The sequence below is a fragment of the Aulonocara sp. 'chitande type north' Nkhata Bay genome, linkage group LG5 (assembly GCF_057382095.1).
Source record: "Aulonocara sp. 'chitande type north' Nkhata Bay isolate Kocher_YH1m ecotype deep benthic linkage group LG5, A_spYH_male_GT1.1, whole genome shotgun sequence".
Taxonomy (NCBI): domain Eukaryota; kingdom Metazoa; phylum Chordata; class Actinopteri; order Cichliformes; family Cichlidae; genus Aulonocara; species Aulonocara sp. 'chitande type north' Nkhata Bay.
The window spans coordinates 12903245-13038195 of NC_141348.1; the positions used below are offsets into that span (position 1 = coordinate 12903245).

General features: G+C 42.8%; 1 protein-coding gene across 2 annotated transcripts; it reads left to right on the forward strand.

The window, feature by feature from the left end:
- Positions 1 to 20909: 20909 nt before the first annotated feature.
- Positions 20910 to 121380, forward strand: pdzrn3b (PDZ domain containing RING finger 3b). Of its 2 annotated transcripts, XM_086291372.1 has the most exons (10): positions 20910 to 21788; positions 28519 to 28605; positions 30470 to 30577; positions 114598 to 114851; positions 116023 to 116107; positions 117614 to 117712; positions 117803 to 117865; positions 117967 to 118068; positions 118257 to 118373; positions 118734 to 121380. In XM_086291372.1, the coding sequence occupies exons 1-10, from the start codon at positions 21075 to 21077 to the stop codon at positions 120237 to 120239; spliced, it is 3135 nt and encodes a 1044-aa protein (XP_086147498.1). In that variant the 5' UTR covers positions 20910 to 21074; the 3' UTR covers positions 120240 to 121380. The 2 variants fall into 2 exon arrangements, with proteins under 2 accessions (XP_086147498.1, XP_086147499.1); XM_086291373.1 differs by lacking the exon at positions 28519 to 28605.
- The last annotated feature ends 13571 nt before the right edge of the window (positions 121381 to 134951 follow it).

The following is a 134951-nucleotide window of genomic DNA, read 5'->3' on the forward strand; positions in this document are numbered from 1 at the left end:
CAGAATCAACATTTGACCTGGAGGGCATCAGGGCACATCGTGGCTGTGCGTGAAATGACAAACTCTTGAGATACTGATCATTAAAGATTTTACATATGGAACATATTTAATTATAGATTAAAAATGCCCCCTGTGAAGTAAGTTCACAAGATCATAAATATGAATGTGTTTATATCAGTTTGATTGAAACAAAAAGAAGTCAGATGGAACTTCAATTTCAAGCACACACACAAAAGAGACTTTCCTGGGTGATCATTATCAAGCTCATTACATGCTCATAATTTTGATTTTGAAAACAAAAGCGCTGAAGAGTGCTCAAAAGGTGTCATATATATTAAAGCGTAATGAAAAATGTGTTATTGATTCAGTGCTGCACATATCGTTTAAAAAGCAGGTCTGGTTCTAATAAGCATCACAGAGATTCAAGCTGCCTTTCTCAAAGTTACTAATGATGTCCCGATGGAGTTGTGATTCTGTGAGTAGTGTTAGTTCTGCTTCAGCTGAGCTCAGCATTCAACTTGTCTCATCATATAACCCTGATTGATCAGGACAACACCCCACCCCCACCCTTAATACACAGACTTCACCTCTGCCTCTTTATTCTTACCTGTCAAACACCAGTTTTTAATAACGGTAAAAGTTCTACAGTTTCCTGGAGTCTGTTATTTGTTTGTACTGGATTTCTTAAAGGACGGTTTCGCTGAAATGACAAAATATCTAAAAATATATATTTATATCCTTTCTTACTCACCTGGAGATGTATCAGTCATGTAAACAGTTTGATGCTGTATGTGTAATGGGCTTGAGATCCTGAAATTTATACCTCCTTCTTTAATATAAAGCCTTACTGAAATAATGGCACTGTTGTCCCAGATAACCCATAGAATACACCGCCAACACTTTTCAAAGCAACTATACCAGCAATTTTTTTTTAAAGAAAGCAGTTTCACTGAAAAATTGCTCATGTTGAGTGCTATTGATTATTTTTCAAGTGCTTTGCAAACAAAATTGTTTGTCTCCGAGTTGGATATTTGAAAAACTGAGCACATAATAGGAGAGCTTTCTGCCAAAGGTAAATGATCTCGTTTATGTATGTATTGAAATACTCAAAATCTATGTCTGCATCATGGTGAGCTAAGCTATTAGTGTGGTTCAAACAACTGACCTCCCAAGAATGCCAGTAGCAGCAGCTGTTTCGGTAAGTAGAGTAAGTTTACACTTAGAGACAAACTTAACCCGTGAATCAAATCTCTAGAAAAAGGCAAAACCATGCATTTCAATGTTAATGTGCAATGTTAAATTCGATTTTGTAGCCGATCCAAGTGATTTGTAGAGTAACCCAGTGTAATGAAAATCAAGTCTGCATTCTTTTTTATCTGTGGTACATTATTATTGTGTGCTCATCAATGGAAAAAAAATTATACACTAAATTGCCTTCAATGAATATTGAATATTGAATTGAAGTGCCTTCAAATAATGCTGCAACTTTGACAGTAATGCAGCGATGATGCTCGCTGTGAAGTCCTGACAATTTCAAGCCCATTTCAACAGTCTTTTAATAGATTCTTAAATTATACAAAAATGAATGGCTTAAAACGGTAAATAAAAACAGAAGGTCAAATGTCAGTGTTTTGTAATATATGGGCTAAAACAGTCCAGCCCGTACTGCAGACACTCCTGTTAAATTACAGTAAAGTACTGGCAGGTTGTATTGTCAGCTTATGAAGAATTATACAATACCATGCTGTATAGAGTAAAAACCCCGTGCAATGCTGTGAGGTGTAGCTATTATAAAGTTACATTAGTGTTTTTTTTTCTCATGCTGCACCAAGAAGCCTACTCTAGTTATCAGATATCCTAAACAGGAATGCTGGCTGGATGTATTGTGTCTCAAACTTACTTCCATACATAACCTGCACCTTTGAATGTGGCCAGCCAGAATGTTTCTCCTACTGTTTGTATGTGAGAACATATTTGAATAACAACATTACTTAGCAATAAATTGGGAATTTAAATAATGAATATATGTCATTAAATATTTTGATATATTAAATATTTTAAATATGTCCATTTAATATTATACACGGTCATCTAAAAACTGTTCATTTATACTGAGTGTAGGCTGTCATTCAGCTGTCAGTATGCCAAGTGAGAGATGTCCAGATTTGTCTACTCTGGGAAGGCTGTAAAACTTAGAGAAAAGAGTCCATTTTGAATTAAAGAGACAGTGAAACTCCTTCTGTCTGGTGGCAGTGATACTGAGGCGACTTGTTGAGGATATACTGAACTATTATGTCAGTAAGTACTGTTGTTTTTGCCACTAGTAGTTGCTGTTAGCTGCTATTAGCGAGTGTTAGCTGCTATTAGCGAGTGTTAGCTGCTGTTAGCCAGTGCTAATGAAATTTTCTTTGAAGTGGATCTCTCATACCATGTGACAAAGTAATCCAACTATTTATAAGAGGGAAAGTGTGACTTGAGCCAAACATTAACTGGCACATAAGGAGAAAGGAGGGTCGCATGTCTAATCTGCTGACAATAATTACATTGATGTGGGGAATAAATTAGCATGTTTATGCACCTTTTCGTGTGTTAGAGCCCTGACACCAATACAGCTTCAGGTGAGAGGAAAGAGAATGACGTGTTGTCTCTTTCCTTTGTGTTTTCACTTTCTTGGTGTCCCTCTGACTTTGGGTACCATATATAGGATGGGTCTCTAGCCACATACATAAAACACCATTAGGTAAGAACGCAGATGTCCATCTTGGTCACTGTATTCAAGATAATTGGGCAATACTTTCGCAAATGAGCACCTGCTCCTGTGTATTTAATTCTTTATAAGAATGCATCAGTATGCTGGAAGACATAATTACACACTAATCAATCTACATTCTAAAGTACTAATTCTTTTTTCTATTAAATAACCTAAAAAATGACTAACTGTGCCTGTAACTCTAAGATGACCAACAGTCCTCAGGGAGCAAAATTAGCATTGTCTTCTTTCCCATTCATGTGTACAACTTGTGTTATTTTTGCACTATTATTATTATTTGTCATTTGGTTTGCACATCTATTCTACACTATTGTATTACATCAGCCAAAATAGATGCCCTGCATTTTTAGAGCCACAAAGCTGGACAGCCTCAAGGTTAATATTTTCAGATTTGTTTTCTGCAAAGTACAGAATTCAAGTCTGTCTCATTTGTATGTACCAAGTAGGTCAGACGCTGAAATGCTAAATAGGATACTTGTGTAAAAAAAAGAATTTACATATTTTTTCACACAATATTTTTAAACCAAAGAGACAGCATGTTATTTCGGGACCGGCCCACACACTGCTCCTTTGTGAGATTTATCTTGCAGAACAACAATCTAAAATAGCCAAATAAAAGAGTGGTTCTTCCCCCCCCCCTTGGACAGTATTTACAAGAAGGCTGTCTTCAGCTGTGGAGTGGAGGTGTGTTTGTTTTCACACTGCTCCAAAGAATATAAGCAGAGACACTATCTCCATTCCCATCTGATCTGGCCAGGTAAAGCTGCAGCAGAAGTGTTGGCAGGCAAAGACTCCTCTGGACCAAATGGAGTTGAGGTATTTGCCTCTAAGGCATCTGAAGTAGGACAGTGAGAGGTGTGTATGCAGCTCCTTCAATCAAGCCCTTTCTTTGCTAAATTAACACATTCCCCATCAGAGGAGAGTAATTTAAGGTAATCACTGATTAGAATTCATCATATTCAGTTATAAGTCTCCATATGTTATAGCTGTCTGGTAGTAGAAAATCTTTACAATCTTTTTTATTGTAGGTGGGATTTATTGGGCAAACAAAATCTTCTTGTGTGGTTCACATCTTGACTGAATAATTCAAAAAATTAATAAATAAATAAAACATTTTTATTGAGCTATGCTATCAGAAACACAAATCGGGAATCAATTTTGTAATTTGATCAGATTTCATTAACAGTTATTGGACATTAGCAAACAGCTTCACCACATGTGGATGCAATCATTGCTGTTTGATGAATTCAAATATGTGGCATCGGTTCATTTAACAGGAAGCTGCTGAAATTTTTGCTGAAATATTCTATGTCCATGCGAGATTATGCCAATCATACAATATGTGGATAGAGAAAATAGGTCCTTGGGGATTTTTTTAATCAACAGAAAATCCAAACAGTGTCTTTGATGAATGGATCAATAAAAACACCAGAATGACCTTAAATTACCTATTTAATGTGCATTTATGAAACTCTCATGAGAGTAACATCAGAGAAAACTGCATCAATCACTTGATTATGTGGGCATGTGTTAAAAGTAAAAGTCTAAAAATACTTAATTTCAGCAGGCGTTGAGTCAAACCCAGACCAGTTTTCCCCATAAGGGAAAGCAATAACTATGACCTCAGTCTGTTATTTTGGTAATGGCTAATTAGAGGGGGCTTGTTTCCGATTAGCTCCTAATGTTACTTACACAGACCATTGCCTTGTTTCCGTGTATATTGAGTTATCCCCCCTTGCTGCTGTGCTACAGGAATAACTGGTCTGACTGTTCCAATCAGGCTGTTTGTTTATGTCTTTGATCACATACGCAATCATGACACTGTCAGTCCATTATTCTTGCTTTTCAAACCCTTGTGTTTTAATGTATGTTTCTCATTTAATCTAATCACTTCTCTGAAGTGATCCTGAGAAGTTTCCGGGGGAATAAATTATTCTTGGCAAAGTGTGATTTGGCTTATCATCGAACAAGTCGTTCTTCTGCATCCGTTTCTACGTGTTATTTTCTTTACTGGGCGATTAGAAACTATAATAGAAGTAAATCTTTAGAATAAGTGGGACCTCCTCCCTAACGGATTTATCACTGTCTTCCAAAAGAACTTATGATCTAGCACCCAGTCTGTTTTTTATCAGTGCCTACCCAAACATGACTGTCACAGAAACCAGACCCGCCACCTTTATGACTGGGGTTTGGTTGTGTTTAGGCAACTGAAACTACTTAGGGAACAATTATCATGATTCAAAGGCAGCAGTACTGCTGCAATCATCAGCTTCCACTAAACATCTACACCAAGTAGAAAGTAATTATCAGTTGTTCTTTTGACCACTGGATATTATTCTCAGAAATCTGCTGCCTCAGACGATGCTCTTTGTGCTTTAATACAGTCAGTGTTGTGTGGAGATTCTTGGATAGCATCGGAGTGAATGTCTCCACCTCCCTGGCTGTTGGTTCCTACAGGGCACCGGGGCACCACCTTTTCTTTTTCAGTTAGTCAGATAGAATAATTCAGAATGAAAGTATAAAAGAATAATTTTCATAATTTTTTAATATAGGATAAGTACTTTCTGTCCAAGTACACACATTCATCTTTTGAATTTAGTCATAAATTTTGTATGTTAACATTTTTTGCCATAAGTGCTGATAGTTTTGGAAAGCTGCTGACCTCCTCTGTGTTGGTTGCTTCACATCCTGCTTTTATTGATGCTTTTTTTTTTTAACATTTCCACTTTCCACACCCACCATTTATTCATGTCTTGTTGTAGAGCAGTTCATTATTCGAATAAACTGTTCACCTCCTGTAGTACCAAATAGTTTTTGAATCACATTTCTTCACTAATATAGTTATACTGAACCCAGAACCACTGATTTTGGTACCAATTTGTTGTCTATGTCAGCGGTACCCAACCTTTTTTGCACCACGGACCGGTTTATGCCCAACAATATTTTCACTGATCAGCCTTTAAGGTGTCGCAGATAAAACAACAAAATAAAACCAGTAGTGGTACCAAAAAAAGATTTATTCATAACAGACGGGAAAAGACCCAGGGAAACTGAGTTAACGATAAAAACAATAAAACTAATAAGGATAAAAACCCTGAAAACCATAAATTTCACACCCGAGCCTCAACTCTGGCGACCCGGTACCAAACGACTCACAGACCGGTACCAGTCCATGAACCGGGGGCTGGGGACTGCTGGTCTATGTGACTAAGCAGTGGGAATTCATGATATGCCTTTGCCAGAGTTTTTAACAGTTACAATGAGTCCATAGACTGTAAATAAAAGATGGTTGCTTCCAGGTCTGTAAAGTGCAGTCAGTGCAGAAATGCCTTAAACATGCATTCTTTAGGCAGCAGAATTTGACTCTTCTGGTTGTAAATGTCTAATTTTAGCGTTCAGTGTACTTGCCACTCGGTTTCTCAGTCACATCCAGTCCTTGCTCAGTACCCACTTTCCCATGTGTCCTTAAACTTCACTGAAATATACCATCTGCAACATGCACTACTCATTCTAAAAGAGACAGCCTGGGGAAGTTGGGATCTACAGAGTCCAAGGAATCATAGTCTAATCCGGTTTAATCACCTATTGCCATGTTGATGGCAGGACTAGTTTGCCAACTTACAGATAACAGAGATGTTCAAAGTCTTTTCTAGATGTCTTAGCTATGAGCTGTCACCAGGGGGCGGTGTAAAAAGTATGTACAATCATTATTCTTGCCCATGGTTGTGCATTCATGATTACACTCTCTGGGGGACTATAAATCCTGCATTAGGCTGAAGTTGCATTTGCATTGCAAAGTATCTTTGGACTGAATTTATAATAAATTATTCCAACATCATGCATCATGCCCATTTTTTTATGAGAAACAACAGTTAAGATTCAATTAAAAAAAAAAGCCAACTTTGATGACTTTTGGCGTCTAAGTGAACAAAGAAGGAATGTTTTTTGTTTGGCAGGAGAATTCTCCATTAGAAACACCATCCGTTCTCTTCCCCTTATCCAATTCAGGGTCACGAAGACTGCATAGATCATTAATGTAAAAGACACATTGTTACTGTTGTGGAAAACTGCTTTATATTTCCACAAAACATACTGAGCAAGAGGTCCCAGCAGGATGAGTGTGTCCTTATTTCCCCTTTCAACTCAGTGAAAAGCTGATCGGTGCACTAAATTTAATGGGATCCCAATATTCATCTTCAGCTGACCCATTTGGAACACCATTGCACTATACACCTGGGATATAAGATAAATGTGAAGCAAACTCAAGCCAAAACAGGCCTTTAATGCACCGTCAGAAACAAATGTGAATAATTTCTTTTGCAACTGTGGTAGATTTAATATTTAAGATATAAATAACAGAAGCTTGCAGTCAATTGTTTATATGCAGTGTTTGTCTTGTCACATTCATATATACTGCCTTATTCAAATATAGCTAATCTAATGAGCTACTTGTAGATTTGCATAATAAAGGACTAGAAATGTTGACAGCGCTCAGCTACTATATTCAGAATTGTCTGTGTTTGCTTAAAATTGCATGCCTGAGCTAAAACTCAACTGCATCTGCATGTGTCCGATCCTGTCTACCAGCAGCTGCTTTACAGAGAGGATACACTGTCACTTCCATCGGCACTGGCCCACATATGATGTGACACAAATGGAGGCAGAATGGCCACTGAACTGAGAGCCTGCAGTGTTTGCAGTGAACAAGTGCCAGAGAAATGTGACTTCCTCTCATGCCGTCAGATCGTCTGTTTCGGTTGAGTTGAAATCTGGCTTCACTTTCTGCTGGAACTCAGCAAACTCTCGCTGGATCAGCAAAAGCAACCGATAAGGATTCCACTATCAGTTTTAACCCTTCCCACAGCTTTTAAATGCGATCTGCAGCAATGCAAGAAGTCCTTGTTAGTTGGGCTTCTTGTGTGCATAATTAAGTTTTTTTTTAACTTGTGGTGTTAAAATTTAAAAAATTAAAAAAGAACCTAGCAGTTCACTTGCAAAGTAAAAAAGCTCACATCCTGTTCATGCTCCACGAATGCGTGGTTTGTGGGAGTGTGCAAGTGTGAACTATGCCTGTTGGACGACCTGTCAACACTATAGTCACAGCTTGCTGGTTCATGGTCGCTGCTCTCATTATCAACAAGCTTTCAGCATAGCAGCTTTTATCTGCAGCTCCAGCCCTGCTGTCACCCTGCTTCAGGTGTTAGGCAAGAGCAAAGAACAGCTTCTCCAACACCACACATTGTTCACTCAACAGAGAAGTTCTGTGAAATCAAGCGACACTCGTGACACTCGCCGAAAAATATGAGCATGTCTTAAGTTTATTACAGTCTTTCTTTTTGCTTTTTTTTGTGGCCACTGCGGGGCTAAAGGTGTGGAGACTACGTTGCTGTATTATTATCACCTTTTATGGCAGCTGTGTTAGCAAACAGTTGATAATTTGCACATTCAACATTACCAGTAATTTGTGTCTTTGCGATATCCACACTACTTTAACTCTATTTTTGATTTCTGCCAACACCTGAGGGAAATATGTGTCTCCTTGGCTGCTAAAACCTCCCTTATATTCACCTGATGTGTCTGATGTTTGGTGTTGAAATTTGTTTAATTAGATGACTTTTCATGCAAAGATTGAGTAAATTCCAGTGCCCCCTAGAGGATATGAGGATCATTAAATACAAAAACACTGCATTACACAAAAAGGAAAGCTCACTGAGTATGCAAAGTGGAAAGCTGCCCTTCTTCTAAAAAACTAACTGCGCCTAGAAAATGTGATTTTTCTTGCATCAGCCAAATGTTTGCTTTGCTGAGAACGTTTGGCTGATGCTGTTACTGCAGGAAAGATCAGGCAGAGATTGTGAATGCTGAAAGCGAGAATTCTAGTGACAAATGAGCAAAATACTTGAAAACAAAGTTTTCACCAGATTCTTTGTAGTCCTGTGAAAAAATAAATACACCCCATGATTCAACAGCTTGTAAGACCAGCTTGAGCAGGACTTGTTTTCTGTATGATTTTATCAGTCTCTCACATCATTGTGGAGGAATTTTGGCCCACTCTTCTTACAACATTGCTCCAGTTCATTGAGGTTTGCAGGCATGCATTTCTGCACAGCTCTCATAAAGTCCTGCCACGTCATTTCAATCAGGCTGAGGTCTGGACTTTAACTAGCAACACCTTGATTCTTTTTCCTTTTTTCCCTCAGCAGTTCTCTGGATTTGCTGGTGTGCGTGGGATCACTGTCATGTTGCATGACTGAGTCTGGGCCAAACTTTAACTGTCAGACCTCACTTTTTAGTCTATGGTGTTGTAGTTTTTACATACACCTAACATAAAAAGAATCCCCAGTTCAATCCCAGAAGAAGATTAAAATCCCATTGGGGTTGCAATCATGTGGCAATACCTGCTCCTCTGCATGAAGTGCTACAAACAGCATTTCATGCAGAAGAGCGGATGGTCGATTTAGGCCATGTCCACACTAATAGGTTTTTGTTTGAAAACGCATCTTTTCTCTCTGTTTTGGCCTTCCGTCCACACTGAGATGGCTTTTTTGGTCAAGAAAAACTGAGCTTTTTTAAAAACGCTCTCCAAAGTGGATAAATTTAAAAACCAACCAATTCAATTAAGACGGCGGACAGCATTGTACAGCAGTTGTTTTGTTTGATCTCAATTTTAACAGTCCTATTAAAGATTAATATCAGTTTGTACAATGTCCAGATAGCTCAAGATAAAACTCGGCAATTTTCCTTGAAAGTTTGCTGCAACGTTTCAAAGAGCCGGCAAGTAAACAAACGGCAGACGGAAATGACGCCGGTCGAATCGTCTTACGTTTCATGCATGCGCGGTACAGCAAGGTAGCTTTTTCAGTGTGGATGAAAATGACCGAGATGAAAACGATGTTTTCGAATTTATTAGTGTAGGCATGGCCTCAGTGACTACAAGGCGTCTGCAAAACAAGCCCAAATCATCATCCCACCACCACCGTGTTTGACACCTGGTGTGAGGTGTTTGTGTTGATGTGCTGTGTTTACTTTTCACCAAATATGGTGTTGAGCATTATAGCCAAACAGCTCCATATTGGTCTTGTATATTTAAAGGATGTTTTAGCAGAAGTCTTGTGGCTTGTTTAGATGCAACTTTACAAAGCTAAGCTGTGCTGTCACGTTCTTTTTAGAGAGCAGAGGCTTTCACCCGGCATCCTTTCAAAGAAAGCCATTCTTGCTCAGTCTTTTTTAGTTGTACTCTCATGAACTTTAACATTTGACATGCTAACTGAGGCCACACTGAGAGTTATCGCTTTGGTTTTTTGCTGTTTCTCTGAGTGTGGGTTGAATTTGCTGGGACGCCCCCTCCTGGGAAGATTGCATCATTGCATTAACACACACCTGAATGCTCCAGAGCAGCCAAGTGCCCAAACATCTGCTTTTATAGAGGTGTGAACGCTTGCTGATGATTAATTAATCAAGAGTATTTGATTAGCAGCACCTGGCTGCTACTTACCCTCTTAATTGCTATGGAAGCAGTAATGGTGTACTCAGTTTTCCACAGGGCTTCATAAAAACCCAGTGAAAACTTTCTTTTTCCACGACTGTATAGCTCCTTGAATTTTGCAAATGTGTTTAAGGCAAAGTTGCCAGGGTATATTTGTACTGATCAAAGTAATGGATGGACCGAACAAGTAAAGGACAAAGCTTTGAATTGCTAGGCCCTCCGGAGTGCAAAATAAATGAAAGATATTAACTATTAAATGTGTCTATTATAGATGTAAAATCAGAACCTTTAAACTTTGTGTGGTTTATCTTTAAAGTTCCTTCGTTGAGCTTTTTTTTTTCTTTAATAAGCCACAGGGATAAGATACGCCAAGTATATTTTAAATGTTATTTATGGACTCACTGGGAACAGAGCTTCCAGAAAATCAGCAGTACTTCACAGGCTTCAGAAAGGAAGATTTGATTGGAGATTCTCAAGTGCCTTCCTCCCCTCTTCTCCCCTGCAGAGCGACTCATCTGTTCCTAATATTGCACACTTGTGCCTTGGAAACCTCTGTAACTAATGCATTATGCTAGTCCTTTTGAAAAAATGCAGAAGGCTTTTTACAAGATCTATAGCGAAACACGGTCTGCAGATAGTGTCAGGTAGAGAATTTGTGATTACACGTTCTCGGTCCTTGAGTGTATGCGCTCTGATGCTACATAAGGGATAGCTATTCAATTCACATTATTCATTGATGGCCACACATTTTACATGAGCTTAGAAAGTATGGCTCTTTCAAGAGTAAGTTATAAAGTCTTACCCTTGGGCAGACACCGTTTTTCTTAGTAACCTTACACTCTAAAAAATATTCATGGTGTTTGTAGGTAGAACTTAACAAAAAAAGCATTTTTCTACTTAAAAAAGTAAGTTGTCTACATGTACACGTTTCAGTGAGTTGACTAATCAATGTTATAAGTCAGTGCAACACAGAAATTAATAAACACCTCCTTAACTTAAATGTTTGAGTATATTGAACAAAATACTTTTGTCATCAATCAACAACACAAAATATTAAGTTTGTGTAACATGTAAAAGTGAGTTTGAACATCCTTCGTGTTTGAACTGCCCATAACTGGACCATAACGAAAAAATAATTACAACTTCCATAAAAAAAGACGGAACGGAAAAAACTGAGGTTGGCACCACTACCTGGTAAGTTTCTTGTTTTATAGTCTTTTATAAATATGTACTAGTTACAGGAATTTACTGCTTAAGTTTAGTCTGACAATGGCAGCTACATGATGTGAATTGACACTCTGTGTTATGCTAGTTGTTACTCTATAAAAGTATAAAAGAGCGTTTGTATTTTTTCCTGTTATTAATGAAATCTGTCAATTAAATCTGTCACTCTGGTGGTTACTTTGGTTAGCCATAGGTGTGTATGAGACCATGCATACAGCAGAGGGTAACCCCATAGCATATGTTCGTATCATCACAGGCGTAGCAGTTGTCTGCATTCTTATCACTTTGTGGGAGTAGAGGTGTGTTTCACCTAGACTGTGTTCGGTGAGTTAACTAAGCATTGAATTTCAAAATAGATTAATTACAAGTTATATTTGTACACTTTAAATTTGATGGTTTTAATCATAGTTTAGCATAGTAAAGTTGCTAAAGTTAAAGTTGTTAGCTAGCTTTCTTTTAGCTTGCAAACGTTCCTCGCAATTGTCAATTTTTCCACTTATACTTAAAATTTGTCACTTGTCAGGGTGCATTTGGTTAGCTGATAGACCTTGCAGACAGCACAGCATGTTCAATTTGAACCTGTATATGTTCAAATTAACCAGTCAGCAGCTGCCTGCATTTTTATCTACCATGGTGTCAGAGTAAATTTGTGTTTCGACGGTCTTGGGTGAGGTAACTGAAGGAAACTGTTTCCAGGGCCTACTCCGTGGATCGGCTTCCTCCGAGGCGTGGACGTCTATCAGCAGAGAATGTACCTTCACCTATCAGCAGAGAATGTCCCTTAGTCTGTAACACAGTCAAATATATTCTCAAGTAATATTCAAGCATGCCATTCAGCGTGTTAGTACGAGCAGCTCGGGAGCAGCTTGGGAGAACAAGAAAACAGAGACTGCTTTAGATTGTCTTCCCAAAGTGACTCAACTTTATTCACAAGTACAACAGTTTATATAGAGGGTAAAATTCATGAGACAGCAGATTATCAGTTTAAACCAGTACAGACCAAGATAAGGCAGCGTCTTCCTGCCCTTGGGTGAAGAAGCATCCTTTGTGTAGTTTATTAGTTCAGCTACAATTGTGATTATCTCAGCGACATATTTTCAAGGCACAAAACGAAGAGTTCTTTCATTAGTGAAATCTGAAACAAACCATTTGGCCTTCAACAGGCGTCTAAAAGATTAAGAAACTAATGTAGCTGAGGGAGTGATCTCTGTGGTATTTCAACCTTGTTGAATGACAGAGTTTTCCTGTATAATGTCACTATAAAACAATATCCAGTAAATGCTCCCATGGTACTAAAATACCTAACAGTAACTAATTACTGACAGAGTGTGAGTAAAAGTATTTCTATCAAATGTATTGATATTTTAAGCTCAAATGTGAAATATGCCTGAGGTTAAAGTTAGTTGACCTAGCAAGAAAAAAACAAAATTGTGTGTGTGCACACAAGACTTGCTTTCGTTACCTTCTGTAATTGTAAGCATAATGTGAAGTGTGGGATTGTAGCATGTCAACAGTGGTCTTCAAATAATTAAAAAGAAAATTCTCTCACACATTTGGATATGACACAATTTTTCCAATTTTAAATTACAGTCTGTAGATTTATTTATTTATTTAGTTTTTGGATTCATCTTTTCAGTGTTTCATTGTGGTGTTTTAGAGAAGGTTTTATACTTAAAATAACTTAACTCAAAAGCCTTGGTAAGCCTTTGTAGTCTTTTATAGTCCTTAGAGCTCAACAAAAACTGTTTGAAATAGTCTCCAAATCTAGGTTACATTTACTTTCACTCACCTTAACCTACTGCTAGCAAAGGGTGCATTGAAAGCAGGGCAGTATGTAACAGATTAAATTCAAGTTATAAAAATTTAATTGTTTATTTGTTAAAAACAAAAATTAAATCAATAATTAGCAAAACGCTAGTCCTATGAATGTAATGTGTTTGACTTTTGGCCTAGTAAACTTTTTTATTCTCCAGAGTTCGGTGGAAACAAGAAGAGAGGTCGCAATCCGTTGCCTGGTGGTGTATTTGAAAGAGAAAGAAGAGGATCTCTTCAGAGAACAGCTGGTAGGTAAATCTCACATTGTTTTGTGTTATATTTTTAAATAGCATATAAAATACCGACATGTTTCTTTTTAACCTACTTGCCAGGATGGTGAAGAACAGTTCTCAGAAGAAGTGGTAAAGATCGTAGTCACCAGACGTGCAGCAGTGTCTCTTCCAGCCGTTGCTAAAATTGTGATTGAAGGAACAGCTGTCCTGGAAGACCTTGATGTGCCCAGAGCATGTGCCTTAATGATGGGACTTATATACGCTCTCAATCTGAGCTACCCCAAACAAGTAAAGAACACTCTAGAGGTATTCCAGAAGGTGTTTCTGGAACTTGATGGGCTTAAAGCCAGCCCACGGGTAATTTCTCTTAAGTACAAACTTAGTGGTTCTCAAAGTCGGTCATCAGGCCCCACTGCTCTGCTTGTTTCTATTAATAACTAAACACTGTTGATTGGCTGGTGTGTTCAGTTAATCAGAAGTTGTAGACACCATTGTGGATGAAGAAAAACGAAGTGAATTGGTATGTTTTAGCTTCTGATTCAACACACCTTGTCCAAGTAATAAACATGCTACATTTTCTTTTGTTACTGAGGTTGTTTGCGGAGGAATTGTACTGAAATATATTATTGTTTTTGCCCACTCATTTATAATTAAAGGGCTGCTTTAATGTTTGATTTATGTTGTATGACACAGAAGTGTATTACTTCGAAAATGTTATGCAATAAACTGTTTCATCAGCTGGAATAATTTAAATGGCTATGTTTGCATGGATAATTGTGAGTAGGATATATGTAAAAAAGTAAGTTAGATTAACTCAACTAATGTAATTTGTCAACTCAATATTACCAGAAATTCTAAATTAATATTAGGTTGCTTAAACTTAATTATGCTTTTACAGGTCAAAGTAAATCATGTTGGTTTGTTGAACCAGTTGAGTTAGCCAAACCTAAAAATTACTTGCTGGATTTACTTAATAATATGCAAAATTTGTAACTTAAAAAGCTGAGTGGAAATTGTTACCTCAATTTTTTTAAGTTGAGCCAACAAAACATTTTTTAGAGTGTAGGTTAACAGACTTACAGGAGCAAATCAAAACTTGGTCAGAATTTTAAGGATGATTTTTTTTTTTTTGGCCCTTCTGTGGTAAAGGCCACAGAACCCTTTGTCTGAGTGCTTCTCTTTACGTGACATTAGTAGTACAAGTCTCAAGGCTGTATTTATTCAAAGTATTTATTTTTATTTTTTTAAATCTGACTTTAGGGGCACATTTGTCCTATAGTTCTCTATTTGCATGCTAAATGTAACATCTGTATATTATACGCCATTTTCCATGTAGATTTTTTTTTCCGTGAACCCAGTAAACCTTTAAAATACCGTTAACATTTGACTGAATATTTCTGGGTGCAGAGACAAACAGAGTAAAGATAGATTGTGTGAGAACTACCAGTAAAATGATGAATTGCTGCTCTTTATCAAGTCCCCTTTACTTTTGTTTCTCTTGGTTTTTTCCCCATCCTGGGAAAATCTGTTGTTTAGCAATGTTACCTTTCATGCAGTCAAATTAGTCTTTGGGAAACCAACTATAACAAAGCGCCAACCAACAGCACCTACACGGTGATAAAGAAACCTACATGTTCATTCATGCATAAACCGAGGTGTAGGGGGGCAGGTTTTCTCACAATGATTATAATAATAATAGCAGCATCTGCCATATTGGCAGCCAATACATCGTGTGATAAAGAAAATTATTATTTTTATTTGGTCCAAAAGATAAGTCGAGCCACAAAGGGCAAAGCCACAGAGTCTTTATACTTTATCTGCACGTCTTTGCCATGACATTTTAATTAGCTACTGTATGTGAAAGCAGATTTAGTTTGGCAGTTTGACTGAGGTCATATAAAATGGGGATTTTTTTTCCTCTCCTTGTGCAGTTTTGCTTTTGTGTAAATCTGGGTTCCACTGACCCACATCCTGTTTCTAACCTCCTTGAGAGAATTCAAAACAGGCAGCTGTGAGAAGCGAAGCAAAGCATTTATTGGCTTTTCTTCATTTACACATAACCATCTGTGATAAAGATCTTCTTAGCAACAGCAAATATTTTGCACATTGTTATCGCTACTGTAGAGCTGTTTAGCCTTTTTTCCCCATTTCACGATCGATTTAGCTTGGCCAAAAGTTGGCCATGTGGCATGACGTGTAAACAATCAATCGGGAGCGCCGTGTCCGCGTACTGCTCCGAGTTAACTTCAACCACCCTGCCGCTGACACCTGTGTTGTGCAATCATTCGCACATTTACATGTTTATGCCTGCGAGGATGTTGTGACGGTTGAGCTGCTGTTCTCTGTCATAACAGTTCGACGGGGCTAGAGTTGTTGTTTGGTTCATGCCATCTGTCAGAAGTGGAGGCAACTGTAGCCTTGTTGGTTCCCAGCCACAAGCCCAGCCTACTCATGGGGTCACCGTGAGACCTCTTCCAACAGCCTTTAAAGTTACTAATCCACTCAATGTGCAGGGGCCACAAAGCTCCAGCAAACCCTTGCAAAAAGCTCAATACGTTGCTGATGTTTGTAAGAAAAACAAACCATACTATTGATGTATAAATCATTTGGAGGTTACACTCAGTTTTGACAATATTACCGACTCCCAGGGGAGTTGGAGGCATATATGAAACCACAGCGAGATGGATAGTGTATTCCTTTTGTAGGAACATCATGTTTCAGTGCAACATGAAAAGGCATCCCGAAGTGCAATAACTCATCTTTGCAGTCTCCCACATGGCCCTCATGTCTTTGACATATCTAGGGGAGAGTGGTGATGATTACTAAATGGCCCGGCTCCAAAGCCCAAGCACACACAAAACACCCTCATCTCACATGCTAAAACCTACATGCCTCTGTTGCTTTACAACAAAGGCTTCGAGTACAGAGGATTAACAATGACACCAGGACAACTCTTCACGGCACTCAGAGTGTGCATTACTCTGTACACTTTTTTTTATTTATTTCCCCGCTCAGACTATTTGTGGCTTTTTGTGAACAAAACTGTGGTGACATTATTTTAAGTTACTAATTTGACATTTGGGGCTTATTGTTATCTTGACGGCAGTTGGCAATATTGCTGCTGCCTCATGTTTGTACACTAAATACAAATCTACAATGTACACATATATCATTGCTAACATAAACAATGAGAAATATTAATACACAACACACACAAAAAAACTGCCACGACCATTGTGAGTGCTGCCCAATGTCATCTTCAGAAGTAGCGTTATTCCCTTGGTTGCTGAGAGCTAATAGTTAATAGCAGCTAAATTTGGAGCTACAGCTAGCAATCATTTAGTTTAGCCTAAGGACTGTAAGAACAGCTAGCCTGCTAAGTAGTTAGCTAAAACATTACATATAAAATCTTTACACATTAAGTTATTGTTTAACATAAAAACAATAAGAACCTGAAAAGTAACCGCAGTCTAATGTATTGTGTGTGTCTACACACTGTATAAGTGTATTGTGTTGTTTCAGCTTCAAAGGTGAGTGAAAGCTTTCCTATTATGCTAGTTAATGTTCTTTTAACTCTACCATAAGTATTCTGATTACTTATTGTTGTATTTTTGTCTTGTTTGCTGTATAAACCCTTATCTTATTTCTGCTGATGTACATTTATTGATTTCTATCTTTGTTTGAACTTCCATGCTTTTTTTGGTTGTTGTTGTTTTTTTTTGTTTGTTTGTTTTGGCTAAATTAGAAAGGTTCCCTGCTTCCTGTCTTTTTGCTAAGCTAACCTGACTCTTAGCTGTAGCTTAGCCCAGAGTTGCATGAAAAAAGTTGCTGCCTGCTTATTTTCTTATTCTCATAAGAATGAGTATGTTTCAAAAACTATTTCTTTATATAGGAATTAGGGTCACAATAGAGGCAAGCAAGTGTAAGCTTGGGTTTTATCTCCCAGCACTATTTTAACCTGGAGGCCTGGTGGGAGCATTCAGGCCCAGTCTGTCCTGATGCTTCACTCACAGTTTAGCTTGGAGGAGTGGGATTAACTCTTATCTCCACAGGGATGAGGTCTGTCTTTTGGCGCAGCCTAACATGGACTCGTTTAAACCGCCCCTGTTGCCACTTCACATTCACAAGCATTCCTTAGCGGACAAGTCCTCCAGATAGCAGCTTCTTTAACATACTGTACCATGAAAATTCCAGAAGTTGAGCTTGCCCCGGCTCCGACAAAAGCCCATACAAACAACTGTTAATTTATTCTCACTCCATTTTGAGAGCAAACATTCCTGCCAGTGAGGCAGACCAAACAACCTCTCACAGTAAACATCCACGCACAGACGGGCAGGTTGTTTGTTCCCGGACTGAAATAATAAATCACAGCCTGTAGTTTGGTCCACAGGTTGAAAACCCCGAGCGTGGCCGGCAGGTTGCTGGTTAAATTCTGCAGAGTTCCGAGCACAAGATTTAATAGCAACCTCAAGCTCCGAACTGTGAAGTAATATATGGCTTTATACAGCTGATGTGTAACAGCATGGGAAAAAAATCCAATTATTCTGTGAAAACTTGCTAAAGAAACAGGTGCTAAAGTAAAACCCCAGCCCTCTATTTTTCATTTCTCATCCATTCATTTTTCCACATCTGTCTAAACATTTCTTAACTCAAAACGCATTAAGTGTATTAAAGATGATCTTTTTTCTATGAATCTATGAAATACTCAAGAGCCAACCTGATTCCAGACATCTTATCACAAAAATTGTACAATTATTTGGCGACTCTATTGTAGTGCATACCGTTGAGATTAGGCAGGCTTGGGAGAAAGAATCGGGCATGAGGGTGCCCGAATCTATGTGGAGTAAGCGTCTGTCCAAAATTCATTCCTGCTCTATAAACAGTAGACATCAATTAATTCAATTTAAAATCCTCCACCGGTTACACTATTCTAAGATCAGACTGCACAAGTTTTATCCTTCTATTTCCCCAATGTGTGACAGGTGTAGACGAGCAGAAGGTACGTTGTTTCATGCCTTTTGGTCTTGTCCTTCATTAAGAGGCTTTTGGTTTAAAATATTTGACTGGTACTCCAAGGCATATATGAAACCTTTACAGCCTGAACCTGAACTTGCAATTTTTGGATGTTCTCCGACGTCAGAGCTACTTCTTAGATTGCAGGGGCCACTGGAACTAGGCCTGATTGTTGCCAAGAGAATAATACTGAGGGAATGGAAGTCCCCCACCCCTCCTTCCTTTCAGTTGTGGGTAACAGACATGATGTTCATAATACATATGGAAAGGTTCAGTAAATACTCAAAAGACTCTTTTCTGACTGTCCGGAACCCCTTTTTGGAACACTTTGCAAAAGCCAGACTGGGCTAAACTAGATTTGTAAACTTTCATTAATTTCAGGTTTTTGTGTATGTGTATGTATGTATATATGTATATATATGTGTAGATGTGTGTGTGTGTATATATATATTTTTTTTTCTTTCTTTTTTTTTGGGGGGGGGGAGGTTGTTTTTGTTTTTGTTTCTGTGTTATATTTTGGAAATTTAAAATAAAATAATCAAAAAAAAAGATGATCTTTTTAAAAAAAAAATGAAGTCATGACCTGAAGAATACTGGCTAAGAAATATATAATATAATCACATGCTGTAGTATATGCAGTACAAGAATCTTCGAGGTGTTCTGCACAGGGAGTTTTTATTCCACTCCATCTAAGCCATCCCATAACATCAGTGTAGGATTACCCACGAGCTCAGACTCTCTCTATCACGCGTTGTCCATGAAGTCTTTGATAAGCCCGTGTTTTTAGTTCTGGATAACGCACATATGGAAAGGTTTTATTGAGCATGGCATTGCATAAAACTGGATTTCCGAAAGAGGAGGCAACCAGTAGGAATGGGTATCTAATCACGGCAGGGTCAGGTCCGACACAGACTGTCTGCTTTAGCAACAGAGGCTATTATTTTCCTTCTCTAGGGCAAAACCAGTGTGTCCACTGGAGTTTACGTTAAAATTCAAACGCATTCAGAGCTACATGCCCTCCTGCTGGTATTGGAAGTGGACTCAGATCAGAGTGTCAAAGTGGTAAAACAATATCACGCTTTCTTTAGGTAAGGCCTCTGGTGAGGGGTGTGTTCAAACACGAATCCCTCGGCGGCGCCTCAGATATTCATTGTCATACCTCGCATTGTGATCTGTGTTGATTTCCCCAACTTTTACCTGATCTCACCCCCTCTTAAAGTGTGTTGTAACTTGAAGTCTCTCTTGTGGTTGTACTGGGTAATGTCCTTCCAAAGATGCTTGTTTTCACAAGTGTTGTGCATGCCTGAACGCTCACCCTCTGTGTGGTGAGTAACATTCATAAACTAACATTTATGAAATGAAATGGCTGTTTATCCTCTAAATATACAGCCGTAGACTTTATAGGTTTATGGGATTTTATAAAGCATTGTATCATTGTTTTTATATAACATTTGAATGATATATTCTGTTTGTTTTTTCTTTTTTAAACAATTCAGACTTTGTATATAAGTAAAAAAAAACCTAAAAAAAAAAACCTAAAGGCATTGGTAGGTGAACTCATAACCGCACAGTTACTCATTATAGTTCTTTATAATTCTTTGTATTGTTTTAAATGATCATTTATTCTATTTACCTATTTTATATGGGATTTCTTTTGCTGTTTAGCGTCACGGATATCAAAGGAAGAATGTAATCGTATAGGAAAACATGTTTCTTTACTGTGCATATGACAATAAAACTTTGAAAACTTTAGTTTTAGACTAATAGTTTTAGTTCCCAAAACTATTAGTCAGACTCTATTTTTTGCAGAAATAAATAGAAATAAATAAGAAAAAAAATATTTTCACTGGTTACATGGATAAACAAATGACATCTCATCTTTATTTCATTCTTCTATTTGAAAAGAAATGCGCAAGCTACTTTTTATCCCAGTGGCTGAGTACTCTGTGCGCCGTTAGTAGAGTAGTTACGGCAGAAAACTTTCGGAATGTCGCCTTCACTGACTATCAGAAGTGTAGATTTTAAAAGCTGAAGTCACAACGAAGTGAAGATGCGTTCGAATTTGATGTTTTTCATGCACTGATCACCTGTAACTTGCTCCAAATGTAGAAATAAAGGCTGAATTGTGACGGAATAAAAGAAGTTTGCCGTTTCTCACACTTTGGTTCAGAAATTGTTGCTTTTACGTGTCATAAACGGCCCTAAAAATTGTCACCTTTTCCTGATTTCACCTTTTCCTTTGCAGTTACAAAAAACATATTTTTGCGTGCAAAGGAAACGAAATATATCTATTTTTCAGGGTGAAAAACTTCTAACTTCTAACTTTAGAGAGTTCGCGTACGAGGCGCTCCTGAAGGCACCAAAAAGTCTCGGTCAATTAGTAGAGTTTAGACAGTGAGGAGAGCTCGGAGCAAGTAGGTCTCGGCGAACGCTCCACCAATGACCAGCTAAGAGAAAAACGCCCCACTGCTCCTCCGACTTAGATCTGCGGGGGTGGGGAGTCCACAAGTTTGTCTCTGGATTTAGGGAAACCATGGGATTCGAGTTGGACCGCTTCAAGGGGACTGTGGACCCGGATTTCAAATGCAACTTGTGCAATAAAGTCCTGGAGGACCCGCTGACGACTCCGTGCGGTCACGTCTTTTGCTCTGGCTGCGTGCTGCCCTGGGTCGTCCAGCAGAGCAGCTGCCCGGTCAAATGTCAGCGGATCTCCACCAAAGAGCTGAACCACGTCCTGCCTCTAAAGAACCTCATCCTGAAGCTGGAGATTAAATGCGATAACCATACGAGGGGCTGCGATGCCGTGGTGAAGCTGCAGCATCTGGCCGAGCACGCCGAGATGTGCGACTACTCCCCGGCGAAGTGCAGGAACAGAGGATGCAGCGAGGTGCTCAACCTGCGGGACGTGGATGCTCACATGCGGGAGACGTGCGACTACAGACCGGTGGAGGTTTGCGAGAGCGGCTGCGGGCTGATGCTCACCCAAAAGGAGCAGAAATCAAATAGCCACTGCTGCCTGAGAGCCCTGAAGGCGCACAACAGCGCGCTGCAGTGCAGAATGATCATCCTGGATAGGGAGTTCAAGAAGCAGACCATAGAAGCAAACAAGAGGGAGAAGGCTCTCCTGGCACAACTTTCCGCCGTGCACAGCGAGCTGCAGATGACAGCGCTCAAGTATCAGAAGAAATTCACAGAATACAGCGAGAGGATCGACTCCCTCACCAAGACCGTGGCTTTCTCCTGCAAGGTAAGCAGGAAAAGTTTTTGCTCTGAGTGATTCCCAGTAGCTTCTCCCTGCTGTCATCCACAGTGTGACGCCTGGAAAATCTGTTCTGTGAGAATAAAATAATTCCACTGCAACTTAAAGTTGATCCTGACATGCACTGCGCATAAGGCAATTGCCTTAAGGCCAACTTTTATAGGCTGTAAAATATCTTCCTCAGCATGTTTTTGTCGGCACTATGGGAGTTCTTAAAATGTTACTTTAACTGGGCCTCCTTGTTGTTTGGGTGGCTGCCTTAACTTCAACCCAACTGGAAAAGGAAGTCAATGTTGTTGGCGATTCTGCTTTTTTCTTTTTTCCCCCTGGTGTTTCCAGGAGAACTTCGTGCCTTGGCTGCCTGCTTTGAGACATGGATGTCAGCTGTGCCTCTTGGCCAGCTGGCAGTAAATGTGGGGTGGGGGGAGGGCTAAATATTTACTGCAGTTCTGTACACAACAAGAACCAGGTTCCAGTTATAATGCCTCACCCCCTCACAGCATGCTTGTTTGAGGCTTTTTGTCATCGGATGTTCGCCCTTTCCCCCGAGACCATCATAACAAATTAGAATCAGGGCTGCAGCAGAGTTGCTGGCACCAAAGTTGAATGAGCTAGTAAGGGCTTATGAGGTCCCAAAAGGCCTTAAAAACAGTAAAGCTTGATCTGTGCAAGGCCCCTGCGAGGTGGGGGGGGCTGAGGAAGAGCTGATGTAAGGATGTTTTATGGTTCAAATTTATAAACCCAGTGGCCCATTATCAACATCATAAAGGATGCAGGAGTTCATAAATCTGGTAATGAATTGAATTAGTGTATGGTGCTTGCACTGCTGCTGGGATTAGCAAATGGGAGTGGTCAGGGTTTTGTTTTAGAGGAGAAATAATTATTAGTAGAAATATGGATGAATGGGATGTGCCTTTTAAAAAAAAAAAAAAAAAAAAAATTACACCCTTTTTATGTCCCAGAAGTTCTTTAATAAATCACCTATCAAAGATTTCACACTCTTTTCCTCCCCCTGCTTTTGCTGGGTGCTTTCATTTGTTCATTACGGGCTCAGCTCCCAGTAAAATGTGTTCTAGTAGACTGGTAAATTGCGCATCAAAAGCACCGATGCAGGCAAATCGGGAAATCGCTCATGCTGGTATAAAGAAGCTTCCTGGGCCTGTAGCGCAGCAAGTTATCATAGCTCATTTGACAGCGGCATCTCAGTCCTGCCATTGAGCTCTACATTAAGTGTGTTATTGCCATTGTGGCTGTTCTAACGTAAAAACAGAAGGAATAACATCTGCACTTGAGGCATGCTTTGAACATATGTATGAGATACAGGAATGGTTGAGAACTTTTCTGAGGATGAGATTTAATATCTGTGGGTGATATTGCAACTCGTTAGAAGAGGTTTCTTTATTTCTTTCTATCTCGAAAGGCCTTTCATTGGATCCAGTCAAGCAGTGAACAGGAATGAGGTTCTCTCACAAATGTGAATACGAACTGGGATTAGCTGTTAGAGGCAGTCTGTCCAAAATCTTTGCTCCCTTTTTTTTTCTTTCTCATGATTTCAGTAATCAAGAGCCTAATTACATCAGTGTGTTATTGGTAATTTCCGAAAAGGGATATTTTGACATGCCAAAGCAGCAAAAGCCCAGGTAATGACTTGTCTGATGGACCTACTCCTTTGAAGCCATGCTAGTGAGCCAGCATTCACAATACCACGGACCTGGAACGCGCTAAATGGAGTGCATCCAATGGGAGGTGCATTTCACAATTCAAAAGATCATTGGGGGAAAAAGGTTTTAATGCAGTTTTATGACATGCAGTACTATGCAGAAGTCTCAGGCTACCTGATATTTCTTTATATTTTAGGTTATATTAAAGAAGCCAGACTTTCTTGCAACCTTTGTGGCATTCTTCTTTTTTAAAGCAGTTTTTGGCACTGTCCAGGCTTTGTAAAGTTTTCTTTGGATATTTGTGGTATTTTCACTCGTTTTCAACTCTGCACTTGACCATTTTCAGAGATTTTGAAAGTAGACAAAGGGAGAAGTGGGAAGCCTGTTAAACTAACCAAGCAGCAGCTGAAAATCATGTCCTTAAAAAAATATTAAAAATATAACAAGTCCTGACACGGGACCTGAGAGATGCATCTGGCCCTGCAGTTAACCCATCTGCTGTTCATTGAACCCTCATCAGAAATGGTCTCAGTGGAGGGTGGCATTCTTAAGGAAGGGAAACGGGGACGAAAGACTGAAGTATGCTAAATTACACAACTGAAAAGCTGAAAATCATCTTCTGGGCTGTGGAATTCAGATTTGAAAATTTTGTTTCAAATTATTGAACCAAAAATAAAAGGTCAGGAAAGAGGTATAACAGTGAGTGCCGGTAGTTACCTGTAAAACACGCTGGGGGCTCCGTCATCGTTTGGGCTGCATCTCAGCTGGTGGTGTTGGAGATCTTGTCAAAATTGATGGAATTATGAACTCCAAAAAGTACAGTCAGATTTTGATCAACCATGCAATACCACCTGGAAAACATCTGATTGGCAACAACTTAATTTTTCAGTATGACAGTGTTCCCAAACACATACCTGGATAGAAAAACATACTGTGGAACACTGTCAGTCATGGATTGGCTACCCCAAAGCCCAGACATCAACATTACTGAAGCATCTTGACAGAGAACAGGACAAAAGGCAGCCAACATCCAAAGAAAAGCTCTGAATGTTGTTCAGGGAGCCTGGAGAACTAGTTCAGGGTGTGCTGAAGAATAAAGGTGGTCTTAGCAAATTCGAGTTTTCAAGCTCGTTAGAATTGCGCAAACTCTGTGCTTGCCTTATAAACTGTGTTTTCCTGTATGTTTGCACATGTTTCAATAAATCGCTGCCTCCTATTTCCCAATGTCCTAGCAAACAGAGTGTTGGCTCAAAACCTTTGCTCAGTACTGATCATCAGATCACTACCAAAGGATGAATGCAAGTCCATTGTTACAGCTGACTGGCAACTTACTTTAGTTTAGAGATTCCACCACTCCTCAACTTCAATGTCTTTTAATGCCAAAAACTGGGAGATGAGGAGTAACTGACTGGTATTTAAAAGAAAGATTATTTAATACTAAATGCAAGAAAGACAAATAAAACTGATGGAAAATCAATGAACAAAAAGCTCAGATCTTTACTGTGGTTCATTGCAGGGCTGTTAGAAGTGTTGTCACACTCTCCATAAAAGATTGGATCTGTGTTTTTGAACCAAGATCCCCTTTGGCTGCAGATGACAGCATTAAAGGTTCTTGATCTAATAACAAGTGTCTTTTAAAATCACAAGACATCAAACTGATCGATCCTGCATTGAATTTGATTGGAGTAATTGTGACCTCAAACTGATTAGGCTAATTGTGGACTGTGAGATAGCTTAACAGAACAAAGGAAGCTATTAGTTATTTCACAAGCGTGGCTATCAATTGAACATGACAGATCACATTAATAAAAGCCATCATGTATTCATTGAAAATGCCCATTTCGTCTAATAAAAATGCATTAGGCTGCTGGTTCCTTTGTGTATATACATTAGCATTGAGTGATAATCCTTGTCATTGATTTGAAATAGACTTCACTACCTCATTAATGGGGTAAACTGCCCTACATTTACAAGGTCACTGAGTTTCTGTCTCTTGACCACATGCCAGTAGTTTATAAATCAATATGTTCCCTTTTTGTTCTGTATTACAGTACCTACACTATAATTAGGTGAACTATATTAAGAGTTAGACAGGGGGAAGGCAGCTTGATGGAGGACAGACTCGGAAAGTGTGACGAGTGCTGAGGTGAAGGCTCACCGTGAGTGTGCCAAGTCACAAGTGAGCAGCAGACTAAAGTTTCACTGCCAGCGTGCCATTTCTTACCTCACCAACAAAGTTTTGTTGTTGTTTTTTTTCTCCCCACGGAGCTTTTGTTTACTTGCTGTAGCGCCCATGTCATTGTGTCTCCACGGTTTTGTTTTGAATTGGTGGTGTTTAGCACATCAGTTTTTCTTTTTAGTCTTTAATATAACTCAAGCACACCTGATGTTTTTAGTAAATTTGCAACCTCATCCTGAAGACGTTTACTTCATTTTTGGGGGGTTGGATCATTGTTAGAGTGTTTGCAGATGTGGTGAGAAGGGAAGAGAGGGGAAGGGGGGGGGGGAGAAAAGCTTCATAATTGTTCATTTTAATGGTTCTTGTGGATGAAATTTGAAGACTAGTTTGTTTTGAGGCCTGTGACACATTCAGCATAAGTGAAGAGGATGGAAAAGCCAATTGCTTTGTACCTTTTTTTCATTTGTCATATTAATTCCACTTTGTCTCAACAAGCATAATGCCCAACTGTCTTCTTGTTGACAGCGACGGCTGTAGTTCACTATAATTCGGAAGCATGTGCCACTAATGCTGTCGTGACAGAAGCGCACATTCCTGCAGGGCCAGACTTGCACATGCTGGTGTTTTTAGGCTATATGGCAGTCAGGATGCTGTACATGCCAGTAATATCTGCTTTATATTTAGTCTCAGTGTTTCGCAGAATACTGGAGCGGCAGCTGAAATTATGTTACCTCATAGCTCCCCTCTAAGTCCTCCTTAAAAAAACAGATTAAGGGCTGACTCTGCGAGTTTCCCAGAGGTTTTCATGTCATGTAGCTTCTGAGTCAAGAGGCCCGCTGGTGTATTCATTTACATAGGACAACGGTTCGTGAGAGAGCGGTTCTCTTCTTTGACCTGGTCATCATTTCAGGCTGGCTAAGCCCTGGAGAATGGTGAAATTTGAAGAAGCTAAAGTAACTTGTTACATTACAAGATTCCAGCCATTAGAAACTACATACCAGCTGTTATGTTGTAGCGAAAAATTTGTACCATCCTGTGCTCATTTATATTGTCCAGAAGGTGTGTAACCCACTGTAAATTTACCCGAGTTTGTCCACTTTAGCTCACTGCATAACAGGTTGATATAGGCAGCAGTTTGTCCACCACCTAACTAGAAAGAAACTCGCTTTTGCTAGTTTTGCAGTTCTGAACTGTAGCACCAGCATCTTAGTCCTCCTCAGCAGCGACGTTGTGGAGCTGTGCTTAGCTTGCAGGTACTTCTTCAACAAGAGGAATTGAGCTTTGTAGCAGCTGACAGACTCTTATTATCACCCTGGGTCAGGACAATGCGAATGCTCCAACTGTGTAACTGCAAATCTCTTTGTCATCTCACTAAATGACCTTCACATGCTGACCGGCTCAATGGCCAGATTCCACTCTGCACAACAAAAGGAGCAGGGAAATGTTGGAACACTTCAATAGCAACCAGTTCCTTCATTGGAATAAAATAACAGTATTTGAATTACAAAGCTGACCTTTTGACTTTAAAGTTACAACGAACAAGTAATCTATATACATGGATGCTGTAGTTCATATGTTACACCAACACTGGCTAGCACTGGATTGGCATTTTTTTTAAAAATGGTTGTGGGCCTGAGACTGAAGTTGTCTGTTTTTAGTTATGCACAACTGTTACTTGTAATCAAATCATTTATGATAAGTAATTCAGAGTTAACTTGAATAATGACTAGCTTAATTTGTAAACGGACTGGTACTTGTGAAGTGCTTCTACTCTAGCTGAGCACTCAAAGCATTTTCTAGTACAAGTCTTTATTCACTCATTCACACATATACATACACATAAGTGCTTTGCCTGAAGCCATGTCCACACTAATACGTTTTCATTTGAAAACGCATCTTTTTCTCTCCGGTTTGGCCTTCCGTCCACACTGAGACAGCGTTTTCGGTCAAGGAAAACGCAGCGTTTTCAAACGCTCTCCAAAGCAGATACATTTGAAAACGCCGTTTTGGCGTTGCAGTGACAGTGAACCCGGAGCCTTTTCGAAAACGATGACACGTTTTAGTCATGTGATGCAGTCATGTGACCAATTAAACAAAGATACCGGAGGGCTAGTGTGGATGTAGCCTAAGATTCATGCAGACACTCACACTTTGATGGCACATTGGGGGCAGCTTGAGGTTCAGGGTACTTTGACATGCAGATTGATGGACATGCATATTCCAGCAGCTGTGGCAGACTATGTAAAATTACAGAGCGAGGTTGGTGAGTCATTAACACCAGCACACAAATGGTGCGCTGGGAGCTTCATGGTGTAATGTGTTGACAGCCCGGTTCTTTTGGTCATGTGCTGAACTTTTTACACGTAAGATTTCCTTTAATAGTTACACAGCAGAAGCAGTACCATAATATACAAAGATGTCTAACCAAAAGATTCAAGGAACTGCTGAAAAGATCTGGCTACTAAGCTAACAGTGTTTGTTTGCTTTCTGCTATGTAGTGAGTATTTGGCCATTTTGAGCAGCAAGTGATATTTTCTTTTGAAGAAACCATGTTTGGCTGGATGTTAATGACAAACACGGCATGAAGAGAGTTTATTGACAATAGAGCAGTCAATAGTTTCTTATTTTGTTGTTGGGCTACCACAGAGAATTAGGAACATCTGTTTGCTTGCAGCAGTTGTAGCTGGTGAATACAACCTGAAAGTTAGACAGATGCTATCAAAATATGAGTACAATATAGCCCCTGTGTTTTGAAAGTTTCACTCTTTGAATTTAAAAGAATAAAAAGATTAATTAAGATTAATATTGAGTTGTTGTCTATGTTGAATAACTTCCTGCCATCTCTTTGCTCACGTGTGTCTCTCCTGTCTGTTTGTAGGAAGGCGAGACTAAAAGCGTGACCGTTGTCCTTCTTCGTGAGGGCGGCTCTCTGGGTTTTAACATCATAGGAGGAAGGCCATGCGTGGTAGGTTGAAAGCTGAGCAACTTGGAGGTTCCGTCTCCCCCACCCCCTCCCCGGTGATCAGCCAAGTGTCAAATGGCAAATAGTGGAAGTACCACAAGCCTCCTCTGTGCTGACTGCCGCAACTTAGACAGTCGTGCATGGTTTTTTTTTTTTTGGTTTTTTTTTTTGACTGTGGATAGATGGACCGCATCTATCAAGTTTTATTGTGTTTATATATTGGTCTGGTTTAGCGGATTTGGCATTACAGATTAAAAAAAACTATAATTACTTTTATGGGAGTTAAATCTGGGATTATGGCTTCCACCACAGTTGTTTTGTCTCTAATTGAGGGGATTTTGGTGGTGAGGTAAACACAGAGGAGAGGAAAGGGTCTTTTAAACCCAGACTGAACTTTTCTCAGCCGCTTTCTGCCTCGAGGCCCCTGAAGTTAAAGTCATTAATGATGCCACGCGCTCTGCCGAGTGAAGGGTTGGAAAATATCTCAACGCTGGCATCTCCCATACACGGAGCTTCTTTCTGCAGCCGAGGTCTTATTGAAACGCCGTATCTGTTTCACTTCCACTGTTGCAGACTTGGTTTTCCACAGCCACAGTGACGCACTTTTCAGCAGTGACATAGATTATCGCAGTAAAACTTTTTATAGCAGGAAGCTATAAAAAGATCGACATTTAAGCGTAGATTTGCTCGTGGAGTTGCTGTGACAGAGCCATGCATCAAACTTGTACGACAGCGGAGATAATACTTGGCTTTTGCTTTCCTAGTGAGCCTCAAATCATCAGGTGGTGTAAGAAGCTACTCATTAGAATTGGAAGTGGCTAATATCCTAGCAGCCTTTGACATGTGTGTTTCATGTGGCTGTTATACTGGTATGGCATGGTGAGCGCAATCAACTGCCAGGATTTGTGGTCTCCTAGATGAGCTTGTTTGTCTGCAGCTCATGTGATAGCGGTGAGGCAAAGTAGTAGTAGGCATGTTGTGGAACTTGCAGCAAAAGCACTGCAGTGTTAACACTGTACACGATGTCCCTGAAAGAGGAAGCAGACCAGAAATTATTAATTAGCATCTGTTCTGTAACTTCTGGGGTTTCTTTAAGTACCTAGTAAAATGTAGTTGTGTCACAGAGCCCAGCAGGAGTGTGGTACACATTTACATGTGGTTTTAAAGAGAGTACTAACATAGCTGTTAACCCAGACTTAGCTCTGACTCTGGGGTCACGGCCACAGAGTCGGATGTAGGCTACTTCATGCCCCTACAGCATGTCCGCGTGTCAACATTTAGGCCCTTCTGTAGACCAGGGTCAACCCTTTAAGGCCTGGGAAGCATGTGAAGTTAAAGCTTATCCCTAAGTCCACACTCAAGGGTAGGGTTAAAAGGGCATTTCACAGAAATTGCAAAAAGCCATATTTTTTCACTTAGTCTTGTTGCTGTTGAGCCTTCCAGATATTTTTGTTTTCTGTGTGCCCTGATTTGAGATATCTGCCTGGAAATTACTGCTGCCAGTAAAAGAAACTGCTGGCAGTAAAATTTTGTGGATTCACTGGAAATCTCCCTTAAATCTCAAGGCCAAACTAAATGTTGTTTGTGTCATTTATAGGGGTGGCAGCAATAGTTTGCTTGGGATTTTTTTTTTTTTCTTTGTTATTTGGGTGAACTAAACCTTCAACTTTGTAGGCTTGCAAAGCGTTGTACAGACGCTCATGTGGTTTTGCCCACAACAACCAAACCCAGTGTTTCCAGTGTTTTTTAAAAGTACTTTTATTGCGCGATTTATTGAGACTTCTATAGGCTTTCCTTTCCTTAACGAGCCCTGTGAGCGCTGTGCTTCCATTAATCCGCTGAACATGCCTGCAATTTATTCCCGCAGGACGACAACGACAGCACTTCGAATGAAGGAATCTTTGTGTCCAAGATCGTGGAGAAAGGTCCAGCAGACAAAGAGGGAGGCCTTCAGATCCACGACAGAATAATAGAGGTATGTGTGTCCTCCTCTGTAATGCTTCATGTAAATGGGGGGAGGGGGAGGGGGAGGGGGGGGGGGGGGGGAACTACTGATGTAATGACTGTCTGCACCATAAAGAGGGAGAAACACCAAAGAATCACTCCATCTTTGTGTATGTTTGAGCTCTGAGCTCAAGCTGAACGCAATGCGTGACGTATGGAACCTGAATTAGCATCTTGGCCTTTTGTTGGCGCTCCCGAAAGTCAATCCTGCAGACGGTGAACGTCTCTGATACGATTCTACCAGTCGACATTGGCGATGTCAAGTAGGGCATCATTGCAGATAGGCCGAGATAAACCTGAGGCGAGGCTGTCTGTCTTTACTGTTGCTGGCTGATAGCGAGGGAGAGGAAAAGATGTCTTTTACTTCTCTCGTCCCAGCAAATAAATCCCTTTCGACAGAGCAGCCATGAAGCGTCCCCCTTTCGTCTCTAAACAGAACTTGATGTGGAAAGGCCAGCTCACCCTGAGGTCAACTTGAGGGATCCATTGAAAAACTCAGCATCACAAAGGTTGCTTTTATAGAATGGTTGTCAACCAGAATCGCTCACAACGGCTGCTTTGAAATGAGTCGTTTATGTCAATTGCAAGTGTGTATTACCGCCGGCCGCAAGATGACAAATATGGCTTGTCGCTGGCTTTATTGTTAAACCTCAGTGAAATTGCCCCCGGAGCATTTTTGACCAGCTCATTGCTCACAGAGACGCTTGTGGAAAGTGTTTACACACACGAAAAAAAGAAGACTCCCAACATCTGGACTCCGCTGATCGCTCTATCCTGTCATTTATGCAGTCGAATGCTAACTACTTGCAAAAAAAATGCCACAAGTCCTCTGGAGAAAGCCTCACGCTGTTGTTCCAAATAATATGGTTGTAAATCTGGCGACGTCGTGACTGAGAGGTTATGATGTGCTTGTCTTTGGTTTAGACCTCCTGAGCTAACACAGTCAAGTGTCTTGGTGCTCTCTGCAATTTAAGACCTCGTAACGAGGGCCGGTTGAACCAAAAAAGCCACTCAGAGATCAGCGACTCGAGACCTAAAGGGACTTGCCGTGGGCTGCTAGCTGATGTGTGGGGAGATTAGCTCATATGTCACACGAACGTGTACAAGTGTGTGTCTTTGCGAGCATCTGCCCTGCTTGGCTTTATGAGTTTGCGTGCACATGTTTGCCTGGGCGCGTGTAAGCACAGGATGCATGCGTTAATGGGCCAGATGTCGCTGTATTTGGTTACTTGAGAAGGTGTATCTATGGGGTTTAATGCTGTGATAGCCAATCCGGAGCGGAGAGGACGGAATTTGCTATAGGATAATGCTTCCCTCGTGTTTTTCATATTGTTTTCGCGCTATTGTAGGTGAAGCCACAGAATCTCTCCAGTGCAGGAAAGGCCTAAGGAGGTAGCACAGGTTCCTATAAAGTAACCTTTTCTTGACGAGAAGTGAGGGATTGCCATACAATACCCAGCAAATAAATCATCAGATTTAATAGACCGTTAAAGGCCGATACTTCACATTTACGCCATTCATCGGAAGGGAAACCTGAGAGCGAGGCAGCTTATATTTCCAAGGCTGCTTTTTTTTTTTTTTTGGTTGACTGGTTGAAGCAAGAAAGTACAATGTCACGGATTCCTGGACCACAATAAGAAATGTGACATCAAAACACAATTTGCTGTTGCACAGCTTTTATTCTGGACCTGAGGTGACTGGGTCTGTGAACTTTGTTTGTTCGCTGTCAAGAATCAAAGACGATGAAGCCTAAGTGCCTGAAGGCAGTTTCACGGTGTTTGGTAGAAACCAAGCAGCCTGTAACTGTGTCCTGTTTAGCATCCTGTGATGTATGCTGGAATTGCAGGAACAGTCAAACCTGGTTTATCTCATGTTTTACCAGAGATTGTTTTTCATGCACATAAAATATGATATCCGTGACTGCTGTGTTATCCTTTTTTGTAGTAGTAGTGGAAATCATGCTTGCTTAAGACCTTTGTTTAATTTTATCTGTGCTGCTTTTCAGTATGGTTGCAGGATGTGTAAATATCAGGCAGGGTGTGAGGTTTCCTTTTCTGATTAGGCCCACAGCTAATCATCGGCGCTCAATTTTTACGAGTAATTTTCCAGTTTATCTTTTTAATCCTCCTGCCTGCCCGAACGTTCCCCGAGGCCAAGGTGATATCTTCAGATTGGTTTTTAAATCCATGTTCTTACTTCTGAAATTAGCTCGTTTTTCTTAGACAAGTAGATGGAAAAGTGAAAAGCAGACGACAAACTAACAATCTTTTTTTTGACTGAAGTGGTCCAAGGATAACTTTGCATCAAAGCACGTTTTGATGCATGACGATGGCAACGGAACAACAATAAGAATGAGTCTGTCTATCGTTCTGCTGTGTATTTGTAATTGAATAGAATCAAGTTGGCAGTGAGACGCAATCTGTTTGTGTTAACACGGTAACTAACTGTGATAAACTGGTAAAAGCTGCCTGTTGCCATCTGATGGAAACCTGTTGCTGTGCCCACATACAGAAATTGACATTAACTTTTTCATTCACAGTCCAAGCAGCCCCTCATAGATTTGAAATGGAATAAGAGAGAAGAGGATGGCTACATGTCTGCAAAACGATGACGCTCAACAACATTACTTTTACAGAGGAATGTAACAAGAATCTGACTCAGATTGATTGCAAACCGTCACCAATCTGTCTGAGAGCGATTGCACTTACTCTGAGTTGGGATGTGTTGTTTAGAGGCAGGTTGGCTCTCAGTCGGCGAGAGCAGCAAAAAGCAAATTAGCCCAGTCACCAGGCAACCGCTAATTTATTTCAAAAGGAGGCTGCCGTCCTATTTTTTACTCTAATTGGCTGAGCCTTAAGAATATAAGTCTCACATTTGCTTTCCTTTTAATTCTGCCATCGGTCTTTTTAACTGCTTGATGCTCTGCTGTGTTCATCAACAAACCAACACTCTCATGTGTTGTTTGCGAGTCTGATAAGCTACTTGCAAAACAAAGTACTGGAGTTTGAATATCAAAACTCTGGGCTATAAGAGGTTCTAAAAAGCCTCAGTCATTCTCAGTGGGTTGTAACTATAAACGATTTTTCATAATGCACCTTTGCACATTTCCTCTGCCCTAAGAGGGGAAAAAATATTGATTAATACAGCTTTAATAAGAAATAATTAATAAATGTGGAATCCTTTATTTTTAGCATCAGTGCCCTCATTTTCCATTATAGTGGAAATGGGAAAAAAAATAGCTTTTTGGGGGGTTTTTTTGGTTTTTTTTTATCCTAACTCATGAAATCTGATTTGCAAGCCTATAGATGGGATCGTTTTGACAGCCCTTCAAAATCCTGCCATGGGGGCTCAACTGCTCTGTAAAAGACCAATCACATTACGGAGCAGTGAAATGCTCGTGCACCTGTGGAGGCAGCGCTGTCATCAGCCCCGCTGTTTTTCTCTACCTGTAGTAGAAGTGTTAGTTCCAGTAAATCTATATGGATGTAACATGTACCTGATGATTCGTGGCTTGTCCTGCTATAACAGGCTCTTAGCGGGGGAGTGCGACAGCAGATGGCTGTCCTCTAACCGAGCTGCAGGCTGGTATGAATCAGCACACGAGTACCTTCTTGTTCAGACACTTCTTTTTTTTTTTTTTCTTTTTAAAAAAAAAACAACCTTGAGTTGTGTTTGCTTTGGCTCACCTCTCTGCAAGCTGCAGAATCTTAGCACTCTGGTCAGGATCTGCTGGGATTGTGCCAGGATTTGATAAATAAGTTCTGATTGAACCTCGCACTGGTACCCGACTTCCCTAATCATGTCTTCGGGCATGAGTTGACTTTTTAGATCTGATTAAGAACGTTTTTCTCGTGTAAATGTAATCCCAGCATTTTGTCTTCAGCCTCACTTCACACAGATAAAGAGCCTCTTGCTGCTGTGCGTTTTCCTACATAAATGAACTTCCACTCTCTTCAAGCCTCTTTGCTATTCAACGTGACTAAGCCAGTGTCACAATCCCAGGATGGCTGCCCCTGAGCTCTCAGGGTGAACGGGATGTTTTCTGTGTAGGCTCCAAAGTGTGAAGCTAGGAAGAGAACGGAGACGCCTGGGCTGCTGTTGTAAATGTCACCTTGTAAAACCTCAGCAAGGCTTTTTTTGTTTGTTTGTTTAGGTCAGAAGGTGAACAGAAACAGTTACTTTAAAATAAACAGACACTAGGATAGGGTTGTTCGATATAACGATATATATCGGATGCCGTGTAACTCCGTGTAATAAATACTCACAAAGAAAACGGCGGCCGTTACAACTTATGTCTAAAAATGTATAGTTTCATGCATCGGTTAAAACACTCGACTCCGGGTAAAGGACGCGCAGCTGGAAACACTTCCCGCAAGTAGAGCTGCACGAGATTCACAGAATTTACAGAAAATGTTACATTTTTGTGATTTATATCGTTATCGGGACGATAGAATTCTTATATCGGGATATGAGATTTTGGTCATATTGCACAGCCCTACACTAGGACATATCCGCCTCTACGTGTTACGCCTGTTGTGTTTTTGATCAGAGCAGTGGCTAGCCTGCAGGAATGTGTCCCAGCTAACACAATATTTATATGAATGTGTAACAATGTGTAAACTTGAGCACTAGTCCTAAAACACCCGTATCATATTTATTATGTTCAACACAAGCTTATGTTACTTCAGGTTGGAATAATCGATGAGCTTTGGCCTTGGAGCTGAAGTTAACTGCATCGTAGATGCTACAGCTTGAAGAATTAATTTCAGTTCAATATTTAGAATATAGAACTGTAGTGCTTATTAAGGCAGCACATCTGCAGCTTCTTACTTGGTACTAGCTGCAGGGCTCAAAGGTCTCCTACACTTTGCCAGAATTCTGGCACTGGGTTGTATAATATATGACTGTAGATCATTATTTCTATGGTAAATCTTGGTTATGTTTTTTTAACTTTCCCACAGCTATGCTATGGCTGTTTGTCTATGTATAAAAACAGGAAGTCTTTATTTTGTGAAAATTATAAAGTCCTGTTTAAAACAAATAAAAATAACATTAAAAAAGACCAGAAGAGAGAGTGGAGGTGGACGGATGGAGAAGTCATAAACTGGCGGCTAATTACTGTAGTCTTAGTAACAGATTAATAAAACATTAGAGTGTCACTCACTAGAAAATAAACACAATATGATCCAAAAGGCACCAGAATCTCAAAGCAAAGCTTCTACACATTCATATAAATATTGTGTTAGCTGGAGAGGAACAGCTAACACAATATTAGTCTGATGCTTAGGTCTAACGATCAAAACATCCACACCTCCAGCTCCCACACCTTTACACCAACATTACTGTCATCATATATGATGAACTTGTAATCTTGTTGCCGTTGTTAATGGTTGTTTCCAAAATGGGTCCAGTTCTGTGACAAATTGCAGTCAGTTTCTGTCTTCAAAGTGATTTTGGTGTGTCGGGACGGCGATAAGGATTGAGTCGGTCCGTTACAAGTTTGCAGCTGAATGAGCTCAAGTTAGCAATTACGTTGTTTGTGCAGCAAAAATTGATAATCTGTTTACTGTCTACATACATAAAATACAAACTCACTTAACTGCTTACATTCAGAGTCCATCCATATTTAAAAAATAAAAATAAATTCTTAATAAAGAAATAGTGACAACCACAATTTAACTGCTAAATTACAGACGCTCTTAGCAACCTGGGTTTTCGATAGCAACCCAAACAGTTTGCAACCTGTGGAGCGTAGTCCCCTATTGCAAGAAGACACGTCACAGATGAGTTGCGCTCGTTATTGCAGACTGTCTCTTTGCCAACGCGTTCCACTCAATCTGTCTGTGGTTATAAATTAGTCAGCGATTATTTGCAAACCTTCACCAGAGTGATTACAGTCAGTCAGGTCAGACCGTGACTGTTTGGACCAGCCCAGTCACCTTGCAATCGAACGTGGTTGCCCACATGGTGATGATGTCGCACGCTCAATCTCTGGGCAACCATAACTACTTGCAGTCTGTCACCGAATGTGAAAAAATTCAGTTCAGTTTACTTTCCTATTATCACTCAAGAGTAACCGAGCGATTAGGTTGAAGGTGGAGCAGGATCATTTATCTTATAGTCTCGAGACCAAGTAGGCCATGACCCAGTAGGGGTTTGTTAGATTAGAAGTCTCGTTGATAGCTTACTAATTAAACTAACAGGCTATGCGCCCTTTTTTTTCTGGTTGGCTTCAGTAAGGAGGTTGAGATAAAATTGTTCCATTAAAAACTCACCCAAGACGAAGAGATGCGACTTGATAGTTTGGAACGAGTCCAGAAATCTCACAGAAACACTCTGCAGCTATCAAAGTGTGCAAGTTTAAAAGTGAATGAATGAATCTTTGACACCAGTAGGTGCTTTGAGCAAATTTTTCAAAGCAGAGGACACTAAAGAGAACAATAAACTGAAATCTACAAAAAAAAAAATCAGCACTGGTCTTCATTTTGTGATGTTCTTTACAATTATAAAGACAATTTTAACATATTTGTAATATGTGTCAACTGGTTTATTTTAATTGAGTGAAAGCAAATTATATTTTTTTCCAAAACCTCAACTCTGATTTATTTATTTATTCAAGCATTCAGTCACATTCTGTTGTGCACACAGTGTCTGAAAGAAAAACGTCTTTGTTTTATACCCTGACCACCACCAGCACCACAAATATATCTCAGCCACAGAAACACTCCTTGCTTTAAGCCTTGACACTGTATGAGTTGTGTGCTTGCCCACAGTCGAGCATTAAACACCTAAAGCCTCCCCGCAGCTCCTTGAGTATCAAGTCACCAGGTCAGAGAGAGCATAAAACCCAGCCAGATAGCATTTAGCAGTGACTGACATGAAATGTGAAGTGAGCTCTGTTGGAGGTGAGTTCGAAGCACGGGTGTCAATGGCCCTTTATTCCTCCTTGGTGTGAGGACCAGCAAAAGCAAAATGCTGCCTTTTGTCATCGACCCTGTCATTCGTTTCCCTCCAGATACTGTTTGCTGGCAAAGCTTGGTTTCATTGGAGTTGATGTAGTAGGCGATTAAAATTGTGGGATTTGTTGGCTTGTTGCTCATGTCTGGATTTATTTTTTTTAAATACCATCTTATGACAGACCGGTATGATTGGCTTGTCCCTTATTGTCTCTAACCAGTTGAAACTGCACATGGCCTCTCTAACAGGACATGTGTTAAGAAGTTCCCCAGGCGTTATTTCTGACCCGGAGGCCTATGAGGAGCAGACATAGTTATTTCCCTTAAGGGGATCACATGTTGTTTGGCATTCTGAGGCAAGAAACGGGCCTTTGTCCGGCCCTTTATTGGATTTTGGGCCCCTGTGCGGGAACGACGTGTTTATTCCCCAGATAGGCGAGCTGAATGTGGCCCTGCTCTGTTGCTCCTGACTGGCCCTGGACAGGATGAATCCACCACAGGCTACGTGGGCCAATCCTAGCAGCGGGCCGCATTCCTGTGCCCCCGTGGTCCAGCTGAGGCAAGAGCAGGACATTAAATCAAATCTAACTTTAAAAGAGTCCATAATCAGCTTCTGGTAGTAGCCAGTGCCCTATGCAGAGCTGGCTTTAAGAAACAAGGACAAGCACATCTTTGTTTCCACTACTCCATATTGGGGGAGAGGGAAAAAAATTAGATTTTAAGATGTGGAGTCATGTCAGTGTAGCGTTAGTGTGAGGTGTGCTTAAACTTCACTGTAGCCAGAAAGCTGCTCCCTTTGTGTGCTTTTTTTTTTATATTTTATTTTTTTTATTAATTGTATTTTCCACTTACTTTAAACAGCTTCTGCCCTTAAAGGCGAGCGGGCGCGTGATGATTTTTTGTGGAGACATACAGTCTGGGGCACACTGTAAACGCGCTCACTCTGCTCCGACACAGTCCCGACTGGCGCCCTCGCTCACAGCTACAGTGGGCTTAATTTATGGTTCCTAAAAGGTTTAAGAACGGGTAGGGACAGATAGGTGCAATTTAGACCAATTTTCCTGTCAATCAATCACTGGCGTTGTGCAAATACATCAGCAACAATCAGCTCCGGTTGCTCTGTCAGCTGCTTCTCATGTCAGCCCCTGACCCCCGAGCACAGACTGCCCACCGACTCCTAATTAACTACCCTCAATTAAACCCTAATAGGCTGATTAACAGACCCTTAGTTGTGCTGTAATGGCCCGTCGTTTCCTCCCAGTGCCCCTCTGAAATGCATCCTGACTCTAGCATGTTAATCACCGCCCACTCCCTCTCACTGTTCCTGCCTCTCACGCTCGCATTCTACCATAGTAGAGACTATCAATGAAATTGCCTTGTTAAATAGCAACAAAAAGGCACACGAGTCACAGTAATTATACCATAACGACACACTTTTCTTTTTTTTTTTTTTGTGATTTGCCTTTTTCTTCCCTTTTGGAGCACGACAATTTAATCATTTCTATTGCATATCAAACAGCAGCGCTCCCCCTCCAAACTGGAAATAGTCAGTCAGTTCAAGAAAACATGTAACTCCTTCCCCGGGGAGACTGCAAGACCACAGTTTAGTACACACATTGCCACTTCAAACTTCAGTCCTCCCGTCATCCATTCAGCTGCACCAAAAATAGCGCCACGCGTCAGCGTAGCTTTCTCAATATTTGACATGATCACAGCAGGGATCTCACAAGAGAGCAGATCTGAAACAGTGGCACAGTCCTAAAACCATCAGCCTAATGAAAGCGATGACAGTCGTCAGCAGATTTATTCTTCATTGTGCAGACCACAGTTTAAAAACTTACTGTTAGTACTTTTAAGAAGTTGTAAATCTCTCTGCTTGGTTTCTGCTGCAAAGAAGCCAGAAGTCTTGAAGTCTTTGACAAAAAAAAAGACTGAAAGTACTTACTGTAACATGTAACATTAGGCCTCTATAGTGAACTCCAGTGAACTGTGATAGGAGCATTACGGCAAATAAATAATAAAATAAACGGGGACTGGCGAGGGAGGGAGTACTCCTTGCAGGGAAATCAATTAAGTGGAGAAACAGGCTGCTGAGCTCCGGCAGCAAACTTAAGAATACATGGTAAGGTGTTCCTATGCATGCAGCTTTTGTTTGTTCCATTTTGTAGAGTATAAATTGAGCCAAACGGTGCCTGCAGTTGTTTCTTGCCTGACACAAGTCTGTTTTTTACGACCGGTGCGTTGATACACAGGGACTTTCCTGTTTTATGACATGGATTCCATCCCTTGTTTGTTGGCGGCAGACACTCTGTATATTTGTTTCTATGGAAATTGCTACTGACAGTGATTTAAACATGGTTTGTGTGGCACCGTGTGATCCAGCGTCGGTCCTCCTGCAGATTATAGGCTATAGATTTTGCTCATCAATCAAAGTGCCAGAGTATGCTTGTCTTCCTCTCATATGGAAGGATTACAGTCGTCGTTCCAGCGAGATGATGAAGCGGACTTCATTTCTTTTCCCACAGCTCTGTAGGACTCTAATCTCAACTTGCTTGTTAATCATGCTCACTTCCCTCTGTGTGGTGACATCAGAGATGTTTTTCATGCGTCTCCAAGTCTGCCTGCCTTTAAGATCTCCCTACGTTCTGAAACACTTCATCTCTTCTTAACTCCTGAAATCATTAAACTTAATGGTTCCCCAGAACTTAAAAGGTCCACGACTGACCATCAGCAAGGACAACACAGGAGGAGTCCAGGGTCAGAGGTATTGATTTTAGCATTAAGCCTCCTGGCTTTCTGAGACTTTACATTCTTGGCGAGGTGAGAGGGACGTGCCTTAGGTGGCTGCCCATTCAACCGATAACGGCCAGCAGCGCATGATGAATGTAGCGTGGCGAGCTGTAGTCCACGCCTGCACTGTATCAAGTGCGTCAGTCGTGCTGTCAGTCTTGGTATTCCAGATCAAATGTGATTGGATTAAACCATTGCATTTGCCAATAATTAAAGTATGTATTCAGGAGCATGTCAGAGTAAGCTTGCAGTGTGTGATTTTATTTATTTATTTTTTAACAGTTCTCATATTGTGCCATATTCACGACTTCTATTCTCATGTTCCAAATTGCATCGAAAATTTGCTTACATTTTAATTAACCCACCAGATCGACTCAGTCACTCCAACATTAGTCACACTACATAACATTTCCTTGCATAATGACAACAACTTTGTCTGAAGCTGTTTTGAAGTGAGCCTAATCAGGCACTGCACACTGCTGCGGCACTAGGGGCCGTTGATAGCACTGCCAGCAGATGTTAGGTTCCTTTTTTTCTTTTTTTGAGGCTCCATTAGGATTTAACAGATGCAAAACACACAAGGTTGACATCACTGTGCATAATTGTCCCTCCTGTACAGACAGATGTTCTGTAATATCTGGGCTAATTGGGATATAACAACACATGCCAACTTAAAGAGAGACCTATTGTCTGTTTTTTTTTTTTTTTTTTTTTTTTCCCCCCCCCCTATACTTTGTCACATATGTACTGTTATGAAAGTGGAGGCTCATGTTGAACATTATTTGAGTTTCAAGTAATGAGCTAATAATCCCAGGGATTATTTGAAAGGATATATCCCTAATATGGCCATCTCAGGAACTCTGCTCTGGAGCCTAGAAGCCCCACCCACCTCCTGATTAAAACTTGATTACGAGGGGCAGCCAATTGCAAGATGGTTGGTTTAAAACGAGAGTGAAGGAAGCTAAAATGGCTTGCTTCACACAGAGGATGGACTGAATGGTTGCAATTTATTCTCATCCAAGAGTGTAAGCATGAAACTTTAGGTGGAATAATTTTTCTCTTTAACAGAATTAATAGCAAATACCTACCATAACATTTTTGCGCACAGCAGTCATGCAGTGCAACATTAGCATTACACCTACACCTGTTTAAACTTCAACATGTTTGGCACCTCCCCTCAGTGTGAGGTGTTCAGCAGTTTGTTGTGGTACAACATGCCTTCAGTTAGACTCACAACAGTAGTTGAGAAGTGGAAGCCTGGCGTCCCTTATCAAAATGTTTTCTTCACTCTACCAGCTAATCCTGACAACACGCCCCACTTTCACCACTCCCATTCTCCCCAGCTCCTCTTTAGAAGGTCTAGCGTGCCCATCCTTTCACCAGCCGACTAGGGGAACTGGTGGCTGCTGTGCTGCCTTTTCTTATGCAAATGTGTGCAAATAGAAAGCATTGTTCATCGGCGTGGCTCTCCATCTCAGTTACGCCGCTTTGCTCTGGCCTTTCTCTTGTTCCCCTGAGAGAGATGTTCCCTTTCAAGTGTTACCTCTCTGTCTCATTCAAGACTTCCTCTTTCCTTTTTTGACAAACAGCCCGGAGGAATGGTCGGAACCGGCTCATTGAGCAAGCTTTTCAGGGACGTGGAGAAATGGGGAGAGAGAGAGATGTTCTGCAGGCGCCTCCCTCACACATCCCTGCTTATGTCTTACTTCTTCCCTGCTCTCAAGAGGATGAGTTATTCTATAGCGGGAAGTACAGTGTGCTCTCTCTTGATACTCCCCTTTTCTCTGAGAAAGTACAGGTGCTCTCCCTCCAAGTGCACAATTCTCTGTGCTCTGATTCCACCTGTGTTTATGCTGTAATATATATCCCACATGTTCTGTATCACAGAGTAATATATTTCTAGTGATGGCTTAAAAAAAGCACATTTAACTTAGTCACAATGTTCAAAGCTCATCTGTGAAAAGGTGTTTAGTTATGTAGTTGGGGGAGGGAAAAAAAAAGGAATTTGGGTTGGCTTGAGTTGGCACTTCTGTTATTCTTCTTTATTAAAAGCATATGTTTAATAACTCGTCTCTTCTGTTAACCCTGATCCACTACGGATTCTGTGCTCTCCTGAAAACGGTGCACCGTGTATCTGGGGCTGAATAGATTGTATCCACAAATTCCTGTAGATTATGACATACGATAGCTCTGAGGCAGAGAAAATCACCGGCAAGCTCAGGAGAAGGCCCGGACCACCGACTGAGAGCTCAGAGCCCCGTGCCAAGGTCAACGCCAAGATATCAATAAAATACCTTTACTCCGTGTTAACAGAGCGCTTCTTTGATTAGAACCTCCGCGAGAATATGTTGCATTTGCCACATGCCAGAAGACGTGCAGTCGCAGCCATTTTGTCTGCTTGTTGGAGAGAGATCCAAGCAGTTTTTTTTTTCCCCCCTCTTCTTCCCTCCATATTCTCGCTGTGTGATTGATATATGCAGGTGGTAAAGCATATTCCCCTGGGTAAGAATTCCCAGCTAACTTGAAAGGGAATGTTTTCCCTCTTAAACCATCTTATGAAAACAGTAGTCTCACAGCAGAAAGTCAGAAAGACCAAGAAAGGAAAAAGAAGTGTAATTTAATGTGTAATGTCTCTAACGTCATGCCAATTCTGCTTGGACAATAGGCCTCTGTAAGTCCATTGTAGGCTCTTTTAACACTCATAACACCATAAGCCCAGCTGCCTTGGGCTTACTTTTAAATACTGGGATATTAAGCCTTTTGTCACTACAGTTTCCACATTTGCTCCATCTGTGAAGGTTTACCCTGAAAATAAATGGAAGGAGGCTGCATGTGCCAAGAGGGAAGATGGAAAACTATTGCAGGGTAAGGCAGACATTGTTTTTGTCTGCAGTGTTCTGAAGTATTTAGGTCTATGTGTACATCAGTGAGTCCAGAACATTGAGCAGGGATGAAATCATGTTTTACTTTAGATAGTATTTTCTTAAAGAGGCCACAGGATCTTTGGATATGCTTCAGAAGAAGACTGAATCGCTTATGTCTACTACTCAGAATGTTAGTTTTTCTCTAAGAAGTCTTTAGCATTTTAATCTATGCAAAGGTTAAGTGCAACTTGCCTAACAGCATTTCCACAAAACTAATGGAAAGAGCCACAGTACTCGTTGGTTAAGTTACTCACACAGTTAGAGAGACTACGCACATATGTAGTCATGACAGTGGATCCATACACAGTTTAGGAATTGTAGATTTTAAGAGCTCACCTTTCTCAAATGAAGAATATAAAATAACTGTTAGAGATTCATTTATCCTTTGTCATTGTCAGGGATCATTTGTTAAAAGCAATTGATGATGTTTGAAACTCGATACTGATACCCGTAGGAGAAAAAAATCGTTAAAAAAAAAGAGTCATTATTCATTTTTATAAAAGTCAACCAGTGACAAGATCTGGGACTTAAGTGCATGTAAAAACAAACATTGTTAGTTGCACTTAACTGTGTTATCGTGTTAAATTATTGACTTTGTTAATGACAGGTCGGACTGATAGCATTTGCAGCCTAGCTTCCACATTAACACTGTTAGCCATTAGCTATATCCAGTTCTTGCTACATTAATGAGAACTTAATAGAAGGGTAAATGCTAATAGTTAAATGGCTAATGCTAACGTATGCACCAGCAGTGTTATCATTTATGTTAATGCTTTAAATGTTTTAGTGTTGTTGAACGGGAGCTTTACTGAACTCTCAGAATTCCTTATAACATGTTGCTCAGTGTTGTCAGCTACTGTTAATGTGTTCAGCTACTAGTGAGGGGAGGGGCCGTGTGACTGCCTGTCTGCAGCACTGATGTGTGAAGTTATATGTCAGCTGGAGGGGATGAACACGGCACTGTTGGTATTGTACCGCTGCAAATCGTAGTGATCTAATCCAGGAGTGATTTTTAGTGCTGGTTAGCTTAATGGTATAGTGGTTTACACATTCACCCAGCAGGCAAAGATCCACAGTTCGATTCCTTTGGGATTGTGTCAGGAGCGGCATCCAGCATGGAAAAAAAAAATCAGCCAAATACAACTCCTGGAGCTACCTGCTGTGGTGACACGTTGTGAATAAGGCAGCAGCCAAAAGTAGACTTTAGTATATCGAGTAAAGTTTTTGGATAACCCTGCTGGAAACTGCCATTTATGAATAATGCTGCTGTAAACTCAGAAACGATGACGGAAGCGGTGAACAAACTTCAGGTTTTTAACATTTTGTCAACACTCAACTTGTCTTTACTGGTAAACTTCATTAGTGTAGCCTGTCAGAGACACTGTGAATATTGTGGTGGTGTGGTTTAGTATAGTTTATATGTTATGGGCATTTTGATTTATCAGTGTGAAATTATAAGAGCTCAGTGAATGATACTTGAAAGATGTCTCGGCATTTTGTGTGACCAGCGATGATACTGAAGTGTAGAAAATGACAAATATACATATCCTTTGTGTAAGGGGGAAAAAACATGGACTTTAACAATATGACCAACTCAGGACAAAGGAGAGACACATGCAGACACTCGGTCTGACCTGGCAAGATGGCTGTCCAGGGTTATGGAAAAATACCGCATGAGTGCATTTGTATACGGAATAGATATGTTCACATATTGTCAGATTAAGGGAGTGCATGTCTGCAAGGGAATTTTAATTCTCTCTAGCTTTGCTAAGCATAAGGACCCGCCATATCTCAGACACAGCTTAGATTTATACCAGATATACCTCTATATATACCTCTTTTGTTTTCATATCGTACAGCATCATCAAGCCTTATTCTGCCAGGGCATGCACTTTGGGCGATAACAGAAGAAAAAAAAAAAAAAAGGAAAATATGAGAGCTCAGGAATCCAGCCATCAGAAGCAGGACTGATGTAGATAAAGCAGAATTGGGCCACATTAAGGGGGAAACTGCCTCACTTTACTTGGCTTTGAAATCGTTGCATGGAAATAAGAAATCATTTTTTAATTAGTTTTATTTATTTATTTATTTTTTGGTTGTACGCCAAATGTGCTAGCTAACTTTTTTTCTGCTGTTGTCGTTAAAGAAGACCCTTGAAGGGAAAGGGAGGGCAAGCCTGTGAACGAACAAGGCTGGTTGTAGCACCGTGGCCTCTTTCCTCTCTAGCCATGCTATATCAGGCCAACAGCTGCTGTCTCTCAGCAAAGGCATGCTGGCTGCTGGAGCTTGGCTTCCATACACAGCGGATCTTACACAAGGCCCTTTATTTTTGGGCTTATGAGTTAGAAAAAGCACACACACACACACAGAGGCCCAGCTCGATCCCGGACTCGGTAGAAGAAATAAAAAAAGCATTTGTTCATGTTCAACATGACAGGTTATGCTGTGCTGCATAGCTGCTGTCGTAGCCTGGAGTTTGAGATTCAAACAAGGTATCTCAGGTAAAGGGTATGCGTTGTGCTCCTCAACTCAAATTCCTTGAATCGGAGCCAAAGAAATGTAAGCCCTCCTCCAGCTGTCCCTTGGCACATCTAGACAAGGCCTTTATCTGATTTTTGGAGAGTTGGTGCTGTTTGAGCACTCGGCCTGTTCAGAGACAACAGGCTTGCACAATACAGGGCGAATGCCGCAGGGACGGCCTCCCAAGACAAAACTCCCCGAGCATCTGTAGTTTCTCTGTCAGCATTTTGCTGTCCTCACTTTTGTTTTTTTGGCATGCAGCAACTTTTTTTTTTTTCCACGTTCCTACCAGATTTGATGGTTGGTGTAATATTTTTCAAACATTATTGCCTGGTGCTGTGAAAATAAGAACCGCATGTCTGTCTGCATTTTGCACATAAAGGTAAACTGTCTCAAATGAACACCCCCTCACCAAAAAAATCTCTATCTTGCGAGTCAGCTTCTTTGAGGTAAGGGACCACAACTGCAGCTCTTAACTCTGTCATTCGTCCCCAGGAAAGCATTTCAGCTCCTGTGAGAAACATTTCCACGTCCAGAATTCACACAATTCAGGCAACCACCCACCCCCCCACGTTCACATTTTCATTTAGGGCTTGGTTAGAAAGAGAAGTGGTTCCAGACTTTTAATGTCTGTCACAGCAGAAGTCAGCACAGTGTGATTATTTTAGTGCAAAGGTCCAAATAAACCCTATGTGGGTCACGACCTTACTGATCTGAACCAAATGTGCTGCACTTTGTGAACTTTGTTGAAAAATTGACTGTGCAGAGTAGCTGACTGTGAGCAACAATAGGCATTTTTGTTTTGTATGTTTTCCCCCCACAGTCGCTCTCCTTCCAAACTTTTCTCTGTCCAAAAACTGTCTCAACATTGAGAATGGTGCCGCACACAAACCTGGCTTTCTCCACACTGACATTTATGTGCCGTCGCTATTTGTCAGGGAGTTATCAGGCAGGTTTTTAGACAAATATACAAATCCTTACTTGAGCCAACATTTGAAGGCTCCTTCAAAATGCGTCCAGACAAATGCCTTTGTCATCGATCACTGGGCATTTACAAGTGTTGAGTAAGTGGATTTAGTTTTTTTGATGTTGCCCGCAGCTGCATGGAACTAGCGGACATCGGCATGTACGCTGCGATTCAAGTGGACAAATTTGGTTCGTTAAATTGGGGGGAGGGGGTTTCTTTGGAGAGTGAGTAATTCATCAACTGGTGAAAGTCAACACTTTTCAAACATGTTTAAAGCCTAGAGGAATTTACCAAACATGCTTCAGCTATCCCAGCAGTTTTCTACCACTCGACAAATTACTTGGCCCTTTCAAAAAGGAAAAAAAAACCTTGTCAATATTTATGTAAGAGTGTACATTTAAGGGAGACAGACGGATCTCTGATCAAACATCTTTCATCTGCGACCTTCCTCTGACGAGACTCACAGAAGCCTTTAACCAGGCTGAGGGTAATCAGGAGTGCTCTGGGTGTTTGCTAGGAAAGTGAACTTCATGCTAACTTTTTTTTTTTTTTTTTTTGCATGTACCCACCCCTTTCCACTACTATTACCATCATTGGCTTGCCTTAGGGAACCAAATGCATTGTAGACTATAACGATACAACATAGAGATATAACTGCTTAGATTCTGTAGACTGCAGCTGAATTCTGTTGTTTTACTCCTGAGCAATTCAAGTGCTCAATTCTTGCTATTGTGGCTACTGCCAACTCTGGCCACCATTTATTTGCAGTGAGTGTAGGCTGTCAGTCAGCTGTTTACCACAGCCAGGTCTCCACGTCTATTTATTAAGGAGGCTGTGGTCTGAAAAGAGTAAGTGAGTCAGTGATGCTCATTTCTGTCTGGTGACATTGATACTGAGGTGAGTTGTTGAGATATACTTACCAAACTTTTCTTTCGGTAAGTGCCCACTGTTTTTGAGGCTGTTAGCTGCTGTTAGTCCTTGTTAGCTGCTGTTAGTCTGTTAGTCCCTGTTAGCTGCCGTTAGCTTCTGTTAGCAGCTGTTAGCCTCTGCTAACATTGCTGGACTTTGACACCAAAGTATGATTTTTAGGACACTTAAGTCGAACAGTAGGTGACATAACAAACAGGTGCCCACTCCTAAGAATTTTTAATGAATCAATTCAAAGTTTATGATAAACTGATATCTATCAGTTTGTTTGAAGGGTTAATTAGACTCCACTCCAAGGGTGGGGCAACTCCAGGCCTCAAGGGCCGGTGTCCTGCAGATGTGTCCTTGAGCCAATACAGCTGATTCAAATGGCTAAATGACCTCCTCAACATGTCTTGAAGTTCTCCAGAGGCCTGGTAAAGAACTAATCATGTGATTCAGGTGTGTTGACCCACAGTGATATCTAAAACCTGCAGGACCCTCGAAGCCTGGAGTTGCCCGCCCCTGCTCTACTCAATATATGTTTATGAGTACAACAATATTGTTTTCTGTTAAATAACCTAAATAGTACTTACTGTACCTTTTGAACTTTTCTAGACATGAGCCAGCAGAAGTGCATGTGATCCAATGGCAATTGAATTGGGACATTTAACTGTTTTCAATTTGCCAGCTTCTCGGTACAAAATTCATGTGATGTCTGATTGCAGCCAAGGAACAATTGTTCAGAGATTTCACAGAACTGAGTGGGTGTCACGAGTCCTGCTCTCCTCCATGGTCTATTCCAGACAGCATCGTTGCTTAATGTGGGACTGATGTTCGTCAGTTTTACTTCACTACAAAGATATTCTTTATGTATGGTGAATTAGGTTTTCATCAAGGAAAGAGCTAAGCTTAAAGAGCCAACTCCAGCAGAAAAATGAACAATAGCAGCCCACATTTGCCAGTTCAACTTATTTTCACTTTGTAACACCTACAGACTACAAATGCACAACTGTGTCGGGACTTTAAACCAAACAGAGTATTTTCAGACCTGAGAACTGCCGCGTGTGAGAAAAGATAGCTGCAGACAATGTCCCGACATGATCCTCGCAAGATTTTCCAGTTCAGCTTGACCGTCCTCGACATTTCACTTCACCGTGACACATTGCAGTGACAGAAGTTAAATTCCTTTCAGTGTTTAGAACATAACAAGGGACAAAGACTGTTGGCAGGATTGAAACGTTCAAATCCATAGAGGACATTTGGCTCTGCTCACATTTCCAACTGTGTTTGTCCGTGTGGCCATCACATGCTTCTAAATAAATGATTCATCTAGATAGCTGTAGTTTGTCAAAGCTGTCTTTGAGCTATTTTTCTGTAACTATAACGCCATTAAAACGGGTAGGATGAAACAAATCCTTCACCATTTTGCGTTGAGAACGAGCATGCCAACCTGATGAAGTCGAGGGCTATAAAAACGGCCACCGCTGGTACAGGTATGGCACAGCCTAAATATAAGCTCTCACCGCAAGCCGTAGTTGCAGCTCATATTCTAGAAACCCATGTTTATAGACTAGGAAAGGGATTAACTTCACTATTAGAATCCCTGGAAATGTTTCCTCCAATATTTTTGCACCCATTTGTCTGGCAGTAAAAGCAGAAAATCACCGCCATTTGTGAACAGGCGCTGCGGTTATGACTCTCTCGGTCCTGTTTGAGCCTCACTCGGGCTTGTGTTTCACAGCCCATGAATGAAATTACATGATGCAGAAACTCTAGGGGGCCAGACTGGAGACTCCACTCACTCAGCGGTGACTGGGGCGGCGAAATAACTCTCCTGGTCTGCCTTTTCTAGCAGGATTCTCTGCCATCTTGCTGAAATGACAAGTGACTGCTTTTGAGAGCCTCGTGCTCTCTCTCTCTCTCTCCTCCAGCCTTTAGTGTCTCTTTAAATGTTTTCTCAGATGGTTCACTCCTCATCTTGAGCACACATTTATTCCCACCCCCCAACAACCTCTGATTAATCAAGTATGACTCGTCGAGGAAAATATGCAACTCGGTGGTTTTGATGCCTTAGTTTGTGTCAGAGTCCAAATATGGAATGTTTACGGCTAAATATTAAGTCTGGACTTCACGGTGGGGGTGTGTGAGTGTCATCACTTTGGAGTGTTAACCGTAAATGATGGCACTGTAATCTTACATTGGAGTTGCTTGGGCTAGTACCTCACAACGCTCCATGAATTTCACTTTTTTACATATTGTGGGAAAGAAAAGCCAACTCGAGATTCAAGTTCCAAAGGCAGAGTTCATTTGGGGAGACACCCGGCTTGTGTGCTGCATGTCATTTGCATTCCCTTAAGCAGGGGTTACCGTAAGCTTCAACCCGCATCACCTGGCTATAGTGTCACTTCGCTGTTGTCGTGTCTCCCGAGGAAACCGCTAGACGAGCTTTCACAGCTGACTGAGCTGTTTGTCCAGCTCCTACACAAGAGAGGAAAAGTCAACACGCAGAGGAAAAACTGCACTCCCCTCATCACAAGAACAAGAGTCATCCAGCTGGAACCGGAGGAGGAACGCTCGCCCGCAAACACATGATTCGCTTTAGTCAATTAGCCTGTTCGCTCAACAAAGCTTTTTATACCTCCGAGAAAATATCCAGCCTTTGTGCACTTCATTCCAGAGGTTAATCTGTAAATCGTAAACAAGCGTGTCTTGAAGGAGAAGAGCAATAACCTTGCAAAGGAATGAGGCATGTCAGGAGGAAGTGATCAAGGAGCTGAAGGGGTTTCAGCAAAGATCCAGCAGCACCTGAGAATAATTATAGTCATAAAATTAATATTCAAGCAAATGAGTAAGAACACAAACCTGTTTCTTCTTTCCTTTCCTTTGCCACATAACATTCACTGTGCTCCCTGCATATAATGCACTGGTGCAGAAGCCATTGTGGGAGAGTGTAGCCCGGCTTCATTTTTCATAGCTTCAGTTTGTAATATATGGTCACATGCAGACAATCAAGAAATTACTGTTTTGAAAAGAGGATATCTAGAAGGGTGTACTCAATGAATGTGTGTGTGCCTGTTTAAAACATGGCTGTTCAGAACAGTGTGATTGTGGCTTGCGGCTTTCTCAAGAACCACTCGTCCAAACAACATGAGCGAGTGAGTAACTGATGTTATTAGTCACAGGAAACCAAAAACGCAAGAATGATTAAAATTAGGTTTAAAACATAAATAAAATTAGGGATGATTTGGTTCTAAAAATTTGAATTTTTTCACCAGCCCTCATGATTTTTACACCCTACAAAGACTTTGAATTAGGTTTAAGTGAGTATAAGGTTCTGGCTCTTAGCTTTAATGGTAAAACTGTAGGGGTAAGAGGTTTGGGAACTCATATTTGTAACATGTATATGTATATATAATGCCTCCCTCCATTTACATATATAGTGGAGCAGGTAGTAGTTACTCTAGGGGAAACACTGGCAACAGAGAGCAACTTTTAGCCAAAATATAAGCATTGCTCATCCAAACAACCTCAAACTTGGCGCTGCATGGCGCTGTGATGTTGGGTCCCCAACATCACACTTGCCATGTCTAAAGCAGATCCAATAAGCAGTTGTCAAAACAGGCAAAGAACAGATGGACAGATGAACCGAGATTTCTGAAGTTATTAGTAAGATAAACTTTGTCACAATCTTTTTGAGAAGTACAGAATACAGAAGTTTGTGCTCTTTGTTCGGCTTTTTAGGATTTGTTGGTGTAAAACATGGACTGCTTGCTTGTAGATCCACTGGAGTCTTGTTTCTTTAGATAATCTTAAAGATCTGATTAAAAGGTTAAACAAAGAATATACATTGACTTGGGTTTTGGCAAATGAAAAATAGGGCTGATAGCGTTTTGATGACTGGAAAGAGCCAACTTGTTAACATGTTCATTTCTGTTCCCTTTTTCGTTTTTTTTAAAGGTGCAACATTTCTGCTGTGAAAGATTGCACAAAGTTGTACACTGATTAGCAAGTGTGACATCACTCTCCTGTCAAGCGTGGACAAAGATTGTGTTGAAGCACTGAAAGGAGCTTTGTACACTGTAAAACAAGAAGGCACAAAGGAGGGGATAGTGTATGTCTGGTCACCGTAGAGAAGGCTTGAGAAAACATTCCTGCACAGGTTCCCATCTGGAAAAAGACTGCAGAACCATATTGGCGAAAGAAAATATGAAGGAGACAAAGAAGGGAGTGGAATTAAAACTCTTCCAGTTCCAGCTGGTCAATTCAAAAGCTGCGTTTCTTCGGGGCTGTCTGCTGGGCACCCGGCTATGCTGTATTGCTCTAAGGGGCAGATCCCCTCCGGTTCCGCTTATCTAAGCACATCCAGCCTGGTCCAGTTTTTGACCCGCTGCTCACTTTCAGGCCTGATGTTTCCTCCTTTGAGCTGGATGTGTGGTCCATTGTGAGTGTGGTTAAAGAACTGGCAGCACAGAGACCACCAAAGTGATAGAAAAGCCTTATGGCTTGTGTCAGCAGGCCTGCACCTAAAACCAAATGTGACAATATTGAACATTGTCCTCTGTCTTCCTCTTCGCCTTAATATGCGGGTTTCCACTAGTGCTGGATAAACTGAAAGGTGCACTTAACAGTTTTTCTGTTTTTTCAGTCAGCATTTATTAGCAAAAAATATCTACCTCGATTATGCTTCGTATGTTCTGGTCAGATATCGTATATCATGTGTAAGTACAACCAAAAAACACCCAAAACAAATCTTGTTACTCTCTCCAGCTAATGGGGACCCGTCATGATTTCATGAATGTAATCCAGTGTATCTGATACCACGCTGTAGTTTGGGATTTTGAGAGCACCACTAAAAGTCACATGTGTAAACATTGAGTCTTCGGTTCTTGTCGTGACCTGCTGAAGACAGACTAATGACCACTGCAGCAATGAACTTTTCCAAACATCGCCCTGCAGAGGGGAATGTGAGAACACAAATCTCAGATGCAATGCGATCCGACATTAGCTTGTCTTTAACCTACCAGCCCCCTGAGACAAAGTCTGTTACTGGATATCTGATAGTACCAATCCGCAATTAGTGCAGCTAATATTCCAGTGCATTTACTGCTTGGGAGTGGCTATCAGGCAAGCTGCCTCCTGCACACTCTATACAGTCAGCTCCCTCGCCTCAACCACAAAGTGGACGATTGCTGTTTGCTACAGAGCTACAACAACTGTGGGAAATTATACTGCCCTGGATTTTCAAGGTTTGGAAATAGGAAAGTTCAGTTGTCCAAGCTTCTTGAAGGACACTCAAAGCTCTTCTTTGGATATTTGCTGCTATTTGTTCTGTTCTGTGTCAAGATAATCCCACGCTGCGTCAATAATGTTGCGGTCGGGGTTCTGTAAACGCCAATCCATGACTGATTGTGTTCCATTGTTCGTTTTTGTATCCAGATATGCTTTTACTGCATTGGCAGTGTCTTTGGGATTGTTGCCATGTGGAAAAATGAAAACATTGCCAATTAGACATGTTCCAGATGGTGTTTCATGTTTGATTAAAATCTGACAGTACTTTTCTGAGTTCAAAATTCCATCGGTTTTGGCAAGACATTACCACTGAAGTGCAGCCCCAAACCATGATAGAGCCTCCACCATGTTTTAAATGCTATTGTAGCTCTGTTATACTCCTTCGCCGGACATGTGCCATATATATTGAGGACAACTTGAAATAATTGGATTTACTTGGGCCTACAACTTATTTTTTTATACTCCTCCCAGAATGTCCCAGAATGGAAATAACATTGACAGGCATAAAGCAGTATTTGTGCACCAACAAACTGTGATGTCTTTGGCAAAGAAATGGGGAAATGAGTTTTTGCGACAGTGTGCTAGTAACAAAGATCCAACTTAAAACTGGTTCTTTGCTAAGTTGTCTGTTATATGTAGACACAATACTGGTTCATCTATTATGCTTTAATGATTCATTGGTCAGTGTTAGGTGGCTTAAATAATTTCACTGAAAATTGTCAGGTGCAATGGCTGGACTGAAAATGAGGAAAAAAGCAGCCAATGCCCACAGAAAAGAGGTCTTGACAAAGCCTGGAGAACTATTGCTCAAGACCCCTTAAAATATGAAGAAAGTCTGGCTCCTTAGCAAAGCAAAGGCAAAGCAAAATGTAAATAAATGAGGGCTGGCTTAAGACTTTTTCAGAGCACTTAATGTAAGGGTTATTGTTTATTATTTCCCGTATTTTATGGGAAGATTGCACCACACTGGCCAGGTCTACAAATCATGTCATCTGCATATTCATTTGTTTTCATATTGCACCCCTAGTGATCGAAGATTTAACTTGGTTCATTGAAGCCACACTAGAGAATATTAAAAAGTCATTAAAGTAAAGCCATCTTATTGTAAATCAAAGTTGAAACTGCAGGAAAGTAGTTCATCCTTGCTAATGGAAACATTGTAGATAATCTATGACATATCATGTTTAATTCCTACGCCTGAAGCCATCCATACCTGATTTCCATAATAATGTCCATGCTTGTACTTTTTGGTGGTTATTGGATCTTAATATGTCAGCAGTGTACTTGGCAAGGTTACTCTCATGCTCTGTTACAGATCCACAGCCATATTCATTTTCCTCCAGCACACATGCTGACTCATCCAGCCTCCACAGCTCTGGATGGGAGCAGCTGGGAGGCTCACATGTCCCAAACACATTATTAATGTGTACAAGCAGAGCAAAACTCACATTGCCAATGGAGATCTCAGTTATCACTGTGTCCATATCCTTGATGTATCAGCTGGATCTCTTTATAGTTTTGAGTAATGGCCCTGAGATTAATGGATGTTGTTGTGGGGGGGGGGATCAAGTTCTGTTGCCTATCTAAACATCAGATTTCATACTAGATATGCTGCAGTCTGTTCATATTTCATCAGTTTGATGTCAGCTGTTCTTGATAAGTTCATGTGATATCAGGATCTGGAATTTGCATTTTTGGAAAAGAAGCAGCTTGGCAGGGAGTTTAAGGCGCTTCATTTTTACAAGATTCTTTAAAGAGATCTGTTTTCAGAACTTCAGCCCAAGTTTTTCACTCCAGTTTATTTACTAGCAGCATCGCTTTGTTTTCAGCACCGCAACAACCCCTTTAAAATTATTTAACTTTCAGACTGAAGCTTTGCCAGTCCAGTAATCCCAACCTCAGACTCAGGCTTATCTCACGTATTTCTTGAAATTGTTCTCATAGGACGCTAAAGCAAAACGGGATAATCAAAGGAAATTTTGGGTTGTTAGTAGGTGCAGAATGTGTGTGTCACCCTCCATGCTCTGCATAATCGAGACATCAGTCTCAGATTCTCAGAGACCGCAGTGATGACACGGGCCCATATGCTCCCATATGTGCCTCTGTGTGCTTTTTGTCCACAGAACGAGTGTCATTCCTCACATTCCTGAGCGGAGTCTCTGTTCTCTCGGGATGACCTTCAACTTATCTCTCCATCAGAGCATGTCGAGGAGGGAGAGAGTAGTGGGGACAAAAGAGGGGGTGGAGTGGTGGTATCTCATACACACAAACTAGCCTAGCCTGTCGGTGAGCTCAGGAGACTCACAGGACTGGCTCAGTGTTGTTTCACTGGTCCGTTTGTGTGTCTGTTACTGCTGTGCTTTCAGTCATGTGTGTGTGTTCCTGTCTTTCCATATCTTTGAGAGCCAGTTTGAGCTTTAGTCCTGTTTTTTTGAGTTGGAGTTTTATGAAGTGAAGTCATTTTGGCCGGTTCCCACTCCCAACATTTTCCTATTTTAGAACTAATCCTTTGGTTCAGGACTTCATTTACATGCAGTTTTACCACAGAAATGGAAATGAACTCGATAAGTATTGTTTTCAAGCGTACATTTAACAGCTTTCAAGGTTAATGTCAACCCCCGACGAGCAAGCTCTTGCATCATGATGAAAACTTGAGGTTCCAGTTGGGTTGAGGTGGCTCCTGTGGACAACGATCCCATCTTTAATTTGGTTTCTCTGGTCGCCCCGGGCTTTCCCGCACTGGAAGCTCGCTGGAGAACTCTGTACTGGCTGCCAAGATCGTCTCCATAGTAACAGCTCCGTCCCCATCCATTAGAAGAGGGGTCCTGACAATTGCTTCATCTGTAATTGTAGATCAGAGCCGGTGGTTTAAGCAGCTCTGAGACTCTCAAACACGTCTGACTGAATAGGAAACAGCCGAGGCATCTCTGCTCCAACCCCTCAACTTCGGGCTTCCACTTCTCTACTCAAAATGTCAACTTCACTTTATTAAGCCATTTCAGCCGCACAGGATCCAAGAACAGCACTAAATCTGTCATTTGTCTGCAGAGCATGCCAAGAAAGCACTGAGCTTGCTTTGCTAGATTATTACCCTCCTTAAAGGTAATGGAGTCATTTCGAGGATGTTAATCGAGGTAGGGAGTCTACTGCTGGTGGCCCTGACTATAAGGTTTGATTGGCTAATCTGATCTGGTAGCTATCTCAACACATGCTAGCAAATATTATCTGCTTGTATTTTTTTTTTCTTGGCCTCACCAGATATCTCGAGAAAAACTCCAGCTGGATTATCCCGACTCAATCAGAATAAAACATTCTGGCAAAACCGTGGCTAACGTTTTAAGCTGCAAGCTCACTAGCTCTTTGACTGTGAGGATGGAAATTCCACTTTGTTTCCTGCTCAGTCAGACCAGCCTTTGGTCTGAGAGAGTCTTATTAATGGAATTCAATTGAATGTTTAGATGGCTATTGATTGACTCCCACAAGATGAATTCTAATAGCTTTATTGATGAGAGTGCCTTCTCATCCAGTGCTACTGGCAGGTCAGATTTGTCATTTACCCAGTGAAATGCCACAAGCTTTACAAAGTGAATCTGTATAGACATCCAGGATTCACAGACGATATGTCCTACCGACTTTGGTCACCCCCAGAATTTGATGAGTTGTAGTAACTTTTGTTCCCTGCAGGGGAAAGGGAGTAACCGAAAATAGCTTTATCAGCTCACCTATGCCTCCTCTGTCTAAATACAAGCTTATAGAACCACAGGCATGGCAATGTCATGAAATTAATACAAAAATAATGGCACATTGTGAAACTATTAGGATGATCAACATGAACCTGGATGAATCAATAAGTTTCATTATAAATGAATCAGCATTGAATATCTTGTTAAAATGCAATGTTCTGATTGGAAAGCTTGGGTTTCCTGTGGCATCTTGTTACTTTTGACACATAAAACTATCATAATTAGAATTATAAATTGATTCGATTTGTGGCCGTGGCAACCCTGTGATGGCAGTAAACATGACAAAGGATGCTGACCCAGCCTCCAAACATCGAAACCCGACTAGGCAGCTGTGGGATACGTGATAATAAGCAATAACCACAGAGGTGCAAGCCCTGCTACCCGCAGGACCCAAAGGCTTATCAATATCAAACCACAACTCGTTACCGGAGATGTGCTGACCTACACACTTACTAAGCAGTTGTTGTTTTTTTTAATTGTGTGACTCAGTTGTGTTTCCACACTGCAGACATTTTTTCCGAAGATGTTTTAACATTCACCAAATTGGAGCATAATCGCTACCACGCAATGAAAAGTTAGTTAAGCTGTGAAGCAGGGGTATCAGGTACTGCTTAGCCTTGTGTTCTTGTTGTTTTTCACACCACTACTCTGACTGGCAGATTGAATTACTTCACCCTCCCAGCAACAGCGTGCCTGGAAAAATAAGGTTCCCTCAGAACAATTTTGCTGTTATGAGTTCATATTTCATTTATGTAGGGGATAAGAGCAGTTCAGTGGGGAGCGGTGTAATAAAAGAGGAACGCTGTACACTCATTATGCTGTACACATCATTAGCTGTGTGGATGGAGTTTTTCAGTGAAATTCCGAATTTAAGTAGAGTTGCTGCTTACATTCAGCAATGCAAATGACAGGAGAGATCACAGCATTACTTATTCTGCACATTAATTTTACATGTGCAACTGTCTATTCCTGCTCGTGTGTGTGTGTGTTGTGTGTGTGGGCCTGAGTGAAGCCCTGTAGACTTTACACATCACCCCCTCTTATGGCCCCTGTAATGCCTGATAGCCAAACGCTACAGGGCTAATTGGAGACTGTGCGTTTGTGTGCTTGGCTAGAGCCAAGGTTGCAGGGTGTCATAACCTAGCTAATCAACATCAACTGCTTGCAAATTACCCACACATGCTGCCTGGTTAATGTAGGTTGTGGGCCTGAGCTTAGTGCCGGAGATGTAGACTGACTGACTGACTAATGTGTGTTCTGCAGGGTGGGACTGTATTTCGTTATCTGTCTTTTCTTTCTTTTTCTTTTCTTTTAAACTCTAGGGTTAAACTTAATTTCTGATTTGCTGTTCAGTTATGAGCCAACCGGAACTCTGACAATCCCTGGTGTCAAGACAAACATCCTGGAGAAGCAGCAGTCAGTTGGGCTCCAAAGTTGGTTGTTTTAAAGAACAGGGCTTTAGTTTTCTTTGTTTCTTTCTGTTTTTAAGTAAAACAAATTTGTAAAGTAAAACAAGTTTTTATTCATATCTTACATCTTCATCTTTAAAAAAGAAAAAAGGTATTTGTGTGTTTTTTATAATGCTTGATTGTTATAAAACTCATACTTCATTGTATGAGAGCTTATTTACAAAGCGCCAGTCTCCAAAAAAGACAGCCTCAAACACAGTTTCATAAACACCAGCTAACAGCAACTAACACAGACTTAAAAGCAGCAAAAGCAGCAGCTCTTACTGAGAGGAAAATTCAACATATCCTCAGCAGCTCACCTCAGCACCATAGCCTTCAGTCAGAAAGAGCCTCTTTGACTCCTTAAGCTGTACTGGACTCTTTCACAAAGTTTTACAGTCTATTTTCAGAGTAAATAAACATAGACGTTTCTCACCCGTTATTGACAGCTGAGGTCAACAGTGGACTGACAGCCTTCAACAGACAGGAAAAAAACCTCTGGTGCAGATCTGATGCAAAGAGTAGCAGAAACATGCCGGCCAGGCATGGCCGTTAGCGGTACAGTCTAAAACAAAAGGTTTTCAGTTCTCTCATGGGTGACTAAAACAAGTTTGTCCTGTAGGAACCACCATAGAAAAAATAACTCATTTGACTGCAATCTGAGATCCAGCGGTAAAAACTTTACACACTGTAACTTGAACTGATTTATGTATCGTCTTTGATTTCCTTTTTTTTTAATGTCACTTCTTTGACATGCCTTCTAAATCTTTGTGTTTCCTTGTAGATGAAAATTGCTAAACAAATAAACATGCCTCGCCTCAATAAACTAGAGTGAAAGATAATTATTGGCTGATAGATTTCTTTCCTCTGAAAATCAGTGCCTCCTTCATTCTGCCGCAGTGCGGATGAAAACACTTTTCTGCTGCTCTCAGTAGCATAGCAGAACTGCCATTTAACATTATGCACACATGAGTCCCAGTTCACATCACACATTTGTCGAAACCATGAACAAATAGTAGCTCAGAGCTCTCCGGGTAGCGCTGTGCCTAGTGAAATTTGCCCAGATGGCTACTTCACTATCACCAGAAGAATTTGACTTGGAGTCGAGTCTGCACTCATGTTCCAAACCAAGCTCAGCGTGGATTTCGGCACGCTTTGCACTGCTGCTAGCTACCAATCATGGCAGGGAGAGGTTTGTCGTATGAGGCACAATGCTGAGTGGTGGTGGACCTACTGAAAACCACACAGTCCCCAGGCTGCTGCTCCACCGCTCTCCTAATTAGCTCCTCGTAGCTTCAGTCATGATTTAGGTCCGGACCAAAAATCCCCCTGTTCCCCCTCTGGAGACCATAAATCTGCTTAAAACCGGCCCAGTCAGAGCACGGGCAGCTCGCCGAGATCCGTGCACTGTAGCTGTGTTCACGTCCACACAGATGAACCTTTCTAATTTCATTAGCAGACTGCATATAAAGCCTCAGTTTTCCCCCTCCGTTTGCCCATCCCGCTGGACTCAACATGCAGTGAATTATTGCATCTTCTCGGGAGCTGATTTAGAGGGCTTCTGCTTTACGTACTGTAGCAGGCAGCCATGTTAAACTTGGCAGTAAAGGCCTGCGCTGAGCTGCGCTGGGCTCAGGGAATGGCTGACTGAGTTAAAGCTTGCCTCAGCATCCAGCTGGAGCTGAGCTCATCCCCTTGGTCTGACTCAGGTCTGAGTAAAGAAGCAGATGATGTGTTTGTGTGTGCGTGCATGTGTGGGACTACACTAGGCAGAGGTGTATTTACAGACATTGTTAATAGCTCGCTGCCCCGTGTGGTCACATTGTTGAAGTTAGGCATCATCAGTCGGATTAGGGAGAGCGATTGTTAGCAATAACCTAAATCTCTTTCTAGTGTTTCTCCAGCCGTCCCTTCAAATTATGCTCGTTACACCAAACATAAAACCAGCACACTTTGCTGCTTTATACAAATCTGGACTCTCAGAGTGTCAGTGAAGGATTTTGAAACACGACTATAAGAAAAAAAAATGATGGGCTCCTACTTTAAAGTACAATTTTCCTCTGAAGTTAAAACCATCCTGTTTGAAACTTGGAACATTTTCACATCTGCCTAAGCCCGATATTCATTCCACCAACTCCTGGGTGAAATATCAAGCTCTGTGTTGTTGCTGAGGGTGGCGGGGTGGATGGTGGGTTTGTCTGGACTGTTGCATGCTGCAAGAGAGTCTAAATATGACTAAAAAGCCCCACACAGTTACAGAGTTTGGCGATAATTCTCTGAGGGCTTCTCACCTTTCACGTTACACACGGCCATTTGATCCACTGTTGATGTAAAAATATTGATTAGTGCAGCTTCGTGTTTGGTATGCCTGCTCTAGTTGGCAGTCATCCTGGCTGCGGGACTGAATGCACTTCTTTTATTTGTTTTTTTTATTAAGCTAATCTTCAAAAAAACAAAATACAAGATGATGTGTGAAAAACAAGCACTCAGGGCTCAAAACAGCAATTTAGAGAATGATAGCCTAACACCAGCACCTGTAGTCCCTGGACATTGAGTGGTATCTATCTAAACATTAGCCACTTTGGAAAGCTCTCTCATTTAAAGCGTCTGTGATCTTTGAAAGGCGGCTTAAAGCAGTTAAAGTGTCACATTATCACGAGGCATGGAAGCTTGTTCCGTTTTTGGTCGAGGCCTTTTGGTTGGGGGAACGACACAGAATTTGCCCCCACCCACCAACAGGTGCGGCTGCTATTCTCAGCGTGCTCTCGCTCCATCGTGACCAGCCTTGCATGTTACTGCAGAGCACCCTATCAGGCCCTGGGTGCGGTTTCGCCGCCGTCAAGACATCAGCTTTATCTCCCTCGGATCCTGAAGTTACATGTCTGCGGCTGGTTCGCACGCTCTGAGGCGAGCACCGATACTTCACATCGAACGAGTAGCTGTATATCAGCCTTTAATTTGGCACGAGAGAAACTGATCTGCGTTTAACGCCACGCTTGGACGGCACAGAGTGTCAAAGCAATCAGCATTGATGGAAACTAATAGCACTGATGAGCACGCAGCCGTGTAACTTCATCCTCCAGCCTGCACATGCCTTCGTGTGGATTTACGCTGATAACTACCTGCATAAACTAGTGCTGAGTGCATAAAAAACACATATCCAAGAGGCTGTGCAACGGCTCATAAACGGTCTTTATTAATAGGCAGGTCTTTCAGGTATTTGCAGTGTAATTGGGCTGGAGCAACCAGGAGGTATTCTGGGTAGTGTTGCCTCCTAAAACACTAGCTTGCTGTTCGCCCCGTAGAGCAGACATATAAACTTTCTTCTCTACCTCCCAGCTATATGTTTATCCTGGATTAGGTCATTTGTATCCTTACACCTCGGAGGCCCGCTTTTAGCGGCGTGGCTCAAAGTGAGAGAGGCCTCTGTCTAAGCGTTTGAAGTGTTTCTCTCTTCCACGCCGCCTTCCAGTTGGAGTCGCGGCGTGTGGTTGCTCTCTCCCATCACGGCTCAGGTTCTGCTTGCGTTGCTTGTTTATGTGTTCCTCATGAGCGGCGTGCTGCCCGCACATTCAAACATCTTCCGTGTGACACGGGGTTTTAATTATGAAAAGTCGTAGCTGTCATTTTTTTCTTCTTCCTCCTCTTCCAAACAGAGTGTGTGCCTCTCTGCCTCCATTCATTCCTGTGTGTGTGTGGGTGTGTGTGTGTGTGGGTGTGTGTGTGTGGGGTTTACTTTTAAAGGTCCACATTCATCCAGACAGGCTCAGTGGTGGCCAGGAGCTGGCCAAGTGCACAACAGAGTGCCTGTTGTGTGATAGGTCTGAAGCTGCGTCAGCTCCTTTGGGGAGAGACGTTAAAAAATGGCCTCTGTCAAGACTCCAATTTCTCTCTGCAAGAATTAGTCCACCCCAAAGCCCGGAGTGCGATGATACCAAGTCGATCACAGTGGGTCTGAGTGACGTTTGCACAGATTTGGCCCAACAGCCTCGAGCAAAGTAGCAATGTTTGTTTATTAAGTGCTTTGGTCAGCTATTAAAAACTTCCCATTGTAGCCAAAATCCCTCCCTACCTACTCTTCCTCCTTACAGACAAAAGAAGGTGCATAGCTCGTTACACTTGCGGTCATGCAGTGCTGGTCATTACTGCCATCGATTAGGTTGTGACAGCATTTAATTTTTTATTTCAAGTTTTTAAAGAAGCCAAAAAGCTGCTGCAGCTCTCACCCGTATGCGCCATCGATCACTGCTTCTCCCTTGCGTTGGCGAGACTGATTTCTCACAGCAGAGTTGTTTGTCGTCTCTACTTACTGTGTTGTCCAAAAAAAATGCAACATGAAAAAAATGAATAAATGTAATTATGTAATTATTACACAGGAAAAATGTTGTCGAAATGAGATGTTTTAATCAGGTGGATTTTACTTGGATTAAAGAACCGACGCGACAGTCTTACCATAATTGCCTTGAAGTAGAGGTACATAACCACTCTCTAATTCACTGGGAGAACAACACAGTGAAAACAGTGCACTGTAGTAGAGCTGGGCGATATATCGAGTTTTTAAAACATATCGATATATTTTTATACGAGATATAAGATGTGACAATATCCTTTATATCGATATAGTCTATGTTACGTTATAATTATAGTTGTGGAGCCGCAAGTTTGCCTCTCTTTCGTCCACTTTTGTCTCTACGCAACGTTACTCCGCCTCGCCTTCACTGAAGACAACTCCCCCTCCTCCCCCATCGCTTCACGTGCAGGCAGCGACAAGACGGACACGGCAAATCTCCGTTAACGAGTTACTGCGCATCGCCCCATGCGTGGGGCTGGACGGCGTCAACGTGCTAACGAGCTAACCGCGCTAACGAGCTAACAGCGCTAACCCTAAAATCCTTTCATTCTCTCAAAAGTTGATAGCGCGCCTTATGTATGAATTCTGGTTGTGCTTGATGGCCGCGAACCGATTTTATGTGGTACACGGCGCTCAGCAATCTGTCAAAATGTTTGAGTATGACTTTGGTAAGCTACGGAGCTGCACCGCTTGATAGGTTGTCGGCGCATTACGGCTACCGAGGAGCTTCGCGGAGTGATACGTACTGTGCATCAACGTAATATTACCGTATTGTGTGTGTATAAGGACCATAAATGGCACCTGTAAGAGACGTGGTTATGAAGCGGATTTCAAACTCCAGGCTGTCAGTCACACAGTAAAACTTGGGAACAGAGCAGCTGTGAAATCTGTCTTTGTTATTACGCTCAACGTCTTTTAGTTTATATTTTGACTGCACAATTGTGAGCTCTTTGTTTAGCACAAAAACAACCTTGTTTTCTTTTATTTATGGAGCATGATTATTTAATGAATGCTCATAATTTAATTTTGAGTAATTTTTCATGTACATCTGTGCTGTATGTTAATAAAAGTGCCTGTGTGACATCTGGGACACAGCTTTGACTAAGAACTCTCTTTTTGTTCTTACTTTATGGCTTAAAAAAAAATATCGAGATATATATCTTATATCGCCATCCAGCTAAAAAATATCGAGATATGAATTTTGGGTCATATCGCCCAGCCCTACACTGTAGCAAACACACTGGTTTAAATATCCACCGTTTTTGGCTGGAGTACAAGTTGAGAGAGTGCAGAATCGTCCATATAGGTACACTCGGCTCATCTCGTCCAGGAAGTAGCATAAGTTTTTTTTTTTTTTTTTTGTTTTTTGGCTGACCTAAATAAAGTAGGGCGAGATTTAATATCTTTTCTGTTCTGCATCTCCTTTTGCCTGAGGAAACATCACATCATTTTATCTAAACTGTCTGGCAACGTGCCGCTGTGTCAGTCTGCCGCAGCTCTATCTTAATTTGGTCAGATTGCTCTTAAGATGGCCGGGGAAGGGAAAGCGGCAGGGGGAGACGGATGGACAAAGGCAAGAGGAAAATAAACACGGGAGGAAAAGTAAGCAAGCCGTCTGTGCTACTTTTCCATTTCGAAGGCCAAGGGAAGATATGAGCCCTCTGCGAGAAAGTTACAAAACAAAACAAGTGAAAAGAGCTGCCTTTAGAGAGTTGGGGCAGGGGAGGGGGATTAAAAATAAAATTCCACCAAACTGCAAACTTATTCGAGTCAAGTGACATTTTCTTAATACAACTGAAGTCGTTTGGCTTCCTCTGCCTGGTTTCAAGCTCCCTAGGTGCCAGAGAATCCCTGAAATACGTGGCGAGGGAATTATTTGACCTTTTCGCAAAGATTTACAAAGTAAGAGGGAGTGAATGTCAAAATAATAACTCTGAGAAACACTGTCGCAGTTCATACCGCGTGCATATTTCCCACGAACTTATGTATTATTCAGAAAAAATGTCGCCTCGCCGTTTAATCAGATCGAGATCAAATGCACGCAAATGCAGTCGACACGTCGTACACCGTGCCTCCAAATTTTCCATCTTTTTGTTGCTGTTTTTATGAGTAGTAGCTTTTTTTTCTCCTCCTCCTCCATCACCCCCACCAGGTCCCTCTAGGTTTGAGTTGTATTACGTCTCCCAAATGCACAGCTCTCTGTGATGGCATAACTCTTCATGATGGCTGGATTTGGGTAAAGCTGCTGTCAGAACGGGATATCTTGCTAATGTGTTGAGCAGGCCCAGTCCTGGCACAATAGAGAGCGAGCAGGAGGGAGAAAGGGACAGGAAAAAGAAGGAGAACACAACAAAAAAGGAGACTTGAGACCCAGTGGGAAAGTCTTTACTGCGTTCAGCATTAGAGGAGGGTGGAAGATGAATCTGTCGGGTGATGTCTGTGATTTGATCTCAGTCGATCATTTTAGGACAGTATGGCTTTTTCATCTCCCTCCTTCTCCAACTCTTCTTTTTTCCCCCAGCTCCCCTCCTCTCTCACTTTCTCTCTCTGTGAGCAAGCAAGCTGGCCTGACAGCCATGCACAGCTGCACCTACAGCTGTGCGTCGGTCCACAGCAGACCCTGCTCTTTATCAGCCTGATTGGTCGCATCTGGCGTCATTACTTCCACCTTTGTGCTGTCCGGTGGGGAGCAGGGAAAGGGGAGTCAGGGTTAGACCCACACAGGGGCATGGCACTGGATGTAAGGCTTTAGCTAAAAGCAACATGGCTCTGATTGTGTTTGCTGGCTGGTCCCCCCTTGTTTGTTTTTGCCTTCCGTGCCCTCGAGGATTTTCCAGCAGACTGGGCCACAAGTTTCCTCACACTCACATGCATCTCTTCCTGAGGTCTCATACACACAGTGTGTTTGGGGGGGGAATTGCCAATTTGGTGAAAATAATGCAAAACGTCCTATTAGTCCACAGTAGATACCCGCAGCTGCAGTAGGTAGGACTGGTTAGTGGACATCAGAAGATATTTGGTGTGTGCCAAAATGTTTCTGTAGTATTGAAAACTGCCAAGTGTTAAAGGCTTCAATGAAACAAATGAAAGTTCTGGTCAGAATGTGCTTTAGCTTTTACCTTAATCTAGGCACAAACCCTCTTTAACGAAGAGATAACTTCTTACCCGAATATTACCATCGTTTAGACTTCAGTGAGTATCCACTGGATCTGTAGGATTGTTTCATGTTTTTTATATTTTTAACTGATCCTTTTGTGAGTTCTACTCAAATTCATAATATGCACAAACAGAACGATTGATGTTATGTTTGGACAAACATCCAATATGCTGTTAATGTTGATTAAAAATGACTGGAGCATGGTCATTGGCATTGATATTCACTTAATTCTGAGGTAGGTACAACAAAGAGCGGGGACTATACCTTCTTACACAAACACGTGGCATGAACATGTGTGATACTGGGACAATTTGTCATTCCAGTTCTTTATTTTCTTTATTGGTCTCATGTTGTTTAGACATTTAGTGTTTGAGAAGCTCGGCTTCCTTGTGAAACGAACAAAAGGCTTTTGTTATAGAAATCCATCCTTAATCCATTATCTCTTCCCAGTATGAAACTCTTTTTGTTACGTGTTGAATGTAACTGCTGTCAAATTGCAACTAGTATTGCAAAACCTTTTACAGCCTTAATGGTGCATTTTGTGTGTCTGTGTGTTTTGTTTTAATTTTTCTTTATAGTGAGAACGGTTCTTGTGCCGTGGCAGCTCTCTGTGAGCACATTTACATGAAACGTGGTGCAAGACTAACAAAAGCAAGAGACTACTTGTTTTGTTTATGTAGGAAATGACTTTCCTTTGACACTGGCTTCTCGTTCCCCCTCACACGAGTTTCTCCATTTCTAAGAAAACCTCATCATAGCTCACACCCTCTGAGACACAAAAAAGCTTTATTTTCCATCATCTCTCCCCCCCCCCACCTCCACTTACAGCTGAACTCGACCCTCGCAGTGAAGTGCCAGCAGCTTGCTGCTACCGCAGAGCGCATTGGAAGTCGATGTCACTGCGAAGCTGCCTAGAAGCAGTAGAAAAACCGAGCCAGTGACAAATAAGATCAAGACAGTTGTGCATGTGCAGAGTAGCGTGTTACATGGAGGCTAAGTAACAAAGGGTTTTTAAGCCTCTGAACGCTCCGTATCCAGAGCTAATTCCCTGCACATGTGCTCTGAGTAGTATCCCTCCAGCTCCCCAGCCGAGCTGTGATGCAGATGCAGATACAAATCACTGAACTGAGCTGACCCCCGTGTGGCATTAAGGATATGCATCAGGGGCTCGTGCCCACCGCTGCAAAAGGTGACGCGGAACAGCTAGATCCATCTACACGTCAGCCATCCTAGCTCGGATGACTGTCCTCTTTCCATTTCTGATGTTTAACCCCCCCCTTCACCCCAGAGGAACCAGTTTCCTGCCATGCCTCCAATGCTGAAATCAGATCCCAGCGTCGCTCCGGCCTTGTTTTTCTTGGCAAGAGCTGCAAACAGACACTCTCAGAACCGAGTCTCCCCAACAATTTCAACCCCACCGTCGTTCCCCGGCTCCCTCCCTCCACCTCTGTTCCTCATCTGCAACGTACAGGGAAGCGTGGCCTTATTTATTTATTCATGTATTTATTTTTATCTATCAGCTTTGCCTCCAAACCAGTTTTCACACCTGCGGAGCCTGAGTATTTTGCTGATAATCGCCGAATGCGCTCACGAAGTCTGAACGATTGGGAAAAGTTTGCGACGAGGAGGAGAGATGCTTGACTCGCTTGTTTCTCCAGCCATTTCGGGGCTGTAATTTGAGCCCGGCTCCGTTCAGCCAGCGCATATTTTAATGACATTTAAACGTCTCCAGATGTAATTTGAAGTGAGTCCAAACAAATGCCTCGTGATGCTTTAAAGATGATATTTTTCCTCCTTGTAGCAGACCAATGCATCATGTTTTAGAGATAATCTTTACAGTAAATTTGCTCCTTTTTTTTGTTTTCCTGACACCGAAAAACCCCAGAACTTCTCAATGGCTCGTCTTTGTGGAGCAGGGCAGCATTCCACTGAGTTCAGGAGTTTTTTCTCCCCCTCTCTCTTCCCCCTTCCTCCAGTTTTGGACTCTACTATCCCTTCAGGTCCTAGTGAGCACAAACCTGACAAAATGTGAGTGATGCAAAGTCAGTGTATTGTTTTCCAGCGTAGCTCTGCGGCTTGTGGGAACAGGGCTGTAAAGAGGCTTTGAATGACAGAAGCGTGCACTCTGGTCAGTCTGCTCATTGTTGTCTGGTGTTTACATGCCTTTGGCCCTCGCACCACTGCCATGGCCCGGGGCAGTTTAACTGCAAAACCCATGAGTTAGTGCTGTGTTGAAAAGGTGCTCTGTTTCAGGGCCCAGCGGTGTGGAGAGGCGCTGTCTATGTGTGCTTTTCATGGATGGATACACAAGGCTCACGTCCCCCCCCTCCAATTCCCTTCCACCCCTAACTTGTCTGCTTGTGTTTGTTTGGTTATGCATGCTCCAACAACAAACTGGGCTCATCGTGACATTAAACAGTCCCCGTATTTTAGGAAGAAGTCAAACAGGACTGGCTGTTGCGTTTGCAAGTCAGAAAAATTAAAAACAACCCTCCTCCCCCACCGTGCAAGGACACTCAATCCAGAATCAAAGATCGGTGACGGGAGCTTAGTTGTGTCAGGCAAGTCTCCAGCTTCCTTTTGTCTTTTTACCTACAGCAGAGCTCAGAATGAAACCCATATGCCAATCGAACAGGCAGTGTGACTTACCGAATCTCAAAAAAAAACAAAACAGACCTATCTATTCCTCATGCAATGTTTCCCACTCAGATGAGGGTGGGTGTGGTGAGGGAGACAGACAGAGGAGCGGAGGCCCCTGGTCGTCTGCTCCACGTCACCACTCCCCCCGTGCAGCCCGACGGAGTTATCGCACAATAATAGCTTTTTAAACACATAGACAGGCCTTGTAATGTAGCCGCCATGCTCTGACCTCAGTCCCAGCTCATCGTAGCGATCATGTGTACACCCCTCTACTCATTGCACAAGCATACAGCTGTGCACAGCTTTTCTTTTCTTTTTTTATCCTCCTTATTGCCTCGGCTCTCTAATTTGATTTTCAGCTGCTGCTATAGGTCATTGCTGTTTTTTCCCGGTGTAGAGATTTTAAAGGCCTGAGGTATGGAAAAGGAGTGGATGTTAGGTGAGGTGGGTAAGGATGAACCCCCCCTGACAATCCTCCCCCCCTGCACCCACCCACAACCCCTCCACCTGCCTCGGGTCTGCGCGTCTCTCAAGGCCAAATTAAAAGCCTTGGCAACTTGCATTCACGTTCAATTAAAAGCTCCCCCTCTGTGGCCGCGCAGAAACAGCTGCACAGACTCCGTGCTGTCTGTTCCCCTCAGTTGTTGTGGAGAAGGCCACGGCGGCTCTTCTTCCGTCACAATTTTACACCCCCCTGACACACACACACACACACACACACACACACACACACACACAGGCATTAGACACCAAGAGAAAACAGCCAAGATAGCATGGGGCAAAAATCACATCCAAATGTTTACATGAGAGGCGGTGTCCCTGTTTCATCATCCCCTTATCGCGCCAGCAAAATGAGGCACAATTACAGAAACGATAACACGGCCGGGACAAGGAGCAGGAAAGAGAAAGGAAGTGAGTAATAGCTTGTAAACAGATCCTCTCCTGCCGGCGCACTTTTGATGGGAAAAGATGGCGCACCTCAGAGAATGAGACTGTCCGCAATTATGCCTTATTTGCTGATTCGAATATCCGAATATCAGAAGCGCTGATAGGACATCTCACTACGATCACTGCCTCAAGTTGAGAGTGAGTCGCTCATTTCTCCAATAAAAACTTTGTTTTTATTGTTGTCAAAGTAAAAACAATAACAATAAAAAATGAGCCACTGTTTTCCACAAGGTGGAATTTTAGAGTGGAATACATACAGGAGGCTAAGGTTTTGGATTTAGAGGTGGGAACTATTGCGTTGTAACATCAATGCACCGACTTATGAATAGAACTCTTTAATTCCCGAGGTTTGTTTTTCATGCACCCAGTCAAGTTTAATGTTGGGTGGTCGTATCTTTCTCAGCAAGAGGTGAGGCGGCGGGGGGACGGCAGTGCGGTCGGCGATGGAACTTCCACAAGTTCCTCGTTGGCTGGCTGGCTGCGAGGGCCGAGGCGTCACGTCTGATCCAGCCTAAATTTAAACCTGTGGACAGACGAGTCTAGCCAGCAGCCAGCCTCATTCCAGCCACTGATCACGGAGAGACAAAGACAGAGAGAGAGAGACGACCTCAGGCCTTTTAAGTCCGTCTTCCCACACCTCTCACTCCCTGCCCTGGTCTCCTTCACCTCCTTCATCTGTTTTTTCTTCTGCTTTCTTTAAACTCCTGCTTTGATACGATACCTTACAATATCTCTAACCTCACCGACCCTCTACCAGTGGGTGAGACACTTGTATATATCAGAGTACTTAAAGCATCGCTGAGGTGAAATATAGTGGAACCGACAGGCTTCGCTTGCTATTCAGTCCCTTCTGGACTTTTCTTTTTGCTTTGAAAACTTGTCAGGTTTAATTAATTATTCACAAAATTCTCCAACGGTCACATCTGGCTTCTTTCAGCTACTGATGGATGTGACACCAGAGCGATTTAATTTGAAGCAAAGCTGTTTTTCTTTGTTGTGATGGGTACAGGGAAATGATGTGATGTTCCCAGTTTAAACTGCACTGGAAGTGGTGTGTTTTTATAGTGTTTAACTCAACAATTGGTTTGTCTGGACAGAAGTAAATAAAACGAGGAAGAGGCAGAAGTGTTTGACACTGTGCCTGGAGAGCAAATAGACTGGTACACGTTTGGAAAAACTACAAGGGCTGAAAAATGAAGCCAAGTTAGATTTGGTGAAAGCTGCAATTCCTCTGATGACCACTTGGGGCCGGCTCGAGAAGTGAGTCAATCCCCATAAGCTACCATGCTAAAACGGCCAACTTAAAAGTATAAATTAACACATTTAAGGACTGGTCAAATCAAACTTTGCTCTCTATAGCTAGATTAAGCATTTATAATCACTGTACAGTAAGTGAATATTTTCAGAACCCAAATATTTGTATATTGATGAGCATTAAAATTAGCGGAACAGCTTTACTAGCTGGCAGTTTTGCTGGGGTGTACACTTGCAACCCCTACTGTAATTGCATGCTAGGCTTCCACCTCTGCTAATTTGTGTCACAGAACTAGACCACTTGTTTAATGTTTTTGGCGCTTTGCAACAGTTTGATATGTCCTGTCCAGAAACCAGTGGATAATCTCACAGTTGCTGTTTCTGTCATTCTAAAACAATCTATGATGACATCTAAAGAAAATCCAACAATCAGGCTTTTTAGCTTTTATTCTGCTGGGTAAGTAGACACAAACTTCTTCAGGGTTATAATAATAGCGGTCTGTTGATCTGTTTCATGGTCCCTCATGTGCTTGTGCTGCTTCTCCTTATCGCTTCTCTGAACTCACCGGCTCTTCAAATCATGTAATAGATGGGAGAGTTGAGACAGTCTTGGTGGAGGACTGGAAAATGCTCAGAAAGGCAGATGTTCGCTGAAACAGTGCTTCTATTATGCTACATTTGTCTGCGTGGTTTTATTGCCACGTTGAGAATCAGTCTGCTGCTCATGTTATGATGGAAAAAGGGCTTTGAGTGTATATGCTCGTAGCCTCAAAGGCGAGACATTTGAGCACAGTTTCACATGGTTTGCACTTTAAAGGGCTGAGCTAAGTCGGTGAAGAAGCACCAGTCGGAAGATGAGCAGATCCCCGGAAGCTCCCCTACATGGGCTGCCTTTATAGGTTAAAAGTATCGGTATCGGCGAGTAAATAAATACTGCACAGCCCTACTTTCCACTCTGGCTCTGTCCACCTTCCTTCCCTCCTTCCTTCTTTTTATCCCTCTGTCTTTCCGTTTATCCTGTTTCTCTCTCGCTCTCTCATTCGCTCTCTCTTGCTTCATTCTTCTCCTCCCTGTAATCAGGGCCCTTTGAAGTGGGCCGAGGAGACGGATTAGAGTGGGACCTGCAGTGTCTTTGACCGGGGGTGAGCCGGGGACGAGTAATTAGACAGGGAATTAAGAGGAAGCCCAGCCCCTTGCTCTGTTTCTCTCATGAATTGTACGCCTGCTGCATTGGAAACCGCCTGCTGTGTTTTTGTGGAATTGTTTTTACCATTTTGCATTCGTAATGTTGAATTAAAGGAGAAAATGGTGGTGTCTTAGCAACATAATTGGTTTTTTTGGCAAAGGGAGTCAACGGAAGAAGCCGTAAACACAGAATTGACATTTTATCGCCCTATAAAATTTGATATTGACCACATGTTCAATCTTTGCTCTCCTTTCAAGTCATGCTCAGGTCTCTCAACAAGTCCTCAGAGACAGCTGCTTACTCTCGCAGCTACTACATCTGCAGTGGCTCGGTTAGTGTCGCAGAGCTTGTTTGCTGAAAAACAAAAAACTAATAATGTCATAATTTCGGCTTCATTACACATGTCATTTCCGGTGGCTGTGGCTCAGGAGGTAGAGCAGGTCGTCTGCTAATCGGAAGGCTGGTGGTTCGGATCCCCAGCTGTTCCAGTCTGCCTGCTCGAGTATCCTTGGGCAAGCAGACTGAACACTGTGTTCATCAGGGTGTGAATATATGTGTGAATGTGTGATACAAAGCTTTGAGTGTTCAAGTAGACTAGAAAACCGCACCACACAGAGCACAAGCCCCGCCTACCTTCTCTTTATGAGAATCAACCAGTTACCCAAAAAACTGGCTTAAAGAGACGTGCACCAGCTGGTTTAGTCCTCTTTTCCACCAGCACCTACCCAGCTCTACTCTACTCTACTCTATTTCAACTGTATACCACCTCAATATGGGTGTGGTCGTTATAGCAAGGTGGACCGAAAGCCATGTATGCAACACAACACAACAATAGAGGACATTAAAGCAACCTGCTACTCGGTCTATAGCTTTTTGTCAGACTTGAGGTTAAAAAAAAAAGTTTGTGTGCTGCTCTTTCCCTTGTTGTCGAGTCCCTAGCCCAGGGGTGGGCAATTCCAGGTCCCGAGGGCCGGTGTCCTGCAGGTTTTAATGTCACCTTGGGTCAACACACCTGAATCACATGATTAGTTCGTTACCAGGCCTCTGGAGAACTGCAGGAGCTAATTTAGCCATTTAAATCAGCTGTGTTGGTTCAAGGACACATCTAAAACCTGCAGGGACACTGGCCCTCAGGGCCTGGAATTGCCCACCCCTGCCCTAGCCAGTCAATGGCATGGAGTCTGACGTCACAGTTTTTGGTTTGACTCAGCTCGCTTGAAACATCGGCCGAGTCGGGACTATAAAAGTACCTGGTACCAGATATTACCCCCTAATAGGAAACCCTAAAAACTGAGTAGAGCCAAGCCCAGTCAATGGTAATGGAAAATAGACTTCAGACAGATAAACTCTGCTCAGAGAAAGACTTACAGTACATGGAGTTAGAAGTGAGCGTAGCAGGCAGTCTTTAATGACCTTTAATGTAACTAGAATGGAGGATGTAAGCGATAGGAGCAATATCTGTCCTTTCAAATAGTGCATTACTACCCGTAGAAAACTATTAGTAGTAATTCTCTGTGGATAACAAGAGCAGGAATAGAAGTGATTGAAGTCATAATGTTGGCAGTATCAGTGTAATTGTTGTGGTGCAGTGGTTTTATGACAGTAGTGGTGTCAAAAAGCATTATGGGTAGCAACAATAGTGTTTGACAGCAGTTTTTATTTGTGTTTATTATGCTTCTGTGGCCTGTGGTGACTGCGTGGACAGCTTTGTTGAAGATGAGAGTGGAGAGAGTTGGGGGGGGGGGGGTTGTGCCCATCACCCCAACCAGCTGAGACCAGGCACTGTATTATTAAACAGAGACCGTCTAGGAGAGCGCCCACGTGGCCAAATATGGACATCCAGTCATCCTCTGTCTCTGTGAGGGGAAAGAGGAATGAACCCAATCCAACTGGCCAACAAGTGACATGAACCCTCTGTGCTAAAGAAATCCACTAAACATGATCTGTCTCTGTCTCTTTTTTTTCTTTCTCTCTGCAGGTAAGAAAGATTTTTCAGTGCTACAGAAACCTTTGTGATCTGCCAAGTAAGTAAAAAAGAAAGCCAACAATTTTAGGTTCTCTATCCTTTCTCCCCTGCCTACTTCCTGACATCCCTTTCCTGGATGCATCTTTATTTGGTGTGTGTGTGTGTGTGTGTGTGTGTAGGTGTGTGTGTGTGTGTGTGTGTGTGTGAGTGAGAGAGATATCCCCAGGGTACCTATTGTTGTGACAGGCTCTTGACTTGAGCAGCGTTAGAAGATAATGCATAAATTGTGATCTGGGAGCTCTCATTCCTGTAGCCTGTGTCATGCTAATAATGCAGCGCGTCAGTCAAACCTGGCCGCTGATTGCAGGCGTGAGCCGATGCTATCTCTCTCCCTTCTACTACAGTGCAGGCGCCACAAAAGGAGCCACTTACTGTTGGCCGTTCAGCGCCAGGAGGGAGAGTATTGGCTGTGTGATAATAGCGACTTAACCTGTATTGACTCAGTCCTTTGCATAATCCCAGCACTACGAGAGTAAGTTCCGGTCGCAAGTGGCAATTTGAACAGATGAGCGACGTTTGGTCACTTCTTCAAAAAGCTAATGGTGAGCATTACTCTAGACGGGGGGTTTCAAACATAGGGCCCAGGGGCCATAATTGGACTGGCAAAGACTCCAATCCGGCTCCACTGGGCGGTCTTGTGAAATGTAAAGGAGGGCGTACATTTTTGGACTTTCAACTGTATTTTTATAACTTTCATTGCTTATTTGTTTACTGATAAAGACCTCCCCATGGCTATTGATACAGCTTCAAAGTAACTAAGTAACACTTTTTTTTTTTAATCTACTATCGAAATTTATGCCTTTTAAAATAGATCCACAGTGAAGAAATAGGACTCTTTTTGTTAATTGACAAAACGTCCTGTTTTATAATTACAGGAGTAAGCCAACAGACCTTTTTCTGTGATTTTACAAGTTTATTTGTTACAGTTTAAGCTGAAGGAGTCATGCTGACTTCTTTCATTTACTACATCAGCATTTCTTTATCGTGTAGAAAAACTGAGACATACTGTTGAGATTGCACCTCCTTTCCTTCTAATTAGATATCTCAGGGATTCAATGTGTAGTTAAACTTCTTTACACTGACAGAAAGGGGAGTTTCACTGGTCTGGCCCACTTAAGATCAAAGTGGGCCGTATGTGGCCCACGTTGCAAAATGAGTTTGACATCCCTCCTCTAGACGAAAGAGAATATCTGCAAGAATATCTAAAAGAAAAAAGAGAAGGATGGAGTGGAAAGGGAGTCTCGAGGGGAGGGCGTGGGAGTTTCGCGATACTGGACCGCGGAGAATCTTAGACTCAAACACGCCTCCCACGCAAACACATAAACACTCACAGGTACACACTTCTTCTTAAGCCCATGGCTCCTGCTTACATAACCCACCTGCCTTTCCTTGACCTCAGCCACATCCTGGGAGCAACAGGGAGTGGAGGAGGGGTGTAAGACGGAGGTGGGGGCTGTTAAAGATAAGAGTGTTTACTCTAACTTTGTAGGGAAGTTGTAGACACACTGATCACGTAGAATGAACAAAGTCAACAATAGATTTTTCTTTTTTTTTTTTTAATGCTTTTTTTGCTGCTGTGTTTTTATCGACGGCTCGAATCGCTGTTAAAGAAAATGGGAAGCAAAAAAACAAAACAGAGGATGATTGTAAAGACGTCCGTATATTACACAGATGTTATTCTCAGTTGAAGTTTTGTTCAGTGCAGTAGCGTGTCTTCAGAGGACAAGAGTGAAAAAGAATCCGTTAGGAAACTGGCATTAAAAAAAGTTTGCGGTGCACAGTAGTGACGTGCAGGTGTGTCGCTTAAACCTCAAGAGCAGAAGCGGAAATTACGGCTTGGCTATAACACGTCTTTAGGGTGCCAAGTACAGGAGCAGCAGCAGTGCACTTGTGCTGTAAAGAACCCTTCGAGATCCATCGCTTTAACCTCTGATTTTCACCACATTTCAAACCCGCTGACCTCTCCTCACGATCAAACCCTATCCTTGCATTGCCTCCAATAACTGACATCATCACTGTTTTGCCCATTAGCTTCGCGTTTCTTGAGAAGAAACAGCTGCGTCACCCAGAGACCGTGTTGAGGGTGTATTTCGGTTCCTCGGTTAAAAAGAACATTTGAACTCGGGTTCCTCGCGCAGGCAGCCAAGCCGAACGCCGGGGCTGGGGAACGGAGCGCGTTGTGCAGTTTCACATTCAACCTCATTTCCCTTCCAAACCTTCATCCACTTTGGCCAGACCACACATCCTTAAACGTCGATAGTTCTGCTGGGTTGCTCATATTCTCCCTGAACACACAACCACACAGTCACGACCTCAGATAGGGATCACATTCAGCCTCGCTTGGCTGCTAACTACCCTCAGTCGCATTTAGGGTTTACAACCGAGCTGAGCTTGAGGTACCCCTCAGTATTTATAAACACCGATCGCATTTGCTCAATGAAAAGATCTGAAATTAGTATATTTCTAAGAAGGTCAACAGAAACACGTCTGACAAGTACATTGAATTTGCACAGCGTGTTCTGAACTCGTGCTGTTTATGCGGTTTGCTGTTGGCTGGGCTGCCAGTGGAAATGCAGAGTGGATGGGGTTGAGCAGGAGGTTACAAAGGGCTGCCGCTGCAGCCGTAATGGATCATGTGGGCAGTCGGTAGAGAGCAACCGGGCTCTTCTACCACTGATATATCCGGGGCCTGTTTTGGGCCCTTCTGTGCAGAGAATGAAAGTGCCTGTCAAGGGCACGAACAGAGATCCTGCTGATGTCTTAGATTTCCTTATGATGCGAATGCTGTGTAAAGTCAGAAACAGATGGGAGTATTCACTTTCAGATAAAAGACACAACAATGTCTTCCTCGCTGGCGTTAGAGATCCATTCTGCTCACAGTGGGGCCGTACATGGGGAGCAAGTCACTGTTTGTTATTAGATGGTGATGCGAGAGGTGGAAGGGTAGTGGGTGATGTGATGCAGAGAGGTGCAAATAAGCTTTGTCTTACTGTTCCACACCCCCCATGTCCCCATCGCTGCCATGCTATCAGTGCCATCTGCTGCTCTGATTGCGCTTCATCTACATTACCACTGACTAAGTGGCTGGCAGCCCTTCCTCTCTCCTCTGGGTCATCTCTGTGAGCATGTGTTCTTCATCAGCTTCCCTCTTTTCACCTATTGTGTTCTTTTTCTTCCTTTTTATTATCCGTCTCTCTCTCTCAAAAAAAGGCCTCATTTGGGATGCAATCTGCAGATGGAGGCAGTGAAGAGGGTTTGAGATCAGCTGATGACTTTCCCCGGGGGTCATGAGTACATGACTTGTAGCTCTGGCACATGATGAGCTAGCAGCTCCAGCTTATCAGGGAGAATGATGGCAGAGCCTTGGCATCAGCGCTTCTTGGGGGGGGGTGAAATGACGGCATGTTGTAACTGGCTGGCAGCACGATGACATTTACTGGCTAAAATGCCACTTTACCCTTCAAAAACTTCCAGATCCAGCTTCAGGAGCCCGTGACGTGTCACTCGTTAAAGCCTGATGGAAATGAATTTGGGGGTCACTGACATTTATCAGGGATACGACCACTTCAGAAACGAGCCAGGTTGTTGGGAGATCCTGAGTTTAACAAGCGTGCCAACACAGAGCGCTGTGTAGCTTTCTCTCAGTTTAACCCCACTGGACTTCTGCACAGCTGAAGGGGGAACCCCGTTCACTGGATACAAATCCTCTGCTCGTACACTGCATAAACCCCCTCCAGAGTGGCTCGCACACCGTGGTGTATTCCTGCTTTAACCAGGATGGCGATTGGCTGGACGATCCTTTACCCTATTGAAGCCCTTGATGTTCGAGTTGATGCAAGCTTTGAGTCAGGTAGAAGTTGCTCTGAGAGAAAAATCTCTTGGTTTCTGTATTTCTTTCGCTGCCTGTCTTTATTAGAACCAGATGGAAAGATGAAAACTGAAAGAAAAAACAAAAAACCCTCCCTGTCTGGACTGCTGTTGGTAATTTTCTGATCAAAGCATTAAAGTGGGTTATTATGCTGGTGAATACTTCTATTAAACATGGCCAAACTTTCAAATGAGGTCAGAGTTTGTACATGCAATCCCTGTGAGCAAAATGCTGAGGCTTCAGACTGCAGCAGCAGCTCGTTCTTCATGTATATGTTTTGTTACTGCTCGCGCTATGTGATGACATTAAAAAGGGGTATCCTTCATGCTGCTGGCTGCGAGGACAGAAGCCTCACCCATATGCTGTTTAAACATCCAACAGAGGTCCTGGACTCACTCTATCACTGAAATTAGTTTGGAGACCAACCCACTCTTTAATCCAGCCTCGCCAGCCACTTACAAAAATTAACAGATGCACAAAAAGCCAAAACGACTTTAAACAACGGCAAGGCTGAAATAGAAGCTGTTTGTTTTCAAATAGCAGATGAAGTGAGGGTTCAGTTTAAGTCAAGTAAAGATTATTTTTGGCTGTAAATCATGCAAAGCTACCCTAGAAGAGTCACATGCTAAACATAAGGAGTTAGAACTGAGCACAACAGGACCGGTTCAAACACAGAAGGTTGTCAAATTGTCATCCTGAAGCTTCCACAGGCCCGGTTTGATCACAACTGTTCAACTGACCAAATCAAGCTGACTCCAGACTGCGTGCAGTGTAGGGTTCTCACAGAGATATAAATACAGTCAATTGTTTGTGTGCTGTGCAATATGTTTTCACATGTGATTTTATATATAAGTGCACTGTGCACTCTCAGGGCTGCTTGTTAGTGCAATGTCAGACACGTCCATCAGTAGCATCCCTCGCCGCTCAGTGGGCGCGCCCCAAGCCACAACTCTGGCGCACGTTTCACCCTCCTCTCCATGTTTACCTCCTCACCCCCATCTCCTTGTCTCTTTGCCTTAGGCGTTTTCTTTTCAATTACCTTCCGAGTTTCCCATCTTCACAGTCTTGCCTCTCGCTCTGTGTCCTGGCCCCTCGTCTTTGCCTTGCGAGGTAAACTTGATTATAAAGCATCCCCGGGTTCACAAAGCCTTCACAGGTGTCTTTTTCCTTTTTTAAAAAATGCTTATTTAATGCCTGTGAGCATGCAGCGGGAGCTCCTTTCCTGACCTTCTCTTCCCGTTTTGCTATAACTGACAAAAATGACGAATCCAGCTCAAGTTTGAATCTTTTCCTCTCACACACTCCGAGTGCTTTTATTTCCTTCAGCACTGCTGAGAAACCCCAGTGGTCTAAGCTGACCTTTTTGCAATCAGAAACCTCAACGAAGAGCAAAGAAGGTAAAGAACAAGACCTTCCATGCCATTATTGACCTTTTTCTTTTTGCTCCGATATGAGAAATCAGATGAGGTTAGCTGGCATAAAGGCGGGAATTCTGTATATGACTGAGTGACATAAGGGAAGAGAGAAATCAAGGTCAGATGTTTCCAATCCAGGTCTTCCTTATCAGTGTGTGTGTGTGTGTGTGTGTGTGTGTGTGTGTGTGTGTGTGTGTGTGTGTGTGTGTGTGTGTGTGTGTGTTAATCTTTTAAGAGTCTCTTCTTTGCGAAGTTAGAGAGTTGCTTTTCATTCCCGTAGTCCGATCAGACTTCAAAGGCAGCACGGGAAGTGGCAGTCATCCTTTCTTTCATTACCCGAAGCTTTGCACTAATCTGAAGCGGCACACCTGACACCCCTCCCCTCAAACCCACAATCTCCCCTGAATCACTGTTACCTACCCCCGACCCCGTCCCCACCACTGGAGCTAAGTGTTGCATAATCTGGGTATAAAGGAGCCTTAATCCTAAGAAAGTCGGGTCATGTACTCGTGCACCATTGCCCGAAGCCTGGATAAGTTCCCGAGCTCGTTAATTTGTTAATTGGAGCCGGGTCAGAGGGAAGGCCTGGCAGGGATCAGAGGATGAGTCAGAGTAGATGTTAGTTATAGGGGGAGTCAGTACCTCTGACCTGTGCGTGAGGGCATATGTGGCAGAGAGAGACGCACATTTACTCAGATTGTTTGAAAAAGGACAAAACATTTGCTAAAAATATACCAAAACCCGTGAATGTGACTTGTCAGTTATCCTGAGCCAAACACCATCTCGGGCTTTTCTAGACTAAACGTTTGGCACAATAGCGAGGCAATTTGTGTTGTTTTTTAACTTCTTCACTCAGAGAAATGTTTGACAGAGGGCTTCTTGTATCATTTACACAGAAGTTGTACTTGGAGTTAAAGAGTAACATCTATCCACTGCTGCAGAGGCGCCCTTCAAAAATAATAGCCCCCCTGAGTGGTTTTCACTGGTTTCTCACTTCAGGTCAAGGTTTGCATGCTCATGAAGGGGGGAAAAATTGGTTGGTGTAGTCGGGTTCGTTAAAAAGCCTTTGTTGTGTGCGAAGGAGGACATCAACAAAAAATCAACAACAACAGAAGAAGTGCAAACGTTGGTGTACTTTTTTTCAGGCTAGCCCACAAAGCTTTAATGTTAACAGGAACATATTTCCATTGCCTTCCAGAGATGTTTTATTTTCCTGAGGTTAGCATGGGGAATACTTGAAGAGGTATGAGCCATAAGCCCACACGGAGCTTTCTTTCAGGCACTTCAGGTCACAGGCAGAGATATCAGCAGATAAAACTTGGATAAGATTTCTTCTTCTCCTTCTTCTTTTTAATGCAATTCCATTGTAAGAGGAAAATGAATTTCCTCTAACTTCATTTTCAGCTCTCTGGCTCTCAGTAGCATTGGAGATGATTTGCCAAGGGCCTCTGAAATGGAGAATGTAACAAGAAGGGTTTGACTTGAGAGTGCACCGCTGGTGTGAACTCCGCTCCCTGCCCCGGGCGTTCTTTCCCTGGGAATATGTGATAGATAAAGATCGATGTGAGGGTTGGAAACCTGCCCCCCACCCCACCCCGGCCCTTTGCTCCAGCCCTCATGGCCCTGTTTCCCTCCCTCCTGGTCTGCTGCTTCTTCTCCTCCCTTTCTCTAAATCTCTATTCATCATCTCATGACCAGCAAAAACTACAGCAGCTTCTTGGTCTCACCGCCAGAATGAGCTGTTTACATTTGGCCACTTGCCTCTGGCTGGTGTGGGCTGCGCCCCCCTCACCACCGAGCACAGTGGGAGCAATTGCGCAGTCACCAAAATGTGACCAGTGCCCAGCACACCCAGGCTCCCGCCCAGCCACGCACGCTCCGCCCCTAAAGCCACAGAACTCCATCAGTCATGTTCCCAGTATAAGTCCTTTCCTCCTCCTTTCCAGTGGCAGCTCACTACAGTTTGCATTTCCAGCCCAGCTGAGGGAAAAGCATTTAATTTATTGAATGGTTTAGTGTAAAGAGGCAGGTCTCCGAGCCAACAGTTCTACCACATGCTGCTTTCCTCTGCGTTTTCTGCGCCTGAGGGTTGACGTAGAATGAAAGAGCTCCCCCCGGTGCCACGCACAGAGAGAGGATGCTTGTTTACTCTCTGGCAGTCCAGTTTAGAGCCACCGAGGCTGCGCAGGACCCCCGGGCTCGGAGTGATGAGGTGTTGTTGGGTGGAGCCGGTGGCCCCTGCCGTTCTCTGGCCCTCGGACCCAGGTGCTTCCTGTCTGCCTGCTGGAAAAGTACGAATAACCACGTGATAGGCCGAGTCAGCCGTGAGCCTTGTGCTGTTGCTGCTCCTACGGTGCCCTGTGGGACCAGCAGAAAGGCTTTAAACATCCTACTGTTTTTTCCAGTCTTCCACTGCCTGAGCTCCCTCTGTTTCTGCTGTTCTCAATCTCTTGTAATATAACATCTGCAGAGAGACTTAAATCCTAAGCAAAGAGCTTTACAATTCTCCTCTTATGCACCCCCCCTCTCAGGTGTGGCCTGTTACACTGGCAAAACAAGCAGATTTCATACTCAAACACTAATTTAGCCTGACAGCGTGTTATTCTGTTTGCTTTACTTGTGTACTGCTCTCCAAAGGAGTTCTAGAGGTGCACTCCAGTCTTAATCCCAAGACAAAGGAATACTTTGGCAGATATTTTCCCAAATGAGAAAGGATTTACAAGATTTAGTGGCAGCTGTGGCAGCTCCATAAAGTATTTTTATACGCTCCCCCCAAAATCTGCGTTTTACATGTAACTGGAGCTGTTGTCTGTGTAAAGAGCGCAGGTCAAACTGCAGGAGCTGCAGCCTGGGTTTTGAATCTGGACAGGGGCTCATTTCTATAAAGGCTTTCATTTAGCTGCCCTTGCCCTAATCTGTGAAACAGTGGAGGGATGGAGCGACCCCTGGTGGCTGCCGTGTGCACCTACAGGTCCAGAAATATTCTCCCCCTCTTCAGAGCCAGCTGTGGAGCCACAGCGAGGGGAGCACGTCACAGGTAGTCTCCACTGCAGTTGCATTCGTTGTCTTTGTTTGTGAGCAGACTCTCCTGTCACGCTTAAGACAGACCAGCAAACTCTGATTTATGACTCCTCCAAAAGCTGTAATTTAAGGTGGGAGCTCAGGAAAAAAACCCCACTGGATATCTCTCAACTGTCATATCATGCAGAGACGGAGCTGTGATTGTTTGAACCCTCTTCCCCCACACAGACGTTCAGGTTTTCCAACCTGTGGTGAAGAGAAGCGGCAACAGAATACATTAATTACAACTCTTCTTCTTCACCTTCCTTGTGCTCTGTAGCATGAGTCATCAGATGAGTCTAGGTGTACAAAGGTAATAATGGGCAGCCCTGACACAGGCATGAAAGTACATTAGCTGCTCATAAATTTAAAAAAAGGAGAAAAAAAAAGATGGCTCTTGCTTGCAGGTTTTTCCTCTTCATTGTCAAGCATTTCATTGGCCCTCCTCCCTTAGGGTACAGCCATAGTGTTGGGTGCAGTTAAGGTGGTGTTTATTTCCAGGTACAGCAGTCTCCCTCGTACGACGCCAGGAGTCTGCATCTGCTGATAAGGAGCGAGACTGGCTGGGAAGAGACAGACTCAAGGTTAATGTGCACAGTCTGGGAGACGTTTGCTTTTGCTTTAGGCTAATGTTGTGCAAGAGCAGCTTTGTTAGGCTGTTGGACAAACGGCAGCAGGGCAAATTACTGTACTTCCACACTTATGAACTAGTTCACTGCATGAACACGGTGCGCAATACTGTCAAGTCACAAATCATCATGTATGTGCACATTTTTCCTCTCTGTTTTATGCATAACCTTTTTCTTGGCTGTCTAAATAGAGAGCAATACTTTAAGGTAAGATGGATCATACCCAGCTTTGACCTTAGGAGTCATCCCTCACTTCAGCGTGAGACCTGCTCACGTTTGTTTCTGTCCCCCTTGGCTGCCACTCATGCATGGCGCTCTTTAGCACTCGCCGAGGTTCAGCCAGTTCAAAGCTGCAGTGTCCTTCTGGGTGAAGGGGACTGGTGAATAATTACAGACTCACTGAAACAGACAGCCACTTTTAAGTTTTCTTCACATAGCCCGACTGTTGCAGACATACAGGCATTCAGAAAAAAAGGAAGGAGGAAACAAAGCAGTGACATTCATGACCTTCATTTTTCAGTTGAATCCACAGAGGTATTTTTTGTTTGTTTGATTTTTTTTTTTTAAGATATGTATTATTTGGTTGTGTGTTGGGTCTAGATGTGCAGATAGGTGGGGGAGAGACACTCCTGCAGCCAGCTGTGGAAACAGAAGACAGCGAGCGAGCTGGAGAGGAAGTGAAAGGGATTTGGTGTGCAGGGTCTGCACAGCTCTGCAGAAATGGAAGTTTTCATTTCTTCATTTCCTCAGGATAGCTCCGGCTGTTTGAACAGGTGTGCGAGCCGCCTCCCCCACAGCCCCAGGGATATAAAGGCTCCAGCATCCTCTCGTGTTGTCCAGCTCGGGCCGTTGCTTTCATCAGTCCACGGCGCAGGGCAACAACCTCACACAGGGAAGCCTAAACAGACTAATGCTTTTCCAATCGCCCTCCTGTCTCGGTTGTTATTACTCCAAAACAGCTGGGCTAAGAGACACAGAAGAGCTCGTTAAATGGGGGAAAGTGAGCATCTGAACGTTCTGATTACAGAGGGCGAGGAGAGGGGAGAGCCGTGTTTGGTACATGCTTTGTGTTTTCCCCCCAAGGCAATGAATACACCCGGACTGAGTCATGCTAGACTGGAGCCACAGCTCTGGCTCCTTAAGCTCCTCTCCCTCTTCACTCTCCTCCCACTGTTGACACAACCAGCTGGGCTCCTGATGCATCCAAACACACACATATAACCCAACACATGTTGGGAGAGGTGCTTGATGGGAGGACAGAGGGAGGGAGGAGTGATGAAATGGCAGAAGGAACAGGGGCAGCCGGTGCGAGAGGCCCACACTGAGATTGATGAGCTGCTGTAGAATCTAGCAGGTAAACACCAGTGTGGCTCCTCTTCCCCCACACAGAGCTTCTCTGGGATTAAGCCACTTGTTGAAAGAGGTTTCCTGTTTGCTAAACGTCACGCTCACTCTCTCTTGTACCACCCCTTCATTTGTCTCAGCTTGTTTACATGTTTTTTCATTTATTTATTTACCGACCTTTCTTTTTTTTTTTTCATTTCCTGCTCGACACCTGAGAAAGTCATTGCAGTGTTTCTGTGCTTTGAACGTGCAGCTCCTTTGCTCCTCAGCATCACTATGTTCATGGCCTTTTAAATATCACCAGTAGGTGGTGATATGACTCTTTAAAAGCTGCCTCAGAGATCTCCTAAATAAATAACCTCTCCTACATGGCCTTATTTGATCCCACATCCCTTCAGCAAAACAATGTCTCGTTACTGCAGTGTGATATTTTTTTCCCCCGTAAGAAAGGAACCTGGAGGTTTCAAACCGCTTTCCTTTTTTTCTGACTCTTTGAGCCGTCTACTTTTAACGAGACACATGAATATGTATTCGATAGTGGGGCATGTACAATGCTTAGGGAATCTCACCCTCAAATAATGCAGGAAGGATGAATGATGGTTTGCTCCCTTTTAGGCAGGAACAAAAGAAGATTGTTCCTGCCAAGATTGCTTGCACGGTTATATTTACAGCAGATTTCTCAAAAACGTAGCTTATTTACATCAGTGGGTTAACTGCACTGATGGGAGAATAAGGTTTTTGCCTCACTGGATATTCAAGGCGGATCACTTTTTTGGTATTTTAGAATCTATTTCAAGATAAACATTTCAAGTCAAATATGTTTGAGAAAGACGCCTGTATTCAGTTCAGTTCAGATCTTTTATATAGCGCCAAATCACAACAACAGTTGCCTCAAGGTACTTTATGTTGTAAAGTAAAGTCCCTACAATAAAAACAGAGAGCCCAACAATCAGAGCGAGCACTTGGCGACAGTGGGAAGGAAAAACTAAGAATCGTCAGGCAGAACCAGGCTCAGGGAATCAGCCTGTGAAGGGGATGTTACTGTCATTATTTGCCACAGTTTTCTCCTCTTTTTTTTTTTTTTTCCTGTCTGTTAAAGGTCTGACCTTGTGGATATAACCCTGAGGTGGTTTTCTATCGGTCCCTCTCTGTAGCCTAGATCACAGCTCTGTGAGAGTTATTTGGTCTGGACTGTGGCTGAAGTCTCAGTAGGCTCACTTCCTTCTCTATCTGCAAGAATGTTTTGCTCGGGGAAGCGGTTTGTTATTTCCCCATCGATCAGGAAGTGTAAGAGAATGTGCACGCGTGTGTGTGTTGGCTATGTGTGCCATGGGAGGTGGACTCCACGGTCCAAATCTCCGTGTTACGTCCACTGGCAGCGGACAGGAGCTTGGAGCAAATTTGTGATGTAATCAGGAGTTAATCTCTACCCTGCTGCTTGCTGATCAGCCCCACAGGGGCATGCATGGCAACTCGGGCGTGCATGCACCCCCCCGCCCCACCTTTGAAATACACCCACGCACATTCCATGCATCTGCAGCTCTGCCATCCTTCAGCCCCTTTAACTCCCAGCTGAACTGCTAATCCCATTACCAAAGCAAGAGAGCAAAAGCCTCCAATTCACCTGAACCCTCATACTCATTACACATCAAGAGCAGCATTAGAGCCCAATGGATGGCGAAATCACATTCCTGACCCGGCTCAGGTTGCATAACATGGCTCTGCGTAGCCGTACTGGTTGAACCATCACCAGAACTAGAGCTTTTGGCCAAGCCGCTAACGTAGGCAGGGTTGTACTTTATTGGCTAAAAGATCTCAGCATGACTTTAGGAGCAGAAACAGTTATCTAACATTTGTTGGCACATTTGAATCATTCCCTTGTTCTTTTGGGTAAAAAGTGAATGCAGATTATGACCTCGGAAGGCTGGTTCAGTCTCTTTCATTCACCCAATTACTGCAAATAATAACAATAATAATCCTAGCATGTTTGAGTTTTGTACTGTAGCCTCTGGAGAGGAATCTTCACCAACAGGACGTCATCCCTCAGAGGGAGCCTTCACCACTTTTTGGATAAAGGTTGCCATGGTGACAGTCGGAAACAGGTTGTTTCCTTGGTGACTGAAGGTCCTGCCCAGCGTGCGCATTAGCTTCATTGTTACCGTCCTCTCATATGCAGCCTTGCTCACAGTCACACACAGGCAGAGAAGTGTTCGAACCAAAAACCAAACTGCAGCACCATTACCAGCCTGCTGCAGTACCATGTTTTGTTCTGTTATTAGTTTAAAACTAGCCAGCCTTTCTTTACTTATTTCCATCTGTCTTTCAAGATGCCAATACTGAGGTCGGCTAATGTTTTTCCCTGCTCACCTGGTTCTCCCATTAGGAGCCTGTCTGTGGTCAGACGGGCAGCATCAAAGCAGAGGTGTTAGTGAGGCACCATGTCAACCTGTGGCTCACTGTCGGAGGGAAGGGGGGAGTATTACCCTGGGATAGCTAATGATAGCCTGCTGGGAGGGGGGAGAGAGGACAGTGGTGGGGTATCTTTTTTTGATTAGCATGCTTTGATTTGGGTTTCTTTTCTTTTTGTGGAAGTTATATATAAAATACTTCTTGTGATCAGCTGTCCACAGGCATTCACTCAGCTGGCAGCACAGCCAACTGTGACTGGCACATAATACCTCCTCACCTCTACCACTCAGCTGCAAAAATCAATCTTTTTTTTTCCGAGCCTGGAACGTCCACTGGCTCGGAAGCAGTCTGAATGATGGTGTGTTGGCTCGCAGATAAGGAAGTAGTCAGTGGAGGACTGAGGAGGGAGTGCTTTGTAGTGAGAGGCTTTGACTGAGATAGATGGGGCTGAAAGAGTGTGAACTTTGGTGGAAAGAAAAGCTCAGACTCTATCATCGAGTTGTGCATTTGGATGCTGCGAATGGCAGCGGTGTTAAGAGGCCTATATGGAACTGATTGAACTGGAGGAGTAAGAAAATAGATTGGAGTTTAAGAGTTCTGACATATTTCATAACCTCAGTTTCTATAATGTGTTTTTCCGTACACATTGAGCTGTTGCGTTAAAGGAGCCAGAAGCTCTGCCCTTCGTTTTGTCATTGTGAGCCTTCTTTTTTTTTTCTTTCTTTCAAAAACAGCGGGTGGGAGTCACCTGCTAGAGGGGGATTGCCCTTTGGTTGAGGACCTCTCACCTCACTCGCCTCTTGAGGCATCCCCCAGCAGGCTGTCTGTGTCACAGCTTGACTGGCAGGTACAAAGTAACCACTGTGTGCTCATAGGTCCTAAACTCACCCCTGCCACTCAGCTGTCACAGGACAATGCTGGGCTGCCCCACCCGCCTGACCTGCCTCTTTGTGTCCTCATTGAATTACAGGACAAGTTGGTTCTGTGCACTCTCAAAGTAATTGAAAACATGTGATTAAAAAAAGGCAGGGATTTGCACCAGTGAACGTGACTCCATCCAACAGGAGCAACAGTCAGAGCCTGTGAAAGATGATATCGGCATGCGGCATCCTCATTATGAGGACTTAAACATCTCTTTGTTAAGGTGTTAAGAGTGGAGCCGGGCTCTTTGATACGGTTGAAGGGGATTGTGTTGACCTCAAAATGAAGTCATGTTCCAGCAGTCTGCTGCAGACAGAGCAGAACCTTTTAAGTTCCCTCTTGGCCTTGTCAGGGTGTCTGCTGGGAAACAGGACTACAGTGTCTTCTTACTAGCTCGTACATTTTTATGGAGGAGATACCTTGTTGTTTTTTTATTTATCCTTACATTCAACTCAGATAAAGTAAACAGATGGATATAAGCTAGCTAGTATGTAGCCAGTCTTCTTTTTTCACCTATTTTGACAGTTCCGCTCTGAACTTGGAACTGTTTATGATATTACTCAGCAATATGGTTGAAAGCCCAGCATCCCAGATCAACACGCGTCACAATTCCATGTAGATTTGAGTCATACCATCTCTTACAGTTTATTATTGTCTAATTTTAGATACAATATTTCCACTGAAACCAAAAAAAGCTGCCACGTTGTTGTTTTCAAGTTTGCATTTTTGTTCAAACAGCTTGGTTGAAGTGCTGTCTGTACGATGGTAGAAGAAAGAAATGTTCTTGCAAAGTGGGACAAAGGCTGCGTATCCCATTAATGTGCGGATGGATTTCCTTGGGCGTTTTTCACACATCTGTATCTGTCTGTAGTTGGCCCCCTTCTGTCACACGGTACAAAGACACTGCAGGCAACATCAGTGTGTAGGTATAAGGACACACCGTCTGTCCGTCTAGGAGTAGACGGGGGAATGAGGTGCATAATTGTTGCTTTCAGGGAGTATCCGCTCTCATGAATGTGTGCTCTGTTTTTATTACTACCCTTGATTACCTTAATCCGCCGTCTGAGCTCAGGCCTGTTACACACACACCGAGGGATTTGAGAGGTCAGAGATCAAACCATCCCCCTGCTTGCTCCTAAAGTCACTGTCTCCTCATTAAACTACAGCCTTGTCTTTATCCCTCCTTTTCTACGTGATTCCAGCCCCAGCTCCTGCTTTGTCGCTGTCCACCATTCCCCTCTGTCTGTTGCTCTTTTGTCCCTCTCCACTTCTCTGCTCCTCTTAAAAGAGAGCATGCTTCTGTCTGCCCGTCTTCCTTAATGGACTAGGTCCGCTCAGCATCACCATAGCACTATGTTCAGTAAAGGCAGCGTTTGCGGGGTACTTCAGCGCAAATGAAGTTGGAGCTAGATGGAAATTACAGGCTTCGGTTCCTTAAAAGCATTCTTTTCTTCCCTTCCATTTGGAAGGGGATGGGGTGTAAATGGGGATGGCGGTGAAGGGTTGGGGGCAGGAGGCTGAATTTTCAGAGAGGTTTTGTTATTTGCAATCAAATGCACTCGTTCTAAAGATGTTTTAGTGGAAACACTGCTCAAGAAATTATATTTGGGTTAATGATGCTTTCAGCATGAAAGACAAACCTGCACTATGGGCCCATTTTCCAATGCATTTTTGAACAAGCACACACTAAGAAAGGGCATCATGTTGATCCATTGAATTGGTTAATAATGGTGCTAATAGCTTTGTTTATGTGGAAAATAGACAGGAAAATGACACACAGGCCTCTTTTTTTTGCAGTTTCCATTCATGTTTCATTTTAATTTCTAACTCTGCATGCGTTGCACAGCATTAGGACACTTGCTAAGCATTATACCAACGCTTTAAATGCACATTTTTTGCGCTGACGAAACCCTTCCACACAATCCTTTTAGTACATTAATTGACACGTGTCACAAATGAAACCTCCATTAGTGCTAATGGCATTAGCATTTCCTTTGTTAAAAGCCTCACTGTTTTGGGTAATCACCAAGGAAGCAGTGGAGAATCAGGGCATTGTTCACACTTGGAAATCTCAGAAGTTGATAATCAAATTAACTTTGGGCAAACCTGGTTTGTATTGTCATGAGCAGATGTGTGATGGGAAGCCTCAAGCACTGCTCATGACTGTTTTACATAATTAGAGATGGAAAATCCTGTAACATTGAAATTGTGTCATCTTCAGTCCTTAACCAGATATTTAGTATGTTTTACAAGTTTGCTGTTAAACTGATTTTGATAAAACCGGTAACATTGAGCTAGGATTTGGTTATCTTTAAAATGTTCTATAATTGACAGATTTAAACATTTCCTTCATTTATAAGCAGTTGCAGGCAAAGCTGTGGAATCGGCCTTTTGGATAACCTGGATAACTATACGGCCGTACGGATAGGATAAACGATAAAGAGCAGAATTCACCGTGTCTGTAGTAAATGTGCTTCTCAAAGACGTTTTAACTTTCAAAGTAGCCATGACGAAGAAAATGAATCTTGTAGTTCATCTAATCCAAAAGGTCAGCCTTCATCATTAAACCAGATTGTCTCAGAGACCCTGTGGGATTTCTTCGTTAATGATGATCTTCAGTGTACAACATTCACTGTCATTTCACACCACTTGAAAATTCTAAAATGGTTAAAGAGACAGTGCCCATTTAAGCCATAGTGTGCCTGCCATCACATTAAAGTTGCCCACTTTTACTGTATATAATTATTTCCGTGTCTTTCTGTGGGATGGGAAATGTGTTCTGTTATTGAAAGGCCCAGGAATTAAATGGCCCCGGGTGTTTCTTCTTCTTTTGTAACATAAGAAACTGTTCTTCTCCTGTGTATTACCTTTTTATAGAAAGGTTTATTCAGCCACATGTGAAGCGCTAACCATCAGTCAAAGTGATGTTTAAGATGTGCCATCAGGCAGCCAGTGGAGCTTGACACTGAGGAGGAGCAGACGTCTCACTTTGAAATTGCTCACTCGTTCGGCGAGAACATCGGGGAGGCTGCGAGTCGCTTCCCCCCCAAGGCCTTAGAGGTCACTGCCTCGGCCTGACTAATGGGCCACAGGTCACGTTGTAAAGAGATTTACCGACTGGCCAAGACATCCAGTTAGCATCACTCGTAGTTTCATTCAATTTCCTTCTACTGCTAAAGACTGCAGTGTGTGTAAAACCTAATATTTTCCCCTCCAGGGTAGTGGACTCATTTATCACAGCAGGCTTCAGGCTGTTAAACTCAGCTGTCCTTCTGGGTATTGAGACATGTGAGTGATGTCAAGCAACATGTCAGTCACTTACCTCTCAGTGACCTCAGCTCCCACTCAGAGCCTTTCATTTGGGAGAGCACTGTAATGTAATGAGATAAGGCCGTAGGCTGTAAGTCACTTTTCAGAACCTTTCACTAAGAGAGGCTGATTTATTCCCCCTTTCCTGTACAGGAACCCAAACACATTTACTGTCACGTGTAAACAATGTGAGAGTGGGCACTATTATTCCCATTGCCAATCATTTTCTTGCTGAATAAAGCACTTCTCAGATTCAGAGCTTGTGATTGTAAGCACACGAGGAAGAAGTTTTCAATCCCCTAAGGCTCGATTGTGTTTCTATATCCCTTATCCAAAGTGTTTTGCAGCTTGCATCTCATTGCTATGAGTTACAACACTGACCTAACCATCAGCAACAGCTGTGGACACATGATCTACCTGCCAGCCCTGCAGGTAACGGAGGATCTCCTCAGCCTTTTAAGCGCCAACTGTAATGTGTTATTGGAGAAACTCAGCTGTCAAATCCAGTTCTGATGCTGTGAAACTGATCTCCAAAGGGAAAGGCTGTTAAATCTGCACGGACACTGTTTTTTTTGGGTTTTTTTGTCCAACTCATCCGCTTGTCTCTTTTGAACCTCAGTCCAGAACCAATCCACTCACTGTCAGCTTCCCAGCTCTGCCTACTGTATCCTCGCTGTGTTTGCCCACACTGTCTCACTCTGCACCCGGTTTAGCTGGAGGCCTTTGTTGGTGACTTTGGCTGCCAACATGCTGGAACAGCCAGGAGTGATGAAGGCTTGGGGGGGAATTAGCTGGTGACAGGAACTCTGTGAGGACCGCCGAGCTGGCAGAGCCCTTCAGGGAGCCTCAGAGCGGAGTCACGTCGCCGCAAAGCCCTGCTCTCTCTGCAGGAGAGGGGGATGAAATATGAACTCCTTTTAATATCCCACCTAATAACTGTGTTGACAAGCGCCATGAGTTACCTTCTGCAGGAATGTCGTGGCATTTGGATAATTAGCACGTAAATAGAATTTTGTGATACCCTGCTATAACACAGCGGTGGAGACGTTTTTATAGTGGCAAAGGTTAGGCGGTAATTTTACTAGCCTTCTTGTGGAGCCAAGTACAGGTCTCTCATTGGTGGTGGTGGTGGTAGCTTACAGGCCAGTCAGCTGGGAGGGGACCAAGCCAAGAGATTCACTGCCTGCACTGAGACCAATTAATTTACACTCAAATCCATGCCTGCATCCACTTGGCAGTTGTTTGCTCAGAGAACCAGAAAGCTGTTCTTTGCTCTCTTTTTTTTTTTTGCCAGAGTTGTTTGTGGGATAGCTCGACAGAAATCTTTTTGGGAAAACGCGGATTCTTTCACACTTGTCGCACTCCAGCGATGCCACACAAAAAAAACTGATAATTGCTTTTGTGGCGCAATGTTTGTTCAAACCATCTCAGTGAGTGCAGCGCACCAACGAATGCCTGCCTGAAGCTGTTTTCCAAACCCTGGAAAGTGAAGGTGACTTTAACCAACCTGGAGCAAAATTATGTGCATTTTACTGTCGAGTTGTTGATAATGGGAAACCGCCTTGGGCAGCCTGGAAAGAAGACACCAGGTTTACAGATTTATATCTTCTGTTAACAAAAAAAAAAGAGAAGGAGGGGAAAAAACTGTATCCTAAAAACATCCAGTGTCACGGCTGTTTGTGTATGAAAGGGGCATTATCATAGCATTTTAGCATATCAGTCTTGTTAACATCCCCTCCATACTTAAGTAATTACTCTGAGGAGATAGTGATGGCATTATTAATTGTTTAAGTCTCCAATTAAATCGTTTCGGTGGCTGTCATTCCCGCTGGCTCGGGTCCCTGTTGGCACGGGATCTGGCTCGCAAAGTAAATAGGAGTACAGAGCTGACAGCTGTCTGATAAATTATGCACAGCCCTGTGTTTCAGAGGTGCAGGCACACACACACACACACTCTTGCACCCACACACACACTGATCCTCGCATGCTTAGGCCCCAGCGGTACTGGTGAGAGGATCTGGAGACTCATTAAACTCCTCCACACATTTAGTTTGTTTCTGCCCCTCCTCTGTGGATTCTGTCTCGCGTGTCTGTCTTCTTCCTCTTCTTCACACCTTCTTTTAGCGTCCCTCGTGTTAGCTCTCGCTCCATCTTGGCGCTCCTGTTTGCTCATCTGGCATCTCCATTAACACGGTGGTATTATAGCTCCCTTCTCCTCTCATATCCTCTGCAGATTACAGGGCTGATATGAGGGCTCAGGCCGCAGCCAAATGGAGTGTGGGGGTGGAGGGGGTGGGCTACAGAGCCGTGGCCAAAATCCACTGAGTAGAGTCCATCTATGCTGGGCCAAACCTGTTGACAGAGAAATTTCATGGTTCAGTATAGAATTTTAATAACATGGTTTTGCGTTTGCCTGAACTTTATTCATAGTAATCTTTTCAAAAAAGGGAATTGTTACAAAATCATGTAATCCTGCAAAATCAATCAAATGGCAGCTTTTCTATGACGCTGCCATACCTGGGAACGCTCATGCCATGCTGCGGTTTATCCAGAGGACTGGAAGATGTTAGAAAAGTATTTTCACTGGTTGAGCAGCACTAATTATGATGAGTAAGCAGTGTTTCCCACAGACGTCGACTCTGATCAGCCATAATATCATGAACACCTGACTAATGTTGTGGTGGTCCCCCCAGAACAGCCCTTAGCCATCAAGGTATGGACTCCACTAGACCAGCGGTCCCCAACCCCTGGGCCATGGACCGGTCCGTCGTTTGGTACCGGGCCGCGAGAGTGGAAGCTCGGGTGTGAAATTTATGGTTTCAGGGTTTTTATCGTTAACTCTGTTTCCCTGAAGGTGTGCTGTGGTATCCGACACCAAGAGAATAATAGATCCTGTAAGTTTGTAAGTCCATGTTTGTCCAGCACATGCCACTGATGCTCGATTGGATTGAGATCCGGGGAATTTGGAGTCTGAGTGAGCACCTCAAACTCATTGTTGTGCTCCTCAAACCATTCCTGAACCATTTTAAATTTTTCAGCAGTTTGACCTACCTCTGCTCATCTGTTGAATCGGACCGCCTTCACTCCCCACCTGTATTAATGAATCTTGACCGCTGCTGACCCTGTTCCTGGTTCACCGCTGTTCTTTACTTGGATCACTTTGATAGATACCACTGCAGACCAGGAACACCCCACAAGAGCTGCAGTTTTGGAGATGCTCAGTCTTCCAGTAATAACTGTTTGGTCCTTGTCAAATTCGCTCAAATTGTCCACTTGCCCACTTTTCCCGCTTCTAACATCAACTTTGATGCTAAAATGTCCAGCCGGTTCCCTGTTAACATACCTGTGCAGCTAAGTCAGTGTGAGAAACACAGATTCAGTTTCACTTGTTGAACCCTCCACTAGATATACGACTGCTTCATATAATTTAATTTCCCTGTCGATGGGCTGCATGGTAATTAAAGCAAAATCCATTTGCCGTATAAAGAACAGGTGTTTTAAATATCCCATATCAGGTACAGTGCAGCATCGTTGACCACTGCTGCTTTTATAAAAATATGTCTTTATGAATCGGTACTGGTTTGTCTGGTGTGCACAAGGATTTGAATGTGTGCTTATTAGAAAGTGGTGTCCTGTAAGAAGCAACCCAAACAGCTCATTATCCGCTCTTGTTGGAAAACTTGAGTGTCTTCCTGTTTATGTTAGTCAGCATTTGTGGCGTCTCACCACAAAAACACGAGGAGTTACAGACAGCGGAAAGTCTTCGCCTGACCTCGAGCAACATGACGTGAAGTGACGTTAGTACAGACTCCATCGCCGCACAGAACAGTGACACTTTATACAACAGAAAGCCACGTTAGTCTAGTTTTCCCCTCCATCAATCTATCATTCCCAGTCTTCCACCCCTCCTCTCTCTCTCTGTTTCCCTCATCCTGCTGTCTGGACAGCACATTAGAGTGGTGTGAGAGGACCTGGACATTATTATGCCTTTTCCCTTTGTGTTATCACTCCTAGCCATCAGTTTCCAGTTACTTCGCATGTTGCCACGTCGTCACCTTCTGTAGATTTCCTCTCCTCACCCTCTTACCTCCACTTTCTTTCTTTTTTCTTTAATCCTTTCTCTTCTCTGATGACTGAAAGATAAATGGCCAATAAATTGGCTTGGTGAGGTAGGCTGAAACATGTGGTCAGGTTACATACATTTTAAATAGATCAGCAGTGGACCTGCATATGAACCGAAACACTGTGTGCCGTTACTTCTCAGTCAGATGCAGTTTTTACGTATGAGCTTGAGACGGCGTTGGGCGGAAAAGGTCTGGACGTTGTCTCACTCAAGGAAACAGTTTAATGTCCACTTAAACCAGACATTTACGTTGTCACCTGCATGTCTTTGTTTAAAGTCGTGAAAAGTTCAGCACCAAGGTGCATGTGTGACAACTACAGTGTACAGTAAATATTCAGACAGTAAAGGGATTAAAGGTTAAAACTACAGTGTGCATTTTTGTACAGCAGTAGGTCTGACTCACTACATACTGCATAAATTGCTTAGCTTCTGGTCATACGAAGTGCAAAGCTGCGTTAGGCTTTTAGTTTATGTACTAATGTCTAAAAAATGAGATGAAGGTCATAAAGTAGTTTTAGTTTTGCTTGAAGAAAGTTAATGATAAGTTGCCATTTACTTAGATTTTGTGGTTAAACAAGGAAATAATGTCAGCAGTCATTCATTTCACTTTATAGTAACCGTGACTGAACTAATCTATGGACATTATCTGAAGGATTATTGCACGAGGTTAAAGAATACTGCTTAGTGCATCTAAATGCAATGTACTTGGATTTATATAGTATTTACTGACCCCCTAGACTGCACATTACATTCTGATCACACAGTCATCTAAAAGACAACAATAAAGTTGTAATTGATGGGTTTTTTAAGAGCAGGTGATGTGGTGGGTGCTTAAATCACAAGACTTGAGCATGGTTTATATTCAGCTTCACTTGCACTATGTTTTTCTCCAGACACTACTTGGTCGAGTTGCAGGAAAGGAGTGTGGTTTCAGTTATAACACGATGAGGTAGAATTCATTAACGCTGTGAGACGTGCATCACAAGACCAAAGATAAAGGACAGCCTGTGCAAATCGCATATGTGTCGTTGTCATCGGATTGTAATTTTAATGGCAGTAGCAGGGATAGAGTTTATTAGTGAAGCTACATTAAAATGCTAGCAGTTGCAGTTGTAGCTGTGTAAGCTTTAGTTTGTGACTTCAAGAAAAATTGTCAGTTTCTGAAGTTATGTGAGCTGAATAAAGTGGCCCGGGGGAGGAGGAGGAGGAGGAGACGACGCATTAGAACGGTATAAAGCACATAGGGATGGTGCACGCTGCAGCGATCGCCACCTGATCCCTCGGTGGCTCCGGCTAAAGTCATGACTTTTAAACTGGGCCCAGTGGGACGCGGACACACTGCCAGGCAGCCTCTATGAATATGAATGACTCAACTGAGCATTGATCAAGTGCACAGCAGCATCCGCACACTATGAAAGCAGCACGCTGGTAATTGGAAGGGGATGTGGTAACCTCGAGCCCTCTGGTCGCCATGAAAAAATGTTGATGTTTATTATAACAAACCATATGACATTATTATTGTTTGGTCTCGATCCCGCTGAGATAGAACCTCTGATACCGTGTCATGTCTAGGCCAGTAATGAATAAAAGCTGAAGAGTGTGCGCGTGCATGTGTGTGTCTGCCTGCCGAGCCCACTGATCAGACCACCGCACACGGATGGAGGACGGCTTTGTTGCCAGAGAGGGCGAGAAATTCAATCAGCAATGACAAAATTAAATCTCAGACACAAAGACGATGTGCAGGCGCTTTTCCTGCCAGCTGTGGTTGAACAGGTTCTCAGTTGACTTCCCAACTCTATATTTCACCTCTGCTGATTGTTTATTAATATGCACATTTTTTATTTCTCCTCCAGCTGCCGCAACCTTTAGCGCAGTTGTTCGTCGCGGAGCGCTGTCTTCGTTTTGACTTGGCGAATGGGATAATCTCAGTGTGAAAGAAAGATTATCCAGGCAACAGCGCCGGCTTGAACCCTCCACTGATCCCAGCCCCAGGCACAACAGTACAGCTAATGTGAGCGTAGAATGAGTTTTCATGCTTCTCTGGATCAACGTTTTGAGCCTATAGCACCCAGACAAGCAAAAGCCTGCAGTGATGATGAACAATTGTCAAATTTACGCAGATACCTTCTTGGTTGGCCCGAGGCAAGTTTTTGTCTCTTGCCTTAAGGAACTCCTTTTAACGTTGTCCAGAGTTCTGTGCAGCTAAGATTGTGGGAAAGAGGAATTTATCTAACGCAAGGCTTTGTTTGGAAGACGCTGGGAAGGAATACAAACACGGAGATTAAATGGATAAGTCAAATCTTATTAGTCAGATTCCCCTCCAAGTGGTCGTATGTAAATGAGAAATTAGAGGAAGTGAATAAAAATGGGAAATTCTGTAAAAACAAAAATGTGAGGTTGGCTGGAGACGGTTTTGCCGAGACCAGTCGTACCATTTAACACAATACAGTGAGTCTGCTTGTAGCAACAAACTGTCAAAGATGAAAACCTTGAAAACTGCTGCATGCTCTTATTGTTTTGAAAAGTTTTTGTATTAGTTGATGGAAAAAATGCAGCATTCAGCTGGATGTAAGTTCGGTGTTGCGTCTGCAGGGAAACCTTGCGTCCTGCCATTCGTGTAGATGTTACTTTGACACTTACCACCTACTTAGGCATTGTTACAGATCATGCCCACCCTTTTATGGAAACGGTACTCCCTGATGGCTGTGGCCTCTTTCAGCAGGATAACACAACCTGGTTCAGGAACGGTGCGAGGAGCACAACAACGAATGCGAGGTGCTCACAACGCCTACGAATTCTTCAGATCTCAATCCTGTCGAACATCTGTGGGACGCGTTGGACGAACAAATCTGATATATTGTTATGCCTGACAAGGTGTATGTTGTTATATCTGCAGGACGCCTGGATTAGAAAAAAATCATCCAATGTTACTTTGTATGCACACTTTTCCAAAATAAGTCGCGTGACATGTGGGAGACGAGACAAAAGTTGAGCAGAATCTAAATTTTGAAGGTGTGGCAATATCCACACTGCTACTTCTGAATTATTGCACAAATGGAAAAAGTATTTGATAAAGAGCAAATTTTGCCCAGTCCAGGAACAGTATTTCCACGTTAACCTCTTCTCTATCCAAATTACTGCATGTTACAAACACAAAGCCAGCAGGGAAAGAGATTGAATCTCAAATGCAGTGTATGCCAACCACAACTAAGCAGCAAAAACGTGCTTTTTCTACAGGTAACAGAAGCAGAGACATACAGTGCATTTTGTGTGACGGCCTCTATCGGCTGGTTTTCATCTGCTTTGTGCTAAACAGGCTGCTAAGTAAAATCTGCAAAAGTAATGCAACAAGTACTGTAACAAATTACTTTCTCCAGGAGGTAAATAAAAAAAAAAGTAGCTACTTTCTGTTTCTTTCTTTTTTTTTAAACAAGCCCAGCGTCTGCTCACTTGTATTGCAGCGGTTTTGGAGCAGTGGTGAAGCTGATAGAGATCACAGGACACATCTGGCTGGAGGAAATGCCTTCAACCGCCAGCAGTTAGTGGTAGGTCTTACAGGAGAAACCCTAACTACTGCCATGAAATCTATCCAGGCTTGCGGCTTAGCGCTTCAGTCCTTGAAAATTCACATCAACCATGCGATCAGATCGTGAAGAGGTGACGATATCATACAGTGAAGTCCTGCAATGATCGTTTTTATCACACGCATGATGTTTTTCTCCACTGTGATGCCTGCAAATAACACTCGAACGCTTTGGTTGCCCCTCTTGCTGCCCCCTGTGAGCATTTATCTGTGCTTGGCTGCGTGGCACACGAGCAAACAGCAGGACAGATGCCAGGTCTGGCTTATGGAGCCGTTACCCGCCGTGCGCTGGCAGGGTAGCGGACACCGTGAAGGACCCCGAGAACTAACTGTATGTCGCTACGCTTCAGATGCTCCGCTGGGTAAAGTTTGTCCAAACGCGCCACAGAGGGCCAGCATAAATATTTATCTGGTTTATTTGTTTTCACTGGCTGTGGGCCTTGTGTATATGGAAAGAAAAACACGAGGAAAGAATGCTGGATTAGTATACCAGAGGTCACCAAGTGCTAATTTAACAAGGGGCACAGAAAGGGTAAAAGCTGCAAAGCGCAGCGCTGGATGTGTACGTCCTGCTGTCAGAGATGAAGGCTTTCTCGAAGCGCTTTGAATTTCAAATTAAAAGTCTACATCTGGCTAGAAAGAAGCTCCTGGAGTCTCTTTAGTATATTTGTCCTGCCGGGATATTAAAATGCTTTTCATCACTCAGCTTGTTTCTACACAAAGGATCCAACTATGCTTATTAATTAAGACTTTATCTAGCCTGATGACCACCACTCCCCTCCTCACATTCATGAACTAGCCCCACCCTTCATGAATATTCAATGAGCAGCTGCTTAATAAACATGAGGGTCGTATAAAGCCGATCTCAGTTGCTGGCCTCCAAAAGCTGAGCAGGAAGCTGGAGAGCGACGGAGTGGGAGGGAGACAAGAAGGAAGGGGGGCGGTCAGTGTGTATGTGTGTGTGCATGAGTGTGTGTGGTGTGTGCGCGTGTGTGTGTGTGTGAAGGACGAGGCTGAGTGGCGAGATAGAGCCACAAGCTAGGGGGAAGTCAATCCTGTCAGCCCAAGTTGTCGTGTGGCTGTGGAAGAAAGACACATCGCACTGGAGTGGGAGTGAGTTCAGAGAGGAGAAGAAGAAGAAACAAGATAACTGCTGCTTCTCTTCTTCTTGGCTCGAGGGAGAGCGTGGATGGTGTGATCTCCTCCACCATGGGATGCAGCCTCTGTACCCTGCAGAAGCCCGAGGAGCAATATAAACTACTCTACGAAGTGTGCCAGGTACTGTGACCAAGCTTCTGCAAGCCTCAGGAGGAGCTGCTTCTTTTTTTCTTTCTTTTTATAGTTTGTTTTGTTGTTTTTTGCAGTTTCTTTAAGAGCCACAGTCTGGTTTGGTAGCTCCCAGACTTTGTTGAAGTGCAGCTCAGTTAGTTTGCGTCTCTGGGGGAAGGTCACTGGCTGAGTGGGAGTTGGAAGAGAGTGGAGTGGAGCTGAGCTGTTGCCGGCCGGAGCTCTCGCAGCTGAGCAGCCTGAACGCCGGTCACAGGGGTCAGTGAGAGGTGGCGCGCTGTGGTTTAAAGGAGGAGGGGGTGACGAAGAGGCGACGGCTCCCTCGGTGTGTCTGCTAGTGTGTGTCGATCGCTAACCCACCTCCTCATTGTCAGTTGAATGCTGACTCGGAGCTTTCCGAGCTTTAACCCCAGTTTGACTTTGACTAAAGTTTATGTTTAACACTCGGGTGCTTGTTGTGCATTTTTTCTTCCCACCAAAGAAACTGGACCAGGCAGATGCATCATTAACAAGCAGGGAGAGCATTTTCTCCCAAGAGCCCTGAACTTGTCTGTTTTTTAGCACTTTTTATGGCTCCAAGTTGCTCCTTAACATACTCAGGATTTTCCCACTTAAGTATCACTTCCAAAAAAATAAGCATATGCTACTTTTATTCCATCTCATAATGTTGTAAATTATCTATTTTTTGGCTGTTGGGCTGAGAAAAGGGAAGAATCGATGAAGAAAATAAAGTTGCCTCAGTGCTTTTGTAGTGTTAAACTTTTATTGGTTTTTTGGGTTCATGTGGAAAAAGTATGCGAAACATAACTTTTTTTTTTTTTTGTTGAAAGTGATCTAAGCAATTCTGCTCGTCTGCGGCATTAAAACAAACAAAAACAAAAACAGTACCGTTGTGAAATTTAGCCGGATGTATCGTGTGAGTGTGTTTGCTTGTTCTTTGAGCAGAGAAGCTGTTCACGCTTCGGGACAAAACCCTACAACATGTTGCCGTTCTCTGATCCCCGCGAGCTTTCCTGCGGTGTCGAATTCAATTGAGACGACACATCCAGAGTGCCGGTGTATTCATGTGAGAGCGTTTGGATTCAAGTGTCAGTCTGCTCTAATGAGTGAAAACACTGACCCATCTGACAGCAGACAGTGCGCGACTCTGACAGACTGTGTTGAACATCTTTGTGAGCGCTGCTTTCTGTAACACACTCAAATCTGCTTTTTTGTTGTGTTTTTTTTCTTCCTCCCTCCCTGACTGTCTTTTCATCTATAATGGAGCCCAGCCAAGTGTTATCCTCCTATCACACCAAATTACATCTCCATTTACTGCACAGGGTGCCGGGTGGCTAGCGGCTGGTTTAAATGAATGTAATGATCAAGCTCTCTGTGGATCTCACTTATTATCCTCGCCTTTTTTTCAATTCTTTTTTTCTTTAAAAAAAAAAGCTCCCAGGGTAGATAACAGGAGGGAGTCTTACATTGTGCCTGCAAATAGTTTGGCTTTGATCAGGTCTGTTCTGGGGGAAAAAAGACTAAAAGGTTTTGATTCTCTGAAAGGAAAAAGAAGGAGGGGGGGGGGTTGTATTCAGGGGTATAATAAATGGATTATGAGTGCTAATACTGAGGTCAGAAAGCCCACCAACCAAAAACACAGTTTATGGAAATGTGCATCACTTCTATTTCTTCTTTAACTTCCATCCTTGTGTCATCTTGCTTGGAAGTTGCTCCGGATCGGGAGAGCGTTCACCCACCTTTCCGACTCACGGCTCTCATGTCAGTGAGTCAGTCTGTGGAGAAAGTCGGCGTGCCGGCTTCAGCGGCACAGATCATCTCTGTTTCACTGAGGCGTCTGTGCCTCTAACAAGCCAATCGGCTGCCTCACATGACAGCACAGATCTCACCTTTTTTCTCCTTCTTCTGGTGTACATCATATTTTAAAATGTGAGGAATACTTTTTTCTGTGGTGTACTGAGACTTTGCTTGCTTTTTACAGGTTACTGTTGTTTGCAACTTTAAAACAAAAGGGGAAAAAAATACATGTTTTTGTGTTTCGTGTTGCCTCACCAGTGGCTCCAATGTCAAAAATATTAGTTTTATTTTCACCTACAACAGACAAAAAGAGCCAAGTCTCACAGTGCCAACATTGCTTAAACAATCACTGACTGTAAATGCTTTAACCTCTATCATTAGTACTTAAGGAACTTTTAAGAAGAATTGCTTGTCTGTCCTGAAACTAAAGAAAAGTCGATTGTGATCGGGTCAAGTATTTATTTACAGTACAGACAGACTTAGTCCAACCCCCCGTCCCCCCCGTCCCGACACATTTAGTGTTTAATCATTACATGTGTCCTACTGGCGTGGGGGGATCCACTGTCTTTAACTTTCCTTCTAGCATTAGTTAATGATAGCCAAGCTGAGACACATGCTACCTGACTGCAGGCTATTGCAGGGGTTAAATCATTAAATATGCATCAGTGTGATGATCTGCTGCATGAATGATCATCACACTAATCCTAAACTGTCAGAATGCACGATTTTTTGGGGGGCTTGTTTTGTCCTTTTTGGTTTTCTTCAAAACATATTGTAAATTTAAGCTTACTTGTCACTTGTTACCTCATGTGGTTAACAGTGTTTTTTAGTTTTTAGTGTCAGTCCAATTAGTGTGACAGTGTCTCATGAGACCTACCCAGCGTGATGCATAGACTGGTAATGGAATGGTATTTCATGCTTGCAGCGTCCCTGTAATAACCATTTTCGTCTTTCGCTGTGAGATCAGATTATCTAGTGTCATCTTAGGTTTAAAGGCCCAGAAAATGTCAGGTTTACAACATCAGATATCACTTTTGGAAGGAGAGAGTGTCGCTGTATCAGAGTGTTTTCAGTCTGTTGACTAAAAGCGAGCGTTTCAGGCCCTAAAATGGTGTTGTGTTTGTCTCTTTCAACCTGCAGCTTTTTTCCTGAAGGCTTGTATGACTTGTTTTGCTTCCACTGAGTAAATCAATTCACAGCTAATAAAAACAAGTTTACAGCTTCTTGAAACGCCTTTACTGCAGAAATGAAGAGAGGGTAAAATCTGTCGGGCGGAGAAGAATTACGTCTGTCACAGACGATGAGCTCCGAAAGGCGGTCTGAGAAACGCTAGCTGTCAAAACGAGTGATTCAGACTGCTTCGGTATTGATTCAGTGATTCAGCTCCTCTCCTCAGAGTAATGATACCTCTGGTAAACATCTCCACCGGGATCAGACCACAAGTGGACTTTGTTTTTGATTGAAATAATTATCTGCTGTGCAACTTGTTTAATTTTTCTTTTCTTTTTTTCAATTTATTTACTTATTTATTGCAATATTTGATGTAAAGTGTGCAGATTGCACTGAAGCCTGGTTTCTGAATGTTTTGTCTCTGCAGTCTGATGGTGGCTGCGAGCTCATTAGAGCTTAGTCTCACTGAAGGCGGGCACATAGCTCTGGCGCTCATGCATAAACCATTCGGTAAAATGAATATGTAGTGCATGTTTGCGCTGCATGCTCTTTCATAGTACAGTAGAAGGCGATGAGTGAAATATTATATGTGAGCAAATTCTCAGCTTGTACCTCTGGGGGCGATTCTGGGAAGCCGTTTTTTTCCTCCCTCTCCTCACTGATAACACACAGGCAGATCCTCTTGATCAGCGGCCCTGGCACGGCGCCCGCTCCACTCTGCTCGTCATCTCTCCAAGGACTTAATAATCCATGAACACTTGAAATCTTTCCAGTTCATTAAACACCTTAGCTCTAAATCCCATGTTGGGAGTATGAGAAATATGGTTTTGCACTGTTCTATAAAAGTCAGCAGAGTTGCACATCTTTTTTTTTCTGCTTGTTTGTTTGTTTTTTCCTACCTCGAGGCATTTTTAAGCAGTCCTGGCAGGATTCGAAACACTCAGTTGACTTGGTAACTCGAGCAATCTGTTTGGGAAGAATTCATTAAGAGGATCTGCATACATTACCGTCTCCAAGGAATTGCAGATTTTTTTTTTTTGTTTACAGTGCTGACTGTCAATAGAGCCATTCTGGAGATCAAACACGGTTAGGGTCTATCAATCGCAGCCAACGCTGCAGTCTGTAGAAGTGTTTTCCCTTTTCGTCACGATCATTAAAGGCCTGAGCTGCAGTGGGCTCAGCGCTCCCTTTTCAACTTGACCCCTCTGACAGCGCTGAACCCTCGGCCCCTTTCTTCAAAGCTTCAAGGTAAGCGCCGTGTGGAGATGTAAGCTCAGCTGCTTTTGTCAGAGACTAGAAGGTAGAGGCCTTGGAAACTCTGTTTGACAGTCCTACGGCACTTAATCTCTCAGAAGCGCTCCGTAATGGCTGTGGCGCCGTGCAGCAGCTCTTATGAGACCCGAGCTTAATTAGAGCCTCAGCACAAACTGCCCACTGTGGCTCAGATCCATGCTGAACTGATCTGGACTGTTGTTTGCCTGCTAAATCTTTTGCTTTCTTAGCTCTCGCTTTCTGTATTTTTTTTATTTTCCTCTGTTCCATGCATGTTAAACCAAAAGCGACTGATCTGCTGAGCAAAAGAAGTTTGCAAATGAGTCCGCTGGAACATTTCCTATCCGGAGCTTTCCACGCACCGCTGCCTAATTAGCCACATTTCTGATTGAACGCTGCTAAGATGTCACGCTCGGCTCAAGAAGCCAAGTTGTCATAGCGCCAGATGGTCTCAGTGCGACATCTTCTCCACCAAGCAGACAAAAAAATGAGATGGAAATATTTGTACAAAACACTTTCTTCATCCAGTCAGTCCTCCGCCCCCCTTGTCCCGCTGTCAGAGACCCCCTCTGTCTTCAAAGACCCAGCTCTGCCTGCTCCTTGGCACCCCGTAACGAAGCCTGACACGGACAGCGTGCAGAGACAAAGCAGGGACCGCCAGCGCTTGAGCATGGCCGGCTTTTAATAACGGCGAAGATCGGTCCCGGTGTGCCGTCACATCTGTTACACACTGGAGCAGGTGGCTGACTGCCACGGTGGAGCGCTCACAGGAGCCTGTGTACTTAGTGTGAGCCTAAAGCAAATGGCAGAGAGGGATCACAGAGACATAACACGATGCTGACAGTACAGCAGTATAACACTGCGAGCCAGCTGCGAGTCTCTCAAACAGACCTTTAATGGACTTTGACAGAATATTGGCACACTTAATAGGTGTAGCATGAGATGGTGTTAGATATTTCTTGAGAGATTAACTCAACCAGTCTCTGCCACACAATTGCCGAAACAATTTTTCTTTTGTTTTTTAGGTGCAATTGTCAAAGGAAGCACAACAAACGCACAGTCTTGGGTTAACCTGATATCGTTGTTATGTTAGCTGATTTCTTGGTGGTCTGAATAAACCAGAAGGGATGTATTAGCCTGCCAACTTCAGATTTAGCTGAAACTGAACCTACAAGCTAATCCCCTACAAAGCTATCATTACTTTGATGTAGCTTTTCCACCAGTGGAAATAACTGACAAGTAAGTACTAATTAAAGTCATGCTCTTATGCTTTTGCCAACCCCTACTAGAGTGGCTTTGTGTGATTCACAGTTCAGAATAATCCTTTTTTATCTTATTTGCAGTCAGGGTGAAGTCTCTCATTTCAGCCACGAGCCCATTTTAGCTTCCTTCTGAATGCCTTAAAGCAAGTATACGTTATTTGTTTGTCATTTGCAAACAGAAGGTTTGAACAGCAGGGTAGCAAGGCTTCCAAAACTTTAAAAATCGCGCTTATGTCTCATTTCCTGAAAAACTCCCATCTCCCACAATGGCTTAGATCTATTTCCTGTCAGAAAATCAGCATTTTCTGCCCAGTTACAGTTAAAAGATTGACTGATTGACTGCGAGTGTCGTGCAAAACACCAGGCTATGTCTTCACTGCAACTTTGCCGTGTTTCACTTCACCAGCATCAGTCTTTGCACAGATAGTGTAAATATGTCGATTCACAATTTTATTGGAGTTTACTGTCTACCGCAGCATATTTTCAAAGAGTTTTTATGCTATAAAATCCAAAAAAAGAAGTTAGGCAAGAAAAATCTTATTTCCATCCTCAGTTACTTTGACAGAGTAGCATCTTCTGTAATATTTACACCTCTGATTAAGTCTCACAAGTGTGGCTTTATTTTGATACAAAGATTTTTTACACAGTTTGTAATTGCAGAAAAATACTCTTCTCTTTTAGTGGCATGATGTTTTTTTTCTTCTCATTTAAAAAGACAAGGACCAGTTACCAAAAGCTTCGACAAATTCCTCACAACTATAACTCCATATGGTACTTAAAAGCTATAACCTATACACATTATATAAAAATATAACAGAGTACACAAACCTACATAGATTTATATTTCAAGCACATTGTGTTTTAGTACAGTGACGTTTGCTCTATAAAGAAAATTGATACTGACTTTGACAAACAGGTAAAGTTTAACAATTTTGTAATTTTTTTTCTTTTTTTTAAATGACTGTTGTCTTTGCTCACTCAATAATGACTTAAAGTAAAACCTACCAAGTTGAACTGGCTTAAACTGTCGTCATTGTTATGGACAAACACTAGCCACAGACCCGATGCCATTATAAGACGATAGAATAGGTCCTAGTCAGCTTTGAATAGGTTGTCTTCTAATTAGTTAGGTGTGTGTGCTCATAGTAAAGGTCTCCTAATTAGTTTCACTCAGCTGTTGTTTTATAGGAGCAGCAGTGCTTCACCCTGATTGTCACAGCGGGTACATGATTAAAAGATTGGTGATTATATAATAAGTGTTCATGAACCTTGTAAGCAGAGCTTTATTCATGTACTTATATACAGCACTCAGCCACAACAGTTAATACTGTTGCCCACTTAATACCCACTTAATGCTGTTAGCCAAAACAGCTCTGATCCCCTCAGGGTCACGCAGATCCTCTGGAGGTGTCTTGGTATCCAGCACCAGGACCTTGGAAGCAGATGTTTGATTTCTGGGTGTTTTTCATTATCTGGCCTCTCCCAGCATGACGTTGACTAAGAGCTCTTTTTCTGATTTAGTGTCCTAGTATAATGTAGTTATGGCCGTGGATGGCTCCAGTATGTCCTATCTCGACGCAGATTGTGGCTTTTCGTATTTACTTTTCTGTCCCCCACCCCCTCCTCTCCCCTAAGAGCAAAAATGTCTTTGCTGCCATGGACAAATAGACTTGGCCCTGGCAAAGAGCTGTGATGGGGTAAGTGTGTGTTTATAGTGTGGGTCGACATCTGTGTAGCTGGACAGTTAGGGGGCGCCTGAGGCACTGGTGTGAGATAAGTGCGTAAATGAAACATGGCACAATCCTTAGGTTTCAACCTGACTGCTGATATGAGCAGCCCCGTGAACCTGACCCTTCACTTTGCCTTATACCTGTAATTTCATACATGTGCTGAGGGGCAGAGAGCGATGTTCCCCACACTCTGCTCAGGCAGGCCGGGCTACACAAGCACACAGTGGGAGATACAGGCGTGCAAACGCTATTTAAAAAATTATGTCTAATAGTCTATTTGAAAAGAATTTATTATAAAGAGATTGAAAGCAGAAGACAAATGGAGTGCGGTGAAGTTCAGCATCTCCATCAGACACACATCACACCTTCATTTGGGCTCATTAGGCCTGAGATGGGGAGCAGAAAGCGTACTGAAGTAATCTGTTTTATCCACAGCTGATCAGTTAAGAAGTCAATGTCCCATGCTTCAATCAGATTAGGTGAAAGTAAACAGCAGTATCTCTTTCAGCCAGCATTAAGTTTTTAGCTGTTTGTTCTGTAATCCTCTGTAAGCTCACAGGCTGCTGTAAATAAAGACTGCTGTGTTTCTAAGCCTCCTGCTGTGGAGAGTTTCCTGCCTGGTCAGTTAAAAAACAAAATGCAGATTTTTAAAGACTTTAAAAAAAACAAAAAAACAAAAACACTAAGTGTGCACAAAAATCATCAATTGCTTCTCAGTTTTTAGGTTTTTCCTCTCATGAAGAGGTCCTTGCATGTGCTTGCATGTGAGCTGTCATGTCCTTGCATGTGAGCTGACTGGACCCATTCCCACTATCATAGCTACTGTATACCGCCCCCCCAAACCTAACCCTGTCTTCCTCAGTGACTTTGCTAATCTACTAACCCATCTTTCATCTCTCTCCCCAAATGTGATCTTGGTGGGAGATTTCAACATTCACATGGACAATAATGACCTTCTGCTCACCAGAGACTTTTCCTCCTGTCTCGAAGGCTCTGAATTTAAACAATTTATCGACTTCCCCACTCACTCTAAAGGACACACCCTGGACTTGGTCTGCTGTTCTGGTCTTACTCCCTTGAATCTTTCTGCTACTGAAATCCCCATAACTGACCACTTCCTCCTTTCATTTAACCTCACTCTCTGCTGCTCTTCTACCAAGCCAACCCGTCTCATCTCGTTCCGCAACATCAAGAACATTGATATGGACATTCTCACTACCAGTTTGGACAATGTTCAGATTCCGGACTTCTATTCTACTCCTGATGATTTGTTGTTATATTATAATAATTGTCTACGCACTGTCCTTGATTCTCTGGCTCCTGTAAAAACCCACTCTGTTTCCTTCACTCGCTCTGCTCCCTGGTTTACCTCTGACCTCCGAGCTCTGAAGGCCAAAGCTCGGCAGCTAGAGCGTAAATATAAGAAATCTGGTTTAACTGTTGATTCAGAAATCTATAAATACCATGTACTTCAGTATAAAAACTCCATTAACAAGGCCAAACAAAGCTTCTACTCTGGTATTATCAGTTCTTGTGAGGGTAATGCTAGGACTCTGTTTTCAGTTTTCAACAAACTAATTCAACCCCCCAACGCTTTACCACCGCACTTCTATTCCTCTGAAACATGCAACTCCTTGATGGTGTTCTGGACTACGAAAATCGATAACATCCACCAGCAACTCAGATCGAATGTTGTGTCTACGCCCTCTCCAGAACCTTTTCTCCTTTTTGAGCCGTTTTCCACTTTTCATCTTCCTGATTTATCTGATATCTCCGAGTTAATATGTAAATCAAAGCCTGCCACATGTCATCTTGACCCCATGCCCACGGGGCTTGTGAAATCCCGCCTCTCTTCTTTACTCCCACTCATCTGTGCTATCATTCACTCTTCTCTCACCACCGGTATCGTTCCCTCCTTATTGAAGACTGCTCTAGTCACTCCTATACTGAAAAAACCTTCTTTAGATCCTAACAACTTTAACAACCTCCGTCCGATTTCCAATCTACCCTTCATTTCTAAGATACTCGAAAAAGTGGTTGCAGCTCAACTTCATTTACACCTGGTTAATAATAACATCTACGAGAGATTTCAATCTGGTTTTCGCTCATGTCACAGTACCGAAACTGCTCTACTTAAAGTCACTAATGATCTCTTAATCGGAGCTGACTCTGGTCTTCTCACCATTCTCGTCCTTTTAGATCTGAGCTCTGCCTTTGACACCATTTCTCACTCTGTCCTTCTAAGCAGACTTTCCTCTCTCGGCATCTCTGACACACCCCTCGCCTGGTTTCAATCATATCTCCTCGACCGTTCCCAGTTTATTCAACTAAGATCATTCCGCTCTCGCCTATTCCCCGTTACCTCTGGTGTACCCCAAGGTTCAGTTTTAGGCCCTCTTCTCTTTATAATATACATCCTCCCTCTAGGTACCATCTTCCGCAAATTTGATCTTCAGTTTCACTGTTTTGCTGATGACACCCAGTTATATCTCTCTTGCAAACCTGATTCCTCCCTCCCACCTTCTTCCTTTACAGAATGTCTATCCGAGTTAAAATCCTGGTTTACCCCTAATTTTCTAAAGCTCAATGAGGATAAAACTGAGATCCTCCTTATTGGCACCAAATCCAACCTTTTGAAGGCAAACCATTTCTCACTTACCATCGATAACTCCACAGTTTTCCCTTCTCCTCAGGTTAAGAGCCTTGGTGTCATCCTAGACAGTACACTTTCTTATAAATCACACATCAATAACCTCACCCGTTCTGCCTACTTCCATCTACGTAACATTAACAGATTGCTTCCTTCTCTTTCCACCCAGTCTACGTCCATTCTTGTACATAGTCTTGTTACCTCCCGTATTGACTACTGCAATTCTCTTCTGCATGGTCTCCCCCAAAAATCCCTCCATAAGCTTCAACTGGTTCAGAACTCTGCTGCTCGCATTATCACCAGAACCCCCTCCTACCAGCACATCACCCCTGTTCTTCAGGAACTTCACTGGCTCCCTGTGAAATTCCGGATAATTTTCAAACTTCTCCTGCTCACCTTCAAGGCCATTCATAACCTCGCTCCTTCTTACCTTTCTGACCTGTTAACCACCACTTGTTCTGCCCGTTCACTTCGTTCTTCTTCTTCTGTCCAGCTTACTGTACCTTCCTTCCGCCTCACCACCATGGGAAGCAGAGCTTTCAGCTGCTCTGCTCCCAGGCTGTGGAACTCTCTGCCCCCTGAAATAAGAAATATTGGTTCTCTCCCCCAGTTTAAATCCCAACTCAAAACTCATCTGTTCAAATCTGCATATTCACTGTGAATCCACTGTTTGTTCATTTTATCTTGTGCTTTATTTTATTGTTCTTATTCTGCCATTGTTTTACTAAGTGTTTTATTCTATTGTAAAGTGTCCTTGGGTGACTTGAAAGGCGCTCATAAATAAAATTTATTATTATTATTATTATTATTATTATTATTATTATGAAGATGCTTTAAAGTGAAATAAAAGAGGGATTAGCTGTGCTTTATGAGTAGAATGACCTACATTCAGGCTGCCACTCAAACGTAGCATAGGCCCCACTGAATATAAGCCTTCATGCTCTCTATAATGTCAGCGCTCCTTTCTGTTGGGAAATAGAGATTTGGAAGAATTTGTCTAAGAAGTGTACCCAACCAGAAAGACGAGTGCTCCGGCTTTCAAACTGCTTGAAAATGCTCGACTATAGAGTGAAGTTCCCAGGGTTTCCTCTGCCACACTGTCAAAGGCACCGTGTGTCTGGCAGAGTTTCCACTCTGCTCACCTGCCGCATCTCCCCGAGGAACAGAAACACTGGCTGTCCTCTTTATTAAAGGATTATGTGGTGATTCAATAGCCATATCAAAGACTAATGCTACATTCACTTAATATCCTGCAAAGCCTTTCCTGTATGATGATGATTAGAACTGGTGGGAGGGGGGCTGTCTTACTGGCATTGTAGTGTATCGGGCTGGTTTAGTCTCATTTTAGCTGATTCAAAATGCTCCTGTTAGCATACTGTTAGCATAGCGTTTCCATTTATCATTAGCTGCAGTAGACTTTGCCATGCTGGTGTCCAGTGTTGGGATTATTATTCAAAAAAAAGTAATGTATTATACATTTCTTGTTACTTTTATTAAAAGTAACAAAGTGTTAGCATGCTGTTTGTGCAGAAGCTTGCAAAGAGCCAAAGTCGTGTTAGCATCTTAATGCGGTTGTTTCTATCTTGGATGCAGGTTGCAGTTAGCATCACACTCCTGTTCTTTTGTGCAATAAAAATAATAATAATATCAATTTCCTCCTCCCACATACAAACTCAAATCGGCTGAATGTAATGTGAGCCTGCAGGAAGGGGGAAAAAAAGCATCACTACTGGTGTCATTCCTACAACATCAGTATTTATGTCATTGCAACCAGCCACTTAGAGCAAGCTGCTCATTAATATTATTATTGACATATTTATCCACCTTGCCCTCTTCCTTATGCAAACTTTGACACTCTTTAAACTCCCTGAGCTGACTCCCCTAAAGCGAAAACCCCTGAAGGCAACGCTGACAAGCAAGCATTTAGTATTTTTCCAGCCTTTTCCCTGAATTGCAGAGCTATGACATCACATCAACATGATTGGCGAGTTGAAATTATGAGTGATAACAGTGTCCGATTCAAAACTACGACTATAATTTGCGGTGGAGTGCCCTTTATGTTTTTTCCACCACAGCAAAAATTCATAAAGCCACTTTTTACTCTGTGTCTTTAAGCCCACACACACACCCCTCACTGATGGATGCATATGGGAAAGTTTGGAGTTTAGTATCTTACCCGGCAACACTTAGACTGCAGAAGCACCCACCGTTCAATTAGCAGATAACCCATTTCACCTTATGAGCGATGATGTGGTGCAGTACACATGTGGCAAGCATGAACTAAAAGCTTGAGTTACAGCAGAGCTTAGAGAACTGTCCTGTCTATTACATTTATTATCCTTGATTACAGTTATTTCCCTTGTTTTTCATCATAATCATTCTCGTATTTAAAGAAGCTCGATTTCACTGGGGATATCTGATTAAATAAAAACTAAATAGAAATGGAAAACAGAGGCCGCCTCGCTCCATGCAGTGTAATATGAATATAATAATCAAAGAGATGAAGCCCACTGCCTGGCAGATAAGCATTTCTGGCAGCAGGTTGCCAATCACTGAAGAGACAATACACAGAGTCCCACATCAACATCTCAATCCAGCCTGATTTGCCTTCCAGAGCATCTGAGCTCGATGGCTCACACCTGCTGCCCCTTATTATTACCCAGCAGGCTGAAGACTGACACAGCTACCACACGAAGCACCGAGGAAGAGCGCTCCGGAGCACGAAAGTCCTGTGATACAGGTCGTCCGCTCTGCTTTTGCTTCAGATGTGATCATTTATTGAAGGAAAATCGGTGAATAACAAAGCCACAGCTGTGTAAATTCCACCACTGCAACGGTCGTTTGATTTCAAACTAATTAGTATTCCTTTAAGTGGGGCTTTGCCGCCCTCTTGTCATTAAAACGGATTTAAGCCAGGCCTCTCAGAGGATGCGCCGGAGGATGACGGAGTAATTTCTGCATGTCAGTCATCGTGGTGTCAGCGTGAAGAACACATCTCAAGGCGAACTTGGCCTTCAGTTGCAGCTGAGCAGCTGCTAAACCTGTTAAAGTCTGGCTTGTTTGGCTGTGCGTGTAAACGGAGTTGTGCGCTCTGAACTGCGGCTGAGTTGGGGCTTGACACGGCGCAGTTTGGGGGTCTCAGCGGTGCCGAGGCATTGTGTATTGTGTCGGGAGAGTGTTGTGGGTTTTTTCCCAGTGTGCCGCAAAGGGTCGCTCCGTGTCAGAGGTGAGCCTAGTGAATGGAGGCTGTGGGACCCCCTCCACAGTTGGGAGGACACTCTGCCCCCCCCCCCCCCCCTCCCCCATTGAGAGCACTGAGGCAGAATGCTGTAGGCACAACAAGAAGGGGACTAAAGGCTTTGTCTCTGGTTCACTGCCTTCAAGTAGGCTCGGGATTCCTGGCAACCAGGTTTAACTGCTGGAGCCTGCGTGCAGAGGGGAGAAGGCACAAAGGCGCTTGTTTTCCTCAGCTGATGTGCAACATCGTGGCCTGCTGTGGGAAACAAAGATCAGTCCAGACATCAGGTCTGGACTGATTGAATTTCTTACATTAGCATTTTCTGTTATGATAAAACTTTTCTCACTGTTGAATTATTCCGAGCAAACCCAAATTAGCTATAAATTTTTTTTTGGCCAAGTTTTAATGTAGAAAAAGTTTAAAGTCCACTGTGATGATCCAATTATCCTGCAAACCCAGGATTAGCATTAATCTGCTCTGGTTATTAGCAGGCACATGGCCTCTCCCCACAGCGTTTCCTCCGTTTTCCAGCCTTTCTCTTTCAGCACATACTCAAGCCTAGCGCTTTTTGGTATACGTCCTCCTTTTATAAAAATATACCTTCACTTTTCACGTTCTGTGGGTCAAAGTCGGGTTGTGTGTATATACCACCGTTATCCCCCTGGAGGTGTTTTAATATTGCTGCTACTTCTGATGTGTCGGACTACAGTTAAGTCTGCAAACTGTGCTATGAATTGGAATGAGACTACTATAGCTGGGGGCAGGCACAGCAACCACCTACATGTTTATCAGAAAATTAATCCTCAGACGGGGACTTGCACGTGTGTCAGATGTGAAGAAGAGTGAAGAAGGGATGCTGGAGATTCATGACATGCCTAATGACCTGCAAACTAGATACTGATGTGAGAAAGTACCTTCATTCTAGGTAGAAATGAGCATGTGTGTGCGTGTGTGTGCAAACGCAGCAGAGAAGCAGGAGGAGGAGACCTGTGAAATGAGAAGACCCTCAGGCTCAGATTCTATCAAAGCTCTCAACACATCCGGGAATCACAGACCAAAAAATTCCACATGACGTGGTGATTGAGAGCGGAACGGCAGCTGTGTGTAAACCCCGATAAAGTGTACTGACCCAGGCTGCGGATTACATGCAAGAAACCTCAGCTGTTAATAAAGTTTAGCGAGCCGCCGCTTGTTTTGGATTCGCTCCCAGTGTCGATCCTCCAGTAAATTTCCTGTAAGATTTAGCCTATAGCGATAAACCACGGATCTAATTTGTACACCCAGCTGTGACCTTCTTGGACAGCGTAGATCTGCGTGCAAGTCACACTGGGTCTGGTGACATGTTCTTTTGAGGGTCTGTGCTCATCTCTCATCAGCACTCAGACACTTTAAGTGGCTCAGCCACACTTAATTAGCCTCTTCTTCGCGACTCGCTGCAGCTTTTTTGCTCAAATTAATCTTCTCAGGTTAGCGCCTGGCACCCACTCCACTGTCTCTGACGGGAGGTCAAATTTATCCTCTGCTAAGAAATTACTTAGCTAAACAAGGGCTTCTTCATGCAGCCACGGATAATAACCTCGATTAATTAACGAGAGACTCTTCCTAATTAAGGTCTTACTCTGCGTGGTCCAACTGTGACCCTGTAAAACAAGCTGAAGGCGGTAATGAGTCATTTCTCAAACAGAACATTGCTTCTGATTTTGTGTGGGCATAGTGTGACGTGAGCTTCACAGAGAGAGCTCGGCACCAAATAGAAAAATAACCTTCTCCATTATTATCATGGTTATTGACCTTGGTGTCTCCTTCCTCCTTCCAGGTCAATGGAAAGGACCTCTCAAAGGCCACACACGACCAGGCGGTGGAGGCCTTCCGCACCGCCAAGGAGCCCATCGTGGTCCAGGTTCTGCGTCGGGCCCCTTACCCCAAAGTGGCCAACCCTGCCGTTGACACCCAAGTCACAGACATCAGCACCCAGACGGACATCACCCTCCAGCACATCATGGCCCTCACCAATCTGCCCCCCTCTTCACCCCCAATCTCAGAGCTGGAGGAGTATCTGCTTCCAGAGGAGTAAGTACCAGCTCGGTTTTTTTTTTTTTTACTCAAGGAGTTCAACCTTGCAAGTTAGTGAGCACAGAACGGCACAAGAACAACTGGAGGCAGACTATTTCAAGAGTAGTCAGAGAACTCTTGTTTTAAATATAGAGAAGGCAGTTTATTCTGTAAATTATGTGTGGGACACACATTTGAACATTAAATAACTGTACATGTCAATGAAACTGTGTTGCTAACAATCTCTTCCCCTGTCACCGATTCAAAGTGTTCAAGTTACACATTAAACTAATCTCAAATTTGAGGTGGTTAATTAAACCGTCTACCAGTGGTTTTAAAAAAGGACACATTTGAAAGGGTCTCATAAGCCTTTATGTGTCGCCAGCCTTTCTGGACCACGTTTCTTCATCTTCTTAAAAGCTTCTTAAGCTTCTCCTGTTTCCTTAGTTTAAAGCAAGGCCAGCTGCAGTTAAGCACACTCACCCTCAGTTGCTAAAGACCCCTCACGCCTTTTTCACAACTTGCTTGTTCAGAAATTCCTTTTGCCAAATGGAGAAGAGTGTCGAAATCTTTGTTGTTAGAACTCGGCAGTGTTGGAAAGGTCATGCCAGTTTTGGTCACCGTCCAACGTTTTACCTCAAATGCTAATTGAAAGAGCTTATCTTGCTCTGCAGAATGCACCGCTGCGATCGTGTAACACCAGTGTGGAAGTTTGAAGGGAAAATGTCCCTGTCACTCACGGGAGATAACAGCTCCTCCGGGGCACGCAGCCACATTAAAATGATGGCCGTGCTCATTTGCACATTCTCAAAATGCATCTTTTGTTTCTGACTCCGTGTGTGTGTGTGAGCCCTGGAGCCTGGCTATACTTTCCACTCTGTGGCAGCAGGAGTCGCCCTTTAATGAATAATAGCGATTTAATTGATTTCCGAGACAAATTAATAACACGGCGTTAATTTGTGATTAGCTTCAGGCTGCAGTTTCAATGAATCTGATTCAAGAGTGATTTCTTCATTGAATTCTTATTACTTTCCCACTACTTCTCCATTTAATTTTCCAACTCTGGGGCAAAATTAAATCCAGATTGAGAAACGCGTCACTACTTCTTGTTTCCTTTCCTAATGTGTGTGTTCAATTTGACTTCCACTCTTTTCCAATTTATCGTATTCTCTTTTTTTCCTTTCCTCAGGCATCCTCCTGGGCACGTGTACTTTGACCCTGATTTCCTTGAGGGTATACAGCAGGACATAGAGCGGGAGGAGCTGGAATATGAGGTAAAAACACCATCTCCGTTCTTAGTCGTCCACTCAATGAAGCTCTACTTTTGGGCAGAAGTGCATTATTGCTCCATAAGCAGACCTGAGGTCGTCTCGGCGTCTCCGCTCCAATGGCCTTGTTAGCGACCCCAAGCCCTGATATATTGCACTTATTGATGGAGCAGTCTCCCTATGCGGAGACACTGAGATGCATGCCAGACAGGAATCGAGTTGCTGGTTTGTTCCAGCAGATGCACAACGGTGACATCATTACTTATTAGTGACAGGGCCTAATAAGTCTTCCTCTGCTCCTACGCAGTGGAGATGAGGCCCAGCGGATAATTAGATGGCACAAGATAATAGGGCTGCGGTGATGAATCTGACGATGCTAACAGAGGCTGGAAGAGGCCACGATCAAACCTCCATCGTGCACCTTCGTTGACCTCTGCCAACCCTCGCTCCCCCTCTTATTAAACCTCAGGGACCACCTGCCTGATATTAATAATATCTGTGGAGGTGCTCTTGAAGAATGACTCTGCTTCATAATGTTTAAATTCACACAACAGCAAATTAGCGATTAAATCAAATCCGACAGGTTGACCGCTAATTTGTTTATATTAATACCAGAAGCTTTTTTGTTTACTTTACTTTTCTTCCCAAATCATATTTATTGTTTTGTTTAGTTGTTTTTTTGCTAGTTAAAATAATAGATTCACACAGTCAGTGTTATGAATCCTGTATAATATAATCCAAATTAATGAATCCTATAGGTATCCCTGTGATTCAGTTCAGTTTTATTTAGCACTAAATCACAGCAACAGTCACCTCGAAGCACTTTGTATCGTAAGATGAAGACCCCAACAGTCATACGACCCACTATGTTGCGCTTGGCAACATTGGGAAGGAAAAACTCCCTTTAAACAGGAAGAAACCTCTGCAGAAGCTGCAGGTATTTAATAAATCCAGAAGAAAGACTGCTACAAACAGCTAGAAGCAACAATCTAAACTTCTAGTGTCGGTTTCAGCCATTCACGAGGATCACCCCTGCTTACCATACCTCACTATAGCATCATATTTACTGAATAAGAATAGTCATCTAATTCTTGGTGTTTTCCAGAGGTTTTTCCTCAAAGATGGTCTCCATTTTTTAGCTGCGAGTTTTTTAGAGTGCTAACCCCTTTCAGAATCTGCCCTCTGCCCCCAAAAACGAGCGCTGCTCATATCTTTATCTGTATCTGTGAGATTACACGTGTTGACAAGTGAAAAATGGCACTCTCCGCAACTGCAGTCCACTGCATCATCTCTCATTCTGTCAGAGGGCTTTGTCAGGAGCCTGTGGCCTTGCTGCCTCCAGCTGAAAGATTCATTACAGAGATTGATGGATCACTCCTTCTCTGGTGTCCCAGTTTTGATCCCATTTAGATAGTCCTGGGACACAGACGTATAAATACAGTGTTTCTCTGCTCTATGGGCCAAAATAATTCCAGCTATGTAGGTTATTAATCTGTGCATGTGTCCTTCCAGGAGGTGGATTTGTACAGAGACAACATTCAAGACAAGCTCGGCCTGACTATCTGTTACAGGACTGACGATGAGGATGAGGCTGGGATCTACATTAGTGAGGTATGTGGCGCAGGCGGACAGCGATTTCTTTGCCTGTCGGTGTCAATAACGCTCACTTTAACTCACAAATGTAATGTGTGCTCTCTTTAGATTGATCCAAACAGCATTGCAGCAAAAGATGGCAGAATTAGAGAAGGTGACAAAATCATACAGGTATGATTTCGTGTGTGTGTGCATGTTTCTGTGATCTCCTATCATGACAGTGAACAAAAACAGCTTTTTTTTATTTAAATGGCTCTTTCTGTGTCAATAAGATCAACGGTGTTGAGATCCAAAATCGAGAGGATGCCGTGGCACTGCTAACCAGTGAGAGCAACCAGAACATCTCCCTGCTGGTGGCCAGGCCAGAGATCCAGGTAATTTCACAAACTGTTATTGGTGTCAACTCAATAAAGGTTTTAGTTTGGAACCAAATGTGATTTCACATCAAATTGATTCAAATCTGAAAACAGCACTTGGACTTTGAATAGCAGATGGTCTTTTTTGTGTGTGTGTGTAAAACTTTGCATCTAATGAGGCGTCTCTTCTCTCCGCCGCGTCTCAGCTGGATGAGGGCTGGATGGATGATGACAGGAACGACTTCCTGGATGACCTCCACATGGATATGCTGGAGCAGCAGCACCATCAGGCCATGCAGTTCACTGCCAGCATGCTGCAGCAGGTACGCGCACATGTGCGCAGCGTGAAGAGCGTGAGCACGCACAATCAATCTCCACTAACACATATGTCCATCAATAGATTATGTCGGCCGAGCCCGTTCTGGCGAGGTGAACAGATGCTCCGCGGTTTCCAACTGTTTTTTTCCATTAACAGAAATTGTCTTTGTTATGGAGAACCTCAGGCTCAGCGACACAGCCTTTGTTATTCGTCCATTTGTGACTAAAAGTGCAGTGAATGCTCATAATTAAAGCAGATGTGATATTAACAGTTTTGCACATATTTGTCCAAATGTGAAAAACAGTTGTGAAACAGTTACGCTTATTTCTTCCCCCTGTGCGGGCTGTTTGCTTGTTTTGTTTAGAAGAAGCACGAGGAGGATGGGGGCACCACAGATACAGCCACGCTGCTCTCTAACCATCACGAGAAGGACAGCGGCGTCGGCCGCACGGACGAGAGCACGCGAAACGACGAGAGCTCTGAGCAGGAGAACCTCGGCGATGACCAGACCACGGCCTCCAACACGCTGGGCAGCTGCAGAAAGCTGACCTACAGCCAGGACACGCTCGGTAGCACCGACCTGCCCTTCAGCAGCGAGTCGTTCATGTCGGTCGACTACGCCGACGCCGACTTCCTGGGCATTCCGGTTGACGAGTGCGAGCGCTTCAGGGAACTCCTGGAGCTCAAGTGCCAGATGAGGAGCAGTGGAGCCCAGGGCCTCTATGGGCAGGGCGGTGGAGCGGTGGGTCAGGACCAGGAGGGTGTGGACAAGGAGCTTGAGATGCTCAATGAAGAGCTGCGCACCATAGAGCTGGAGTGCCTGAACATCGTCCGCGCCCACAAGATGCAGCAGCTGAGGGAGCAGTGCCGTGAATCCTGGATGCTGCACAACAGCGGCTTCCGCAACTATAACACTAGCATAGATGCTCGCCGCCACGAGCTGTCAGACATCACGGAGCTGCCAGAGAAGTCTGACAAGGACAGCTCCAGTGCCTATAACACTGGTGAGAGCTGCCGCAGCACCCCTCTGACTCTGGAACTGTCTCCAGATAATTCGCTCCGTAGAGTAGCAGAAAACCAAGCTGGGCCGTCGGGCTCCAGCGGCAGGATGCTGAAGCCCCTCCTGTCTCCTGTGCAGGAAGCTTGCAGCCCGAGCCGGAGCAGAAGCTCATCCAAGGATCCAGATGGAGCACTGCAGGCAGAGGGCAAAGAGAGAAAGCCCGGAGAGTCTAGTAAGAGCGGGCGAGGCTTCTCTCAGCCGCACTCACCTTACAAGCACGCTCACATCCCCGCCCATGCCCAGCACTACCAGAGCTACATGCAGCTGATCCAGCAGAAGTCAGCCGTAGAGTACGCTCAGAGCCAGATGAGCCTGGTCAGCATGTGTCGGGATCCCATTACCCCCAGCGACCTGGAGCCTAAGATGGAGTGGAAGGTGAAGATCCGCAGCGACGGCACACGTTACATCACCAAGAGGCCCGTCCGGGACAAGCTGCTGAGGGAACGCGCCCTCCGGATTCACGAGGAGCGCAGCGGTATGACCACAGATGACGACGCCATAAGCGAGCTGAAGATGGGCCGCTACTGGAGCAAGGAAGAGAGGAAGCAGCACGCGGTGCGTGCCAAGGAGCAGAGGCAGCGCCGCGAGTTCATGAAGCAGAGCCGAGCCGACTGTCTGAAGGAGCAGGCCACCCTGGAGGACAAAAAGGAGCCGAACATCATCGAACTCAGCCACAAAAAGATGATGAAAAAGAGGAATAAGAAAATATTTGACAACTGGATGACCATTCAAGAACTTCTCACCCATGGTACCAAGTCACCAGATGGCACGAGGGTGTACAACTCCCTCCTGTCTGTGACTACGGTCTAAGTCCTGTTCAGGCCTGCTAGAGGAGAAGAGACTTGAGTGTAATGGTCTGTACATAGGACTCTAACAGCTGGGGTACAGATTCCTGCCTCGTTCAAGGTGGCAACACATGTAAATAGGAAATAAACACCTTTTCTGTGTGAGCATTTTCCCCACTGCAGTGAAAAGAGGGCTCCTGAAACAACGGTTGGACCTCGAGTGAGTTGGATTAGGAGACCGTGTATGAGGAAGATTTTGGAAGCATAATTCAATAATCTCTTCTACCTTTGTGCCTGCTTTTTTGAAGATTTTTTTGAAACACAAATACAATATTTGACTTTTTGGAAGGTTTTGAAAGTGTGTAAAGACAGTGTGCCATACATTAAAAAGCCAGCATTTACACTATTTTACATTATTTTGTTCGTACTATATATCTCTTCAGTATTTTTGCTGTAATGTGTACGTAATGCTTTTACCAAAACAATATTTTCCTGCGAGGTGAAACGCTTAACCTTTTCAAAAGGACTTTTTGTAAATTAAAAAAAATCCAACTTTTGTATCAAATTCACTTTGTTGTTTTGCTTTCCCTTGAATGGTGCTGATCTCCCAAAGTTTAAAGCCACCAGCGATGTACCGTCTGTTACATAATGTAGAGAACATCATAACGTGATATCACCATGTATGTACGTATATTTAGAGAAAGACATTTCTCACGTTGCTGAAACTGAAATGTCTGTTTGTTCAAGCACACACTGTAGTTGCTTTGGTAGGGTTTCATGTATTGGTCAGAATAACAGCTTAAGCAAATCTTTAGTTAACCACCCAATTTGATGTCTTGTAAAATGAGAGAAATAATAAATTATTGTTTTATATATGACGAGCTTTGAAAACTTGTGAGAATTTTGTCATTTATAAGAGATGTTGTTTATTTCCTTCTGGCATTTTAGCATTTAAGTATTTTTACTCAATAAGGGGAGGTTGGACCAAAGTAGATGGTGCAAGACTCCAGTCAAAATATTCATGTCGATTAAGGTTTTTGAACCAAGTTTGAAAATGCACAGAAAGTGTTTTTGTTCAAAGACATGAAAGAAAACGGGACATTTCCACACAACAGTACGTGCTACTCCCTTTCTGGCTCTTACAGGTGCCTTTCAATAAAAAGTTACCATTTGGAAAAATTAACGAGGCATCTTTTTTCTCAAACTAGAGCCTGGATGTTCCCGTCCTCATGCTCGTTTTTGTCTCCCCCTCTTTTTTTCCTGTGTAGAGCCAGTTCTCTACACAGCTCTCTTTGTGGAAGCAAAGAATTTTTGTTTTGGTGATATTCTTTATTAAAAGGTCCACTAATTAATAACGTATAGCAAAAACACTCTGACAAGAAATGTTTTGTTAATTTTATTCATTTATTTTTTAGTTTTTGAGGTTTTTACCGATGGGGTATTGTCGTTACCCCACCACACGGGCGGACAGGTTGGTGGTGTGGAGATCAAAGTTTGTGAAAACAATAACTCAACAAAAGGTGATGTAGGATTTTGAAATTCCTACCATAGATCAGTCTACTAAAAATCTCAGACAGGTTTGAATCTCAGTGACGTCGAGGTCAGAGGTTGCATTTTCCAAAAATCGTGTTAAAGGAAGTCACGTAGGATTTTCAGATTTATACCACACATGCATCGGCTAGAAGTCTGACTGGCAGCACTACGTTTGTTCTTTGTTTAGTTGAGTTTTTTGGTTTGGAGACTGTAACCTACAAAGGCTACAATAGTTTGTTTAAACAGCACATGACTTTTATTTTATTTAAAACATCTCAGCCCAACCTAATTTCTCACCAGTACAGAGTGATGTTGCTACAAATCTGCTCCTAAAAGCTTGAGTAGCTATTTCACTAAAGTTGTTAATGATTTGTGAACAATGCGTCTGTTAGTCAGTAACTGTAATTTACATTTTTCCTTGTGATATTAGCGATGATAGTGATAGCATTTTGATGTTTATACAAAGAGTATCAGAGACATTTCAACTTCACGGCACACAGCAGTGCATTTAGGCTGGAGAGCTTAATAATCCATCAGATCTCTCAGGCTGCAACGCTGCTGAATTTCATTCAGTTCAAATCCAACTTTAAATAGATTTCTTTGCTGTGCTGCTTAGTCCGTTTCAATATCTCGAGTAACACGTTTTTGATTTTAGCATGTGGTATCAAAGGCACCCTCCCTCTCTTGGAATACATTATTTTTTTTCAATCTAGGATGAAGTCTTACTGGTATCACAGAAGCATCCATTCATCTGCCAGCCAGTAGTAATGATAGCAGAAGTCCTGAGGCAAAAAGTGTTTTGGCTGTGTCTGCGTTTCATATCAGAACCCAAGTAGGGCAACAGCATGACAGGCTGGCATTAACATAAAACAGTCCAGTCAGTAGAGATCCCTGCTGTTCAAGTCTGACGGGGCTCAAGGTTGACAACAAAGATTTACATACTGACAGCCTTTTCTACATATCTCACAGTGTCTTCCCTCCATTATCTTTTCCTCAGCCAAAGAAAAGTGGTCCATCAGCTCGTAGCTCAGATCTGATGGGTCGTTTCACGCTGTCTGTAATGCTGGCAATAAGCTTTGTCTTATGGTGATGTCCCCATGCTGGGCTGATGGTTTATTTATCTGACGCCGGACTCCTACCATCTGTTACAGAGACCTTGTCGCCTCAGTCCCGTATGATCCTTCAATTATCAGCTCAGCGCCTCGTTACCGAGGACAAAAGCAGCTCACCCTCTGCTGATCCACTTTGTCGTCACCTTAGTTGTTCAGTGCACCGTTGTTTTTTAATGAGACGACAACAACAAGGGCAGGAGTAACATGCATTTAACGTGTTTACTCACAGATGAGTCCATTTAAAGACTGATCAATTTGAGGGTTTGGACATTCAATATGTAGATATTTTTACTTTAGCAAGTCAATTAATTATTGTGTAGGGTCTGAAAGTGAATACTAGAGCCCATTTTCCTGCCATTTGAACTCTGTTCGCTTTGTTAAAATGTAGATATTTATTCAGTTGTAAGCTGTTTTGTGCAGCAAGTATCTAATAAACATACAGTCTTGTCTGATGAACGTAGACTACATGGTTTAGAAAAAATACTGAGTATGTGTGTTTTCGCCACTGTTTCTTCCAAAGCTATGACACCTCTGGCACAGTCAAAGCAGCTGGAGGAGACTTCATCTAAACAATAACTTAAAGAAATTTCTTCCATTTGGGTTTAGATATGCAAACATTCAGCTTGTTGTGCTGGTCCCAAGAGATTTAACAAATATGTATAAAAGAGTGCTCAAAACTGCAAACAAAGGTTGTAATATCTTCTTTTTGTTAGGGGATCAAATATTCGTCAAGCTCCAAAACTTCATATATACCCCATAGTACGTCCTGCCAAACCCTGCTTAGTCAGTGTGTCAAGCTAACAGAAACATGCACATCATGGTGATACTGATACAACCTAATGATACCGATTATCTCTACATCATGACCCCTGTTGGTGGAGGTGGGGGAATATATGGGGGAGCAAATGAACATTTTGTCCTCAAATCTCATGTTAAAAGCAAGAAAAATGTGCAGACGTGAGGATTTGAACAAGTTTGACAAGGACCAAAGGTTGGTGGTTCAATTCTTGGCAGCTCCAAAGTAGCGCCAAACTATCCTTGGGCAAGATACTGAACTACAAGTTGCTCTCTGATGCATTCATTGGCGGCATCAATGTGTGTGGGGACTTCAGGTATAGAAAAATTGCTTGGAGGGATTGGGCGAATGAAGCTTGTATGAAATGCTCGAGAACAGTAGAAAAGCAGTATAAAGGAACAAGTCTATTTACCATTGGTACTCCCTGATGGTTGTGGCCTCTTTCAGCAGGATAGTTCACCCTGAGGTGTTGACTTGGCCTCCATATTCCCCAGATCTCAATCAAGTCGAGCCTCTGTGGGATGGGATGGGCTGGACGAATGAGTCCAATCCATAGAGGCCCCTCTCACAACTTACAGGATTTACTGCTATCATCTTGGAGGCCAGCTACAGGGTTGTTTTGGCAGCAAAAAGGGGCGGGCAGACAGGCGGTCATAATGCTGTGCCTTATCGGTGTACATGTTCCTCCCTTCTGTAGCCTATCACAAAAAGACTGACTTAAAATTCCTTTATGAACTGGCAGTGCTGTCTTCAGTTTGTATTATTAGTCAGTCTGGATAGTTCATGAATCTCTCTCGTCTCCATTCTTCAGTCTGCATCACTTATGAGGGATGATTATGATAATGAGGGGTGCAAGCTCAGCCTCTCCCTCTGTGTCTGGTAGAGTATAATTGATGACTCCAAGCTCTTTACGCTTGACCGAACCCAAGCCTCTTGATTTATGTCTGGGTACAAATCTCCGTGCACACTCTTTTAATAGGAGATAACAATGTGGCATGCAAGGCAAACTATAAGATATAGCATCAATTCTGGGTTGCCCCACCACCAGCATCACAGACTCCTTGGAGATTATCTGATCACGTACCTGTTTTGCTACCTCCATGTGTTTTTATTATCGTTGGGATGAAAGTGTTGCTCTTCCCCTCCCCACATGGTTTGACAGTCCAGTGTTTGGCTTGGACTGAGGGACTCATCAGTTTAAATGTCAGCGTGGAGAAGAGGCCGACATTCCGGTGCACTTACCCATTAACTGATAAGGAGGCGGCTCCTCTGCTTCCTGCGAGCGCTGCCGATCCCAATGCTGTCTCACTGTGGAGACGAAAATGGTCATACCTGCTCGATAAGTCTGGAAACTCCACCTCAGCTTGCCAATATTTACAAGCAGACTGATACTGCCTCTATATGAGATTTGACACATAACAATAGAATTCATCTCATTCACGTCTTGCCAAAAAAGAACACACACACAAAAACCATGTACTTGACCTACATTAACATGGCCAACTTTTTCCATCTTTTTGCTCGGTGTGACGATCCTCGGAGGCACGGCATCGCTCCAGCGAGTTCAGCATGTGCTGAGACTGTGTTTGCACATGTTGGATTAAAGAGAACAAGCTGCTGGATAAACAGGAAGAATCGCTGAACCACATGTTTGTGTCTCAACATCAGTGGAAAAAAGGGAACGCTCAATTGTCGAATCGTGCCCTCTGGGACTTTGATTTTTCACAATAAAACTTAAAACTAAAACCCCAAAAGTACTGCAGATGTGAAACTGGAGCCCAGCAAAATTTTTTGGTGCTTTTCTTTTAAATTAATAAGTAGGCATCCGTATTGAGAGCGATTGTTCTGACCTTGACTTGCATGACTGATCATTAAGATTACCGCGCTAACCCTGGTAGATATTAAGAAAAGTGGATTTATGGTTTCATGTGGGTTCTTTTTTAGTTATTGCTACTATGTACTTTGACGGAATGACCTGTTTTACCATTAACTCATATGTAGTTTTTTAGACAGGTCCCGGAAGCCAAAAATAAGAAGAACGCACACAGAAGTGGATGTTTTTCTGTGTAAAAACTATAACCATAATTTTTCTGAGTGAGCTGGGGAATTGCGAATGACATGTGTTTGTGTGTTGCTTTTAAATGCATTTTATCACTTCAACGCATCTGCTGTGAAATCATGCAGTATGAGACAGTCAGGAGAGATGAATCACTCTCCATACGGTGGACAGTGATCGGGTACATAAAAAGAATAATAAAATCCACAAGGATGTATGTCATTTACCTCCTCAGGATATGAGCTCAGACAGCATCCAGGAACCTGACAGTTTGATTTCGAGCTCTTTTCCACAGTGTATCCTGCCCCCCTCACCCCTAACCGGTGGCAGCAGATGCATCCCCCTCCCCGAGCCTGGCTCTGGTTAAAAGGGAGTTTTTCCTTCCCACTGTTGCCAAGAGCTTGGCCATAGAGAGCTGTCTGATTCTTGTGTTTTCTCTGTAATGGTGTAGGGTCTTTACTTTACAATATAAAGTGCTTTGAGGTCAGCGTTGTTGTGATCTGGCGCTATATGAATAAAACTGAATGGAACTGAACTGAAATATGGGAACGGATGTTAGAATGTGTGCTCACAAAGCAGTAACACCTACATTTTATTAACTACAAACATAGACGTGAAGTTAATTCATAATGAGTTCATTAAACTGAATTATAAGACGCCCTGGAGAGGTTGCCGATCCATTGCGGGGGAAACGCAAATAGGCAAACGTTTACGCTCACAACCACACTGATGGCCAATTTAGAATCACCAATTAACCTAACAAACTGGAGCACCCAGAGAAAACCCACAAACTGCTCTTTGAACCCGGGATTTTCTAGCTGTGAGGTGAGTCGCCCCATCACTCCCACACACACATGCACTTTTTGTTCTCCATGCTAATGACATTTGTAGGGAATTTGGAAGAAACATCATCTATTCCCAGTGTAATCATTGGTTTATCTCTTATTATGTGACTTTAAAAAATAAATTTACATTAAAGTGACATAAAATGTTCGTTTTGTTCAAAAGAATGTGTCTAAAAGTTCATACAAAAAGTATAAACCTATCTATGCATATCTATATTTTATTATCTATCTATATTTGTTTTATTGATCCACCCACCTCTGTTGAAAAGCACTGCAGTAAGAATCGCAGTCCCCCACTTTTAGAGGCTCAAAGGGACCTGGATAATTGACAGAGAAGCAGTTCCATGGTCAGGTGAGACCAGCTCCCTCATCATTCAGTGGCAAACTGGGCAGATAATAAATCTGGAGTTGGTTCAAATTGTTGAATTTGTGTTATTTTACATACGAAAACCTAAGGAATTGTCTCTGTATTGAGACTGAAAATATAAGACAATAAAATATAAACCTACTAAAGAGACAGCAAAAATGTTAGAAGTGGCCAAATCAGCAATGTTGTACTTTCTTAAAAAGAGCAACAAGTTGCAAACTGCTGGTTACACTCAAGATTAGGAAATAAGATCAGATCTAGCCAGAAAACCAAATCCATCCAGTCATGAAAAAAATACTTTGGAGGGATGAAACCAAGGTCATCTTGTACCAGAATGATGGGAAAATGTGTAGAAAAGGAAAGGAACAACTCACGGCCCAACACATGATCTGTCAAACATGGTGTTAATAAACTATTATGGACTGGTCATGTATGGCTGCATGGAACTGGATGACACAGATCGAAGGATGAATTCTGATGTATACAGAGTTATACTCTGCTCAGATTCAGCCAAATGCTGCAGAACAGATCAGCCACAGCGTCACAGTGTAGATGGATATTGATTCAAAGCAATCTGTAAAAGCAACCTGGAGTTTCTCAAGGCAAACAAATGGGTTTTCTTCAATGACCAAATCAGACGCCTGATCTCAACCCAGTACAGCATGCTTTCCAGCTACTGAAGACAAAAATCAATGCAGAAAGTCCCATAAACAAGCAGCAACTGAAGGTGGCTATAGCCTTAGCAGGTCATCTCAAGGGATGGAAAACGGAGCATTTTGGGATGTCCATGGGTTCCAGACTCCAGGCATTCATCAGTGAAGACAAAGGAATTTCATCCAAGTCTGTACATATAAATTATGTTAGTTTAGTATAAAATCCTCAACAAATTCTTACTTTACTTGGTTAGCTTTAGGAAAACATTGTGGTTTGGGTTGAAATATGCTCCTTTCTCAGCACGAAGAGTGGATGTGGAAAGATAACACTAACCCAATGTGTTACCAAAAACAAATATATTAACAAGTGTTCATATGTAACGATTTAGGAGTGACAGATCCTCTTGCTATTACTTAAAGCCATAAATTTTACATGCTTGGAATGAAAACTAACTTACTCACACAGTAAGTCAAAGAGGCTGACGAGAATGGAAGGCAATATTTTGCAAAACCCTGGATTCTTATATAAAAAATCCAGCAGCAAGACAGGGCTGTCAAGAGACTCGCAGAGAAACAGGAAAAGATAAAAAGTAAGTTGTATGGTTTGAGTCAAAGAGGGAAGGAAGAATATTTTGAAAGGTTCTTAATTAACTCTAAGAAACCTTCACCGGGGTTTGATACAGCTGCACCGTGGCACCATCACTGCCTGCTGCTCCTGCTTCTGTCTTCAAGTCATTTCTTTGCACTTTTGCTAAAAGGTCAGGACGGGCAATAAGGCAGCAAGTTCCCTGTCTGCTAAAGCCGGTGTGCCACCTAATCTTCTCTTTAATTAGACAGACGGCCGGCAGAAACAGGACTGACTTTCAGAAGTGACATCTACTATCAGGGGTTGCCAATGAACCTAGAAATATAATTTCTTCATTTAAGAAAAAATTCAGAACTTAGAATGAAACACTGTATTATAGCTTTTGGCCAAATGAGAGCTTTATAATGTGAAATGTATCTTTGCTTTCCATCTAACAGCCTTTCCTCTTCTGTCCTTTGAATGAATACGAAATGTGGGCCAACTCTTTGAATACTAAAGACACATTAAATTCCTCTGAGTACGTTTTTGACCCTTGCGTGGTCTTGTTAGCTTCAAAGGCCCCTTTTCCTGTGTTTTGTTTATGGCCCGGCAGAGCCGTAACTCACTGCAGCCCGTCCTCCCACAGCCGCTAAACTATTCTCTCCGCACAGTTTCCTGGGTCAGATCGCATGAACCTCTGTGGCTCCCTTTTCTGCAGATTTATTGGTTGACAGCTAATTTATCCATTATACACATTCCAAATTATAGGCTTCGGTCAACAGGATGGCGGCAAAAGAGCAAGGATCAAGAGAAAGAACGGGAAAGACGAGCTGTCCACCACATTACCCACTGGATCCGAAGGACTCATCTCACCCCTGAGCAGGGCCTGATGTTTGCAGGCTCAGCCAGTGAGGTTTTGGCTTTGGAAGGAATCAGAGCTTTTGATCATTGCCTGAGTCATACTTGTTAGAGAATCTCTACTTGTGTTTTTCTTCTACCACCCACTAACATTACTGATATCATCTTCATGCACATTGTAGTAACAAATGCAAGATCATTCATCAGCAGCTCCGGGGTTCTTCATGACCCTGGAGCTTCTTCAGTGGTTCTTGATGTTATATGGGGGACAAGCGGGTATAATGTCCAGTGACTAAAGTGTTAATGCTCCCCACTCCATTCTAGATGTTCAAAAAACTTTGTGTGATAGTTAGGAAGTTAGGAATAGTTATATTTGCAATAGAGAAATGTTGACATTTTTGCCATTTTCGCCATCAGGTGGTGAACACCTGATTAGCCCTGAATGATAAGAAAAAAAGGAAGAACGTGCAAATTAGTGAGGTTTAGAGATGCCAGTAAGTGTATTTTTTTTTAACTTGACCTAGCTAATTAGCCTCAGTTCCACCTCCCTGCAGTTCTGTACTTGACACCGAGGCTTTAAAGTTTCATCTAACCCTAATAAACCCAAAAAAACAACTAAAAGCATTTATCAAAAGTCAGCAAACTCTTTTTCATTTTTGTCAATTTTCCTTAAAACCAAATTTAATTTAAACAGCTATTCTTGAGCGCTATAAAGCTTCAGATACGACCCTCCTAAAATTCTACAAAGAACTAACATTCTTTGCAGTGCTACGGCCCCTGAAATAGAAATTAGCAAATCTGATTCATGAAACTAGCTAAGCTAACAGCTATTCATGAAGCTAGCTAAGCTAACAGCTATTCATGAAGCTAGCTAAGCTAGCTGCCCTCATATTACTCCTGGGTCGAGCAGTTTGATGCAGGTTACAGGTGGAGGTTTGTCTAAACGTTTGTCCCTGTACAAACTATTGCTCAGCAGGGTAGGTATCGATGTGTAACCACTTCACTGTCTATTGTACTAAAAAGTAGAAAAGTAGACCCCCAATACTCCAGTGTCACAGTCTTGCCACTGTAGTCTGTAGAGGCTGTTAGCAAGCCTTTAGAATTTCAGTCTTGTTATGTCAAATAACATTGTTTGATCAGGTCAGTTCAGAAAGTGCACTTTGAAGGAGTCCACAGATACAGTAACTTTGTCTTGCCAAAAGACAATTTAGTCACAAGTACCATACAGCTTTGAAAAAACAAAGCCTTAAATATTCCAAACTCCCAAAATGATTGATGAAATAATGATGGAATTAAAATCCACCCCACTCTCCATCGTTAAACACTGTTGTTTTTGTTCTCTTAGGAACTATGCTAGCATTTGGCTTTGATTCTGCACATCTGCGAGCTAAACCAACAGCGCCACTGTACTAAATGAAATGGCGGGAAAAAATAAAATTAATCTGTTCTTCATTTTCAAAGCATTTCCCCTCCCACATTAAGAAGCACTGCAGTAAAACAAGTAAGAATTTCAGCATGGTACGAGTGGTTATTGAGAGACGAGACATCACTTTAAATTCAGACTGTTGAGTTTACATTTTAAATTCAACCTCAAACAGAAAATAAGCTAAAAAGAGAAAAGTGTGTGTGTGTGTGTGTGTGTGTGTGTGTGTGTGTGTGTGTGTGTGTGTGTGTGTGTGTGTGTGGTTTGCTTATATAGGCCGTTAGCTTTTATTAATCTCCTCTGAAAGCATGAGGTAAACCTGAAGTTCACATCTTTAGAAAGGTTTGATTCTTTTAATATTTGCACCCTCCATCTTGTGCATTCATTTATAATGTATATGCCATGTCTCAGTAATTCATGTCCCGTACACGTTAGAATGCAGCTCTCTAGACCTTTCCAGCAAGCTCAGTGAGTCCTGCCTGTTGATTTAAAATAGTGACAGGAGATCTATTCTTGTGTTGAAAGCACGCTGCTTGTGGCACGGGATTTTTGTTTTTTTCTGGCCTCCCACAGCAGCAGTTTTCAGCCATGCATAGCATGTTCTCTCAAGCTACATTTCAACTTTATGTTCTTCCAGCTGAAGCTTAAATCAATAAAGCTTAAGTGGCCACAACAGAGGAGCTTGTGTTATTTAGCTGTTTTTGAAGGCTTCAGACAGAGAAATGCTGAATGTATTTATTTTTCAGAGCTGAAGTGAAGCGCGCACTCAGTTTGTTGCTTATTTTTGCTTTTGGCCATTAGAATAATTACTATATGTCTGTTTTTTTGCATGGACAGGTATCTCAGGCAGATCCTCTCCCATGTGCCTCTTCACTGTGGCCAAACAATCCATTATCATCCTCATAAAGCATCCAGGCAACCTGCCTCCTCAGCCACAGGACGCACACATGCACAGACCCACTCAGAGGCAGTATCATCGCATACACACACACAATCGCTATAATTGCACCTTTATTAGTCTCCCGTTCACACTTTTTACAACCCGGCGCAAAGAGCAGGTCGCATCTCTGGAAATGGCCTCTAAAAGCACGGGACTGTTATAAACAAGACCCTCCAGTGCCATTAGGCTGAGTGGCTCAGGGAAGCAGGCAGGCCCTATGCTGCCAGCATGGTGAGTAAAGTCAGTAAGTGTACTTCATAGGAGTGTCACATGCAGAAAGGCTATCAAGGAAACTTTTTTCTATTACACTGGATGGCCCGTGATGCTTTTTTAAGGTAAAGAACTGGATGTCAGCTGGTGGCATCTTAGCTGAAGTGCTACAGATTGGACCGAGAACCCATCAGAGTCATAAGAAAATCATAAAATTCTATCTATGTCCATCTAACCAGGATGTAGCACATCCTAGATGATGATTTTAATTGTGGGCAGACCTCCACTTCTATAAACATGCATATAAGACATGGGTGCCCCATAGCAAATATGGTGGTTGCACGGAAGCAAATTATAGATTTGTAGTTATGGCGCTAACAAAATACAGCCTGGTTGCAAGTGAAGGAAAACTTTGAAAACATCCACTCTGAATGAGGAAAAAACGTCATGCTGGATATATATACTGATATACAGACTAAGTAATGTGTTAGGAACAAACAAATAGAAAATAAAATGATCGACCTACAGAGGGCAGAATTCAAAGACATGTCAGTGGCCTTCACTTGTAAAACCACTCCTGTTTTGGGGGTTGCCCCCTCTATGTAGACTTCTCGTGAGCTTGCAGTGTACGACCAACGTTTTTCCCATGAAAGGTTTACCATCCATACATCACACCATGTTTCTGTCTTTTTGTGGGGTTGTGCCACTCCAGGGCGCCCTTTAGTTAAACAAGTGGCCCAAGTTTTCTTCAACAAATTGTTTTCAGTTTTGTTTCTATGACTTTTTGCCAGTAATACCCCATGTGACCTTACTCTGCAGTGCCTCTCTGGACTGCTTATCAAATATTGTAGAAGACAGCTCAGGTCGTCAGGCACAGGCCTTCAGACTGTTTCAAGTGTTACATAAAAGATTTGCGAAGCTGCATCATTGTTGCTCAATATTTCTCAATATTGCAGTGTCTATGGGACTAAGACGCACAGCTTTCAAACATAAGGTTAAGCGCTTCAGTACGAGTCAAATCGACAATCTCTTTTTTAACACTGACCTGATTTTCCCCAGCCAGGCTCACTGCCAGCATTTTATCACCAGCCATAAATGTCACCACTTTACATAATGTGTAATGTCCTACAATTTCCTGCCTTGGCGTTCTTGACAGGACTTGAAGCCGATCAGAAGGATGATGCTGAAAGGCGCTGACACAAATAGACTGGCTAGATCAAAGCATTAACCCCATATACTGTCGCTTTGTGATGATGCCATTCTGACAGCAAAGTGGAAATTCAAACAGCAGCCACCTGAGGATGGTGCCCTCAGAGTGCACCGCCTCCACGAGGAGTTGCATAAAACTCCACTCCGCAAAAACCCCCAGTCTGGGCATCAATCCCTACCTTTTTCAGCACACCCATTCAGGACATTACATAGTATTTCTCAGTGTCCGCACTTTGCTAAGCGCTTCTTGTGAAGTCTGTCTGGAGGCCTCCTGTGGTTGAACCAAATCCATTTTTAGATACGCCTCGTGTTCTTGAAATACGGAGAGACTTTATGTTTTTTTTCCCCAGCGACTTGTCTAGTCTGCCAACACACTGAACAGAGTCCCACCACTGCTGCTGCATGCCGTTTTGACAGAGGGGTTCAGAATGTTAAACCCTGCTGTGCATCAAATAATGCAACCTGACATTGACACCAACCTGCAGACCAGAAAATCTACACTAACTGTTTACAGAAAGTCAAAAAGACACCGAACTAGCTACAAGCAGCATATTCAAATAAAATATTTGAATATGCTGCTATCAACACATGGGAGTTGATCTGATGCGGTTCTCAAACAGGCGTGATAAATGCATCGGTAGAAGGAGGCAGCAAACACGCTGTCTGGCTGTTAGACGGTGAAGAAAAAGACAGCTGTGTCATCTTCATTCACAAGCAATCGCAGACTGAGCACCCACAGAAAGAAAATTAGACGGGCGAGGGTTCATTGTGCGGACAGCACTGGATGGAACTGAAAGGGGTCATGATGATTCAAGGCAGTGTATTAGGAGGCATACTGACTATGTCACCATGAGCAGCAGCAGCGAGAGGACGAGGGGGAGGAGGGGGAGAAAGAAAACCTGGGCTGCATTCTGATCTTAGAGGAGGATATAAGCATGTTTGGTCTGCCTGCGAAACTAAACAGTACCCTCTATTGGATGAGACGGAGATTGCGTCTGCCGGTCTCTTACTGGTCAGGAAGGACGTAGTGATGCTGACACTGCTGCTGCTCCATCTGTGAACTTTCAATCCTATTGAGCCACTCGCATGCTCCAATCTGTTATAATGACTTTCAAAAGACTCGGTATATTTCTTCTTTTAATCCTGTCTCTGTCGCTGACTGTATCCAACGCTGAACTCCTTCCACTTAACATGACGACTCAAGGGAACGATTATGATTTGACAAAAACTTCCAAAGACACCCCCAATCCCCAGTGGGGTGCAGAGTGGGTTGGATTTTAATTTCATAGTTATTTTACTGAGGAGTTTGATCAAAGGCTCCACTTTATTCGCTCCACCTATCACTCCAACCTCTACATAAACTCTTATAATTACTTGCTAACAACAAGTCTGCCGGCAGTGAGACAATTTACACCATGCGAAGGGTTTCGAAATATATATTTTTTATCTGAAAGGTGTTTTCTTTTCTTTTATTCCAGCAGTTTAAATAATGCTAACACTAATGGTAATACTACTACTATTGTTGTTATTATGACTATTATTGCTGATTATGTGAGACAAAGTTTTTACAGGGGCTTTGTGATTCATATAAAATGAATCAATAGCCTGTAGAAGCACTAGTATTTGAGAGTAAGGGCTGGACTGCTATACCTTCATTCATCGTTTTTTGGCCTCACATTTGACTTGAATACTTTGTTATACAGAGGAGTTCTTGTTTGAGTCGATGACTGCAAGTCGCCCAAGTAAATGAACCCAAATCATCAGGCCTCCGCCACCGTGCAGGACAGTTGGTATGAGGTCTTTGTGTTGATATGCTTTTGCTTTATCCTAAATGTGATGCTGTTCATTATGACCAAACAGCTTCACTTCAGTCTCAACGGTCGGACAGTATTGTTCCAGAGGTCTTGTGGCTTGTTCAGATGCAAGTTTGCAAGCTTAAACCATGCGACCAAATTCTCTGGAGAGAAGACGCTTCCTGCTGGCAACCCTTGGCAGCCGTACTTGTTTTGTATTTTTCTGTACTGTCATGAAATTTAACATGGTAACTGATTCCTTTAATATCTGAGCTCAAGGGCAGGTTGCCATTTGGGGTGAGTAAAGTTCAAGTATTTTATTAGTGTGTTGCTTAACATTAATTACCAGATAAATACTGATGCAATTTGCTAATACC

Coding starts and splice junctions, on each gene's coding strand:
- pdzrn3b (XM_086291372.1), top strand. CDS start 21,075: ATGGGATTCGAGTTGGACCGCTTCAAGGGGACTGTGGACCCGGATTTC. Junction 28,606..30,469: donor TAGGAGGAAGGCCATGCGTG/GTAGGTTGAAAG, acceptor TTATTCCCGCAG/GACGACAACGACAGCACTTC. Junction 118,069..118,256: donor TGGCCAGGCCAGAGATCCAG/GTAATTTCACAA, acceptor GCCGCGTCTCAG/CTGGATGAGGGCTGGATGGA.